We start from the raw sequence: 144179 nt of genomic DNA on the forward strand, positions 1-144179 counted from the left end.
TCATGGGACACGAATCTCTCGATGACAAGTAATTAAATAAGGCGCTACCATCAATGAGATAGTACTATATCTTTTACTCGATGATTGATGCTCTAATTTTGCAATTTATTTTATTTTCAAATATACTATAAATATTTCACGACGTCTTTTGAAAAGACATGACAACTATTGCTGTTAAATAATTATTTGAAAAGACGCCACTAGTACAGAAATTACCACCTCTTGCACGAAGATCAATTTTCCAATTCTTTAATGCATTTTGACCTAAAAATATTTCCTGACTAATATAAAGTATATATCGTGAATTGAAATATCAAATTTAACCCTCTCAATTCAATTCTTTCATCATTTCCAATTTTATTGGAATCCTCGATCAATTATAACATTTTATCTTGCTGTTCCTGTTTCACCCACTATGAAACTTGTTATCTCGGTGATTAAGATAGTCCTCAATCGCGTGATTAAACTTCAATCAGCCACGGAAAGCTCTTTTTTAACATCGAAGAATTTACTTTTTTTTTAATTCTCGGTTTATTGAAAGATCTGGTTCGTGGAAATATCAGACATCTGGTTTGGAGAAAGTGGCAGTTTGCGTTACTTTGAAGTGGAGGCGCGAGGAACGGAATGGCAAATAGCGGAAGATAAAAGAAACACTAGTGAGATAGGCTTATCGATATGGGTCTCGATAACGGATGTTCGATCGTTTTGCTGCAAATTTCTCGTCAATCGTGTTTATGAGCTCCTCGTGAGCTTTGCGTTTTTTTCGCCTTGCAAAAATGAAGTATCGTTAAATGGCAATCAAGCTTTTTCTCATAATTTATGAATTTGGATTATCATAAAGATGCTTAGTGCTCCACGTATAAAATTAAAACAATGAGAGAAAAGTAAAATTTTTCTACGTTGCTCGCTGAGTTTCCTGAGGCCAAAAACTGTGTTAAAATTGGGAAGCAGAGGGGACAATAATAATGAGTAGCTATACAGCAACGTTTATCTCATGGGTCTTACAAATGAATAGTCGTAGCTTTGTCAGAGGATATAAAATTTTACGATTGAGTGGAAAGTGATGAATTTACATGATTTGTTGGATTTCCTAAGGCCAAAAGCAGTGTTAAAAATGGAAGTGGGGGGAGAACTGTAAAAAGTAAGTAAAAAAGTGACAAAAATATATAATACGAATTTTATCTGGTGATTTTTAAAATTGGATCGCCGCAGTTGTTTCATGAGATATAACATTTTAAGAATGAGAAGAAAGTCGAGATTTTACCTGGCTCATTGGAAGACGTGGGGGTGGGGGAGGGAGAATATCAGTATGCGGTAGCTGAAAAGCGAGCATGGCTGGAGTGCAAAATTGGAGTTAACGAGAAGACTCGTGGAAAGGTGATAGTTTGAGGAATGAGGGGGGCGTTGGGAGGGTGGTAGGGAGCAAGGATAGAACTGAGGCAAGTAGGGGGAGGAGGAGAGGGAAAGGGAGGAAAAAAGAGTTATCTTACTTTACACCCACGTGCGTGGAATAGTAAACACTGAGATTCGGTGTATCTGCTGGAGAATTTTTACGCTTGTTTGTAGGAGTGAGGCTGTAGGGAGAGTTGGGTTGGAGGGGGGAGAGGTAAAGAAGAAGAAGAAGCAGAAGAAACATGGGAGGAGGAGTAGGAGAAAGAAGAAGTTGAAGACGCGGTGAGAGAGAGAGAGAGAGAGAGAGAGAGAGAGAGGAGAGGAGAAGGCAAAGCGCGAGCTAATGGTAATGGTAGCAAGCCAGCAGTGTCCCTCCAACCGCTGCTCAAGCCGGTACCATCCACCTCCTCCTCATCCACGTGTGTTCCTTTATCCACTATCTATCAACCCAATTATCTCAACAAGTCAATCACATCGATCGTGAAAAAAATCTTTCGAAATCACTGCTCCATATTTTGCAAAATTTAATCAATCATGTCTGCATAAGAATTACGTCCATTTAATTCACATCACGAGTTATTAAAAAAATATATATATTTTCTTATTTTTTAAGTATATAACATTTTTATTGCTTTTGATTTTTAACGATTAATCGAAGGAATCCGAGTTTGGCAATAAAGGATCAGTGATTGTTGCTAATAATACATATACATCAACTTGAGTTTTATTTCCGTATTTTTTAAATTGACAATCCTAAAAAAGACTTTTTCTGCTCGATTCATTTGATTCTTATGGATTAGTCGTAGAGTTTGTATTAGGTAAGATTTGATATGATGTAGAATCAGTGGTTAGTATCAGTGGAACGTACAAATCGATTTGGAATTTATTCGACTTTCAAGCTTCGTCAATCGTGCAAAAATTCTTGCAATGGTTTAGAGTGGATGATTTAGTGAGCAATGTGCGAAAAGCGGAGTGAAATTGGTGTGACTATGGGGTAAAATGTACCCCGGAAAATCATCGTGGGCCCGGGGCATATTGGCCCTCGGAGTGGGGACCCTATTCATACTGGAGATTCTTCTGGCGATGCTATGGGCTCCTTCTGTAGTCGGGGAATCACATGAAGAATCACCATACTCGTCGTTGAACCACCGGAATACCGACGATAAAAAACCTTTGCGGGAACCACAAAAATATTCAACTTTAACGAACTATGAGCAATTCCAAGACGAAACCGTTGAAGAAACCGCCAAATGGAACAAGTTTTTTTTTCAAAATAGTCCTGAAATTCCCAAGAGGTTTTTTCAAGATAACTATAATCCTATTAGAAATTTTGAGAGTGAATATGACAATTATGCAGCTAACAAGGAAAATTTGTCAAATGATAATGAAAATTTCGCGTTAAAGCAGCAAGGAAATATTATTGAAAAGGAAGATCTAGAAAGTTATGTAAATAAAAATTTGTCTAGTGATAAAAGTACTGAGACTTTAGCACTGAAAAAACAAAGAGGTATTGTTGAAAATAAAATTTTAGACAAATCTGAAAATTATGCAGAGAAAAATGAAAATTTGACAAACGTTAATGGTAATGAAACGTTGATACTAAAACAACAATGGGATCCTACGGAGAAGGGAAGTTCAGAAAATTCTGCAACAGCATCGAATAATGGCATGCAACGAGATTTAGAAGCTTCGAACGCTTCCAGCAAAGAGGAAATAAAGGTAGCTAGTAAACATTCAGGAATTGACAGAGATTCGTTTGTTAAATTATTGGAAAGAAATAAAAATTTGGCAAGTTCGCAAAGCCGCAAGATGCTTGAGATGAATAGCAAGGAGAAAAGTTTGTGGTTAAACAGTCGCTTGCTGGTGAAGGATAAACATCGTATGTACTGGGACATCGACCGCAGGGAAAAACGCAGATTGAAAAATTACAGTCAAAATTCTTCTAGGAATAGAAAGCGTCGTCTAGCTAAACTGAGTTATTTTCACAAGTACAACCTGTTCGAGAGAAAGAGGTCTGAATATTCCCAATCCAATTCCAAGAATTCAGCTCGAAAAAGTGTCGAGAATAAACACGTTAGCATCGGTGAGTCAAGCTCATTGAGTGCCGAGGATAGAAACGGTAATACAAATAGCAAACATGGTGCAACTGCTGAATACGATAAAAAGTACCGTAAAAAGCACACTAACATCGTGAAACATCTTAAAGGGAATCAAACAACTTTTAGTCATTTTCCTGAAAATAAAACTTTTTGGGGTGAAGGGTCGAAGGAAACTGTTTCCTCTCGTAATGATATTTTAAAAGAGTGGAATGAAAGTTCAGACAAGAAACTGACGAACGTAAAAATTCCGTTTTCTAGTTTCAGTGTTAACCTAAAAATTAAACCACAAGATGGATTTTCGTTGAAAGACAAAAAGTCAGAGAATGGTAAGGAAGTGGTTTTGGTGGACGACGATAGAGGGAAAAGATATACAAGTAACCAATATCAAACGAATTCCGGTTCACCGATGGCCTATGTCCACATACAATCTTCCCTTCCGGTGCAATCAGCTTCAAACCGGAAGTGTGTTAGGTGTATGGTGGTTTACAAACCGTGTACCTCGGGACCTATGTCCCCACCCAGAATCACCTTGCCTACCTATAAGTACCTGGAGCCCGCAGCCAGCTGGCAGGGCCTCAAGCATGGTAAGTCTGTGTCTAGAAACAAAAATTTGAATCTTTCCTAAAGTGAAAAATTAATAATTAATGCAAAAATTAAAACTGAGTCCAAATTTTACTTTTAAGGATAACAAAAAAAGGGATACCAAATCAGACGCTGTTTTTGGCAAAATTATAAATTAAAGCAATTTAATATTTAGAATTTTAAATATAAATAAGATCTTTAGTTCTCTCTCTCTCTCCCTCTCTTTCTCTCTCTCTTGTAATTTTCATAAAATATATAATAAAACTAGCTTTATTTTATATTGCAAAAACTGATGATTAGACTTTAATTTTTGTCCACTCGAGTTATTCTCATTAAACCAAATAAGCTCTATATTTAATTCGAATACCAGAAACATTTTTTAACCAAACAATGATTTGGAGTAGAAAAATTTAAATTCAATGAGTAATGACTTTTATCTATCGTTATCATAATATGGCATAATACTAAGAACGACTAAGATATCTACTTCCATCAATCACGTATTCCCGTTGTATTATAATGTAGATTGATTTGGATCCACCCAGGTCCTTCGTATCCCTTGCAGCTTCGTCGGTTTATCATGATTAAAATGTTAATAAAGCTTACTGAAATGTTAAGTGACGTATTTAATATCACTGTACAAAGCTTGATAATAAATCGCCAGGTATATTTCATCGAGTAATCTGTATACATGCACCTGTTATATTTTTTCCAAACGACTATAATACTAAAATGCACACACAATCATATTAAATAAATTATTTTTTATTTATATCCATACGTAAGTGAGGTAACGTACAAATATAATCGAATACAGTTACGCTGTGATCAGATATGATAAGTTAAAAGTGATATTTTTATAGGGGATAAGAATGTATTGAAACGATCTTATTTATAGTAATTGAGTCTCGACGAGGCAGAAGCTGACTAACTGAAATTGCGTATTGAACGATGCGTTAATCGATTGGGACCTAGTACTAGGAAACGGAAGTCAAAGATTTGACCTTCGATCTTAGCAAGTTGATCTTCGGGGATCGTGAGTGTTACTCATTAACCGAGCTTGATGCTCAAACTTTTCATTGCAGAAAATAATCAGCGTGCAATAAATTGCAATCAAGCCTATGCCTAAAGGAGCCTTTGCACTTGTAAACTTACATCAACCATCTCCTCTCCTAGCTTCTTCAAGTCGTTTCTTGCTTATGTCGCCTATGGAGTGCAACCCGCCCTCCTTCTTCTTCTTACTATTTCTCCTTCATTCTCATTATCCCACTACAACCTATTTTAATCTCGTTGGCCTTTTTATTATTCTTTCATACTTTTATTCATATATATACTTTTTATTTCTTCGGAATCCTCGCATGGGCTATCATTTTATTCCATACATGGTATCTTGTAAATTAAAAACGAAATCTTCAATGCATATGCGAACTATGTGTTATTACAAGTATGTGAGAATTTGTCGTTGTACATACACGCACACACACATATTTATACAGAGGCAGAGGGAGAGAGAAAAAGAAAGAGAAATAATCATCATCTTTAAGTTCAAACTTGATCATTTATTTTTTTAATTATTAATTTATATAATTAGTTCATAATATCATTCCTTCCCGCTTCAACTCTCTTTGGTTAATTATATTCGTGCAGTACATTACTATAAACATCATTCGTCAATTTATTATCTGTAAACTTTGATTAACATTTGCATGAATTAAAATTTTATCCTTCAGACAAGATTAATACTATTAGTAACCAGGCTCTGTTTCATTTTATTTCATGAATTAATTCCAAATGGAATTTAGAAGCGAGTACTCCAGTCCTGTTCTGCTTATTAATTGAGTTTAATCTGTGCGACGGATGGGATTACGACAAAAATATCTCTGAAGTGTCAGAATAAGCATTTTTTGTTTGCCTTACCTAATCACATTAATCTTTCATGAGCCAACCAATATTCCGTTATCAGTTTACTTTATTTCATTGTCGACATGCAAAAATAAATAATTTTTATAGATCATTTAAAAATCGGTTTCTTTTAACTTATGTCTATCTAATTATTGTATTTTTTCTGCCTCTATATTTGACTCTATGAATAAATTATAAAGGAAAATCTAACACGTATAAGGTATACATATATACCTTAGCAGCTTATTAGATTCCAACTAAAGTACGTTTCTCCTTTTTCGCAGGAGCAGCAAAGGCAAATACGCACCGTATAATTTTCGCACAATTGAATACATGCACGAACGCCTGTATAAATATGTTATATCCCTGTTCACTAAGTCCCACTGATACTACATTTACGCACGTGCTATTTAACATAACCTTGTGGTGCCTTACTATCATCTTGTTTTTCAAATCAGAAGCTCGAAAATTTTTGCAAATCGGATTTACTATCTCTAATCTCGATAACAATAATTAATTTAATAAAAAATTGATAAATTATCCCCATAAAAAGGAGTAAGAAACGTATCTTTAATAAAATACCCTTTAATTGTTTAAAAAAACAAAGTCTATTGTTTGGGAAGAGACCTTCGTGCTGAGAACCGAATGAAATTATTTTGGCGAAATTGGTAGGAGCGTTATTTTTAAAAACAAAAATAGTGTATAATTAGAGTAGTTCGTGTGTTTACCAAAGAATTTATCGGCTATAGATCGAAATGATCGATCACGAAGAAAAGTGAAAAAATGATAAAAAAAAAAAGAAAGAAGAAATATCTCAATCGTGTATTCTCATGGAGCGAAAAGCTGTCAGGGAGCGTCTAGTGCGTGAGACACGCAGGATAAAAGTAATTTGCCATACAAACATAACCCTCTAGCCTTTTATTTCTGCCCCGGTGGCTTTGCTGGGATTTACCTGACACATTTTAGCATTTCGTTTCTTCTTTCCTGAATCTCATCTCTTACCTTAGATTTCTCATGTATTTCCAACACTTTCATTTTCTTGCTTCTTTTTGCAATAATAAATCATCACTGAATTTTACTTGAACAAGCCTCATAGCTCAGGAATTTTGCATATTTCCCTCATCCCACCTTTTCATGCCCTTTACACCATCTTCCTACCCTCGGTCTTCGTCTATCTGCCCAAGGGTAATGTTTTCTCACTTTATCTTTTCATTTGCTCACCTAGCAATTAATTCCATGTACATTTCAACGTCTCTATTTTATTTTATTTAGAGATATATTTTTCTTTATTATAAAGTTTCTGTTCGACTGAGTCATTGTTAGGACGTTCAAATATCATATTATTACACTGTTCAAAATTGAATCATGTACAGGTATAGTTTCTGCTTCCCTATACTATCTTGTAGCAAAAATGCTTCTCGCAAAATTGATTCATGTCCATCTCAACTCCCCTATGCTATCTTATAGCAAAAATTTAAAGACAACAGCAGACGAAACGCGACATCGACACATATGAAGATGACGTTTTGGACGTAGTAAAAGTATTATCCAAAAAGCATATTATTTATATTGGAAACGTAGGGATGTTGAAAAATGGAATGGAAAATAATGCAAATATGGTGCATATATATAATATTATTTATCAAGTATAAAAAGGAAGAGATCGGATGTAATTTTCAGCCTATAAAGAGGAAAAAGCATCAGATAAGTATCGGGAATAGTAAATCAAAAGAAAGATTAAAGAATATTTTGCTTTGTTAAATTAGTCTTTCTTCTGACTTACTGCTCCCGATACTTATCTGATGCTTTTTCCTCTTTATAGGCTGAAAATTGCATCCGATCTCTTCCCTTTTATACTTGATAAATAATATTATATATATGCACCATATTTGCATTATTTTCCATTCCATTTTTCGACATCCCTACGTTTCCAATATAAATAATATGCTTTTTGGATAATACTTTTACTACGTCCAAAACGTCATCTTCATATTTGTCGATGTCGCGTTTCGTCTGCTGTTGTCTGTAAATTTTTGCTATAAGATAGTATAGAGGAGTTGAGATGGACATGAATCAATTTTGCGAGAAGCATTTTTGCTACAAGATAGTATAGGGAAGCAGAAACTATACCTGTACATGATTCAGTTTTGAACAGTGTACTTTTATAATACTAAGGAATTTAAAAAAAAAATCCCACTTTAATTCTTCGAATGAAGTGAATATCAAAACGAGGAACGTAAAATCAGCAAGCAATAAATTTGCAACTGCTTAACTTATAAAAATAACAAAGTAGCATTCGAATTTTGAAATGTCTTGGTTAAAAGAAGAATTGTATAGTTATATTAGAAATAAAGACAACTTTTTGAAGCAATGTTACCTTGATATTTTTTCTCTTAAACTTAACGATGCAATTTGTTCGATAATCCTTACCATGTATACTTATAAGTACCAACTGACCAAGTGATTTTTTACGATCGCCAGGTAGTCTGGACTATTATCGTTATAGGGATAAACAGGATAATTTAACACAGCCATTAACAATCGCTCGGTAAAATTGTTAAAGACCCCGTCGTTGGATAGAAACAAGTTGGAATGTGGCAAGTAAAAAAGGGATTAGATTTATTTACTAGCGAGTTGAGTTTTAAGAGAGCGGAAAGCGGCAGCTGGTACAGGGGTATCGTGCAATGATAATGAGAGTGAGAAAATCGAGCTAACAAGCGTATTCGAAGCCCGGCGCATCCAGGTAATAGCTGTTTAACCTGAGAAAGCTGCGATTTATCGCGCTCTTCCAAGACAACAAATAGGAATTACTTCGCCTCTTTACGATTCAATCGTACCACGATTTTAATCCATTCAACAATCTATATTCTTTGTTTTATATTACATTCCTTCGTTACAAATTACCCTACTGCATTCCAACGAATCAATTTCAGCATTGCACCTAAAACCGCACTTGCAATACCTTTTATCATTGAAAGAAATTTATTATACACCGCAATTAAAACATTACATTGAAAATTTAACCAGGATGCGTTTAATCGGTTCGTAATTAAAATGGAAGGTCTATCACACAATGTAATAGAAAAGAGATAAAATATTATATGGAATAAAAGATAGAAGCTGGTAACGAAATTGGTCCATTATATGATATTATAGAATGAAATTTTTTCCATTTTGCTCATTTTAATTTTTTTTTCTTAACGTGCAAAGCGTTAAAATGGTTAGAACTTGAGACTACAAGGACTTTTTTCACAATAAGTTGAAAACACAAAAATGTACTGATGTGATTACGTAGAAGATACAGAATATCTCCTTATACGTTTAACTCTCAGTTACATTACTTTATTACATTTATGATTTTACAGCACATAGATAAACCTATCTCAACATTTTTAATTGTATATATCTTTTATATAAGGAATCAATTTTTAAGTTCTTTCCTTAATTTTTACACCACGTTATAAGAAAAATAGGAAGGGATATGTAAAATCACCGTAATTATACGAATTCTTGTGGTATTTTCAAAAGTATTAAATCGAATAAATTCCAAACTGTAACTCTATATCAATATGCTTGATTACTCTAACCTTACCTGTAGCTAAGGGTTAAGTATTAAAGTAAATATATTATAACATATCTACAAATACGCATAAGCTGACATGCATTTGCGTTTTGTTTGTCCCGAGAGATACAAGATTAGATGCCTCGCCAGGTTCCTTCGCAATATTTCATTTGATTATTACACTCAATGCATACGGCATTAAAATTATCAGAGTTCAAATCAAATAGAACTTTTCTAAAAATTATAGTTGGTACAAAATAAAATAATTGTTTATGGTGTGTGGAAAATATAGTGTAAATTTTCTCGTTTGAGTGTTTTAAGATTATATATCTTTTTCCACTCAATATGCATGGTGTTAAAAATGTTAGAGTATGAGACAACATGGTCTTTTTCAAAACTAGTTAAATCACACAAAAAGTCATTCGTATTATTACGTGGTATATTCAGCATATACCGCCACGTTTAAGTATTGGAGTACGTAATAACGTATCTATGTACACATAAACATGTACGGAGCAAACACGCACTTGGGTTTTGTTTGTTCCGCAAGATGCAGGATTAGAGGGCTCGCCAGGTTTTCTTCGCGCTGCACCTGTTATTGAATAATCATAGGTAACGTGGTATACACACACAGTCAATACTCGAGGAACTCTTCGACTGTCTGCTCTATCTTAGCAGTTTCCTTGTAGTAGGTAGAAGCCATTATTACATCTCTCTTTCCCTATTTCTCTTTTGTAAATCTGTTCATTCATTTACTTTTACTGTAGATATTTGTACAAATTTTGTAACTCTAATGTAAGCATATAGTTTATTACTGCAATGTTACTTTTTTCAGCAAAGGGAACTGCAAATAATTGTACTCAGGGGATCTATTGTCTTACTTACCCCTTCCACAACTTCTCCAATCAACTTTTCCTTTTGTACATTTCTCATTCCACCCTTGCTAACCAATATTTCACCATAGATTATAATTCTAACATATAGTTGCAGCTAATAAATGTCAAACCAACGCATATCCAGAACTATCTCAATCGCAATCTTCATTGATGATTTAACTTTCAATAAATTGCTATATTTCTCTAAACCTTATTCCACCTATAGCTATTTTATTTCGTATTCGTAAGTGAGAGGAAGAGAGGTCGAAATAAATAAGAAAAAAGGTATGAAAGAGAAAAAAACAAGAAAACAAGAAGAGAAGGAAGAAGAAGACAAAGAAAAGTAGAAGAAGTTCAAAGCAACCGCTAAGCGATGCGGAGTCCCAACGCCGCTGGCGTTTGCGATGCATTGTTGAACACTTTCCTCCTCTTTCTCTTCGATCTCAAGGTCAACGATCTTTCGATCGTCCAACAACGATCACGATCTTCCACCAAATTTACTCTCAATCAAAGGATCCATACAATTTTCTTCCCTTTTTTCTTCATCAATTACAACTAGTTTTAGAAGTATATACCTACGTGTGTCAAACGATTTATCGATAGATTTCAGCAATAATTATTCATTCAATTCGGATATATGTATAAATCACACGAATAAATCGTTTGTATCTTATTGATTGACAAGATAAGTAAATAATGTTATCATTCCATATTTTGCAAGAAAAGACAGTTTAATAATCTATTTTTTAAATACATCATTTATAAATTTAATTCTCTGTTAAGAAGAACCTTCTGCCTCCATTGTCCCTTGTTAGCTTTCAGATGCTGTACATTTCATATCCAATTTCATGTTAATAATTTAATCAAACCGTTAGAAATTTTGCACGAATGTTTTGTGCATAATTATATCAGGAATTTGTTCAGATGATAAAACTATCTTCCTATACTAATTGAGGATTTATCTTTACTTTTTATATCTGATTTTAATCAATTGCCCCGTGGTTCCATACTTCTTCCCATGTCAGAACATATTGTCTATTAGAAGAGTACTGTATAACTGCAGACATTGTAACTTTCATTACTGAGGGGTGTCCACCTTTATTGACTCGTCTTTTTCTCTCTGATATCCCCACATAATACTACAAATTAATTTATGATTGATTGATATAAATATCACAATATATAATATGTATACAGCTTTATTACAGTATGAAATTCTTCAAAAGTATACATTTAAAATGATTTTCGTCACAATAATATATTTTAGCTTATTCAAGAACTGAGTTCAATGGAAACGGAATAAATTCAATCTGTCAAATACTTCTCATCGATTTATGAAATTCATCAAGCAGCTTTTAATTAATTAAGGAGGTGTGCGAGGTTTAAATAAATGGAAGGGGGTTATATTATTAAAGGGATGATTATAATAATGTTTCCCGCTGCGATCGAGAGAGTAGGATGGTCCGTCGAACATAATTAAGCGTGCGTAATTAAATACTACCGTGCAAGCTCTGCGTGATCATCCCAGGAGGCGGCAGATTCGAGTAATTTGAAGGCCACAGCTCAGGATAATCCGAGCTTCGCGATCGACGATTAATTATCTTATCAGCGATATCCCTGAATAAGGATCTCGATCACGAAAGATCTAGATGCAGGTGATCCAAGGTTTAATTACGGCAATCATGAGTACAGGATCTATTGATACAATATGGTTGATTGTTTATCCTTTATCTATTCTCTTAATTCATTAATTATTACTCAATTCCTGATTAATTATCGAAGTAAATAATATAAAATGACAGGACCATTTAATATCATTGTGTGCAGTTTGAGTAATTGAAAACTTCGTAATTTTAAAGCTTCACTGTGTGTTAGAAATATTTGTTAAATTACAGCCACAATCATAACTTTGTAATATACAAATGTCGTCCTAAGTTTTGGTTTTAATTTCACAATAATTACGGAGTAATGGCTATTAAGTTGATTGTTTGTAGTCCAGTTATAAATTTACTGCAATAACGTGAATTATACAAAACCATGACTATGTGTGCATGAATTCTAAGATAATTACCTTATCAACAACGTCCTGAAACAAAGATCTCTATCGCGATAGAGCTAGATAAAGAGTATTACAATTAATTGTTCATTATTTGTGTCCAGTCTCTAAATTTTGCTAATTATTATTCAGCCCTTGATACTTTTTACTAACATACAGAAAAAATACAAAATGAAATAAAAATCTCTGCTCAGCTTCGATAATAGAAGATTCTATATTATTTTTATAAAACTATGCACCCCTGTGTGATTTAAATATATCACGTACGATCTTTCTTTATTATAAATTTATTCTTCATGGTTTATAAAGTCTGTTTACTAGCTAATAATATATAATTCAATTCATTCGATTATTATCAATGCAAAAAAAGAAAAGTGACAAGATTCTCTATTCAGTCTTGGTAATCGGAGATTCCGACACTGGGCAATAAAAGCGGAAGTGAATTTTCAGAGGCATGGGTGCGGTTTGAGAACCAAGAATGGCTACCGACTGCAGTTGAACGCCTGGCGCACCTTGCGGTTTCTCCGGCAAATTCTTAACGAGTCTCCACCATACGTAACTTTATACATAGAAGCGATTTCACGTGTCGCATTACACGTTTACTCGACCGGCCAGGCAATTCTCCCCGGACTCAAGTCATTTTACTACTCTACAAATCATATTTTCCTACCCACCCACCTAAGTAACCTATACATACAACCTATATACCATATCGTATAACTAATGCCAACCTTGATATCATTTTTCTTGGAAACTTCACTTTACCCAACCAACACAATTCCTGCCAAAAGTCCTTATCATTGCAAATTATTAAAACTTTTGATTTTCTGTTTCTTTTTTGTTGCTCTTTGTGTATATTTTCTTAAATCTTTTCCATTCTCGATTTTAGTATTGTAAGTATAGAGAGTAAAATTTCTTTTTTTGCAAGTGTCACATTTTTCGCTGAACGATACTCGTAATTTCATACTTAGCATAATGAAGAAAAAGATTTTAGAAACACGATTTTAGACACGAGTAATTAAATATTTGGGTCGTTTCCGTTTGCCTACGCACCGTCTCGTTTTTTCCTAGCAAATACTCTTGTCGATTTTGCAATTTGTTAGGATACATTCGGTTTGGTTTTAAAACATCTACGAAAGTCTTGAAAAATTGTTAAAAGTGAGGACTATTGAAGTTGAATTGTTAGAGTTTTCGTTCAGAATTGGAACCAAGCGTGGAGGGGAAATTGAACGAAGGGACGTACGTTAAACGGCGATTTGCGCTCTCCCGCACTTTTATCCCTTTCTTAATCTTAATTAATTTCAGCCGTTTATTAACTACCAGCCATATGACCTCGAGCAGAAGACCGTGGAAGCTCGCCTTAGGTCAACTGTATTTTCGCCAAAGTAAAGCTGTATCGCTGTTCACTTAAAATCACTTAACCTAACAGCTTCTTGTTAAATAACCATAAAGACACTATGATTCTTAAATCAATACAGATTATCTCAATAAAGATTATGACCATGCAAATCTAAAAATTCTTACAGTTAAAGTTTTATGATGAAAATATAATGCCTACTGAATTTAAAATCATTAAAAAAAATTTTTTGTAACGGAGAAATATAGATATTAACAAATTATTTAATAAAGATCAGATGAGAAGAATAGTTTTGTTTTGGTGACAGTGTATATCCTGCGTAAAATCATATTTAGTTTTTCTTGAATTAAAACACCTTATTTTAATTTTAATACTTTTTAATTTAATTTATATCTTTTTTTACGTTAAATATTAGTAAGAGAAGAATAAAATACGCCATGTTGGAATAGTTCCTCTTATTTGGTAATATGTATAAGATCATTGAGATCTACTATTTTATATATTTTTGTTTATCTCACTGTAGATGTTCTAAGCACAACAATAATCAAACTGATTTTGTCAGGCTACTCAAAATTTTCATCAATTCAATTGAATATCTAAATTAATCTATGTTATTAACACAAGCGCGCGGCTTAATCATTTTATAGTATAGTTAAAATAGCATGCGATGAGTTTTAATTGCTGCTAGCATAAACTTTACATCTTCTACTTGGTGTGCTTGTAAACGGTCACGATTGTACTACTACTTTTTCAAAATATAACTTTATGTTCAAAGTGCAAGTTTCCGAACAAAGTAATATTTATCTTTGAACAATTTAATTATTCAGATCGAACTTTTTGACAGCTTCATTCAAATAATATTAAAGGAATGTTAATTTCTCTATATTTGTCATTTACCATTGATAACATTTTTAATACTTTTAATTTCATCCGAACGTCACGAAAAGTTGTTCATTAATTTATGAAGAATTTTGTTCTTCTTTATACATAATCGTGCAAGTTAATCATTGATTTACTGGTCGAAATTTATGCAGGTCGGCTTATAACTTTTTTTCTTTATCGCGATTGGTCAGCTTCGGTATCATGATGGCTCATGCCAGATCGGATAATCCAAAAAGTTATCGACAGCCATCGAGAAAGGAGAGTGCGCGTTTGGCATAACCTGCACCTGTTCCTGTTTTATTACACATTACAGATAGGGAGAAAAAGCTGAAGCACTAGGCGGGAATAATTAGAAACATTTTTTACTGTTCACTTTTATTATATACAGATGAAAATATTGCCTCATTAGGACTGGATGGTCGAATAGGCAAATCCTTCAGTCTGGCACTTTCACCGACAACTAAACTCGTACCAATGTCTGACGTTAAGTCGATGATCGTTATCGTTATAATCATGTGAGTGCATTGATAATTATTATGCATTAACGAGTTGACGATTTTCAAGTGCAGCTTGGTAAGGGACGGAAAAGAAATAGATACTGAAAAACTGGGAAAAAAGCGAATAAATAAAGATTGTCACGCATGATTTGTAGAGAAATAAGGGAAGCGGGTGAGGCAATTTGTTTGCGAAAGACAAATGAAAGGAAAGGTGAAATTAAAATTGAATAAGGCAATTCGGGAGGTAATAGTTAAAGGTATAATAATTGTAGGAATAAAGCGATTTAATGCAGAAAGAGGAAGTGGATAAAATGAAGAGTAGAAATGAACGAGAGATAAGCGAAAGAATGTGAGAGGAACGAGGAAGCGAAGAGAAATAGGAGGAGGATTAGTAGCAAGTCGAAGGATGAAGTAAGTGGAGGTAAAAATCGAAAATGTGATTTTAGAGAGGAAGAGTAAGTATAGGAGGGGAATGTGTGATTTGTTGGAAAGAGAGAGGGGAATAGCAGTAAAATTGAATGAGGCAGTTGAGAAAAAGGAAGAAGTAAACGTTTATAAATGTACATAAAAAAATAATGCAATGTAATGAAAAAAAAAAGTGATAAAGTGGAAAGAGAGGAAATAAATGGAGATAAGCGGAAGAATGCGAGGGGAACGAGGAAGTGGAGAAAAAGGAGAAGGATTTGTAGCGATTTTGAAGATGAAGGAAATGAAATTGAAAAATTGGAAAAGGAGAAAAGAGAAAACGATTGGTAAAAGGATTATGGGCAAAGTATGAACGGAGTGGAGGAAGAAAGTAGTTGATTGAAGAATGAAGAAAGCGCCAAATGGAAGACAGAAGGCGGAATTAAATTAGCTATTACTAAGCTCGTAATCTGGTCGTAGCCATCTCACTTAAGGGCGGTTATTACGCGAATCAGTTAAGCCAGTAAGTGAGGGAAGTAAGTCTGGAGGAGGAGGGGGACATTGGCATTTCTGAGCTATGGTCTCGAGCGCCGCTAAACCTTTGCAAAAATCTCAAATACCTGCGATAACGCTTTTTCCTCCAATGAACGTATCACTGGATGCTTCGAATAATTACGCAATCTCGCTCTGCCGACAGAAACGATTCATCATTAGCTATATTAAGTCATCTATTCCCTACTGCATTCCTCCCAATTTTTAACCTTATCTACAGCAGCAAAAAAGTTAATTGACTCGACGAAATTGAATGGTAATCTGATCATTTTTTAAGACAACGATAACTAATTTTTAATATCGATAACAGTTATGCTCACATATTCAGCTACGATAATAATTAAAAATTAATTGTCACAAGTGTATTAAAGTCATCTTACCTCTATAAATACATTTCTCCAAATTTCGAACGTTATTCATAGTAGTGCAAAAATTTATAAAATTAATGGAATTGAACAGTAGTCTGAAAAACTTATAAGCCACAAGATTCGTTTACGATATGTATAAATTATGTTCGTGAAGAAATGAACTACAATAATTAGTAAGAAATTAATCCTTTTCTTTATTTGTTCACCCACCTCTTCAAGTTGTTGGTCGAACCAATCTATCAACTGACGTCCCACAAATGCGGAAAAATATTTTCCATACTGTGGCAAGACGTACTAATTAAATGAAAAATGGACCAAAATTGGCTGAAATGTTAATGAATCAATTTCCCCAAATATTCTCAGCAACAGTCTCCCTTCTTAATTTCTAACGTTATCTAAACTATGAAAATATTTTAATATTTCATAAATATAATAGTTCTGTCCATAAACAAATAAATATAATAAAGAGGAAAGTTTTGTCTCACATAACTTTCTTCATCGGTCATTAAAATTCTGAATAGTATAGTAGGATTATTATTATCGCGCCCTTTTTCATGGCTTTAGAGTCTACTTAATCATTGGTTACTACCGTTTGTTCAAACTTTCAAAGCAACGGAGTGCAAAGTAAACTGATTGTTTTGCAAGAATTTTTTATGTACATTGCCCCCCAGTTAATTGTATATTGATAAAAGCTTTAGAGTTGAATTTATGGAAATTTGCCAAGTTCACCAAGTAGTCGAAATCATTTAAATTTTGGCATTTGGAAATTTTGTAATATAAGTACGAATATTTGCTACTCGTGCTTGACCCACGGGTTCACTGCATAATGATGATGAAGAGGGAATCACTTGAGAATACAGGGAAGTCGTATTATATTTATTGCAGATAGTATATGTATATATGTATAAAGGATACCAACCAAGCATCGAAGTAGATAATTTTACGTGGGACGCTCGAACTTGGTGATTTTATCGGTCGATTTACAAACGGGAGTGGCTCGTAGGTGGAAATCGCTTCAACCAAACCTATTTATGCTGACAAGCTTTAATAAACTAAATGCAGCTGGCACCAATCAAACATATAGCTACAAATATCTACTAAAAGTACTCCACGTTTTAAATTTATTTCACAAATCTCTTATTTGTCGATGCTCCATTATTTTGCCAATTTATGCAAATCATTATTTCAGCAACAATCAATTATACCTACTACCTAAAGTTTTTACCTCCACTTTACATATGTATATTAACAGTTGAAAAGTTAAGGTTGCTTTTTTAAAACTCTTTAAACTTAAGTTTATAGAAACATATGTACAATGAAAATATTGGAGCTATTTTCAATATTACTAAATTAAGTTTTATGTCAAAGATCTGCAGGTACAGTTACAAATTTAAAGCTATTGTTTACTACCGAAGTTACTTAAATTAAACAAAGGAGTTAATACTTACCACCCATTATAGAAAACTGTGTAAATAAATCTTAAATATTCACAATGAAAATATTGTATATTAAAAAGTTAAAAAACTTTTTAAACCTAAGAGTTTTTTGTCTTTCGAGCAGGAAACTAATTATGGTAAAATGAATATATTGTAAATATACTATATTTTTCATATATTAGACACGTTTCTTAATTTCCTTTCCTAAGAAACACATTTCTACACACCAACAACGACCAGTTCTACTTTCAATTACATTTTGTGCTAAGTTTAATTAATCTGAGTAAAAAAGATAATTAAGATTTTGTCGACACACTCAGGTTATACCGGAAATAATTAAACTTTGAATTATTTCGCAATACGAAATTAACATTACCGTCTGAGAATATACTGCAGATTTCAATCTCTCATTTAAATCGAAGTTCAATAATTATAGTCTGTAGATTGATTAACGACAAGAGAAATTATACATTATACAATTTTTTGCATTTACTCACTACTGTATCTATAGTATAATAATATAACGATATCAATTTGCTTTAGCTCTTCGAGCAATGAGCTTTGTTTTAGAAAGAAATCTGAAATTGTTACTACATTCTCCCAAACCATAAATGCTTTTATGATTCTGATTAACGATGAGGGAAATTATGCATTATGCAATTTTTATCACCTCTTTACTGTACGTAGTGTAGCGTAAGGAGATCATTTTGCTTTATTGCTTCCCGAGCTATTGTCTTTTGTTTTATATGTACGAGAATGCCATGTAACGTTTGCACGCAACATTTCCCCCAAACCCACACCAGCTTGTGAAATCTAAAAATCTTAGAAATGTCTGGAGTAAACGACACATTATTATGATACTTTGGAAAGTTCTCTAAAGTGCCTATATAAATATAACAATTAAAAGACATTTACACGACTTTTAAATCAACTTTTTAAGTTATATCAATAATAAAATTTTATGTTTTCTGTCAAACCATAAATTTTTTATTTGAAATTTTTTGTCATAGATGTTCTGTCCTAAAAAAAGGAATCAACTATACTATTTCAAATGGGACACCCTGTGTATATGTTTGTTTCCCTCCATTCTTTCCGAAGAAGATTCGATGAGTTCCCTATTGCATCGGGAAAAGCCAAGGTTCGTGACCCGTATCCACTGCAATAGATTCGAACGATTATAAGGATCGTAAGACAATCATGGTCACGTTTGCTTCAGCAAAGGCATAGGTTTAACTCACTTAAGTTTCGTCTAATACAACAATTGTTCGTGACATAAAAATCGGTAAATTAGAAGATTTAAAAACTCCTCTCTCTTAAAAATATTCTTTTCTAATCTACCTCCAGCCTCCCTCTCCCCAACTCTTTAAAAATTTTATAATAAAATTTGTTCAGCATAGGTAATATACTCAGACATTACTCTGGAACTCTTAGCTTCCCCTTTTCACTGTCTCGATAAAGGATTCAAAAGGAAATCAGTGTATATTTACGTGGCGTTGATTTGTCTGAAATTACTTTAATTTTTTTTCTCTTACGGTTTAAGTTTAATTTATTAATGCAAATATTATTTAAGACGTCGCACATCTATCGTCGAATAATACTGAATATAGCTTATAATTCTCTTACGCTTAAACTGTAATAGTCTTTCGGATCTCACACATTGGTTCGGTTGTACCATTTCATAAATATTATTCGTAAACCGTCCGAGTTTATAATTTTATTGGCTCGTATTCAGCCAGTCTGATTCATTGATTTGGTTTGGTAATTTTCACTCGCCAACTGAGCCAATTATGTCAGCAGATAATATTTCACGTGCAATTTTAATTTGACTTGAATCACAAATAAAAGTCTGTAGAGCCTTCGGGACCATTGGGAATGCACACAACGAATAACCATGCGAGATATTATCGTAGATTATACGGAAAACACAACACACGTTGGAGCTTTTTTAATTGGCAATTTAAAAAATAATTTGAGAAGATACATGACGGATAATCAAAAGAAAACGTGAAATAGTTTGGAGAAAATACCATCCTCGCGGGAGTTTTCGAAACAACTGAGAAGTTGAACAATAATTTAAGAATTCACAAAAATTTACAATCTCGAAAAAAATTGTTATAGCTAATACTGTAGAAATCACGAAGCTCGTTGGAATTTTCATAATTAGCAATTTATAAAATAATCATTTTTTTTTACCGATATTTCGACTTTTAATGATTATAATATTTCTCATGATTGCTAATTAATAAATTTAACTGGTTTGCTGGTATTAGTCTCGTTGTATAATTCTTAATACAATCTTGTCTATAAGATAATTTTCTCATAGAATGAATGAACTTGTGATAAATTAAAAAATGAAGATTCCATAAAGAATAATAGGTTAAGTTTCGAAAATAATTTGTGGAACTATTTCCTTATAAAACGTCATTTAGCCACGTAAATTTATCAAATCATTGTGATATATGATTTAAAATGCACAATGATAAAGAAGCGAAATAAAATTATGAAGCTAAAGAAATTCAAGTACTTTCCACGTAATCGACACAGAAAATATGTTCTTTGAAAAATTACGATTGTATCAATTTTACATGGTTATTTTCCACGATAGGAGTAAATGCAAAATTTAACTGAATATAAAATACGTATAAAAATTTATTTCCTATATCATTTATAGATCGTCATTCGAATAATATATATATCTAATTGAATCTCTGTAGTAAAAATCTCGTTGAAGCATTTCCAGCTTCCATCAATATTCATATAAAATTTATGAGCTTAATGGAAAACGATTTGTAAAAGTCGGCTAATAGATATTGGCCGAGGGTAATAGAATAAAACAGAATGTGGACTCGTTTAGAAATTGATAAATCCAACCAATCTAAACGTATATGCGCGGCTGGTGTGATCTAATTTGTGTAGAAATTAATAATTAATCTTGATTAGAAAATATTGATTATCTCGATAATAATAAAATGCCAGCAACAATTTCATTTTACTGTAAGCAATTAAATTATAGCAATAAATAATCGATGAATACTGATAAATCCATCAGAATATGGCTCGATTAACTAATGTAAGATCTGGAACCCATTATAAGCCCTATTATACTGATCTTTATCGATCAATAGACTGGCGTTGGAAATATTTTTCTCGTGTCACGATAATTAGCTTCGGTCATTTATTACGTCATAATATACAGATGTATCAATGAAAGGGTACAATATAGTTATAAAGCTAAAGGACTAGTATGTGAGTTTAAATTCGAACAAGAATCGAAGTCAAAAAGATAAAAAGAGAGAAATCTTAAAATAATTCTTTATTTTTTTTAAATGTTATCAACAATTAGACTGTGTAACTAATTATCGAAGTTGCTTCAGTAATTCTTGCGATATAACTTTTCAAAGTTTATATTTCCGCTTTATTACCCTCTGCTCTTTCAATTCTTATAATAATGCACGTATGTGTCAATTTTTACTGTTTACACAAATGTCTAGGTTTTTCATTTACCTATACTGTGTTGTGATTATAATGAATTAAAACAGCGTCATACAAGTTTTGGAGCTTTACAAGAGTTTATTGGTATAGTCATGACAGAGAGAGGTTCATAGTTTTAATCGAGATGATAAATTAATTGACTTTATTATCAATGTAGTTTGCTCGATTTATTTTCAAGGGATGTGCTTTATCACTCGCCCTTTCGATTTATAATAATATATGTCTCTTTTCTACTAATGCCTGATTGTTTTATAATACACTTTTCATTTAGAGAAGAAGCATGAAGATGTTTAAAGCTTTATGGGAACTTCAAACGAAGATTTTATCGTTTCAATTAAGACAACTAATCAATTAAATTTATTTACATTTATTAATTTCGAATTTTTCGTTTACCCCTTCTTAATCGAATGATGTTGGTCAGTCTATAAAAAAGAAGCTTCAACGCTTTATGAAAAGATAGTTTTATTTTTTTAATCAAAATAATAAATTAATTGATTTAATCATAATTTACTAATATCCAGATTTTTCATTTATTTATAACTTATTACATCGCATGACGTCACAATTTGAAAAAGAAGTTTCGAAAAAATACGGAGCTTTACGAGAGCTGTGTAATCACGAAGGTCTCATTGTTTCAATCGAAACGATAAATTAATTGGCTTGATTATCGACGTAGCTCGCTTGGTTTACAACACGGGGGGCCTCAGGGCTTCTCTCATTCATCTCTCATCGCGCGTAGCGCATAGCTATTATACACCGGGTGACGCAGAGATACGTGCTAAAATCGAAAACAAATTTAGCGTTCGCTCGATCGTTTTACGTGGCACGTGCATCTTTTTTATGACGAATACAAAACTTTACTCAGTACTCGAACGCTGACGCTCAGATCAAACGCGTACCGCCAAATTTTGCACACTTCATAAGCTTTTATGAATAAATCTTTCTACTCGCATATGTTAGCGAAATTCGCAAATACAATTAACTGATTAATGAAAATTGTAAATGTTCTAGGTGCCTTTTATTGCATTTTTAGAAAATCAAAGGAATTGTCTGAGTCCAATTGTGTAATTCAGAAACTTTAATAATTGCTTTTTAATTGGTATAGTATAGGGATATAATCTTTTATAATCTATGTAATTAAAAACTAAACACATATATTTACATGATATAAAAAAAATAGAATTGGCAAAAAGAGTCGCTGTTTTAAGGAAACTGGCAATTAGAAGGTATGAAATTTTTACTCTTCAATTAAGTTAATAAAATTATCTTTTTTCCAAAAGTCTTCTGCATCTCTTCGCTATTTCTTGCAGTTTAACACGAAATTTGTTCAAAATACATCAAAAATTATTTTTATAATTAAACTACTAAGTTACATCGCGACGTATTTATCAATTTCATGTAAAAAATTAATTATCTCAGTTAAGACAGCAAAATATGTAAATTTTAAGAACGTTAGTAAGAAAATAAAAATTTGTTAAAAATTATAGATAATATACTTACATTAGCTAAGTACTCTGTTCCAGTTGATAAAACACTTCTATTTATTTGTAAGTCTTCATAACTCCGTACATAAAAGAACCATGGATGAAATATAGTCTTCATTCATTCTCTTTAGGAGCCTATGTACCAATGTTAATTTTTATTCGTTCATAAAGAATGAACAGTGAAGACAAAAATTCATTAAAAACTTAGACAACTTTAGTTTTTTAAAAAACTTTTAATCATCTTTAACAATAATTAATTTTTCGTGACTAAAAATTTATTATTATTATTGAAAATTATTTGAACTGTTTTTATAAATAAGCAACACTAAAATTTTCAAAATTTTAAACTGCTCCATTAACGAAAAAATTAGTTTTAAAATGTTAATTTTTTGCTGAGTGTTCCGCGAGCGAATCAGTAATTCTTCGACATTATTTGGATGTTGATTTTCGCAGTAGCATATACAGGAGGAGGGTGTTCGTGCCAACGAGAGGAAACATTTATGTGTTACTTTAAAATCGACTAGAATTTTCGTGAGAAGTCTGGAGAATAGCGCGAAATGCACCTGACTCTTGCCTCGTTTCATATACGCAACAGCCGTATGAATGAAAAACGATGGTGAGCGCGAGCACACACGTTGTAGATTTTTTAGGGGATGGGTCGCCCGAGGGGAGAAGGGGAGAGAAGGTACTTGGGGAAGAGTACGTTTGGCACTTATACGTATGTACTGGGTGTTACGTGGGCAGCAGAAGAAGGATCAATAAAAAGGAAGTGCCGAGGGAGTTGTGGGGGCAACGCGAACCAGTCTTCAGAGTTTCTATACCCCCCCCCCTTCCCTGTTCTCTTCCGTCCATTCTCCTAGCCCACTAAACTCTTCTTCGACTTTCTTCGTTCACCTTCTGACCATTAGAGAACCACTGCAGGCCTATACTGATATCAATCGTACCCCTCACATGGACCTTTTCAACTAAAAATTGATAGATTTTTTTCAAAATATCTGTTTTAATTTTGTTTTCGTAAATATCATTAAAAATAATTGAAATTAATATTTTAAAATCAATTGAAAAAATTTGAATCCAATTGCTGGTCCCACTTTAGGTTTACTGAGAATCACTGCGTATACCTTTCACCGTACTGTCCGAAGTGCCCTTAGCGTGCCCCGTGCAAGACCGCGTGCCATGTTCATCCTATATACTATAGTATATTTATATGCCTTCCCTCCGCAAAGGTCCTTATTACCAAGTACGGAAAATTGCCGCGTGGAAAATCAAGAGATACATCCAGTAGTGTCTCAGCATTAAATCTTTTTGGCTTTTTATAATTATTGTTTCGTTATATAAAACGATTCTGAATAAAAAATTAATTCTATTATTTTACGATAATTGTTTATTTTAATGAAATTCTGTTAGAATTTATTAATTGCAAGATTGATTTGTTTGATAGATCCAGGAATGTGTAATAGCATGCATATACATAGTATCAAAAATGTTCCTAAAATGCTTCAACGTGTAGATTCAAGTTCTGGAACGTTTTAGGAGTAAAGATTCGAATGATCGTGTTGGTATAGTACTGATGCGAAATATGCTTGGGCAGAGCTACGTTGCTCGGGTATAAAGGACTATCAGAATTGGCATGGTTGGCATGAAAATATGAGCGGCGGTAAATTCTGGCCAGCGGCAGCTCGTTCTCTTCTCTCCTGCCTCACCCCCTCCACGTACCTTCTCACGCTCTCTCGCCATCCGCTGACTGATTCCTCGTCGACGGATCGCCTTAATTCATTGGCCTGCCTGCGTGTACCGCGATGTACGTTGTCCAGTCAAGTGTCAGTGTCAAGAAAACAGTTAAGTTCTCTAACAAATATCGCGTGATAAACACCCACCCACCCTTATATATACCTGCCACATTTCCTCGTCAACTCTGACCAAAACCTCTGTACCTTAAAAAACTGAATAATCAAAAAACCACAAGAAATTCTTTCTTTTCATTTTCTGAAAATATAATTATGGAAAATCAATCTTAACCCTCTCTAAGACATATTACTTTCTACAGTTTGAAGAGATCAAGGGTTTGTCTGTTGTGTAGCCAAAAGGCACTGCAAGTCGAAAAACTACAAATAAATACTAAAATAGAAATAATAATAGGATGCAGAAAGTGCTTGTCTGGCTGTTATCTTAATTTTCCTGAAAACGCAAATATTATTTTATGGAAAATTAGGCTGAATAAGCTAGGATAGACAACTTTTTTTTGTAACTTAATTTGAATAAAAATGTAAATAGCTATATGATACACATGTATAGTCTGGCAGATACGTTCCTGGAATCAGTTTAACACATTAGAAACATTTCTAACATTTTGTGCGTGCTTTGAGCGATTAGCGATAAATTGCAGCTAGACTTTGAAATCTCCTTTCATCTGGAGGTAGATCTGATAGGTTCGAATAATATTCCCTCCAGGTGGTTGAATTTTTTTATAATAAAAAACTGCAAAATTTCCTGCACGAAGGAAAAGATTACGTTTTACTCGTTATAGTGCAGATTAATCAACGAATGGAGACTGTGCGAGACTGTATCAATGCTATTAAACTGGATATAACGCATATAATTCTGAACTATGCATTACGAATAAAGCGATTCGTATACTTTCAATATCATTGAACAAGGAAGGAAGGGAAGTTTGAAAATGATAAACGTGACAAAGGAATATAGTGGCAGAAACGTTCCTGGAATCAGTTTAACACACGTTAAAACTATTTCTGACACTTTGTGCCTGCTTCACAGATATAATAATATAATGGTAAATTGCTTCTTGACTTTGAAATTTCTGTTCATCTCGAGGTAAGTCTGATCGATTCGAATGATTTTCCCTCCAGGTGAATGAAATTTGTCTAACAGAAATCTGCGCGGCATTTCCCGCATTAAACCAGATATAACACAATTCTGTACAATGCTTTACGAATAAAGCGACTCGTGTACTTTCAATATCATTAAATGATTTGATATCTATTAAAGCGTTGGAGGAAAGTTTGGAAATAATAAACGTAGCAAAGGAATATTGCTGCCGTCGCTCGTGGCTAATACGTTTTATTGCGCGTGCGCAAATTTGCATCTACCTACCTATATATATTAGTGATTAGCATATAAACATATACACAATCTATGTACGCGTTCAAACAGTAAATTACGCTGCCGAACTGTCCAGGAAAAAAGCTCCACTCTAAATTCTCAATTATCTCACGCTTGATTTCTTATGGTACCTCTATATATATATATACATACCTACTATGAATTACGATACTTATGGTCAAATCCCTTCAACAGTTTAAATGGAAAATGCGCTCTTTCCTTGGCCTTGCATTTCTATACCGTACGAATAAAGTAATAAATATGTTATTTTATACTAAGTTTAAACAAAATTATTTCCAAGTTATATCTATTAAAGAATATAAATTTCTGCTTATACTAAATCTGGATAATCCTGCAAATTATTATAAAAGTATGTAAAATATGGTTAGGCTCTATGAAAGAGAGAGAGAGAGAGGAGAGGTGAGGGGGAGGGGGTGGGGGATTTTCGTACAACAGAAAGGTAGGGGGTATTTTTGCAGCTTCTTTGAGCAAAACGAAGAAGTTATGAAAAATAAAATATGTTCCAGATCGGATTAAGAGAGAAGAAAGAAGCAACGGCGAATAATCTGGATTTCGTTCGTAAAGAACGAGTTCCATTGATTACACAATATACAACGTTCGTTTTGTCGTAGATCGCGATTCGCCAGTAATAAAGTGGTAACTAAAATAGTTGTTTCTCGACTCGTTTATCGCGTATAGGCGTAATGAGGAAGAAATCGCGCACTGATTGTTCGACCTAGCGATATTTCAAGCAAGTTTATCGGAACAGCTTTGAGTCACGTAGCGGCTTACGATATTTGTTTGAAAACCAATCTCCAAAGCTCTGGTATTTCCTGGAAACCAGTCTGAGACCATGAATATTTTCAAACCTTCGGCGAAACTGTAAACTTAGCTATATGATTTGTTTGTAGATGATTTTCTGGAAACAGGTACCTCCAGCTAAGAGACTAAACGCAAAATCAGATGCGATACATAAACTTAATATTTTATTGAAATCTAGTCCAAAAATTCATTTGCGCGTTGATATAATATTTATTATTATTGTTATTCTTACTGTTTTTATTATTATTATTATGTGGTTGTGTTTGGAGATCTGAAATTACACCGGAAGTCTTCTGTAAAAAGATCAATATTTACACGAGATGTTTTTTCTCGAATGTTCACGGTGTAAATCAAGAGGGTAAAATCGCATATTTCTGGATAAAATTGAAGGTTTCATACTACTTTAATGATGTGTTCGCGATATACTCTGTACGTGAATAGGTATAAATGCGTAGGAGTCTGACTCGTATGGGCGGCTCGCAGGAAGTCCTCCTCCGCAAAGAGTACTCATTCTCTTTCCTGCAATCTCGTAAAATTCAAGATGATTCTTTAATTATACAACTTCTTTTTCTTCGGGATAAACCACAATATTCAGTGTTTTCCGCATTTTCTACTGTTTATTTATTCCAATCTGAACATATGATATTGCTGCATTCATAATTTCTTGGCAAAAGTGTCATTAAATTACTAACCTTTTCTTCCGATATATAGATATGTGTAAAAAGTCAGGATCAGTGGGGTTAAATTCCCCCATTATCACCCATTTATTTATTTATTCAAAATTAAACGGAGTGTTTCGTTATTCACGCAATTTTTATCGAAAATAAGCGCAACAAATTAAAATTGAGTAACATTTTTCCATAGAGATAAACAATGAGGATTACGTTTCCTCATTAGCATCCATTTATTGATTGATAATTAAAACTATTTTTTCGACATTCGTGAAATAATAAATGCAACACGTGCGAGATATTTTTTTAATTCCATGTGGCTGATGTGGCTACGCTTCTGCGACAAAGCTCACACTTGATAAAAAACACATGCCTCCCGTACTGGTTGCATAATACACTATTTTGAAAAGCTATGCAAAAAAACCTAACTATTCAGACAGGGCTAGTCATACATAGAGCGGGGCTGTTTTAGGTACACTTTTCAAACAAGTGCGCGAGCAGTAATAACTTCTCGCACACGTTTAAAAAGAGTGCGTAAAGCGGCTGCTATACAGACTTTCCATTGCTTTGCATGAGAAGTCGAGTTTCACGCACAGCATGTCAATACCACCTTTTCTTTGTGACAATCGATAAAAATCAATAGGTTTTTCATTATACTCTATTTATTTATTTAAGTCTAATTGAAATTTGTTGAAATTTGTAGAAACTTTTGTATCCAAGTAAATGTGAAAGAGGAAGCTGAAAAAATTTTAGATGTAGAATTTTTCAAAATCAACGACGATGTGCAGCATACTCTTCGCTTTTACTATTATAATCTGTTCAAAATAGAAGGAACTATTTTAACATTCGTACAGGACTTTTTTCTTCAAACGAATAACCTGAAATTGCAAAAGTTTCAGAGGCAGCATGAAAGATTAATCGAAGGTTCGTGGTTTTGCGTTTGGCACAAATAAATAATCGACTGGCAATAGCAGGCACTATGCACTCTCGGTTGGTATACATACTGGATCGCGAAGATCCATAGATCACGCTAATGCTGTCGCTACGGTGGCTCGTAGATCATGCCGATCCTCCCACATGGTGATAGTCTCTCTCGATAAGAAATCATTGCGTAAGTGGCCTGCGATTCCCACTATAACGGATACACTCCTCTTCCGTGAAAAAACTATCGATGAATCGAATCCTTCCCCTTATCATCAAATATTTATTACTTGAAGAGCTTTGATGGAAAATCGAATAAATTTATTTTTATGAAAACTAGACATCACAATAACGAGATTTATAGTTAATTATTCAAAATAAATCACACAAGTCAAACAGTTTTTAATAAAACCGAATAAATTAAATTTATGTATTTGTGTGCTTTTCTATATAAATTTCACCATTTATAATAATGTATTCTAATAAATTAAACAATATAACCACTGTACTGACATACACTTTCATAAAATTGGATTTTTTCGGTTTTTCTCCAAAGATCCTCAATTATCAAATTTTCATAAAAAACCAAATATCACTACAGCCAGATTTTTTAATTATAACGAACCAACATTTTTATTTTCTATTTTTAGTTTAATATCGGAAGGAAACGGTGTAACGAGTTTCGGGCTTGTTAATTAATTTCAATTAAATTATAATTGGACCAAGTTATTGTGGGAACGGCGAATTTGAGAGAAGAAACGGGTAGCGATATTGGGAAGAATTTTTTGATGCTCTTTCTGGCGAATAAATGTACGTTTCTGCGTTGAAGAGAGGAAGAAGCGGCTCGTTTAGGTTGGGCCTGTCGAATCGATTGCATTATCGCTCGACTCGCCAGCTTTTTGCGTCCCGACTTGCGTCAGATACTCGAAAATGAAGTTTGTGCGTCGATATGGCCATCTGGCAAAATCTGCCTATACTCAAAATAGAAGAACTCACTGTCCCAGCATCCCCGAAATTCAAGCAGACAGACAAAATGCCTGTAAATATAAAAGAATTAGACCAACAAATATTTCACTGCAGATCGGATTTGAAAAACGACATTAAACATGCTGCACTTTTATGCTAAATTATAAGTACACACACACAAAATGGCTCTTAATACCAATCTATACTGTCAATGCATTAGAGAGGAGGTCCGTGAAAATGCTAAAATTAATATAAATTAATATTATACTTAAAAAAACATCAAAATTTGATTACAAAATTAATCATTCTAGACAGCCTATTATTATGACAGTGAGAGAAATCTAATGATGAATAAATTAATGCCTCGTATGCTTTCTTCAAAAATTCTTGCAAATCCTACAACTACTGTCGTATATATATAATAACAGTTATAAATCAAGGAATCTAACGTTAATTCATTTTCGTAACAACATGATTTTTTGATGATGGAACTCCTGGGTGCTTTAACGATCGTTTAATTGCCTTGGTAAATTCACAAGATGGCTGAAAAGACGGAGAAAAGAAACTTTTCCTTGACTTACAGGGCAGCTAATGATTGCTAACAAGCGATAATGATGATTGATGTACGAAAGTGATGCTGCTCAATTTGCCATTTTCTTCTTGATTAACAACAAGAAAAAAGTAATATAATGCAGTAGCAATAAAACTGATTGAAATAGACTAATATTGTTGTTATAACAAAGTTGACAAAGTATTGTGAAAAACTTTAATTGGTTGCTAAATAACACGATATTTAACAGAGAAGTTACAGTATAATAATAAAACTAATCAGGCTAGAGTGTAATATTGTTAATCACGTCATCGTCGAACGAATATTGCGTAAAATCAAATTAGGTACTGAATAATACGATATTCGACAAAAAAGTTAGAATAAAAAGTTGTTCAATCCACACTACAATACACTGTTATAGATTGTTTAAAATTACGACGACTATTGTTGACAATTCACTTATTGAGTCAATAAACTGTCGTATACATTTTATACATTGAACTATCAAAATATAATTTCATAGTTATACTGCTTTGAAAATATTTCTCCGCTTCGTCGAAATATAACTATATCTAGGATATTGATGAATGATCAAGAAACCCCGTTAAATAGTTATATTAGCGTGAAATTATCAGTAGGTATGATGATAGTCGTTGTAATATTGATGATATTTTCGTTGCACAGTTGCTGTGCCAAGGTTGATGGAAAATTGTGACAAGCGCAAAATTGGTTGCTATATAAAATTATACTCTCTCGTAATTAGAATTTCTTTAGATATTTTTTTATCTCTGAAAATGAGATTAATGGAGGCATTGCGGAATTTCACGCGTTTATCTGCGATTAAACGAGAGGATTCCACACGATACGATATTATGTCCCCTACGTATCTCCGAGTTGGACAAATTGTGCATCAACCTAATGCACTCGGCATTCAAGCGTAAATATAGCCGGTGGTTTTTGCGCTTATCGCCAGCCGTCATTTAATAACTCTGTTGATATAGCGAGCTGTTTAAAGGAGAATTTTTGCAAATTTGTCAAAGCTGTGGAATGCAATTGGAACAACTTGAAAAGAAATGTTTTTAGAAAATCAATTTGTAGGGGTAAACGTGCTCAAATATATATACAAATATTTCTGATCCGAGAGAGGTTTGAGAAATTAGAGGCAAAGCTGAAGTGGTCGCACATAAAAGGTTTTGCAATCGAAGGAAAGGATTCGAGTGGGCGTTCAGTCCAGGGGGCTCAATTGCGAGAAGCTCGATTCGATAATAAGTTTACAACTTCCGAGCTTATCGATGATAATTTCATGCCAATTTCTGTTTACTCCCTTTTTCAGCATCCACCCACCGATCCAACACTTTTTATACGGTTCAAACTTGATTCTTGCAGCTTTGCTTCGCTCGCTCGACTTCCAACGTAACACACTACTCACCTTTCTCCACTTAAAATAGACTCGCATTAACGTTCATTAGCAAATGTATAAATTCACACTCATTAGCTACGAAAAGCTTTTTTTTTACTTATTGAAGCACCTCGTTCCAATACCTTTTTCTAAAAATCAGTGGCGGACTGTGTAATTACTATTTTACCCCTTATTATTATAGACACAGTGTCAATAATGTTCCTAGCCTAATTTAATACGTTGGAACGTTATAAGAAAGTTTTAGACACCAGGTGTGCTAGATGGGTAAATATCATTGATAAATGTTATTATCAATAAGCCGGTGTAAGTAGCTCACATATTCTCTGAACGGATTTCCCGTCAAGCCATAACTGGTTCCTCGACACAATTTTCCATTCATGCCCCTACTAATTTTTCACGCCAAACGCAGTTTATATTCGTCGTAGCTAAATTGATAAAATCTATGCGATCGTTTATGTTTCTTGATTTAAATTCCGGTTTAGGCAAATAAAAAAATCGTAGAGCAAAATTTATATTGCGACTAACTACTTGTAATTGGTCACGCTATGTGTATACATAGGTCTAGACATAATAACGTTTTTATATCTCAACTACTTCTTTCTGTTTCTGTGTTTACCTTAAATCGAGCTTTACCAAATTTTAATAAACCACTGAATTCTATTCAAAATTTTTAATTTGCACATGCCATCGTTCACGTGTCTCGATTTAAATTTCAGAAAAATCATAGCCAAGTTTATTCACCATTAAATGACTAAAATTGAACACAAGCTGTCAAATGTATAGAGGCTTCAATTAGCATATACTGTTTTAATTCCTTATAATTTAAGTTTTTCCCAAAAAGGTTCCGTCATCAAATTTTACAAAATCACATAATTTTATTCAAAATTTCTATGGAAAGAGTATTTGTACAAACTATCAGATTTCGTTCTACCACGATCTCTATTAATTAATCATTTTAATTCCGAGCTTTATCTTCGAAGATAAAAAACTTATTGATTAACAATTAAAGGATATTATCTGTAACAGTAGAAGAATGCGTTATGTGGCAACAAATAGTTTATATTATTTATATTTTTACTTTTACAAAAACTGCATGTTTTATAACAAGCTAACAGTTGCTCAGAAATTATTTAGTATTTTTATTTCTTAAAACGAACTACAATTTAGCTTAATCCCCAGGGGTGCCTCTATATGATACGGCCCGTCCTGGTGAAACCACCTTAAATGGCTAGTACTCGTTTATCATGTCCTGATGTACATATATTATTTCTTTTGTCAGCATTCTCCGTTACATTCCAATTTAACAACAGTTCGTACAACAACTTCTTTCATAGGTCTGAGCATTCAAGAGATTTCGTTTCACGCAGTGTCAAGTCATTCATCTTCTTAGATGATCGATCTCCTTTTAACACACTTCAAACCTTGAATTCCATCCATCCTTAAATTTTCACTTACGCAACGCACACCTTTCCATCTATCACTTGTTAGTCTTCTCACGATCCAGTATAAAAATATGAACTCTCTTAAAAATGTTCACGAGTCGTTAGATGGTCATATTTTTGGCTGCCATGCGAAGAAAGATTATTTTTACACCGCCGTGTCTAATCTAAATGTGTAACTGGAATAATTACACGAAGAGAAACATAAGCTAAGATATTAATTTAAAAAATGTATAAATTTATCATTGTGTCACTAGATGAATATCTGATGCCAGATAGTAAATGTTGATTCAATTAATCATGATTTACCTAAATTAGAAACATTTATGATTAAACGAAAAAAGTAATTATCATTTCATGAACATAAAAATACTAAAGCCATACCCACACCATGCAGCAAAACACGGTTTTATAACAGACTGGTTTTATAGCTTTGTTCTATTATTTTTTACATAATTTGACAGAATTTAGTTGATGCAATAATCTGTTTGACAAAATAAACATAGATTTTCATTTTAATGAAAATGCCCAATGTATAAATGATGTAACATTTGTCAGAAGCAGCTAGCTTTCGTAATTTGATCTAAGCAGTGATCAAAGCCTAAACGGAAATTTAGTGTAGGAATGTTTTTTGTAATTCTACATTTGTTACTGTTTTAACAACATGTTTTTAAGTTTAGACAAATCAAGAGCTGTTTTCTAATAAAGTTTTAAAATATTACTTGGTCTTTATTAACACCTAATGAAAAATGTTGTATAACAATATATTAAAATATTTTTCATTCTATTTTATATAAACAAATTATATATCTTTGCTATGTTTTGTTATATAGTCTGGACATGGATTAAGAAAGTTATTTTCTAAATAATGAATCATTCTTTTCGTGTGATTGTTCATTTAAGCAAAATTCCAATTTAGTTATTTGACAACGTATTGGCAAACAAATTGGTTATTTCATGCAGTAGAACAGTAATTATATGTAAAGTAGAGCAACTTGTTACATTTCTACCATCCCTCAGACCCTTATAGAGTGTACACAGTGAGTAAAGCCCAAGGAAGCGTGTAATTTGGCTGCTTATAAATGAAAACTGGCTGCCTGCGATCAATTTCTCCCTCGATATCGGTTATAGTTGCGTTTTGAAGGTAGTATTACGCACTAAGTGATACCTGACCACTTGTCGATTTATCGCTCGATAAATTGCTCTCCATTACCCTCGATCTCCTCCATAAACCTTTCAGCCCCCACCATGCTTCGTCAAACTGAAATTCCTATTTAAATCAACTATAACATCACTCAAGCCTTTTCAACAATTTATACACATTTATTTCTAAAAATCTAGACTGGTCACTGGTCGCTTCGTTTTTTATATTAAACTTATTTATTCATTCAATCTTGTTTCTTTTGGAAAGAAATCTTCACTGTAATCGTGGAAGATAATAGAAATGTGATAATCCTTTATATATATATATATATATATATGTGTGTGTGTGTGTGTGTGAAAGGCTATAGTAATGGAATGTTTGTAAATTCTTCATTGGAACAGATCGGTATGTAAATGCTACATTATGTTCAATTCATAAATTTATTAGGTAGAGTATTGTTATAATAAGTAGAAATCCAAAGGTTTATTCGTATATAGTTGCAGTTGTCCTTTTACTTAAAAGCACATTATTTAGGGAATTATGGTTGAGTAAAAGCAAATAAATATCATGGAAGAGCACTATAGACGGTATCGATTAGAATACTATATCTGATTTTTCTGAAAGATTCTGCGTCAGCTCGCTTAATAAGTTAGCAGCACAATGAAGATAGAGGTAACTATATATGAATAGTTATAGGAGGTCTTAATCATTATGGAAGAAAAGCTTAGTTGCTTGTTGGGGGGAATATAGTGAGCAAGCGACACATGATAAATTTAGCCAACTGTTATGAACAGGCAAATATTATAGTCTTTTTGCAACGTCTATGTCCAAGTAAAACATAAATAATGATCTTACGCCTTTAATCCCTTAATACATTCATACCCCCCTTATAAACTACTCTTAAAAAAAGTTCTTTTATTTACATTTTCTAAAACTCCGCCAATTTTAAGAAATTTTATTTCAACTGAAATGGACAAATATGAAAAGCACAAGTACTATTGCAAATTTTTATACTTGACGTTTTTTTCATGGAATTATCCAATAAGGCGTTGGTCAGTCGTGATTGGGGAAAAGCTTTCATTTCGATTTGAAACGATTTCTTTTGCTACAGTGTATAGCACTCTGAGCGTGTCAAATCGCATTATCATTGATCGGAGCGAATCGATGAAGAAGAGTTTGAGAACCGGTCCTGCCTCACTTCATCCCCCGATCTCAATTCTTGTGCAACAAAAGGAAGAGTCATCGAGCCATCTGTCATACCGTTCTACACCTTGACAGCTATTGACACAATCGTTCAATTTAATCCGTATAATATTAGCCACTTTCCTAGCAACTATTCTCTCTATTTATTATTATAGCTATATGATAGCTCAACAAATCATATCAAAAATAATATATATTAAATTATAAACAATCACTGAAATCGAATTCTGATTTATACCGTGATCAATAAATTATAAGACAGGCAGAAATCTCTTGTGTGTCTGATTATATATATATTAAGCCTGTACTTATAAGAATATTAGTAAAATGTCATAAATGAAAGGATAATTCACAATTATTTGCCGCTGCAATAATTTAGCAACAATTAAATGAAAACGATAAACTAAATAAACCTTAATTAATTAATTTAAACTAAACGATTTTTATTAGTTTTGTATTATATTAAATAAATTACAAGTCATTTGTGTACATTCCGTAGTTAATGTTCAGTATGATAATTTGTTCATATAAATGTAATATCGCGATACCTGCAAGTTTTATCGTGTATATAAATCATATTCGACAAAAGCGATTAAATCGTCGATGAAGTTTAACGATTAATCATATATTTAAAGAAAAGTTGATTTAATCCAATAACTGATTGTTAAGAACGATAAATAAATTAGCAATTAGGAGTAAATAATGGTATTATGGCAATATTATGGCAAAATTGGAGTCTTGAGACGGCAGAGGCTGAAGAAGGAAATTGGAGGAGGTTTATACGCGCGCTTGTAATTATAATATTTGTGAGACTCGTCACTCGTTCAATTTATTAGTTTAACGAGCGACAGCAGCAAAGCTGCGTGATCATTTGCATAATTTAATACGGCAGGCTCGGTCAGGGAAACCTATTTATCGACAAGTCTCTTAACCAAATCCGATTAGGATTACCTTGCTTAGGATTATCTTTGGCTTTAATAAGCCAACCATGTTTGTTAAGTTGATACTTCAGTACTTTATTTGCATAACTGTAAGCTTATGATTTTTCTGCTTCGTCCCTGATGGACCAATTTAGAAAGTTCATAATTTTACATTTTTAGATTGCAAAATAACAATAATATTCTTATCTTTTATTATTGTTTCTTTTTCAGGCTGTAAATGCAACGTGGTTGGCTCCATTAACTCTGCATGTGAACATTGTAACTGGCCAGTGCCAATGTAAGCCACAGGTCATTGGCAGACAATGCAATCAGTGTGAGGTAATTATATCAATCTTGAATAATTCCTTCTCTTTTATCTTTTTTTTCTATATTTCATCTTCTTTAAAGTTACGATAAAAACAATTTTAAAATAATTCTTTGTTGTTTTTTTTTAATAATTTCCTTAAACTCTACTCCTATTTATTATTATTATTGAAATTATATTCTATTTTATTCTGATTTTAGGCTGGTTATTGGGGAGTTGAAAGTGGTGCAGGTTGTGCACCTTGTGGTTGTGATCCCATGGGTTCGGTTAATAACACGTGTGATAGCAATACAGGACAATGTTACTGCAAGTCTGGAATTGGTGGACCACATTGTGACACTTGCTTAACAGGATATTATGGATTTTCGCCAAATGGATGCCATCGTGAGACATTAATTTATTTTGTTTTTAATATAAGAAAACTTTCTCATTGCATTGTTATTATTTTTCATAAAAAATTGTCCAGTTTGCGAGCCATGCATTCGTCCAGGACACGTTTGTGATCCTGATACAGGAAGATGTATCTGTCGAGTTTGGCCTTCGGCGAGAACTGCGACAGGTGTAGACCAGGTTCCTGGAATTTAGTTCCTGGAGTTGGATGTAAACCATGTGGCTGCACGTTTGGATCAACCAAGTCTCAGTGTGATTTTGATGGTCAGTGTCCTTGTAGATTAGGCTATGCAGGACTCAGGTGTGAAAAATGTGCAAAAGGATATTACGGTTATCCAAAATGTCGACCTTGCAACTGCAATTTTAGTGGGACTCAACCATGCGTTGATGGAGCTTGCGACTGTGACGAAACTGGACAGTGTCCTTGCAAGGTTCACAGATTTATTTTGGAATCAATCAAAACTTACTTGTATTGATTCTAATTTTTTGTATGTATTTTTTTAAAGGAATACACGATTGGGAGACAGTGCAACAAATGTAAAGAGGGTACTTTTGGATTGTCTTACGATAATCCGAAAGGTTGCACCGAATGTTTCTGCTTTGGCAGGTCTACTTCCTGCCAGGAGTCAGGATTAAGTTGGGGGCCAAAGAAGACTAAGACGCCCTCGGGTTCTCTATCTCAATGATACAGTTGATGACGTCACAGTAAGGATTTAACCGATTCATCAAATTTATATTTCTTCAACTACCCCTTTCTGTTTTATAATATCGTTAATTTTTGACAGATTTCTTTACATGGCTCGGTTATCATTATGCCATCCCTAAATAAAGGATTAAACGTTTCGAATGGACTTTCGATCATTCCTGGTACGGATGGAGACGTTATTTTACCTTTGAATCTTTATTATAATTACCCATTATACTGGAGCTTGCCTGATTCATTTTTGGGAGACAAGGTACAAACGATTAATTTTCACTTTACAAGTAAAAATTATAATTGATTTCTTCATAAATTCGTTAATTAAACGGTTATAATGACATCGGCGGTTGAAGCGGTTGTTACAAAAACTATATTTTATAAAACGACTTTAAAGAATAAGTAACTTATTACTACAGGTGGTTTCTTATGGAGGATTTTTAAGATTTAAAACTTCAACTGAAGGTGGAATACCTATAATGTCAAACTTAATATATCCAGCTGTACAATTGCAAGGAAACAATAAAATAATTCTGGAGTACTACCCTCTTTTGCCAATTGTTGATAATTATTACGAAGTCAGGTATAATTTTGATTTAAGCTCGCTGATATTTTCTAATTCCATTTCAATTTGTTTAATTTACGATATAACACGTAATATATATTTTTTTCAGATTACATGAATCATTATGGCAATTGCATGGCAGGCCAGACTATAGAGTTAGTAGGGAAGTATTTATGGTTGCTTTACAAAACGTGCAGTATATACTTCTAAAAGCGTCTGATTCTGCTGAATTTGCCAGAACAAGGTAAGTTTCTTACACAATTAAAAAAATTGTTAACTTAAACATTTTAATGTTTACTTAAATAAAATGTTACTTATTTTTAATTTATAAAACATAAAACGAGTAAATATTTATCTATTCCAAGCTAAATTAATTAAAGAACCAAATGTATATGTAAGAAAATTAACTGGTTTATTTTAATTGTGACATTATTATACTGCTAATAGACTAACTATAGTAGCAAATTTTTATTGTTAATTTAATTAATTTATTTGGTCAAATTTCAGTTTAATCGAGGCATCCCTAGATGCTGCTGTCTTGACTCCTACTCATTCACCGCCATTTGGCGACTGGAGTCGAAATTTGTCAGTGTCCTGCCGAATACAACAGTACCCTCTTGCCAGGACCCAAGTATAGGGTTACTTCAGATGGTACAGCAATACAACTGCAACTTCTACAATCGTGATTGATCTTGTTGGCAAAGCTAAACGCTGTCAATGCAATGGAAGATCTGAAATTTGTGATAGAGAAACTGGATATTGTTTGGTAAATTGTCTATTTTCTTTTGCTGTCCATTTCTCTTTATACATAGCACTTGTTCCATAAACCTTTCTAAAACGTTACTGAACTCAATTTCAGACATTGGCATTTTTTTGAAGCGTTTTTCAAGCGTTTTTGACACTATGTGTACCATGTGTTGGTTTTGTCCATCTTTTTACCTCCTCCTTTGTATTAATCATATAATAAAATATTTGATATTTTTATTAAATGATTAGAACTGCAGAGACAATACAGCTGGAGCCAAATGTGACGTTTGCGCGGACAGCTTTTATGGTCATCCAGATTTTGGTGGTTGCAAATCTTGCCCATGTCCCCAGGCTGACAAAAGATTTTCCAACACTTGTATCGTACGCGAGGATAATGAAGCCATTTGTCATTGCAAACCTGGTTGGTTTTTAAATTCATGAATATATTTAAGTTTTTTTTTATAAAAAATACTAATTAGGGAAAATTGAACAATATTTATGCTAATGTCACTGTACACGATAGGATACAGTGGTAAAAGATGTGAAAGCTGTGCCTACGGATATTTTGGCAACCCTGGTATACCTGGAGGAAAATGTGTACCATGCAATTGCAATTTGGCAGGAAGTACGAATGATGAGTGCAATGCAGAAACTGGTCAATGTAATTGCAGATCAGACTCAACTGGCAGAGATTGCTCAGAATGCACGGCTTATCGTCATGTTTTTATTGACAACGTTTGTTCATGTAATTAATTTTTTTTACTACTGCAAATTAATCTTATTTTATGTTTGAATATAAATTTAAGAAGAAAAATTTAATTTCTGTGTTTTAGCATGTAATGATAATTGTACTGGATTGCTATTGAACGACATAAAGGAGCTTTCTGAAAAATTGGCACGAGAGACAACTCATATAGCAAGTGGATACATTCCACCTCCATGGGAGGATTTAGCAATCATAGAAGAAAACACCACAATATATTTCGAAGAACTAAAAATCCTGAAAAAAATAAAAGAAAGGTTATCACAGTTGCCTTGGGGACGATTATAAAAGATATGCGGAAACTGCCGAAAAATTATTAACAAATGTAATTAACTTACCTTTATTTTTAGTTGCTTAAATAACAAAACTTTGCTTTATTTTATATAAAATTTATGTTCACAGTTCAATCAAGTGTTTCATCGAGCGAATAGTCCTCAAATCTAAAAGTGGTGATTTAAAGAATAATATTATAAGTGTTAGTATAGAGCTGGAAAATAACAAGAATAGTATTAAAGGTATTGTATATACTAAATAATAAATTATACTCTGTAAAACTTACATTTGTTGTTGGTAATACAATTTCTTACTTTCAGAAATTATCTCTGCGTTGACGCATTATGCCAATGAAAATAAGAGGATTGAAGTTAAGAAAGCACTAAAAGAAGCTAGAACTATTTTAAATAATTTAAAATCCGTTCATTTATCAAAGAAAACACTTGAAATTGAAATGTTTCTAGAGTAAGTATATTGATTATTATTATCATTATTATTAATCTGTTTAGAAAGTTATTGCCAGAATAATTAAATGTGTACTAAAATAAAATTCTGATTTACTATTACAAAACAGAGACGTAGGCGAACACATGGACCGGTTGCAATCTCTGTTCCAAGCAATTGAGCCACTTACGAATGCACAGGAAGAAGCGGAAGATTACAATGTGAAAATAAACGATCTACGAACTCTCATTGAGGATACAATGGAAGATCTGTTCACCTACGACGGTTTTTACAATGAAATTAACAAAACCAACGCTGAGCTTCAACACAAACGTGGTGACATTAATATTTGCATTAATCAGATAAACGAATCTATAAACGATGGTAATACGAAGAACGAAGAAGCCAAGGGCTTCGTTATTGATATGGAAAATAATGTCCAGGTACGAAAATGAATATGAGGAGAAAGCATCCTTTAATTTAATAATTCTGGAAAAAAATTAATTGGTTTAACAATTGCAGGATTTTCCAGAATTGAAAAATCAATTGGAGTATTCAAGTCAAGAGTTAACTATGAAAGAGGAACTTTTGTATTGGCTGAATTTAAATTATAGTGAGCATTACGTGAAACCAGCAATCCTTCATGCAAAAAATTTGTCAGCATACGTGGACCAATATGTTGGGTAAGGAATCACTTAATTACATATTTGAAATTTATTGGAACAACGATGGTCCGATTTTTTATTTAGATACGGCAGTATATTTTGAACAAGTTAATTCTAAAATTTGCGTTCTTCTGTAAGAAACGTTTCAAAGTAATATCTACAATAGTTTAATATTTTAGCAAAGTCTAATGATTTTAGCGCATGTTTGTCACTGTTTTTATTGAAACATAAAATATCACATAGGTTTAGTTGTTCGTTAATTTAACCAAAGGATGGCGCAATCAGATTTGATTAGTCGAGGTAAAGTGGCATTCGACAGATGCAGTGTTTTTCTTATTAATTTCTTTACGTCAATTTTGATTTAAATAGAAGCGAGATAGTTTTATTGTCGTTGTTTTTTGTAATTGATGTTGAATGACCTGATAAAGTGCGACTTGGTGTTTCTGCCGAGCAGTCTATTTTCCAAGACGCGAGTTATAGCTGCAAACCCACTGAAGGCCAGCCAAGCTTACAAAAACATCGTTGATTCATTGGTATCTGCAAAAACCTCAGCTATTACTGCAAATCGAATTGCTGGTGAAGTTTATTTCAAGGTAAGATCGATTCGTAGTTAAATTGATTACACTCAATTTTAATAGTTTATTTCTCAAGTTAATACATTTTTAACAGTTCTATATTTGCATAAAGATCCACAGTCTAGTGATCAAGGTCATTATCATTTGCTCTCATAGGTTTTTCCTCATGGACCTTACGCAAAGTCTCTTCAAGACATCACAGAGGAAACAAGATCAAGGTCACGCAAGCAATGGGAAATGGCGGTAAAGCACGAAGAGCCAGTAAATCAAGCCAATGCAGAATTGGAGCTTCAAAAAAAGGCTATTGTCACCTTGAAGAATTCTTTGAACAGCACCGGTATCAAGGACAACGAAATAAACGTAAAATTACGCGAGCTTCAAAGTGGGACTAAAACATGTATTAAAATTAACTCAATGTTTCAAATTTAATCATGAAGTTTCCTTTTCTCTAAGTATCACTTTGTATATTTTTTCATAGTACACGAAGGCTTGCAAAGAGTTTCTATCGAAAATGACAAGATTTACGATTCAGTAGAAAATTCGAGAAAAATCATTCACTCCTACAAAGAAGGTATCGCTGGTCAATTGAAGCCACAACTCAACGAATTGAAGCGTGAAAGCGATTCAAAAATTAGTTTGGCAAGTGAGAAACGTAAGTATTCAAAGCAATAGTTTGCAGACTGATCAAATAACGATTAATTATTCGGTAATCATTTTTAGTTACCGAAGCACTGAGCAATATTAAAAGAGCCGATGCGAAACTTATCAGCTTATCAAATGCAGCTATAAAACGACAAGACGAATTTGATAAATGGAATAATACATTAGCAGCTAAATTACAGAATTTGAAGAATAAAATTGCTGAAGCTAGAAACTCTGCTGATGGGGTAAAATTTTTATATTATAAAATTCACGAATTACACACATATTCTAAAAAATATATTTAATGTATTTGTCGTTTATTGATTTAGGTAAGAATATCCTTAAAGTCTGATCAAGGAAAAAAATGCATCAGGTCCTACAGACCAGGGGGATTACAGCCAACGACGACCAATTCAATTATATTGACTTTTGCCATTCCCCACGAAAGAAGAGATGGTGTACTATTTTATTTACCCAGCAGCATTAACGTGAGCCTCGTAAAGTCAATAAATAACCCTCAGCTACAGTGCTGTATTTGAATTACAATTTTACAATATGTGGGTTGGACTAACCCAGTATTTTCAATAGTATATGTATTTTTACATAAGACATCAATTTTGAAATGAATTCTTTTTAATTTATTCACCTAATAGTAAGAAAAAAAATAAATGTGTGACAAAATTTTAATTACTCAAGTGCCTGAGGTATATATTTTAAAAATAATCAAATTAAATAATTCAAAAATTTATAAATGCTATATAATACATATTGGATCACTTTAATCGAGTGCTGTAGCTGAAACTTAACGATTATGACAACTGTAATAATTTTATGATGCAGAATATACATGAAAGTTAAACTGAATAAATTTCAGGATGATTTTCTCGCTTTGGAAATGATCGATAGGAAAATAAGATTCGTATGGAATATTGGTGGTGGAACAGGAGTTCTCACTCATCCAGAAATTATCGAGAGTGGGAGCTTCGATGAGGATAGTAGTTGGTACCGAGTTGAAGCTGAAAGGTAATTATTCTATTTAATTCTAGAAAGTTTTACCACAATGTTTTATTCACGAAAATATTACATTGCAGAATAAGACACGTAGGAAAACTGAACGTTCGAAAGCAAGCATCAAGATCTGGAAGATATCTTCCTGTGATGAATTCGACTAATTCCGAGTACAGTCGTTTTGATGTTGGAACTACCGATCGCATTTGGATTGGAGGGATTTTAGAGTCTCAGCGAAGACCGTCAGAACTTCTGGCTATGAATGGTTTACCTGGATGCGTTCACCAAGTTATACTGGATGGAAAACAAATTGGTCTGTGGAATTTTGTTTCTTCAGCACCGGATTCCGCTTGTATGGCTTGCACGGAAGGGTGAGATCTTTAAAAATAAAGTGCTCCTTTTCCTGTTCGATAATCTTAATAAAATATCACATAGCATTATTTCATTTTTATTTTAAAAGTAATGTTTGTTATTCGTAGGTTCGAGGATGCCAGAGGTGATATAGCTTACAGCTTCAATGGAGAAGGATACGCTATTAGAAATAGAGCATTCTCTGGTCCATACAACAAATATACATTCGGAGTATCAATCAGCTTTAGAACATTCGACGAAAATGCACTATTATTTTTGGCTATTAACCCTACAAACGTAAGACTTTATTTTTATTTGATTGGACTGTATAACTTTTCAATTTATTTCAAAGCTAAAATTAACATTATGTAATGAAATTTTTGTCAGGTTCCTAATTAAATGGACTGATCTCTATATATACCCATCAAAAATAAAAATAGGCATAATTCATTCAAATCAAGCGTAAAAATATCTTAGTAGTAATCTCTGGGACTTTTTTAAAATGACTCGCCATGTTTCTTGATTGCACATTTCTCATTAAGATCATTTAAGATTTTTATCCTAATTTTTGTTCATAACTCAAATTAAAAAATGCGCTTATAATTTATTTTGTTGATTAGTAATACAAAATTAAATCTCGAGTTTTAACTGAAATAGGTGTATAATGTGCATGTATTGGATTTTTATGCAGAATCAGCATGTAATTATTTCTCTTCGAGAAGGACGGATTGTTCTTTATATCAAGTATGGAGGAAACGTCAGTTTGGAAATGTGGTCTAATCAAAAGTATAATACTGGAAATTGGACTAGAGTCGACGCTTATAGGCAATATCAAACAAGGAAGAATATTGAAAAGTGTAGTCTCAGTATAGGAGGAAAGAATGATGAAAAGATGGGAGCTCCCACTCCACAACCAAGGAAAGAAGACATTCCCGATTTGTCTCAAGCTAAATATTATTTTGGAGGCGTTCCACCAAGTTTTCACGCTGAAAATGTTGTTTTGCCTCTTCAAACTTCGTTTCTTGGATGCATGTCTAATATTATAATTCAAGAAGGTTACGATCCGATGGCTGAACAATTTTATGGAGTTGAACCCAGCTGTGGCAATAAGGTAATATATATATATATATATATATATATAATTTACAAGATATAACAGTGATGTGCATTAAAGATTTAAAGGTGCATAAAGAACCTCACTGTGAATACATTTTATTAACAAATTTTTTCTCTGATGCCTAATCGCAGCTTCAAGGAAGCTAGGTTCGATCGGAAGATCAAACATTTATTAATAAAAAAATGTTTATTGTAATGTTTTGCATGCAGCTTTAAACTTTTTCTGTACCTTCACTGTAACACCCAGCATAATCCAAATAATTGGATGGGAGTAATGAAAAAAAAACTGATGATTTAAATTTGACACGATTGAGATGGAAATATAATATTTCTAAATTACAAAATTTGATCTTATTGAATCATTCTTATAAAATTGTAAACATGTTTTCGTTTTGCTTTGTCATGTTAAATTTATCTCATAATTTCATTTTATAATCAACTTTTACATTTACAGCCATTGAGGATTGTTGGATTCTTTGGAGAGGGATATTTAGAGCATTCCAGCTACACTTTACGAAAAATTAACTCCGCAATTAATTTTTCATTCAGAACTATGCAAAAGGATGCAATATTAATGCTTTCCACTTTCCAAGGTCAAGACGATAGGTTGAATAATTTTAAGAACGAAAATGAAGAACTTATTGTGAGTCAACTATTCCATTTAATTAGTCTATAAGTTTATTAATTACTAATGAGAAATCGTCGCTCTATTAAAATCTCGTTATAATTACAGAAGAATAGTTATTATTCAGTTTCCGTTGTAAACGGCCAAGTACAAATCAGATTAAATGCTGGTAAAGGTGAACTAATTTTACAAACGAATAACACTTACAATGATGGAAGGTATCATTCAGTGACGATTATTAAAAGAAGGAAGGAAATAGAGTTCAAGATTGACGATGCTTACCAGATTAGTGGAAGAATGCCTAGTAGCGCTGCTATAAAAGGTCCAGATTTTGGTGGCCTGTATTTTGGTGGATTACCAGCACTAATTAATAATACTAAAATGGTTGGCAGTAGTGTTCCATTGTATGGATCTATAAAAGACGTAATCTTTGATGATAGGTAAGCTCCTTTGAAAGTATATAAAATACAGGATTTTCTATTTAATCGCACATAGGGTAAACGGATTTATAAATAATTTATGTCCAAATCGTTTATTAAACCATTGAGTAAAAATTCACTGTAATAACAATCATATTATCTTAAACTCCAATTGAAAACTGTAATCAAAACCTGTACTTAAAGCTGGTTTAATCTTAGAATCATTCGTTCTTTCCATGGCTTTAAAGTTAATTTTTACTTAGACACTTAGTACACAAAGTTAATCGTATATTTACCTCATACATACCTTTAATGAAAATGGAAAACAATCTTTTAGAATTCTAAGATTCGACGAAGCAACCAGCTTCGATCACGCATTGATCGGTAGACAAGGACCAAGTATGGGAAAAGATCCTCCAATCTACGTACCTTCCTCCTCTTTATCAAGAGGAATGTCAACACAGCCGGAAGGATGCCAAAAAGTACCATATTATTCTTTAGAACCAGGAGCATTAAAATTCGGTGACAAACCTCACAGTCACACTCAGCTTTATTTGAATTTCAAGAAATTCTGGGAAAAAAAATACACCATAGAATTTGATTTCAGAACTTATTATCCAAATGGATTACTTTTCATTACACCGGTAAGTTTTATTTAAAGTTATGAGTCTTTCCAAAAGTTCATCAAAACCATCTTTTTAATCGTATGATAGTAAATTAACAAAAACATTTAAACAGGGGCTAAAATTGAAGCATTATCTATTGGTTACTATAAGAGACGGGCAACTTTTGCTACTAGTTAAGAGTAAACAAAAGAAGGAGATTCTATACAAGACTCCTTTCAATGATGGTAATTGGCATCACGTGGTCTTATCTCATGAAGAGAGAAAATTAACGCTGGTCGTGGATTCTCAAACGCCACGAACGATAAAAGTGCCAAGGAAAATTGGTTTAGCTACTATGATGTACATAGGAGGTCTTCCGGAAAGTGGTACACCGATACCAGAACAAGTTGTGGTCAAATTGGAAACTCTGAAAGGTTGCATAAGAGGCCTAAGAGTAAATGGTAACGTTTACGATATGGTAGGTTCCACCAGCAGAGCTTTCCATGTAGGCCAATGTTTCCCTAGTGTAGAAAGTGGAGCTTATTTCCAAGATGAAGCTTATGCTGTTTATAGTAAGAATTTCATACTACTAATTACACCATAATATCTTGTTGTTTAATGTATAAATTATTTGCTACTAATATGTTTAATCTTAGACAAAGATTTTGAACTGGGAGCAATATTGGAGCTGCAACTGGAATTCAGGACATCCGAGCTCTCAGGTGTGCTTTTGTCGATAACAGCACCAGGAGGTTCTCCATCCCTTTCACTTGAAATTAACAATGGGAAAATAATTATGTCCGGTGACCTGGGTGATAACAATCCATCGTACGTCGAACAATCGTTCGCCACTCCTTATGCCATTTGTGATAATCGATGGCACAGGATACAAGCTGTTTACAATGATGAAGAATTGGCTTTAAAAGTCGACGAGCTTGATCAGAAATATGGCTTACCTGCCAATGTCAATTACCATTTTATGGGATCTACTGCTTCTAGTCCTTTGTATATCGGTGGTTTGCCGGGTAAATCAATTATAGAAAATCTATATGAATTTAATTAGAAGGCGAAATTTCAAAATAGTATGATATCCTGCTTTATTATAATATTGAAATCGATTATTCCTTTTTTAGCAACTGCTCCAAAGGGAACATTAATGACACGAGATCATTTCAATGGATGCATAAGGAATGTTATGATCGGAGGAGAAAGAAGAGACTGGACAGATATGGCTGAGCTACACAACATTCATCTAAGCTCTTGTCCAATACAATGATAATTAAAAATATATAACATATCAGGCTTTTTCTGAGATGCCTATCAATTGTTTCCAAAGATGGATTACATTGGATTACTTGTGAATATCGGTTTCAGCCAGATATAAGATTCCGTTTAACTCATATCTATATGTAATGGAGTTTTCCTTGAAATCTTGCCTACCCGTACACAAATACCTTTCGGGTATTCTCTCGTATAAGCTCCAAAGACTATGTAGCCTCAATCTGAAGGAAGTGTTCAAGCTGCACCGAAAAGTGCCATATCCCAACGAAAAATATATAAAGATTAAGACTTAACAAAGCCAAAAGATGCTAAACCACTAAATTGTATTAGGGTAAAGCTGCAAAAAGCGGCTCATTGGTCACCAAATCATGGCACAAAATCAAGTTTTGACCTACATAACGATGTAATTAATATATATTGAAGCAGCAGTCACTGCCATATTATTTAATTAATTTTAATACATTTTAAGTCGACTTGTACATCAGTATTTAACACCGCTATTTATTATGATATAAAGAAACTGGACAAAACAAAGAATATGTTTTACACTTTTATGAGCAAATAACAAATTAAGTGTTGTAAAATTACAATCGTATAATATATTATTTCAATTTTCCGTAAAACATCAAAAAAATAATTCAGAAAACATTAATTTTGTAAAAAGTGTCCTTCCTAGTGAATTAGATTTAAGTAAAACCATATATATTATTCAAAGGATATTTTAATATTTATAATTATATATAATACTCTTTGTATTCATAGAATTGTAATATATGCCTGTGAAGAAAGTTAACAATGCCTTAGCAATTGTGTAAAAATAAAAGGAAAATTCTCTTAAAATAATCAATTTATTCTAATGTTGAGTTATTTGGACGTCTTATATTTGTTGTGTGTTTAAAAAAATTGGAACAAAAAATTTAAATATGTTATTGAATTTTATTCATGACATTCGCTAACAGTAAAATATGACCTAAAATTTTGTCTTCGTTTATTCAATAAATATATATATTAGAATTATAATTAAAAATCAATTTTCGACGGGGAAACCTATAAAATATTAATGTTTGATGAGAAACTAAATGAGTTTAAATTTTAAAACGTAAAAATCAAAAGAACAAGTGTCTCATTACAGTTAAATAGCGTTTTTTAAGAAATCTTGAAGTTTTCCGAACGCAGCTCACTTATTGAATTTTGTTAAAAGATATGTATATATATATATATATATATATATATATACATATATAACCTTTTCTCTGGTGAATTAAATTTTACATAAAAAAGGTATTATATATTCTCTTCAAAAATCTCATGTTTGTTCAAATAACCCTAACAAACCAAGTAAATTAAATTGAAACTAAAAGCGCCTTGTATAAAAATTAGAACCAATCATGTTTCTTCAGTTTTAGCCGATGGAATAACTCTTAAATATTCCTACATTATAGTAATACATTTACATTTTTATACAAAAAATGTCCAACATTTAGAAAAAGGAATTTACAACTAATTATTTCGCTTGAAATATATTTAAAAATATGCGCTTTATTAAAAAGTGTATAGAATCTTTTTATATAACATTTAAACCCAAAAATATTATATATATTTGGACTGTGTTATACAATAATGAGTCAAGTCACAATTGTGTACTGTTTTAAGATAAATAAACAAATAGTTGTGTGTGTGTGTGGTCAACATATACGTATTAACGTGATTGGCGAAAAACTAATTCGTTAGCAAGTGGCATTGTGACTCAAGTAAATTTTGAGACATTTTTGTTCCTTATAGGGTAATAATCTGTAAGCATATACAACGGCCAAAATTGTTATTTCTGAAAATATGAATTAACACACATTATTGCTTAACATCATCCATATGTTTCCAAAACCCGCTTATATTATGAACTAATTTCGAAAAACTTAAAAATTGATCGAAAAACGCAGTTTAATAGAAATAAGGTACGTGTTCTTTTGATTTTTTCGTCCCAACACTTTATCCCATCTAGTTTCTCTTGAAATACTAGCAATTTATCAGGTTCAGTCGAAAATTTATTTTTTAATGATCATCCTAATATATAATATATATATATATATATATATATATATATGGATTAGTAGTTTGTAGGTATATAAAAACATAATATTTACAGAGACATGGATAAATTGGAAAGTCATTACTTCACAGTTGTCTGATAATAATGATAATGGGCTATTACATAAAAGTAATCGTTTATTATTAGTAAGCGCGATTACAGCAGTGTGCAAGTTACACCGCCACCTCCTCCTTCTTTAATTAAAGATTTTCTTCCTTCGTATTATTTCAAATTACGCATTACACAGCTCACTAATAATGTATCTCCCTCAAAATATAAATATCAAGCACAAGCAATCACTTCCCTCGGCTAAATATATATACTTTCTTTACATAGCATCCGTGATTTTTTCGTGTAAACAATTCTCGTTGACTTAATATTAATGACTATAATATTAACATAATTTCTCTCTTTTGCTTATTCGGCTCATTACGACCTGTATCTCCATCACATTTTCACGTGACATCTCAATTATTTACTTGCCATTATATTCAATATTGTCGTATAAGTCAGATTGTGTACGTGTACTTAATGGAAAATCACGAGTCACATTCCTCATTTCCTTACGACACCGTACAATAGAGATTTACAGCGCGCGCACTGATGAGAATGAAATAAATTATTCTTTACTACTATCGAGGGATTGAAGTTTTTTGCTGAGCTCAAAAAGATCCAAATAAAATTTTACTTTAAAATGCAAAATCGATATTTTACAAGGTTTTTAATTAATTCTTTTCTTTTTATCGTTAAGGAATATAGTAGAAATTCAATAATTGGATTGATCAATAAACTTATTCAAGGAAATAATTTTAAACATATTTTTTTTAAGTGCATATATAATTAAGTTCAATGTATTAAATCAAAATTGTTGGGCTTTTATTTTTTCAAACTGATTAGTTTATTTCAAATAATTCATTGTGCCAAATTCAGAATTTACTGAAAAAAAAACAATTATATTCCTCCATATTCCTTTACATCTTTGAAACTGCACCTTGCTTAAATAAAAAAATAAACTTCAACCAACGTAAATAATCTTTTTTTACTTTCTGTGTGAAAGAAATCAAAACTGTCCCTTTACGAATAAGCTTAAATTTATGGCACAATAAATAGGTCTTTCTTCATGTTATAACGTTAATTATTCTTCATATACATACAAGCCACGCTGTTAAGTCGTAAGAAACAGCTTTGACTCAATTCACATTAAATTCCTGACTGTATAATTCTCCTCTGTTAAAAAATATATATTATAGAACACTACTAAGGAGTAAATCAGTAATTTAAAATAAATTAACTGTAGTTATTTTTAGTCAACTTCTCACGTATAAGCAGATTACTCCAATATTTCTATGTTAACAAAGTGATAAAAATAATGTTGAAGATATACTTTTGAAGACTGACTTTTCTCACATATTATTGAAATGATTATCAGGGTTTCGAAATACATTTTAAAACAGATTTTAAAGACAACATGCTGCTAAATAAATTTTAAAGAGATAACTATTAACAAAATATTCTGCTTGCATTTTAACGAATTAACAAATTTAGTATGATTATCCACAATTTGCAGAATTTCGAATTATAGTTATTAGTTAAATAGTGTTTAGCTTCAAATATTTAATTACACTCAAACTTACCATAAGGCTGTTTTGGTACTTTTTCCCCCTTTGTTAATCGCAATGAAACTATTTATTTACAAAGCTATCCGCAAGCCAACTCTAAAAGTTTTAGATGAATATTGTACAAAAGTGACAAAAGTCACGATATTACGAAGTAATGAATGAATTTCTCATATGGTTGATCAAATAACGGATAAAATACAATAAAACATTTGATGCTTGAAGAGCTCCTTAGCTTGTTAATTCAATAAAGTTAGTTTTAGCTAAACATTATTCAATTGGCTAAATATTTAGCTAAATAGGAGCGAATAGTCGAATTTTTCTCCTGCAAATGTCATAATCATGCTCTTGTATGCAAACAGGCAAAGAACTAGCAATTCAGATGAGAAAAATATTATTAAATCTTTACACATTCAATCAAAATTTTGCCTAACAAACATTCATACCAACATGAATATAAAAATAATAGAATAGACAAATAAAATACTTAAGTAAGATATGTTTAGTCATGTGCGGTGCCTTTTGGCTATTAATCTGATACAAGTATGACAGCTTGAATTAAGTAAAATTTTTGTTCTTTATCAGACTTAAAAGAATGTTCTACGCTTTATCGAATTAATTGAATAAATTGGACCCTTTAATTTAATCAATTAATTTAATGAATTACTAAAGTTAATTTAATAAACTAATACATCTAAAATACCAGTTCCTTGCGCTCCGCAATAGTAGATAAAATGCTTTAATCGAGATTCAGAGCTGCAATTCGTTAATTTTAACAATCTCTTGCTCGTTTAGCCGATAGAAGACGCTATTCTATAAACGTAATACTTTCACATAAAGAATTGTTAACAATTTTTCTGTACGGAAGATGGAAATAACTGTGCAAATTGTATTATTATAAATAGAAGTTTTTCAGTCAACATAATAAATCCTCATCGCCCTCTTTGAAGAAATATTTTAAAATCAATTGTTTTACATCAGTCATACGCATTTCACTTGCAACATAACAATACACACGATTACAAGGTGACACATGAAAGCTCATTCGCATGAGTTGTTTACCGAACAAACATGTCATACTGGTAATCGTATAGGCTGATTATCGACAAACCTATCATACTGGTAATTATACGTAGTCAATGCTAGAATAGTGAAAAGAAATGAAATTCTGAACATTTTTTAAATGCAATTGTCCCAGAATTGCATTTGTACAAGCCAGCACTGACCAGGGATGTCTTTATAAAATTGACTAAGAACGCAACATTCGCATTAATTCGATATAGACCTGTATTAAAATAGTAACTATGAACAACAGAGGGCGTATAGCATAATATTAAATGTGACACTTGTGTGTGTAAAACTATATGACGAGAGGTATGTCCTTCTTGTTTGGTAAGTTCACCTTTTTGCCTTGCCAGAGACTGTTGTGTATCGTGAAGGCATCTATGGTTACAGTCAGATGCTTTGTATGAACTTGAGAAAAGTATTTTCCTCCAGAATTATATCTACAATATAATTAGGTTACATATAGACATTGTATAAATCGCCTCTATTAAAAAATCGACTCGATATTATTATGCAGTGACTATTAAAATAATATTTGACTAAAAAAACTTACTTGAAAAATTTGTCGAACATTTCATCAATGACTTGCTTAGGTCCAATGCCGTAAAGTTTTGAAACTTCTTCTCTAACTGGACAATAAGAATAAAGAGCTCGAAATTGACAGCCGGCATCTCGGAATAATATGAGAAAATGTTTGCTTTCTGATCTTCCAATTTCGTCTAATACTCTTCTCTTAGCTTCTCTATTAACAGTTCCTGGGAAAACACAATATTCCACGGCATTCAACATAATTCCACGATTTGATTTCGTTGTTGGTTGTTTGTACAATCGTGGACCTAAAAATATTAATTGGATACATTACAATAATTAATTATACGTAAATCAATTGAATACAAATTTATTAATAAATTACCATTGTAATCCACCATAGAACTAGGCGTACTGCTAATGTCACTACTACCGTCGTCGAAAGCTCTTCTTTTTGTCATGAGACCAGGTGGAAGAGATCCTGGACCGGAAGGTGATGGAAGATGCTTCATACTGCCCATACCAGGACTAGGCGCCCTTCGTGGAGGTGTTGCTCTCCCCAATCCACTATCCGTATCTGTGCAATAAAGATAAATTATTATACAAACTAGTAGTATTAAATCAGACAGAAAAATTAAACTTGAAGAAAATGAGGATATGACAAAATTAAAGTCTGGATAATTAAATTATATAAAGAACCAAAACCTTATTATTCCTTTAACCCTACAAAATAGCCACCTTATTTATTTTAATTTTCGAGTTAGTTTAAGAAAGACTAGAAAAGTTAGCTGATTAAACATATAAATCTATTCACTTAATATAAACTTAACTCCACATTTTGCGTTCATTAATGGGTTATTCTCGCAAGAATATGTATATGAAATTGTATACTCCCAGACTATAAGCTTGTTATCGTTTATATTTAACTTGGATCTATAAAATAGTTCTCGAATGCAAACTATACTCATGTCTTATATATATTAGTCAAAATTAAATATAAATGAGAAGAGAATAATAAACACAATATATAATAGAAAGCTTATTGACAAGGAACTTACAATTTTAAATTTTTTATAAGACTCAGCCTAATGAGTTTAACAAAAACTTATATTAAATACTAAGAAAATTGATTTTCCTACAAATATTAAAGGTATATTTGTCTATTAATAATATAAGTAATTAAACTTGATTCTAAATTATTACGTGATTCTATTCTATTTTGTCGTTTAGAATTTATGTCACATTTGAAGCAAAAAATGGATGGCTTTATGAATAGCATGATACCATCTAATGATAGTTAACAAAACAACATTAAGTAGATTAAATTTGTATATCAAATTCAAATGTAGGTTAAATAGAACATAATTATCAATAAATTAAAAATATTAGGCTTGAATTTGTTATACTTTAATTTTAGAACCTGTAAACAGAAAGGAATACACAAACTAAAACAAAGAAATCATAAAAACGACATGAATTTTATATACAGGACTTAAATTTAAGTTAGAGTGAAAAATTATTAGACCTTGGATCCACCGAGGATAATCTGAAAATACTAAAAGTACCTGCTCCCGCAACCAAACGCCGACAACAATAATAAGCTGAATAAGCCTGAACTGAATCTTAATCTACAATGGCAAATGAATGTCCTGTGAAAAAAGTCAAAGTCTCACCTGAAGCCCAAATGAAAAAATATAGCATTGAAGAAAAGCTTTATGTATGGCTATCAAGAATCAATAGCTGTTTCCGAATCCCGATAACCAGTAAAAATGTAGTAATTATAGTTTTTATTGAAAAAATTAGTATTGTGAGAAAACTTTGACATGTACTAGTGATGTATGTGAATATGTGTCTATAATAGATGTCAACAATTCTTAGATCTGTCACCATGCTATTACTATGTGATAGCAAATACCTACATACAGTGCATGGTATACAGTAAGAAAATTGCGATATGAGTAAAAAGAGGGATAAATGTATTCCAAATCGCAGTGCTTCTTACCACACAAATTCATCAAGGAATTAGATTTTCTCCCTTTAAAGTTTTGGTAAGTCGGGTATTTAGGCCTGCCTCTAACCTGTTGCTGAGGCTCCTGCACATCTGGAATAATGCAACGTTTACCTTGTTACACTTAACGCCATGTACGATTGAAAGATGATAATTAGTAAGGAATGCGTCAATCGTTGCATCTCAGGGTTTAACTACGAGCCATGTCCACTGAGAATATAAAAAATTCAAGTAGCTGGTGCAGTATGGTGCAGAACAACTGTTGCGTTCCAACTGAAAGTTTTCTACAGAATACTACATAATGAAAAGAATTAACTTGTCAATCATTAAATAATAGATATTAACGAGTTAATTTGAATAATAATTCACAGACTAATAATATATATGTATATATATATATATATATATAAATTGTTTAAAAGGCTTATAACAGCTGCCGTGAGTGATATATCCTGCAAGAATTCTACTTCCATAGAAATAAAACGTTCTGAAGAACATTTAGTCATTCTTCGAAAAATTGACAGATATTATACCAACCTCTTGAGGTTTTGTAAGAGCCACGTCGACCCAATTGGTTTACACTTCGACACGGAGACGAACCTCTACCATCGTCTGGTGAATCTACGGAAGATACTAAAATAGGTTTTGTCTATTACAATCATTTAATTCACTCCGATTTATAACTATTAAAACTAAATCTAATAATTTTAACACAAATATACTACTGTGCTGATACAAAATTACTTTCTGGCATGCCTTATTAAAAAAATTATGCAAATTCTGAACATACATAAAGATCATTGTAATTAGGCAGTCTAACGTGTGTCTGTCTCATATCACTAAATAAATTAAACTAAAGATTTTGTTATCATGTTAAATAAGTTAAATTTTGAAAAAAAAAAACAAACAAACAAACAAAGTTAAAAATAAAATGTACAAAAATTTTGTGCGATTTGCCTGTCCGAACTAACATATTTAGTTTTAGTGTTAAATTTGGAGTGAGTATAATATGATTATATTTGTTGTGAAGTGTGAATACTGTGCATACCCCTGAGACTGCCGCCCCGATAAAGAGGGCCGGATCGCCGATCATCAATGTGAGCAGCTGTGAGACTATCCTGAGAACCACGGTAGTAATCCCGCTTCATCGTGGAAGAGGTCAGCGACGCTACAGTAAGTGTGTTAGTGCAACATACTCTGCTAGAAATCTCTGTTCTATTCTAGTTTATTTTTTTATTATTTTCCGTAATTAAATTATTTATATATAATTGAACCCGTTATGGGTAAACTAGCATAGACAAAGAAGTCTAAAGCCTGTGAATAAGTGACTGAGTGGAAAGAAAAATTTAAAAATTGAGCAAATAACAATACCGCAAATAAAAAATAGCTAATAATAATAGTCAACATGCAAATAATGCAATTAAGCAACAATTACAACACTCGAATGTTTATATTAAATATAAAAAAATATATACTATATGTAAAACTTATCGAGATTAGGTATACGTGATGAGATTAAACTTTCCTTTTTGTAATTTATCAATTTAATTTTGAGAAAAATATACCCATCACATAAATACATCCACCGAAACTTCAATAATTCAAGTATATATTAATTTATATCACAAAAAAAGTTTAAATAAAACCTAATATATATATACCTGTACTTAGATTCGAAGATGAACCTTTTTTCCCTCGACTAGGTGTAAGTGCTCCAGAATCCAGATCTGCACCAGCATCTACATGAATTGTTTTGGGCCTTTGTCGGGTTGCTGTAGTTTTATTTCTTAATTTAGTTGGTTTTATTGCATTGAGAAGTTCTTTATCAATAACTTTTCCCTAAAAACAATATATATTAATGAAGATATTGAATTGAGTGGTATTAATAGACCACGATAAAAGATAAAATCAAATATTATTTTTTGTTTTCTATTTACTTCTCTTTCTGCTTCTTCAATAGCTTTTTTCACTTTGTATTGTTCTAAAATTGCAGCTCTTCTTTGTCTATCCTCTTCTTTTTTTCGCTCTCTTTCCTCAATTTTTAATTTTTCTCGCTCTCTACGAGCTTGGGCCTCTGCCTCTTTCTTTTCTTTCAATTCTTCCTGCTGTTGTCTTCTCTGTAGAGATAACAACATAATTTTTTCTTTTTTACGCTCCATTTCATCTAAAGAATTCTGCATAAAAGTAAAAGAAATATTACTTTACACGTCATTGAATAGCATAATACATAAATTATATTTACTTTAAAAATATGTTACTTTTAAGTGTAATTACTTACAGGATCAGGGTTTGCTAGTTGATTTCCAATAACTAAACCTACTCCGATCGATTGTCTACCGTCGGCATTACTATCCCTTTGTTTTTCCCTTTGTTGACTTCTATCTATTTCTCTTTGCAGTTCCCTATTTCTCATTTCTTGTCTCTGAATTTCCCTTTCTTCCGTTTGTCTTTGTCTTTCTTTCTCTAAATCTCTTTGAGCTTCAATCTGTTTCTGTCTTTCTACTATACTGGATGATGGAGAATCTGGTCGAACACTAAAATCTTCTTGCTCAATGTATGAGGAAACACTTCTTTCCTATAAACGAAAAAAAGAAAAAATAAAGTCAGTTAAACTGAAAAGATTACGAAATTTAACAACAAGAAAATCAAACTTACTTTCTTGGGAGACATTCTTTTTATTCGAAGAGTTGGTTTTGGTTTTTTAGGTGCGTCGTTATCGAAGGAGATATAAAAGCCCTTTTCACCAGCCTCCGTAGAATCCAAAGGCGTAACTTCAGGTGTGCACGACGGTGATGGAGTTGTTTCTCTTAACGATTGATGAGGTTGGAAGGAGTTTCGTGATATCGATGGTCTTGTTGGGGAAGGAATTCGATACGTACGACTGCCTGACGTTATATTTAAGCCTTTTATACCTTGCGCAAGCTGTTCGTCGTCATTACCTTAAGAAGTTTATAAAATTTATTTACATAGTTACAATATTATAATAACATTTTAAAAGTTAATAAGAAGCAAAAAATGTAAAATCTACCAATAAATGAAATATTTTGTGGCTTCATATCATCAACAGGAGGTGCTGGAACAGGAGTGTGGAGAGCAACATTTTGCCTTTTTTCTGAAGGGCTTTCACAAGCGATTGAAGCGTGGTGTGCAACCGGTCTTTTTGGTTCTGGGCCTTCATTCATCAATTGACTTATTCGATGAACCTAAAATAAATGAAACAAACTTCCATCATCATTTGTGGTATATTTATACACTATTACTCTTCATTAAGTAACAAACTGATCTGAAATTTTGTTTGAAATTTTTCGGAATTAATGTTATATTACTTCGTAATTCCGATTACGTGGACACTCTTCATAAGTCACTTTCTACCAAACATGAGTACTTAGAGGTTCTGGTATTGAATAGTTAATTTGAAACAGATTTTATCTTAAATTTTCATACAATATATGAAACGAGTTTTCAAACAAACTAGGAAAATCACAATTAAAATTACCTTATCACTGTAAAATTTAGTTTTATTAAGAATAGATGAAGAAAAGTAATACATATTTCAAAATTAAATAGTTAACTAAAACTGCTTATACTAGATTTTAACCAGTCTGTGGATACTCGAATACTAAACATTAGTGTGGGCCGACCGCTTCTACCTTGTTGGGTATCAGCGACCGTCTATAAACGCGAATTACATCATCAACTGGTTTTTAACTGAACACACACATCTTTGAAACTATTCATTGAATTGTGATGTTTTAACCGTTCATATACATACAAGAATATAACAAGTTTTGTACACACAGAAAGAACTAATTATATCACCCTATTTTGAAAAAATAAAACTACATTATACTCTTAACTTTATAAAATTAAAATTTTTTAATTTTATATCACTGATTTCTATATTTATAATCTTTCTTACATTTAATAAGAAGAATGATTTTCCATTACAATTTATTTGAAAAATCTACTTACGGCATTACGATGTTGCGGACTAGCAGACGTTGGTGGAGTTTGGTTGAAGATTGTTGAAGATGATGGATATGTGGGCACAGGGTGATTCATTTGATTGTTACAAAGACTGTGATCACCACCATTGAGATATCTTGATTCCTGATGAGCGTTGTGTAAAACAAATCCTTTCGACTGAGGCTGATGTTGATTCCATGGCCTTGTATCTTGATATAAACGCATATCAGGTTGATAAGCTTAAAGGATAAAAATTGTTTCATTAACTTATTAATAATACTTATACATTATTAAGATTAAATTAAAGATAGAAGCATCTAAAAATACTTAATAATACAAAAATATTACCATTTGGCTGTGGACTGAAACGAGAATCTAAAGATTGTTGATATCCAACTGCTGCCATTTCATTTGCCAAATTTTGTGCTGATACTGGCTGGGCCCATGTTCTCCGTTGTACCTGAGGATGATCGTGTAAATAAAATTGTGATTGCTGTGTGTCTTGAATTCTAGGAGTCATTGGATTAATTGATGCCACTCCATAATTCTGAAAAAATTTGCTTTATTGATTAAAATATATTCTATTTATGCCTTACATTATTTTTTTATACCTGCATATGTTGTTGACTTAGACTTTGAAGTTGTTGCAGTTGTTGCTGCATTTGTTGTTGTTGCTGAGCCATTAAATGCTGTGTTTGGATTTGATTTTGCTGGGTGGCTAAACGTTGAATGTCAGCTTGTATTTCACTCAAGCTACTATTCATTCTATAAATTAAATTTAATATTTGATTTAAAAAGCTTCATACAAATTTACAAGATAATTAAACACTCACTGTGATATAGACTGCTGATATTGTTCCAGGTCCATGTTTTCAATATCTGGCGTCCTTCTGGTTTCAATGAAAGGCGTGCCATCCTCAAGCCACTTATGTTCAACATCTCTCACATCTTCACTTATCTCCTATAGAGATTAAAATGTAATTATAATGTAATAGTATACAAAGAGTATAATGTTATTTCAATAATGTTTACAAAGTAATTCAAATTTCAAATACTCCTTCAACATTATATATGAATGTTTCACTTCTTGATAACATTTAATTTGTAATTATTTACTTTATCTGCAATTTATTGCACAAAAAAATTAATTTTTATAAATTACAAATGTTACGTTAGAAAAATAAACCTACCTATTAAGTAACATTAATAACACAATTCCATACTTATGACAAAATGTTACAGTGCATAGAATAACAGTTCCATTTATCTATTTGTTTGATCAATATTTCTTATATAACCCTGAAGGTCACCAAGATTTGTATATTAAACTTATAATAATAATATAGACATCTTAAAAATTACATTTTAGTGTATTAGTCTTAAATTAAAATTCACTGTATAGTTAAAATAATAGTGCATTTATAAGCAAACATAACAATGAAGTATCACCAAATCCACCACCCACACTAAACACATTAAGCCTTCTTCACTAATTATAATAATATATAAATTATGAAGAAACAGTATCAAATCTTACTAGCATTAAAATGAATTAAATAAGTTTCATCAAAATAATTAACCTAAAACTTTGTCTGTTAAGATTGCAGTATACAACCTATGTAATAAAGTAATGTCTTGATATTTTTTTCCATACTTCATCTGAGTGTATTTGCTACTGTGACAACGGACTTGTTCGTTTTTTGCTGTACTTTCATCACTTTTGACATATTTATCTCAATTGTTTGTATAGATAGACATTGTAAAGTGAAGGAAATACAGCTGAAACAAAGAGGCCTAATATTGTGCTTCTCAATTAAATTCTCTATCGTATAAAATTGATATAACACATTGTATAGCAGTGATAGCAGTTGAAATCTGTTTTAACTGCTATCTTTCATACAAATGACTATCTACACTAGTAATTAAAAATCATTTATACTTATTTACTTGGCCAGTGTTATTGTTTTTATAATTTGTATAATCAAATGATTCAGCTTAAAAATAATCTGTAAATTCATTGATTTAAAGAGAAAATAAATCGTCTATCAAAGCATAGTTTCATTTTTAACTGGTAATTATTTCATTCTCAGTCATACCTTTAACGAAAAGGGTCTCTGTGGCTTTTCTTGGGGCTGTTGTGTTGCTGAGGACACCTCGGCAACACTAGTAGGGGTCTCCCCAGAAGATCCGGAAGTTACTGGGATAGGAGGAATATCTCCCGGACTCTCACCTCCGGATGTCGACGAAGAAGGAGACTTAACCTTACCCTGAAACCAGCCCAACCAGCGTGCCTTGTTAACTTTAAGACTTCACCACCCTATTACCAAGCAACCATCCAATTTTTCCTAAATGAACTTTGTACAACTATCAGCACAATCAAGTCATTTCAACAAATTTTGTGGTGATAAATTAACTTACTTAATGCTGTTCTCTATACATTTATCTGTTTGCTAAAGATTTGATCAAAATTAAATTTTCTGCAGTTTTTAACCTTTAACAAACAAATAAAGTCATCAAGAGATTTAGTACTATGTGATACAACCAAAATATAAATGTTAGAGTTCAAAAGAAATTTAAAGAATAAGTAAATTCTAATATATCCTTTACCACTATTCAATATCATGTCTACTTTTTGTTGCAGTACTATTAAACTGGTGTAATATGTTACATGATAAGTTCATGCTTATCTCGCACCTTCTTATTGCAGCAGTTTAACAGTATAACAGTGTAAAACAGATTTATAGTTATGACAACAAGGTAAGAAAATTAGTAAAGCATTAAATATGTGAAACATTAATGAACACAGCAACAAAGGAATAAACATGTGCAGAATAAATACAATAACAATTGTTTATAACACGAAGCTGTATAGGTTGTGTAAAGAATATATAAATAAACAAAATAATTATAATAGAAAAATTTTAGTTTGGTATTAGCATAGGTTTTATTAAGCTATATTAAAGTTTGTATGTTTTAGGACATTAAATTAGGGGATGACTTCTAACATCACAAATAATCCAATATATATTAGTCATTCAGGCTAGATTGAGTAAAACTGTTAAAATTAATAAATAACCATGTTCCCTTGTAGAAATAACCTTAATAAGTTATTATTATAATTAGTTCCAATGTTACCTTTGTAACTGCCTGCAAAAAAGCAGCTTTTCCAACTTTTTGTCTCTGTTTTGACATGACAACTTCCATTCTTCTCTTTTCATTTTCTATTTGGCGTCGTTTTTCTTCTAGTATCAATCGAATATTATACAGTTGTGAAGCCATTATCGTATTTCCTCCATTTTCATCTGGATGTATCAAATAATTTAACGATTATTAACATTATTAGTATAATACATCATATGGCTGGTTAGTTATTACAATTCAAAATATTATAGACACTTAAGGTAATTCTATTGAGGCGTTTTCATTTGCAACGTCCGATGGGGATAACACCGGCGCCAAACTTCCGTAGAAAGTGTAACATTGCACATTGAGACATATGGCGATTCGAACATTTTCGCGTGATATTTCTTTAATATATAAGAGGGCCGAAAAGGCAATAAAAGAGCGAACGCTACGCAACATACTATGAGCCAGGATTTGTACGGACAAATGTTGTAATTGGAAACGCGGCATAAGATAAAATTTCTATGCCATTTGTAAATCCACTCATATATCTGATTAAAGAAATAATTAAAGATTTTAATTCGAGGCCTTCTCTTGCCACTAGAATATTCCAGCGAATATTAGTGATATTTGATCAATAACCTCGACAGATTATTCTGTCTTGAACTAAGAAGCTTTTAATACTTAATATCTCTTTATTGGGACCTTGCAAACCTATACGTTGGCAGTCAGGTGAGAATGTGTAGTTGTACACATAAATAACAAAAGTCTGTCAAAAGTGGCAAAATTGACCGATAGTCAGCGTTGATGTATGCATATGCATTACTGCACATTCATAACTTAATGCTACAGTTTATGTGTGCAAATAGCGAATAATTAAGGATTAGATTTGAAAATGGTGCAGGAATTTTCCTCTTAGAATAATCTATATTATTATAAGCTTTCTGTCTGATAAAAACTAAACTGCCACAATGTATTTAATAAATAACTATATTTTAAGTCTACATGCATAATAAACTTTGTTTACCAGGTGCATGGTGTTCCATTTGCTGAGAATGTTGGTTACTCTGTTGTTGCCATGTCGTTGTATTGGGCAGTGTAGCAAAAGTGGTTTTCTTTTCTTGGATTCCATTACCGTTCGTTTGGCCATGTTTTTTATTCAAAAAGCTAGATTTCACGGACATATCATCTCTATCTTGCTCAGTGTAAGTGAAATTGATACCTTTTTCCGAGCTTTGTCTACTTAGGTTCGCAAAGCTTGCTAATTTTGTGGTATCACCATCAGCGTGATCACTTTCACTGGAATGTAAGATATTTTTCAAAGCAACATTATCCAAGCTAGAATTTGAAGTTTGTCTTCGTAGTCTTGGTGGTTCTTCGACGTTGTGTCCATTATCCGCTAAAATAAGCTGCACACCACTGCCATACACGTCTTGAACGCTGGAGCGCGCAGGTACGGCTGGTTCAGCTACAAGTCGCTTTCCTACGTGAGTTACAAGCTCTTTGTCAGGATTTCTACCAAAATTATGGAGGTTATCCTAAAACAATAATTGCATTTGTCAAGGGCCATATGATTCGAGGAAATAAAAAGAAGTCCTACCTGTGAGCCACCAAAATTTTCAATGGTTAACTGTGAATCGTCTGTAACGCTATTCCTTCTAGACCTTCGACCAGCATATGAGCTTCGTCTTTGGTCTTCCCAATTGCTTGGCCGACCAGCGGCTTCTGCCCTGTTTACAGATTTTTCATCAGCTACAGAACTTAAAGTTGGAACACCTTTTCCACGATGAACAACAAAACTTTCCTCACTGCCAGCACGTCTGTAAAACGTTCATTTATAAATGTAGATAATATATAAAAATAAGTGGAAACAATGAAATGCAAAATCACGTGTAAATGCAAACAATTTAAAAGTATTACTTTCTTCTCTGATTTGATTCTGTGTAAAGTCAATTCTCTAAACTGGGCGAAAGTACGTTCGCACCACTGAACGTAGTTCTTTTTGCAATCAGAAGATAACAACGACCGAACAAAGTAAGACAAATGTATAAAACTTTTATAGAGTATATTAAACATTTTTAAACTGGTGCTACTACCTTATTACATTATCATAGTTTAATTAACAGTGTCTCGTAATTCATGATTGAATTAGAAATCCTAGGCAGAAGAGTCAATTCTGAGAAGGAAGCCTTTATACAAATTTTTCTCGTTAGCTTTTAGGTAAAAAATTGTTGATCGTTGAAATGTTTCAAATCTTTGTTTTGTTACTGATCTGGTGCAGCAGTAAGAATTTTCAATTGGTTGGATCATCTTAGTAAATCAATACAGTTCAGGTTCAGCCATGACTTATGAAACACTGTATAGTTATTATTTATACGTATATGCACAATTAAAGAAAACATATTAATATATTAATATAAGTACCTATCGTCGTAAGAATAACTCTCAGCAGTTTGTTGCAAAGACTGAGATTTTTTTACCGAGCTAGACGGCGACGGTTTCGTAACTAGAACAGAAACGTATCGTCAATAAATTATTACAGAAATATCAATTCAGGTAACCCATAACATAGGATGATTTGAAACAATTTCTAATCTAATAGTAAACAAGATAAAAATTCTGGTATCTACATTTTTTGGATTTTTGAATAATCTATTCACATTAAAGATATTATAAGTTCTTTACTGTACATCATACACCTGTAAATAAAAATAGAATGACAAAATTAAAAAAATCTATGTAAAGTAATAAAAATCTGCAAAAATAATATACAAATCAAACAAAATTTCCATGGATGGCTGAAGCTGAATACCTACATTTCATGAATAATTATAATAGAAATGTAAATTAGAGAATAAAAGAAAAACGAAGATTATATGTAAGGACAGGCAACTACAAGACCATAAAAATGCAATACATGCGATTATTTTGAAAAGCGTGTGCTTCGGATAATGATAATGATCAGATGTTATGTACAGCTTACGATTAGTACAAAGTACGACTGCCAAAATGCATAAGATCCTTATTAAGTGTATTTTAATCTGATTTCTGTATTAAATAATTTAGAATATTGATAGCAGCTCAAATTTGGGCTTTACTTTATATCTTTTTGCTTCCTTCGATATTCCAAACGTGCGTAGGATGATATTCGTGTATGGCTTAGAAGATTTTCTAGTCACGTTAAACTAGATATTACATTAAAAAAAAACTAATGGTAAACACACGAGTAAATTGTTATAACAAGACGTAACTATCTAACACTATCAACAAAACATTACAGGGTTTTTGTAAAAGTAGCAATCGGGGATAATCGCGTTGGGATTTAATCTGCTACAATTTTTTGGTACTTCAAAAGCTTTGAACGATTCATTTTTGGATACCTGTGAAACCTGGCGCGGAAACGGAGAGGTTGCTTCTTAGATCAGGAATCGGAGCAATAGATTGTGGCAGACTTCTCTTATGAGCTACGCCGTGACTATTGCGCGGGCAAGCTGCACCCGCCATATTTTCATCGGCAAATCGGAAGTTGAAGAAAGAAGAAGGCGAGGATAGCGTTGTTGTCAAGCATCAAGAAGGTTACACCATAGAAATATATGCAAATAGTTCCTTATTTAGTAGAAATTCCCTTTCTCTCTCCCTCTCTTTTACTTTCTTTTATAACCTATTATGTTACACTAATTAATTACTAAAAATGAATTTTATTATTTTCGTTGATTAGCAACTGGAACTCGTGACTGCAGCGTATGTATATGTGTATCTTGACACCGATAAAAAGCGTGACTCCACTCCAATTATAGAGAAATATTTTTATCAAATCAGCTTGATTAAAAAACGCTATATGCTACTTGCCTTATAATCATGAACAATGAATGACAAATGGTCATTTATCGATAATTGAAGTAGAGTTTTAGGGGAAACAAAATTACAATAACTAAGATATGAAATGAAAATTGTAACAATATATGTTTAGCAGCCTTCACCAGTCGCAATATTCCGCCACCTTGCCTGGCCCTTACTTAAGATAGACTACGTGTCATATTCGATAAAGAAAACTTTTCAGGCTCTAACGTACCATCCAAGAATTGCATGGCTCTTTCTTCCCCAGGGTATCGCACGCATTTTGCTGGGTGAATTTCAAGAACGTTGTACATGTCTGCTAGAAAAACGACTAAATTTTGTTTCATGGACCTGTAAAAAACAAAATTTTGAAATATTGAAAGGTACCTCAAGAATGCACAAGCAAAAACTATCCTAATGTCACTTAAACTATACTAGTAAAACTCTAAATGTACAAACGAATCTACTGAATTTTCACCAAAGAAAGGTAGATCAAATATAGCAAATGATATTAACGTTACTTCTATTAAACTATAAAGGATAAAAACAAGTATTTCTGGTAAGTAATTGGAGTTTTTCTTGAATAAAACATTTGTAAAAAAAATAAAGATGGACTGTACCCTCTCATATAGGTAACATCTTCGGGTTGCATATGAAAGATTGAGTAGGGTAGGCATCGTAAGCAGAAAGAATGTACGAGGGAGAGATTGTGAAGCGCATCGGCAACGGAGGGTCTTTTGGAGACGCGAATGTCCATCCAATTGAGTTCGGCGGAGCAATAGAAGGCAACTACGGCGGCCAGCCCAACACCATCGCAGAGAGATTGGAAGTCCTTGGCAGCTGGTAATTCTGGCAGTCGCGATTTGTCCCCAGCACCCTCCTCCGTTTGGATTTTCGCGATCAGAGCTCGGGATGCATGGCTAATCCACAGGAGCAATCCTCCCTCGTGATCCATAGGAGTATCCACGCTGGCTTGTGGCTCGAATCTTCTAATTGCCGACACCACTCGGTCACCAGTCACAACTTCCTTAGCATACAAGACCATCAAGCCTTCTATCACAGCCATATGCGCGGACTAAAAATAGTAATTAATGAATTAGAGTTAATGATTTTTAAACTTGTTTATTTATTAATAAAATTAATTACCATCTTCAATGGAGAATTTTGAATAAGAATAGTTTCGGTAAGCTGAGTATTATTGAACTCTGCTACAAATACACCTTTTCTGGCAAGAGCTTGGAGAATGCCCCAATGATTCTGATTATGATAATTAGGATCCGAGTATATATTAGCCAACGCCAGGCAGTACAGCTCGGCACTTGAGAGTGCGTGGACAATCTGTGGCTTTAGATGTTCCTGGTCCTAAAAAGCACAAGTTAAAATTATTACAAATCTAGAGATAAATCAAGTTTACTTTTTTATGCCAAAGTTCGTAAAGAAAAAACGTTACATTATCGAATAAATTCCTTATGAAAAACTAATAGTACACAGTTTAGATAAAATTGAAACATTAAATTAATCAAATTCTTGCTTACATAAACCAAAAAAATATAAAAACAGTTAATAATCTCAGCTCCCCTTTTCTCAACTATCCTCTCATCACTGCCAGATCGTGACTTCGTTTACGAATAAACAATACTGGGAATCTACTAAATCGAGTTTATAAAGTGAGAAAGTCTAAATTATATACATTAGGTATACCAAATATTATTATCAACCTTTTATGGAGCAACTTTAATTGAATGTGAAAAGTAATTAAACTCGATGATTATAATTTGTTTACATAACAAACGTTCACTGTTTTGTCAGTCATTATTTGCTTATCAGTTCGTTCACACAGATGTTCCCCGAGAAGAAATGTTATAATAATAAATGCTAACTAGTCTAAAATCAATATTAAGTAACGATAAGAAGAATATTATAACACGAAATTAGCTTTTCAAAGTTGAAGAAATTATATTTTAAGGGTTCATTCGCATACTCTAAGTCTGCCCTAGATAGCTCTTGGCTCTCTCTCTCTCTCTCTCTCTCTCTCTCTCTCTCTCTCTCTGTTCTTTATTTGAATAACATAATAAACATAAGAAATGAATGTAAGCGCAATCTCAAACTATCGTTGTTATCGCTCAGATACTCATCTCATAAATTGTTTCTTATATGTAAAAATATCTTATGAGAGCAAGAACATATATATCGAGAGCGGCCTTATTATAGTTTGAATCAAGCTTAAGTCAGATTAAGCCACGAGGGCATAGAACTTTAGCACAACAGCTGAATAAATTCTCAGGCATTGGATTTGAGGAATGGCATTTTTAAAACGATAAAGCTGAAAGTGTGAAGAAACGAGAAAAAGTATACTCACCTCGTGATCACGATAATATGGCTCGCGAAGATTTTCTGGCACACGATTGTTGTATGCTTTTGACAATAGCCATTTTACGGAGGCACGTTGTTTGGCCTGCAACAATAGAAAAATAAAATTAATTTTTTATTTTACTTGAAAACTCATTAAGATCTGACGATGTGCCAAAACACTGCACTCGTTCCAGAAAAAATTATCGATTAACTCGTTTGATTAGTCGAGCTTCCAAAGCAATTCTTCCATATCTGAATAAGAAGTATTACAAAACCTTCGTCAGCTATTTCATTCAGAAATACGAGAGTGATGGAACATTTTTTTTAATAGACAATGATTTTAAATGTACTGCAATTAGAAGTCAACATTTTGAAAAGGGTAACAATGTATTTATTGTAGAATGAAAAAACACATATTAACCTTTAACTTAATTACTATCAATTGAAATGAATACTCAAGAAATAGCTATAATTGAATGTATAAAGTAAGAACAAAGGAATGCACAAGGTAGAAGTTGTACTATAATAATTGATTATTGGTTACACCGGTCAGCCAAGTATAATATTGCAGATTCACGCCTCACTCGAACTTATCGTTTTTAGATCAGATAGATTTTCCAAATGTCAATAAATAAACATCTTGGTGAAATGCAATTAAACTGCCTTTCTCACCTTAACTGAGAATCAATAAATATAAGAAATTTTTCATTAAATTAAACAAGGTATTATCATTTGTAATAAAATTAAGATTGAATCAATTTGAAAAGAAAGAAATAAGTTATGGAAATTATTTGGCCTTTAGTATACCGAGGCACAATTGTCTTGTTAACCTTATAGAATTATTACTAAATCAATTTAATTAATTATAATTATTATTTTTAAATTACTTACTGAAGTAATGATATTGTTGCAATAATGAATTAATTTTTGTTTGAAATTTATGCAAACTAAATGGATAACATACATATGTTTTTAAAGGGATTTTATTCCTTTAAAAGACACACAGATTTAGCTTACTTGTAATAATTTTAAACAACTCATTTTATTGGTGTCATCAATAATTGCACTCCGAATGATGATGCTTAAATGAAGTATTATTTTAGGATGAAAGGATTTGGTACTCGGTGTCCCGTGAATATGAGTAATTAAAACAATATGGTCAAGGCATTAGTATCCTATTTTATAAGAAAATCAAGCGCTCTAACCCAATTCTCAATTTCGGTGTATTTTATTTGAAAATTGCAATCTCGTTAAACCAGTTGAAGCAATAGAAAAATAAACAAAGTTCTTAGAGGAATACTAATAAAATTAGAATAAGCAAACATGCGTGAACATTGTAAAAGCGAAACTGGTTTGCATCAATGAGATACGTTGAATGATAAGCCGACAATAAATAACGCAGGAGAAATTGTGACCTCCGCTTTCACCAGATCGTCAATAGCCGAGAAAAATAAATAACAACGTGGCTCGAAGGAAGAATGGAGAGTGGTGCAGCTCGTGTGCTTTTCAGTATGTGCAACCGAAAATCTCTCTAATATCCTCGACATTCAGCATTTCTTTGTAATTTATCATGAAAATGTTCGTATCTCGGTATATGTAGAAGTAGTAAGAAAATAATCGTCAAATGATATCGTTTATTAGATAAAATGATAAATTTTATTATTAAGCTGGAATTTAACAAAAATATTCTTACTAAAATTAGGTTTATAGCAATCCGTAAAATCTCAACGTGGTGGAAACGGTAATCCAGCAAAGCAAATCGAGACAACGTGAAGCGAAGTGTGAAATGAGAAAGAAATTCTGTAAAGCTTCCTGATATTTCTCAAGGTCGATTCTGGCACACAATTCTTTTAACAAATCGACGAATTTTCTTTCTATCTTGTATTTTTCCTGTTTTAGATAAACGATAACTGATTAAAATTAAACATTGTAATAGGATGAATATTTTACGCATTTTTATTTCATAAAAATGTATTAAATATACGAGGATTGAATGAAGGAAAATAGGAGATTTTTGAACTTTTTCTAAACGAATTTTAGTGTTTCAATTTCCTCCTCGAGTGTGTCGCAGCGGAGAAACGCATAAGTAATGATTCACGAGGATTACGTAATGCTGAATGTCACATGTGTGCTTTGATTAGGGCTGCAATTAAGCACAGATAAACGTCATAAAATGAGATTACGAGGAGAGGAGAGGGGAGAAAGCGGTTAATTCTTTGAAGTAAGAAAAAAAGGTGACATTGATGTGCTTTAATTATATAATTGTATAGTTAACAAGGTAAATAATTAATTAATTATTTAATTGAAAAATAAATTATATCTTTGTGCAATTAGTGAAATAATAAAAATATTTTCAGAAACATTCGATTGATTTTTCTTCATTTTACTTTAAGTATGATTCCAATTGTTTATCAATTAAGCACAGATAAACCCTCGGATAAACCTTATATAATGTATAATTAGAAAGAAGGGGAGAAAGTGATTGATAATTTTTAAAGTAAACACTAATGACATTGATATTAGTTATATTTATACGCCTATGAAGGTGAATGCTCAATTAATCATTCAATGAACCAAGAGTAAATTAAAATTCTATACGAATCTGTATATCACGATTTATATTAATTAAATAATATTGAAATCGTGCAAATAATTTCATAAATAATCGTTTGAGTCTTCTTTATTTTATATTATTATTATCGCTAAGGTTTGAACACTGTTGAACTCAAGTGCTGTATGTCAAAACGTCGTACGAGCAATAGTAAATGAAATAAATGATCAAACTATGATCGAGAATCGAGATGACTGTAAAATGTCTCGGTTGGATGATTCTCATACCATCGCCATCCGCGTCATCCATCTTTATTAGATCGTGCCAAAACGGTGCTCTTACTACTCGAGTATCATCGTTTTATCGATTTCTGCCTCAGCATTCTTAATATCTGCTGCAGCAGTACGCAATATCAACAAAATTCACCATCAAAATAATTCTATACCAAACAATATTTTGCTACTCAATTCTTTGAACAATTTTACTATTTTTTTATCACTTCTAACAATTCGTTTTTTATTACATTGTATCTACTTTTTATTACTTATAGTAATTAAGTTTGCTATCATAATGTCAGATAAGGATGATAATATAATCCAAGTAATAATAAGAAGCGTATCCCACGATACGTGGCAGTCTCTAATATCCGTTAAAATTGATATATTATTCTATAAATAACATTTAATAAATCTGATTCATGCTTCTATTATTTAGTTAGATAATACTACTCCATGGATTGGCATATCAGAGTTATCGTTTTACTTTTGACTCAAACCGATGAAAATTTTAGTTACTTTTCCTAATTACTTGTGTAAATAAATACAAAAAAATAGCTAAAAATGTAAACAAATTGACAGTGTTCAATGACAATATACCCTTTTATTAACGATGCACTGTACAGTTTGCATACCCATTCTCTTCCTTGTTCAATGTTATAGTAAAATACTTTATAGAAATGCTTACTATTGTATCGTTTATACCTCCTGATTGGTGGTTACCGTTATTTGCGCAATTAGCGAGTGGTCTTCGTTATGTAGACAATGTAAAACTTCATAATAAGCTGCGGCAAGACTAGAACTCTTAGCATGTATTCCGGCCATGGACGCTACCCACATAAAAACCTTATGCGTACACGTCGCTTCTTGTACAGATTTTATTTTAGTATATAGGTATGTATTCGTGCGGATATCCTTTACAAAGGATTATACGAAAAAGATCAAACAAAAAATGTGCCAAGTTCCAGTCAGAAATTAATCGATAAATCAATTTTTTACAGTTTTTTTTTAACCATCAGTTACATCAATCCTATATATATATATATATATAAATGTGCCTCGGCAAACAAATGTAATATTTCGTAAAAGCTTTATGCACAAAGAAAGAGCCTTGGGAAATGGAATATAAAAATAATTAAAGGGTATTTGGTTTCCTAGAGAATTTATAGGATAAAATACTTAAAGCGAAGTATAAGGTAAGCTGTACTGTAATAGCTCCTTATCCAAGTGTTACTGCTCAGTTCAGTTGCGATAGCAATCTTGTGATTTATCATGTAGTCAAAACGATGCATTACAGAATGTAAGCCAGCAGGTCATTAAATTCCAGCGTTTACAATTCCATTCCCAGCGTAACGAGGCCACTGGTCCATCCGTATGACTTATCCACGCCCAATATTTTGCAACAAAAACAATGAATAACAACACCGGGAAGATTAAAACAACTTACAATCGGAATTATTTATCAAATTAATTATAATGAAAAATATTTTCTCCGTGTGCTATTCTAATTTTTAAATGCAGCTCTTAAGGAAGAAGTTATTAACGATTAAAAATTGCTTAATTGAACATTTTATTAGTAGAGCCATTAGCTGCTTTTGTTTTATAATCAGATTTCACTACAAAGTTCCTCGCACCAGTATGGTGCCTCGAAATAACCATCAATTCAATCTTTAATATCGTCTTCGACAATGACTAGATTAAAGAATGGTATAACAAAATTTGTTCTTTAATTATTCACATAGAACTGTAATTTACAAGCCTGACCACGTATAGTTAACCAGTCGCCCGGTATAACATAATACGACAAAAAATAGATAAAAGTAAAAAGAGAAATTCTATAGTGATTGAGAATATTACAAAATCAAAATAAAGATACTAGCGTTTATTTTGATTCATCTATATGATCTATCCTCCTCAAATATTTTGCAATAAAAGAAGAGACAAATATACAGAAATTGAATATAATAAAAAATAGACCTTGTCAGTTAAATAACGTAAATAAGGTAGGACAAATTGAGTATAAACAATAGCGGGAAGGAATTCTAGAATAAGGAATTGTATAACAAGTGAAAAAATAAAGATGAGTACGTTTCTCGTGAAAGGTTATCGTTTTGTTTAATGACTAAATTCGAGGAAAACGTGTGCCGTTTAAAGCACGGTCATTTTTCTTCGTTCGAGAAATTCTCGGGGAACGCAGGATGGGGAATTGTACCAAAAAAGGAAACGCGAGGCATCAGTTACTGGGTAATGTTTCTTGCAAGTGTGGCTAGCGATTTACTGGAGGCATCTTACAGACTAATGCAACCTACCAACCTACTCAAGAGGCTCGTGTCTTCTATCGTGTTTGAACTGAAAGCCACGTTCCTGTCGCTTCGCGTTTACCTAGAAAGCGCCACAGGCACGCCTCCCATTCCCATCACAAGTATATTCTTCCTTCGGAATGCCAATTCGTCAGTTCGCTTAAAGCTAACTCACCGATTTCCTCAAAACCTTAACAACCTAACACCTATTACACGCGACTATGAAGAATTATGCCAATAAATATTTCATTCAAATTAATTTAATTTCATTGTAATTGTATAGAAATATATTATCTTAATAATAGTCGAAGGATTGATAAGAAAAATTATGATAAAACAGATTAATAGAGAGGATTTTTATAGCTGCAGATTCTCATACCCTTCCATTTGTAACACTTGTATCCTCCGTAATGCTAATTCGTTAATTTACTAAAAGCTGTTTTTACCAATTTGCTCAAAACATTAATAACTTAAACTCGTAACACATGACTGGGGAACAATCAAAATGATTACTTCAATAATATTAATGTAATTAATTAATAATTGTACTAATTTAATTTTTCTAACAAGAATTCAATGTTTAATGAGAAAGATTATAACAGAACACACAATCTAAATTTAGAATAGGATTGATAAAGGTGATTTTTATTAATCTTTGTTTTTACTGGCTTTTCTTACTCATAGTGTTTCTGAGAACAACTCAAGAGCTTCCAAAGACAAAACATCCGTCTGACGGTTTAATAAACATACACGCACGTGCTTTGCTGAAACGAATACCGCATAGGGAGATCGAAGTTTTTGCGGGGCTTCTTTTAGTCTTTGACGTACAGTAAACTTCGGCTTCCTTTTTATCCGATAGTATACTGGAAGAACTCTATACGCGGATCTTTCGTAGAATTTCCAGGCTTAAATATTTTATTCGCTTTATTTATATCCCACTCGTTTCTTAAACACTACCATCCATATTTTTTTTTAAATTCCTACGTCGAAAAGCCAAACGTTACACTTATCTTTTAAAGCTTTCGTAGAAAAAGATGATAACTACAATTGATGATAAATCATTTAGTATGACAAGTGGATTTAAAAATTAGACAACACGGAATGGATTATGACGTTGGAATTTTAATGAACAATAAAATCGTTTAATTAAAATATTTGACATTCTTTTGTTTTACATAAAAATTCTTATAGACTTCCATAAAGCATTAACTGATTCATCGAACTAAATTCGAGGAATATATTCCTTAAAGGAAGCAATAAAATCTTATGTTTTCTTCTTCCATTGGAAGGTTGCAAGCAGCTAACGAGAGTAATTACGTCCCCTTGGTAGAAGTAAGAAAGTAAAAAAGCGAAAAATGGGGCCAAAGTTGTTAGAGGTTGAGCGTCGCTGATGTAACAGCTGCATTATTGTAGATATTGTCTTACATAGTGTAAACATTCCGAAACATTCCTTGTCCATAGATCAATTTTAATACGATCTATAAACTTTAGTCTGGTTATAAATATGATATTCGTATACTGACTTTAAGAAGCATTGCACGTTTCAAATTCAGTCTTATGTAGGACACATGATGTTTCACGGCTAAATCAATATTATAAATGGAACATAGGGGAGTGAGAAAAAAGAAACTAGGTTTGTTTGAAACAAACTGTCGATATAAGCCCAAGCTTTATAATTCATGATAAATTTAATTACTTTTTTTGTGTTTAATGTTAAAATTTTAAACGTAAAAACCTTAATAATGCATTAAATGTGTAGTGAAATCTTTCCTACGTTTATTGCTAATGATTGATAGGTCGATGTGTCATATACTGATACAAATAATACATAAAAAAGAATTGAGATAAAAAGAAATTATTGTAAGTAATAATCGGTTAATGTAAGAAAGGCAACAGTGCTATTAGCTATTGCATAACAAATAATATTATTGGTTTATTTATATTCTCAAGGTATTCGTGTCCACATATCACTCTCTTCGACAGAGCGTGGACTCGATAATTCAACTTCATTAACGTCATCAAAAATAGAAAAGCAGGAAGTATTTAAATCATCGCGTTTTATTTATTGTAACGTCATTATCATAACACAATATTTTCTAATTAGGAATCCCAGTTTTAAAGATTCGTGTTTGTAGTTAAAAGTATTTTCAAAAATGAATAGATGTTAACATTTTCTTGAACATTGTAATCAACCGGTAGAATTTTTTATGTCCTTTTGGTAGTTCACGTTTCGCCTCAATTACATTAAACAAATAAATGGATATTGATCAACTTTATTATTAAGAAAAAAAAATTAGGTAAAACATTGATACAAATCACGAAATACTTTTCATAACAATTAAAATATTCATAAAAGGTTGTAGGATAATCATTGTTAATTAGTATTGTTTAATAGTACAAAAAGTATCATCTGAGCCAATTATTTATTTATTATTCCTGTGGTTAATTTGAATAAACACTTAATAAGTCTAATTTGCATCGAATCAAGATAAAAATAGAAAGAAATTTTAGGTTGACCTTGAAAAACTTGAAAAATGGACCACAAAATAGAGATCGAATAGCTAGAGCTGCGAGTACGTTGACCGCTAACAGCTTTCATGGCTCGAGTTGCCGTAGGTCAGTTACCTGTTCGTTGCACGTTTATAGCTGACACACACCACGCGATAATTCAAAACTGACCAAAGAAGCATACTATACTTTATGACAGCATCCCCATCTTGACAGTTTTAGGAATTCCCTTCCCAGTTGAGAAATGTATTCTATGATTTATGTATATATTTATATACAATATAACGCGCGAAAACTTCCTTGTCGATATAATTATACTATATAATATATAAGATCCGCCACTTGAAACGTCCTACATCATTAATCCAACAAGACAGTATAATTATAAAAAATATGAAATCATTTAATTAGAAATTTTCAAAATCTTTTACTACTTTATTCACAGAAATCTGCTGCAACATTATGATACATTTAATAGTTAAGAAAATGAACAAACTTTTCCTTACGTGCATGATTTGTAGCGTTTTAAATGGCGGACTCTGTATGCGTTTATATATTATTTATTGTTTCCTTCTTCCTTTATTGCTTTAAACTTATAAAACAGGGTTGCTGTGTTTATAGATAGAACTCACCAAAATGGGCCGCAGTATATAAATCATTCCACTCAGAAGCTCCACCCAAACTTATCCAGTCATGAATAACCACGCGTTTTGCACCAATAATCTTTTGAACTCATTTCTATCACGAAATCTTTTTATCATTCACTAGCTGAAACCACATCCTTGAACATCACACCAAACATTTTTATCTCTGGTACATACATTTTCTTATTTTATGCAAAGTCATATATTGCCAAAAATTGTCGTAATCCGATCTAGTACAAAATATTAAGGCATAGAAAAAACATTTATCGCTAGAAGCAAACGATAAAGAAATATAGATCAAAGTAGATGCTGTAATAGGGAATTTTTATTTTAAATATATACTTAAGAAAAATATAATTTTTATTATTCGGAAAGAAAACGAACACTGGCAAGAGAATTGAACGGGGTTTGATTTAGTTAGGAATACGAACGCGAGTAAGATTCAGGAACGACTGGAATTGCACTAAGGAGGTAAGAACTTCGCACTGTTTCATATGTGGATCGTGATGTACGCATCGATGCCGACGATAACCGCTTAACGCCAACTCGTTAAGTCCATTACACAATGCAACGGAGGAAATTCCCTGCTTTAAAGAAAGTTCACCATTCATCATTAACTTATTTAACCTAAGAGATGAAGATTCACTATCAGCACTATAGTCATCAACTACTTTACTTCATACAACATGTATACTTTAATAATTCTACCCACAGACTGCAGATTTAAAAATTCACTTAACTCAATAATTATAAAACACATTAATTTTTTCTATGGTAGCTTTTGGAATTGAATATTTTATGCAGTGTCATTGTGAAGTACAGTATGGGGAAGTACACTTACTACATTCCAGCTTTCGGAATTTATCAACTTTTGCACACTCTGCTCTTTTGTTTTTAATTTGAAAAGCAGTTTCTCAAAAAGGTTCTGTGCTAAAAACTCATTTTTCTCTTAGTAATACAGATAAATGCCAGCGGATGAAGATATTAAATAACATTTTTAGAACTTTAAAGATATTTTAATCGTAGGTATAGAGCGTTTATTTTATCTAGTTTTTTTAGATATCGACGAATCCAATGCAGGTTTTGTTTATTTGGTCAATTTTGGGAAATACTATAGTTGAGGAAAGGATTAGGGTGATGGAAGACAAATCTATACAACGAATGTAAACGCGTTTGAGGTATCCAAATCTAGAGTGCAAAAAGCATACTGATTTCACACTGAGTTTTCGTGTGTTTTGAAGTGTTTACGATTTCATCCACTGAATCGTTTTATCTACCACCATCAAAAGGATTTATTTAGCTGTTTATATAATAATTTCTTAATTGATATTAGCTAATAGTTTTCTAATGTCAGGTAGTAATAGAGACTTCAATCAAATATTGCTCAATTTTAATCCAATGATATGTTATAGTTAGTTTTTAGTAAAATATTACATATCAACTATTATTGAAGCTAATAACTTAGAAATATATGCATTTTATTCGAATATATGAATATGTATTGGACGAAATATGCGATATTGAATAGTGACTTTTTAAAAAAATTATGTCCTTTTTTTATTCTTTTCCGGCATTGCAGATATCTCTCTCAAATTCTCTGGCCGTCCTAAGTGGCGAGTCGAGTGTTATATTGGCACTGAATTTAATATTTCAGCAACATATTCAAATCTATATATCAGCAAGCTTTATTTAAATAGTACCAATTGCCACCTAAGTAATTTGTTTCGCTTGTCCAATAATAAAGATTTCAAGCTAAAATGGAAGTTTTATCATTTCGTGACTAACCGTTAAAAATTATCCATTGATACATCGATCATTTCTTTGATAAGATTACAATAAAATAATAAACAAAAGCGATATCTTAGTTTAAATTTAGATAAATTATTGAAAAATTCTATTTATAATTTAGCCATATTTTAAATTTTTTCAATAAAATTGAACTCGAAAAATAAAACAAAGTATGAACTGCTTTCCGTAATGATAGTTTCTGCGAAACTAAGCGCCAGTTTTGCCCAGCCAGCTTATTGAGTCAATTGACATGTGTGTCCATGCGTTTCACGTTCAATTAAAGTGTAAAGCCTGCAAAATGGCATCTGGCCCGACGACTTTCTACTTTCCTCTCGCGTTGAATTACTGGAGTATCGCCAGTTCCAGGATCCCAATCCACTTGTGCCATTTTTCAGAAACACTAATGTATCGATGGCAATTGCAAATGAAAGGCGAACCCATCTCGTTAATATCAATGCTTCCATTTTTTACGAGGACAAAACCGAACACTCTTCTGACCACAGCTGTTTTATCACAAAATATAATTATAATGTAATTTAGGTGAATTTTAAATACAAAAATTTCTCCGGTTAGTCAATATTGCAACAGAGAGTGTTTTCGTTATTCGGTTTCAAGGTTTTCAATTTAATAAATCCCCTTCTCTGGAGAACTGAGACGGTTTAAATTGTTTAAAATTCACGTTTATGCTCATTCTTAACATTACAATACTAGTAATGAATATAATGTTCTTTTATAACTTATAGATTAATCTGAGTTTGTGAAAAAAATACACCAAGTGTCAGAGTCGAAACTGATTTTTTTTTTAATTTTCAGCAGATTGTAAATTATATTTATGATTTAAAAAATACATCTTTACGTAAAACTCCTTCTTTTTGTTTGGGCATTGCTACACTAAGCGATTGCCCACTAGATGCATGTGCGAAACTTAATTTATCGTTCAAAAATATTTAGTGGCTTTTTAAAAAATATCTGTTGGCCATATAGGCAGATTAGATTGTTTTCTCAAATTAGCCAAAAAAAGCTTTTATTTGTTCTGGAGTTACTATTTTTTCAGTTTAATACTTCAAATGCATTACGAAAATCAGTTTTACGCTTGACATGCATTTAGTTAATATAAGAATTGATAAATTATGTATTGTAACTGCACTTCTACCCTAGTCGATAATTCAAAAACGAAAGACCTAAAACTGTATATGAACCAATCAAATTGACTGATTTGGGTTTGGTAGCTCTAATGTTACAGCTGTGATTGTTCGACCATGTCGTCTACTTCTTCCTTAATTGACATGGGTTAATGACCGAACAGCGTATGTTTTCGCGGTAAAACTGTCAGGAATGAACTAATCGTTAAAATTTTATTAGATTTTCACGCTTTTCCATTTTGATTAACCTAATTCAAGAACCGGAACCATGAAATGTCAAACTTTGCGTCTCTTTTAAAAAACGCAAAATGACTTAAATTATATTCGATCTATGACTTCTTTGTCTTTAAATATTTTTGATGAAATTATAAAGACCTTCGAGGGATCAATTTTTATAATGGAAAGTAAAAATAAAAAAGATAGGGGAATCGTAAATAAATTATAGTGTTGTAAAAGCGAAGTAGAAGAATAGGAGTTTTGGTAAGTTTTATAAAGAATGAATGACTATAATTGAGAAGTACCACGTCAAAAGGATTTATCTCAATAAAAGTCTAACGGAGTATTAAACTCTATATAAATAATGAATACTTATCAATTTGTAATATTTGTGTAACACAATATTGCTTTTAACTAATCTGTTATCTGTAAACACCATATAAGATTACCAAACATTATCAATTCAAACTATTTCGATTTCACTTATATTGATATTGTAAACAAAATATCATATTCGAGATAAGTCACTTTGAAAAAAAACCTCCTCTAATAGTTGTTGATGAAATGAGTAAAGATTTGATAACGTTTGTATAATTTAACTATAAAGCGTAAGAAAAGACGTGCAAGGTCTTGTAAAGCGAATGAATTTTTTTCTTCCTGTATTATCGAATTCCCTCAACGTGCAGAAAATTCTACCACTGCTTTAAGCAACTCGCAACAATCTTCACGACAGATTCACCGTTTCGATCATCAATTGTCGTAGATGAAATATCAATTTGTTACTAGGATTTGAAATTCCGTATTGAAAAAAAAATAATTGTAATTAAAATTACAAAAGACACGTCTAATTACTATAATATAAAATTGAAAAATAAGAATTAAAATTGTACACTATCTTAATATAATTGTACATAATAAAAGTACGTGAAGTTTACGTGTAAAGTTATAATTTTCTTTTATTATCTTAAAATGACATAAATTGAAAATATCTAAAAATTAAAATTGCAATAGCATTTTGCCTAACGCTGGATTAAACGGATGATTGAACGAGTAAGTGGGAACCCATCAAAATATCTGTATAAATTTAAAACTGAAAATTTAGCGAGATCTTAGCACAAGCTGAATGAATTTCCTGTCTGTATTGGCTAGGTATTGGATTCCTCCAACACACACACGTGAAAGAATTCTCTCCCGCTACTTGAAGTATCTTGCAACAATCTTTACGGCAGATTCACCGTTTCCATCATCAATTATTGCACGTGTAACGCCAATTTGTTTCCTACTAATCATCAAGCCTCTTGGAACGCTCGCCCCAACCGCGACAGAAATAATGACCAGCTGAAAGAGGAAGTTTCTCCCAGCGTAAAATCAAAGCATTTCTTGTACCAATATGTTTCACCGGCATATACCAATATTCCAACAGTTTTTTTTAACATTAATCTCTTCCAACAATCTTACATTTATACCCAATGTGTGTCACCGAAATATTCTATTAAAAATATTAATAATTTATAAGCAGTAATACAGTCTGTTTACTTGAAAATTTTTATTATCGTTATCACATTTGGCCTTTTTTTCACTCGCTTACAGTTACATTTGAGGCCATTTTAGTGAAAAAACCAAATCTGCTTGTATATTTTTTTACGTATCCGGAAAAATCTTAATTTGATCAAAAATGTTAAAGCCAGAGAGATATAGCACGCATATGCATTTTTTTTTTATTAAAAATATCTGATTTTTGGTCAGATTTTGTGGAATAAGAACTAAACCAGATCTAAATTAAATTTTTTATTGCAGTTTTATACATAAACTGAAGTTATTTTTCGACTTGGGGAAAGAGACTATCTAGTTGTGCTGTCGAATCTTTTCTTATAAGAAAGACTTGTTTCTTAAAAAAAAAAAAATAATAGGAATATTTAGAAGCTTTTGATTTATAACCGCACCAAATCATTTCAAAAGATAACGTCACTTCGCTTATATTACGTGTATTCAGGTGCAACGATTGTCTCTCATACAAATACCACCTCCGATTTCCTAACCTTCCTTTTTGGTTTTAATCACCAGTGTGAAGTTAGCACCCCAAATTTTAAAATTGAAAAAACAACCAAATAGTTCTAATAGAGCCCGGACAAGTTCTACAGTTCCTTGCTATTTTTCAAAATAGTTTTGCAGATTGAACTCGAAAAACTATAAAAAGATGATTTGGGGTGCCATCAGAATTCTAGTTAATGCACCCTAAAGAGTTCTATAACTATGTCTAATAGTTTTTATCGATAGGACTTTTAGTTTAAAGGATACAAGCGTTTGAATATTAGAGAATGTGAAGTTGGCACCCCAAATCATCTTTTTATAGTTTTTCGAGTTCAATCTGCAGAACTTTTTTGAAAAATAGCAAGGTACTGTAGAACTTGTCCGGGTTCTACTAGAACCAAACTAGAACTGTTTGGTTTTTTCCCAGTTTTAAAATTTGGAGTGCCAACTTCACACTGGTGTTTTCATCTCCTTCGTTTCGCACACTTGTACATATATTTTGATTTAATAATGAATAAATAATTATATTTAAAAAAAATCAAACTATACACAAGTAGAATATATAAAGAAAACTTTAACAAAAATTGTACGAACAAGGGGGGAAATAATTTAATATTGCTGATTTGTCTTAGCTAGTGAATTGAAGGTCATGTGAAGAGATCAAATCATTTTTCTAAACGACAATCCCTATTTTTACTGTATATATTCGTAGCTTATTTCAAAAACTTTACAAAACACTTAAAAAATTTATCATATCATCCAGTCGTTCACAAGAAATATTTCGCTTTAAAATTACATATAGTTTTGGGTTTAGGTGAGATAGTGTGCGTGACCATTACGAATACAAACGCATAGTCGCTTACCTATTTATAAATTCAAATCAACGTAGGTTGAACGAAAAGTTTAATTATGTTGTTTGAATAAATATCACGAGAGTTAAAGTTTAATTAGGTTAGTGCTATTATAAAATAGGCTTTCATTGTTTCAAGTAAATCGAGTGTATTTAAAAATTTTCTAACTTATAACTGCATTGCACCACAAATCATATATATATATATATATATATATATATTTAAAAACATATAATGATACTTACTTGGTAAACGTGTAATTTAAGTGGATTTTGAACGAAAAGTTTTTTATGGCGTTTGGATAAATACCGCGCGAATTAAAAATTAATTAGGTGAATGTACGATTTTTGTAATTTACTCCTCACACCCCCGGAAAAAAGGCTTTAAAATCTTGCAAAATGTGGGACGTCCATTATGAGAAAACATAGGTGTGGTTGCTAATATCATCAATCATGCAAGCACAGTTTTACTACTATCTTACTCTCACGATTGGTTATCTATAAAACCCTTTACAAATACTGTGTCATGGATTGTTTAAAAACGATTTCATAAAGTCATTATTTGATATATACATAATAAGATACTAAAACATGATATCGACTTTTCTTACATCTTTCGATACTAACAATTTCAAGAAAAGACAAAAATTGTTTGATACTTGTGGAAAGACAACTGCAGTGATAATTTATGCAAACCTATACAGGTATATGGGTATAGATAAAAAAATCTTACCACGAGACAAACCGAAATATTTTTAGAATACTGCTACTGATACATTTATACACAATATAAACTACAAACTAAACATGTAATATGATAAATTTGTTTAAAATTGAAATATTAAAAGCGAAAATCAAATAACTGATTTTATGCTTTTACCAGATAAAAATTCACAACAGTATAATTTTGTCAATCTCATCGTTCGTCGTAATATTAGTGAGGTAATGTCAACAATAAGGTTCTTATAAAATCAAACATTTCCCAAGAGGCTGTTCAATTACCATTTTCCCCACTCCCCTTTGAAAGGAGTGGTCAGGAGTGGTCCTTGTTCATAGCAATGTTTTTACATGAGATTTTAAAAAACTGTTTTACATTTTTTTTTTATTTGAAAGAAAATTATTCCAGATGTAAATGTTAGTTTACTTTTGCTACAAAAACAAGGCAAATGAATATTTATATGCTTTTATTAAGTGACGTAGCACATAATCGATCAATGCGTGTGGTCAAGTTCACTTCCCTGATGTTTTTTAACATTTGTGTAATTAAAAGGAAGCAGGAAGGTTATTCTTGGTCGTTAATTAATTCCCTAGGTTTCCACTTGGTGTATGACCATGCCTTTAAGCTGATGAGTAAGCGCAGACTTTCGTGCTTGCTTTATGCCAGCTGACTTTTGGTTTGGTCTGAGCTCTGAGCATAGTCTATTCTGGAAGTTTGAAAAGCAAGTCCAAAGAGAGCATAATAGCTAGATGTTTACTATAGAAATACTCACGAAATACTCCCATAGGAAACTAATTCTAGTATCATCAAATTAATGATGAATGAATAGTCATGCAATTTAATGAGTGATAGAATTATCGTGAACTTTAAATGAAAAATTAATAGAGTGAAAAACTGAATAGTAGTGAGCAAAGATCAAAGTGATCACGATGGGTAAAGTGTAAAATTATGAAAACTTATTAAAATTTGAAATAATAAACGAGAGACTCGATACAATTATTATAGCTTATGTGAAAGATGAAAATCAAAGCAATAAATAATAACATGTAATTGCACCTACACACAACATTCCTTTAAATCGCATGCAGATTGCCAATCTAGAATCCGTTATACTTCCTGATTATGTGTTGCATAATATAGAATAAATTGATTTCCATGTTAGGCCAAACAAAATATATCAAAACTATTAACGATTAAAAGGAACTCCTTATTGAAAAAAGTCAAATTTGCATAGTGATTTTTTCACTGAATGCTAAAGAGACATAAACATTAGGTGCTTAGATATGAATTCACTGTACAACAATGGAAAATTGAATGGGTCACGTGGATTTAAATCAAAGCTGCCGACTGATGATAGCTTTTGGTAAAGGGTGGAGAGATTTGGAAAATTCTTGCGAAAGTCAGCAAAACAAGTGAAAATTAAATTTTCGATTACTTCTCGTTTTCGTACTATGGAAATAGAGTGGAAACAAATGGTGAGACGACTAAATTGAAGAATTCGAAAGTAGTGGTCTCCGAGACCGAATAAGGAAACGCACCGTTTTCATGCTTCGATCCGCCCACAAGCCTCTAAAGGTTTAACGGCGAGAGTGAATGTTTCATTTTACAAAATGAAAAATACAAAGAGAAAACCTGGCTTGTATGTTGCGGTTTGCTTATAGTTCCAATAAGATTTAAACATTTTTCACATTCATATAACTGTATTTTTGTTTATATTTCTTTAATAATCGAAAACAACAGCTGCAATCAATTTTAAAATTTGCTTTGACATTTTTTCGGTTAAAAATAATTCTATCAGCGTCTTGAAGACAGGCAATTTTTAGAGAAATTAATTGATATTGTTCGTGACAAATGAAAGCAACAGTTGAAACACGAGTGTTTGCAGTAAAAGAATTTTATAGATAACATAAAGCACCTGTTGACTGATTTGCAAGTACTTTAAACTTCTCTGTGAGTATTTGAGGTTGGACGACCCGACTGAATTTATTTTAAGCTTCTTCTTGGAAGTAGCTAAAGCTTACTTGTTAAGAAAGCTCCAGCCGGTTGGGTTTATTATACACTTTTGTCTGATAAATAAATTATATTTTGCAACAATGTAACAGTTAAAAATTGAATGTAATATGGAAAAGAGAAAGTAAAACTTTATTATTAAAAACTAATAATCTCCCATGAACCCCCCCCCCCTCCTCCCCCTCCACACAATCTATAATTACTATGAAAATTAGAATATCTGCAGGGTAGAAAAATATAAAATTCTAAGGAATGATTTTTTTTTTAAGTAGTAACAAATATAGTAATTCCAACGTTATGCTAGGTCACTGGTGTAGATACAACTTTTATATGAAACTCATATGAATGAAGTAAAAGTATTTGTAAGGTAAAAGAGAGTAAGAGTTACTATTAGTAATAAGATAATATTATTGATAGACTTTGATTTTTGTAGTATCCAACTGGTGGTTTGTTAGTGGGCAGTTAAACATCATTCCGAGCCTACGCGAAATCGACAATTCTAAACGAACAGAAACGAACGTAAAATCTGCGTACCAGTAACGCGCAAGTGCACACTGCCTATTTAGCATACGTGATTAACCTATTAATTTCTTCTGCGACCTGCCAGAGCATGCGAAAATTAATTAAAGCTCGTTCACTTTAAAAACATTGGAAAAAATCGTTGCTTCTTATACCCTACTCTTTTCTTAACTATTAATCGCTTTAATTGTGCATTCGAGGAACTCTGATCCCTCGGTAGCTTCTGAACCATGTACAACACCGCAGTAATACAATATAGTATAATCCGTTGAGAAAAGTGTCAGAAAATGAAAGACTTGGGTGAAAAACCTTTATACTCCATTCACCTCGAATAAAAAGAGATTGCATAAAAATTCTGACAAAACTATTTCATCCCCATTCGTTATGAATTTACTGGTTCTTTTTAAAGCTTATCAACATTAGAAATCAATGATATGGGGAATCCGCATAATTCACATAGGCACAGCCATTTTCCTATTGTTATCGTTGCTGTTTACGATCCGTGACTGTTGGATGGGTCGAGAGCGAAATCTTGTCCTTGACACTATTGTCCTTCACAATTGTATACATACGTCCAGTGATATTATACTAGTAGGGCCATTCGCCATTGTGGCCCATCCCTGTTTACGTCATTAGAATTTCTTGTATTTTAGTTGACGACGTAGCGTCGAGATATTAAAACAAAGCGATAAAATATTGCTCAATATTGGAGAGAATAGATATTTCATATACTCAATGGTAAGTACAAAGCTGTGGTTGGAACTGAGTTGGAATAGGGCATTCGTTAAGGAGCCATTAATTTTTTCGAAGGAGTTGCCGGACACTTACATAAATTGTAGTGACGTTTGCATTTCTAAGCATGTCCCTGACGTCCTCCAAGTCGCGTTTGGATGTTCCTGGCGCCGTGGTGGGCGCCAGCATCACTTCGCTTGCCATTGTGGTGGAGTCGGCCCTTAGGTCAAAGACTCGACCAAGCAAAATATCACCAAATAGCACCGTCATACACAAATCCACCCGACACCAAAATTTATATTCAACGAGTAATCTCCAAAATTTCACCTATAACCCACGATCATTTATTCCAGAAGCACCCACGTGCTCGATTTTGCATTATGCTGTAAACAGTTTCACTTTCTAAAAGACCTCTTCGATAACGAAATCAGTCGTTTCGCGCTTAAAACACTAAAATACACCTTCGATCACCACGTCCCACGTGAATTTTTGTAGCGCGCCATTAAAACAGTTTTACTTTCCGAAGACCTTGAAAATTAAATCACTCGCAGGAGAAACTCGAATCAACCTACGATCGACTCCTCATTCAACACTCGATTCTAGTTCACCAACACCCACACTTCATCTTTCATTGCGGAATAACAAGTTCCACTCATTTCTTGCCTTTTTCCTTATCTCGCTCGTCGCTTTTATGCAGTATAACAGAATTTTCTCCTTAAATCGACCTGCAACCACAGAATCGTCGATTATGACGACTATTGGATATCATTGCACTCACAAGGGATCATGGCACACAAGAACATTTTCAACTCCAGAATCAATTATAATCCAGTTTCAAAAAAACAAACCATTCGACTAGAATCTTTTCAAAACTACAGCAGCAATCGTCGTTACACGGACAATCGAATGTGAATTAATATTCTAAACTGCACATGTGTGTGTGTGTGTTTTATAAGAAAACAGCTTCAGTTGGAAAATCAATTGATAAATGAAATAAAAATTGGTATTTTCGGGGAGGAAAGATTTGATCAAATCGTAGAGCAGTGTTTAAAATAGGAAACATTTAATTAATCTACAACTAGTCGTGTCCTCGGTCAAACAGCTTTCATTACAGAAAAAACAAGAGTAAAATAAGGGTTTAAGCTGTACACATTTTATGGAAGAAGTTGAGTTGGAAAATAATCACACAAATGGAAAATCAACTGGTGTTTTGAGAAAGAAAAATTTGGTAAGATTTTGAAACTGTTGTGAAAATAGTAAAGTTAAACGTTGAGGTTTGTAGCGAAACACGACTTCATTCCGGGAGTAGAGACGGCAATCTGCGACCAGTTGTATTGTGAGTCAAGCAGCTTAGTCACAGTTAGTTCGCAGTCAGTCAGCTGGCTACTGTATTAACACAGCAACAAATTCAAACGTATCGGTTACATGTATAGAGCGAATAATCAAAACTGCCAGCGATTCTTTTTCTAGTGTTTTCAAAGTGACTTTACGAAAACGGGAATGTTGACAAAGTATATTTTTATTCCTTTCCCTTTATCAATCTACCTTTTAATAAAATCAAATATGCTATAATTTTAAAAAATAATTCCTTTTTACGTTTTTTTTTTAAATGTAATAATACTTTAACATCGAACTTCTTAAATCAGCGATAAAAATATGAAACTTTATGTTTCAGTAGTAAATTAAGGCTCTCTGACTTATTTTGAAATTTAAAAATTATAAAGATACTCTCACAATACACAATCGCAATTCGGGGAGATTGCTATTAGTCACAGTTTATCAGTCAGCTGCTGCAATAAAACAACAACAAATTGCAAAGAAGAGCGATACTAGTTTATTATTTCGTTTTGTGCTAGATATGGCTAAAGAAAAACGAGAATACCCATAAGAAATATTCATTCTAATATCACATTCTGCTCCGATTCTTCGTTCTAATACATTTTTTACGACTTTTTGTATGATATTGTAAGATTGAATGGAATTTTTGGTAAGCCGTGAAAATATGAAAGTTCGGAATTTGCAGCTATACATCTGCGATAACTCGTATCTTGAATGAAGTAGTTATTTACCTCGTTTTGAAAGATAAAGAATAAATATACACGCAGTGAACTACTGCAACTATACAATTTTGCTTTTAGTCACAGTTTACAACCAGTCAGCGGACTGCTGTATTAACATAGCAACAAGTTCAAACTTGTACAAAACAGCACAGTCACAAGCGCCACCAATCCTTTATTACACTCAATATGACTACACAAAAATAAGAATATCCATACGAGCCCTATCGTCATTCCTGTATCTCCACAACCTCTATAATCCCTATTCCCAACAAGATTACATATTCGAGTTTCCCATAAAAAAACCCTCTAAAATGCTCATATAATAACAATTTACACTCTAATTATTGCTTAACTTGGCATTGAAATTAAAAAATTCCATTCAAAACTTAATAAAACGAAACACCATTAAAATTTCTTGCAAACAATCTGCATGAGAAATGATTAAATTGGCCTGGATGATAATTATTTGAAAGGAGAAGACCAATGCTATGCGTGTAATTAATATTTTTATGCCTTTTGGCATTCCTGCTGGCACGCACATTTCTCACAGTTAACCAACTTTATTACGCGCAAGGTTGTGCGTGTGAGATGATGTCGCGTCGAAACTGTAAATGCAGCTGTCTTGCAAGGAAGAAGAAGGTGGGAGGGAGGGGACCTATCCCATGCCCCCAACTCAACGCCTCCACCTTTACCAGCCTGGGTCCTCGCTTTCGCCTTGCTACCCACGTTGATCCTCGCCTTTTTCGTCCATGTCTCTTTATATACCTCAAGAAAAAAATCATACAATCAGGTTGATTTCAAATTCTTCGTTTTGCATTTCCTCCACTGCATTTTTTCTCATATAATTTCAAATCTTTAACGAGTTGTCATTGACGATCTCCTTCATAATTGTTAACTTCCCTCGTCGAAAGCCCAGTTTTTCATAAATCGTAGTTCCATATGACCGGATTCAGCGCTGTTTCCTTGGATCTATCTACGTAATATTGCCTGCCTCGGGTTGTATTCGGTGTAACCGATAGCCTCTGTGCGAATATCAAATGTGCTCGTGGAATCTCGCCTTACTCCTGTACGAATAAAAAAATGAACTGCACAGGTGTCTGAGGAAAACATCGAATCGATACGACATAGGAAACTCGTCTTGACCAAATATGATTGAACTTTCAAGGTCAACGAAACAATCGAGTCGACCTCTAAAAATCTGCGTTCAATAAAACATCTGTGCCAGTCACGCGAAGCGTCTTTGGGTATGTTAATGACTCCTGCTTTTTTATCTTATTATTGAATGCAAATTATGTAGGTTTAAAAATAAAGCTGAAATAGCTTTTAATCGGAAATAATTGAAGAGATATTGAGTACAAACACACGTTAAAATCAATTCAATTGTATACTGATACAGTCATAATACTTGCAATCGGAAAAAAGATACATTGATTATGCAATGATCAATTTTGTGTAACCTTTGCAAGGAACAACAGTTAGGTCAATTTTCTTTAAGCATATATATGCCGAAAATGAAGGATAGGGCGGACGCTATTTATTATAAAAGCTGCCGCATCTCTTGTAGACTATTTTTGGATTTTGGATTCGGAATGTTGTGAAAAATAATTAAATAAGTAATTAATTGAAATTAAAACAAGGATGGGAATGATCCTACGTACACAACAATAAAATGCTATTCCCGGCCTGTGACGGTATGGACTAATATGGCGTTCGTTTCCTGTTCACAAGGTTATTTATCGCATGTGCAAAACTGATGCAAAAATACACCTTTTCAGCTTTGAATCCCTGAGGAAACTTTCCTCGCTTCGTTGCATATTACCAAGAATCGACTACACTTAATCGCTTAATTGGAACGCACCGTTAATTCGATAAAAAATGTTCCATCAGACTCAATTTCCATGAAATTCATCCTTGTTCAAATTCCGTGTTTAGTTATTAATCAATGCCCAAAGTTTTCAATCAATTAGGATAGTCTCTCGTACAATCCCGCTTCAAAACGCTCGACTATAGAATAAAATAATATAAATATAAACAATGTGCCGTATAAGAGAGATATTATCTCAACGTCGTTGTGGTTTGACGTTATCTTTTGTGTACTTGCCATCGGCGAGACTTTACCATGTCTCCAGAGCCATTTGATAAACATAAAAATATTTTCTTTTTTACCTGGCTGAGAAAAGCAACGATAATGATTAATTATGAATGATAAATAAAGAACTGTAAGATGAAAAACTGGAGAACACAGAGGGAACCCACCTACTTTTATTAAATACAAAAAGCCTTCTTCAAAATACAGACAAATAGTAAAAAATGAAAGAAAAAACCATAATTTATTACCTGGCGGGAATCATGGGTATCGGCGTGACGTTCCGAATCTCCAGCAGCAAGCTGCTCCCCGGCATAGGCATAGACCTTACGTCGATCGTCAGCCGCGTTACGATCCATTGCCTCGGAAACATGGACGACCGTGCTGGACACACCGTTGCAGGACCGATCCTCTGTCCTTGAAGCCGCTTCTTCTGGCTTACTGGGCTTGAAGAAACGGGAGATCGAACTCCACATTCAATAATCACAACGACAGCTGTTGCCAGAATTCAGGGGTCCTTGTACACCTCATAGTTACACGGCTCTCTCGCAAGTTCAGCTGCTTACCTCCAAATTTTCTCCAGCCACCAAACACACTTGAGAACTCTTTTTATAATTTGTGTCGCACTAGCAACGAGCTTTGGCGGAGAAACAGACTCACAATCCCTTCTTGTCCTCTCTTTTTATCTGGCACCAACGAAGACTACCTCTAATCACATTTCTTGCTAAACAATTTCATAATGTTCAACTTTAGTATTCCGTTTAAACCTAATATTAAATGAAGCACATCATTGAAAAATTAATTTGCGAGCCTTTGTGCACTGAAGCAAAAGTACAAGGCTCAGAAATTCACTTACTACATGCTGCTTTCAATTGCGATACGCCAAACGGGGAGTTTCTTACTTGAAAAATGTTTCGCGAGGAATGATGGGTTTGCTAAATATCATTCTAATATCGAGTGGATCATGCATTATATTATACTATGTTTCGCTGATTTTAATTCTGAAAAGCGCTCTTTCTTTTGAATTTTAAACTCGAGGAAACAGGGTGGACATAACCTTTGTTTACTTAATTCTACTTATGTAGGTGTTTACAACTAAAAGTGAGGTTAGTTTGACACTGTGAATCCCAGTTTCCCTGCATCGGATCTTGGCATCTTCGCTCGCAGCAAATGGCACTTTTTCACACGCAATATAATGGCACACGCGTCACATAAAAAATTAAGATCCAATTGAATTAAAATACTTTACTAACCAGAAAGCGATGAAAACTAATTTTCCCAATTAAACTTTCTTAGTGCTAAGTTAATGATGAGAATTGGTAAATTTGTAAAAATAAACCGGTTGAAAAAAAAGGAGCAAATAATCCTGCCAGAAATTAGCTATTTTTGGCGACTCTGACCTGATACTCTGTAGGTAACTGTTTATTGATTTTATAAGAAACTTCGAAAATGTGTGAGCCCATTTAGAAATTCAGTCAATTGTCATGGGCCAAATTGGAAAAATCGCAATTGAGAGGCTGCAGTATATAGTAAAGAATTTCGATGTTGTAGAAATGAAATTGGCAGCTGCAAAAGGGGCGTACCTACCGTCACATTAATTCTTGCGGTCCAAAGGGTTCCCTTTTCCCTACTAAACCTTCTTTAATCTCTTTTGAAGTTATTGTTAAAAAGATCCTTTCTCCGAGGAAGATAAGATTTCCGGTTAGTTGACAGTAAAATCACGGAAGGATATCACTACAGGCACGAACACACACACATACACAAAATTATTCTCAATGTAAGCACGTTTTATCAGTCAGTATAATCCAGTTTGGCAAACTTTTACGCTGTACAATTGGATGACGTGAAAGTTTAGTTTTTCAAGGGCAGTATCTGATACCGAGCCCGTGGTCAATGCGAAAAACTTTTTCTTAGAAACTACGAAACCACGGCACGTTCTTCGCCGTCCATGGTGAAAACGACCATCTTTTTCGATCATTTTCGAGATATCTCGAAACCGCAATATCTCGATTCGCCATTTTGAACTTCAGCTGTAAACCTCTTAACTCTAAACTATCTTCACGTTATTCTATACTTATGACCACGGTCGTGCTTATGACCTATTGCGGATGTATATGTAAACGTAAATGAATCTGTGTGTTAACATTATTTACACAAATGCATAGAGGTATGCGTAATCAAGAGATAATGTGGAAAAGTGTAGGTGATAGGGCTCTGGAGAGTTGGAGAGATATATGGTGCAAAGGAAGCGGTTATATATTTTTGTCTCTTTTGGCCTTTTCTTTTAATTAATTTCTACTGCCTTAGTCATATATCAATACTTGAGAATGTGTAATAAAAAAGGCACACTGAATAATGTTTCAACGGTTTTGAGGTTTGAGGACTTTGAGGCTACTTTACGCGCCATCTATTGCCGGTATGTCAAACTGTATAAAAGCGATTCCGTCGGTATTCGGGTTTCCTGTTTAAATATAGGAAATCAATTAAATTTAATATTTTATTGAAATTTCCGCTTGTATCAATTTTTATCACACGTTTACTTAATAAATTAAAGAATAAGAGATGACTCTTATACCCATTGTGTAGGCCCTATGTCGTTTGTTTATATCTAATACAAGTAATTTTTTTACTTAATCATTTTCGCTCGTACATTTTAATCAATATCAATCAAGATTGAACTAAAAGATCGATTTCAATTGGGTGTACAGACAAGCATTATTAAATGTAGTGATGCACTCATATATTATCGGTTTTTTTACATCGTTTATAATTATTAAACCGTTGCATATATTTTTAGATATAGTATATATACAACAAATGATTTATTTATGTACATGATATTAGAAAATTAATGTTAGCATTATTACCAGACGTGTGCATACGTACGTTATAAAAAATCCTATATAATAATCACGTATAAATTAATGCTGTAAATTTCTAATTTCTTTGAATAAGAGTATTATACAACTATTGAAATGTAAATGATTGCTTATCGCAAGCAAAAACAATATAATACGATTAATGATTAAGAAAGTCCTTATAGTATTATTATATATTACCGACAAAACTTTGCACAAAAACTTTTCTGGGTTATAAAAAGAAATAAACGTGCAAGAAAAAACTTACAAATATATAGTTTATACCTACTGTAATCATAAATATGACTGATTACATAAATTAATTGCATTGATAACAAATTTTCATATAAAAATTATATTCGTTAGTACGTAAAAAAAGTTTCCTACGTTTATTTAAATAGATGATGAAAACTAGAATAAAATCGTGGCTTCCATTATGTGATAACTAGCATTATTATTATAATTTGCATAAAGAATTAAAATATGCGAAATCTGGGATGAGACCGGTATGAATTGAAAAAAGGCGAACGATGAGGAAGGGGTGAGGAGAGAAAAATAAGAATATGGCACTTACAGCTCGTTGTCGGCCATCTTATACAAGTATAACGTATAGATTATAATTATTTCGTGGGAAGAGAAAAATCTGGACATTTCACCGTTGATTAACATTTCAATAATTGTTACAGTGTTGTCTTAAGAAATAGTAAGAGAAGGTGACGAGTCTTTTGGATGAGAAATATTTCTAGCTCAGGTTAATGACAACCACAGCTTTTGACAACCATATTCTTGTACTTTTTAAGTATGACGTTGCTCTCGTCAAGAAAGTACAGGACGGAGACGGGGGAAAGTTTGGTCGGTGCGCAACAGGGCTTCGGTACTTTTCCTGGATTAAGCAGGTGAACTAAAGTTTGCACTATTGCATGATTAGTGGCATTCATGTGTGCATTTAGTGGAAAATTGCACTCGCCACTACAATAATATGCGTCGTAGCCGTCCGGCGCAATAATCCAATCCTGCGGCAAATCAATATTCATTATTCGATAATAAAATTGAAGATAGAGATTTTTTACGATATAACATTTGCATATATCTAACAAATAGTATTTCTCATCACCTGCCATTGCAGATCCTTGAAGCTCACGTACAACGTTTGGATCTTGCACGTTCTGGAATTGTACTGGACTACCGGATCTGCAAAGGTTATTTTTCATTTAAATAACTCAAAGTTACCATTTAACGCCGGGTGAATATTGAAAAAAAAAAAAAAACAAGAGAAACATTAGTCTTTAATACCTGTATAAGGATTAGTTCTATAGTCCAAACTAGACGAATCGCTCTTCTTTTTCCTTCTGGCGTCTCGTTTTTGTCGAATCTTTCTTTCCCTAACTCCAGAGCTCTTAAAATATCCTACCATAAAGGGTTGTTTATCAGCATCACCTCTGAATCCAACAATCCCAACGTCCTCTGGCTTCATCTCGTGTACTGAAATCAATATCGAAATGATTTATTTTTAGGATCGAGCAACCTATGCAGTATGGAAAAATATATGCCATCAACGGATATATAATTTCCTCGCTTTGTTATGATGATATTTATAGAACGGACGCCAACTCATTGTACCGTAGGTAAAAAAGAAAGAGGTAAGCAGAAAAGAAACCATTTAGAAAGAGGAAGCGATGGATTTTTATAATATCTGAATATCACAATCACATTCGGTGAATTCTACAAACTCATTTGCCTTCGTAAGTAGAATGCAGGCAAGTATTACATTTGCGCGCATGTTTATTAGAATGCCTCGCTTCTTAGGATTATTAATAGTCAACCTTCATGAATATTAAATGTTTAAGAATCCCAACGCCCAAGTCAGCCAGCTTGGAACCCGTCAAGCCGTTCACTTCAGAAATAAATGCGATTATCCAGCAACGATTTTCCAATGCATTGGCCCCTTACACTTTACCTGCATAACTATATATATATATATATATACACTCGCACAAATGTTATAGAATAATGCTTTACAAATAACATTTCCTAGTGATGAAATTGTCCATCGCTAAATGTTACGCTAAGAGTTATAATATTAAATTAAAATTTTTAACACTATCAATGTTAAATCTTTCTTTTTTGTGTTTTAGTCGAGTAAAAAAGGTAAGTATTGGTAAACTAACTTATTTATCATTGACCACTATTAAATCAAAATACGATAAGAAAACTCAGCTAATAAATTATTAGAGGTGAAACGCTTGTGACATAGCTGGTGTAGTAAGATTAATTACAAATCGTTTCGAGGAAATACCATTGATAGCGCTGAATATTAATCTCGTATGGCGCTTTGCCTGTTGTTATTAATCAGCTAATCAATAGTATCATTGACGGTTCAAGAGAGTTCGCTTCGGCAACTTGTAGCACAAACTAGGCATAGTGAGAACCACATAAAAACAATCATTACAAAACTTATACGCGTCTAACCAAGTAATTATCAATCCCAGATTTACGTTAGCCATTATGTATATTCATAATCTCATACTAAGCTACAAAAATATTAACTAAATAAAGATTTGATTAAAGGATCACAATCGGTGCTTCTTGCAATAATTTAATTTAAACCTAAGTTTGAAGTTTTAACGTACGGACTTGCAGTATAGGAGAGAAGCATTTCTTGCTATTCACCAAGTCTATTATTCATTCCACTCCTTTCCATGTTATTCGTGTTTCGATTGTAATCGCTGTAAACTTAAAGAGTAGCGCGAAATCTTGATTTTTCCTCATTTATTTACTTGTTTCTACATTCTCTTTATGTCAAACTCATCGTCTTTTTGTAATGCAGCGTTAAAAATTTTTGAGGAACATGTTAGATAAATTGTAATATTTTTTTGGGTCAGAGATTGAGGCGTGGAAAGGAAGTAATGGAGGAATATAGGAGGATGTTGAATTGGGAAAAGTAGTCGGTGGCTTAAGCCGTGAGGGGGTTTTGTAAGGACGTGCAAAGTGCGCATTGCAGCGGCAGGTGTCCAGCGCAATCACAGTAAATGTGCATTCTTGCCGGCCAATTTACTAGCTTTCTCGAGAGCTCGACATAGCTTATGGCTCACGGCAAAAGCCGTAAGAATGAATATTTACATATGCAGTCGTGAGATGCTGTTGCAGCCTAAGGAGAATTTGCCGCAACGATCACGAACCAGCCATGCACATCGCAAAATCTCTTCCTCCTTATTCCTACTTTTTTCAATTTTCTCTTCATTTTCAAATATTCCTCTGAAGAACTAAGCTATCATCTTTTGTCCTTTTCACCAACGAAATAAAGACAGAGGATGAAAATTGCAGCTGAAATTAGCAGGTTCTCCGCGTGTTTGCTTCACGCATTGTACGAGACACGAATGAAAAACGAATTCAAATGAGAAAATCAGCTATCGGAACTGAAAAGATGCTCTTCTTGAAAGGTTGCAGAATCGACGATCATCGAGGCCATCCAATGTTTTATTAATTTCTTTCCTTCGCTCTTTAAGTTTTTTTGTTATGAAAACCATACTATCAACTTGCTTCTCTTTCCCATTTCATTTTGACTCGAGATTCAAGGACGAATCTCGCGGTTACTTCTCTGCTGAGTTTCGCAAGTCTCTGTGAGAGTCAAGGACGCGTCACTGACTGATTCTTTCGTTAAGACTGCCTACTGTCTAGAGCATTGCTTTAAGCACGATTCGTTCGATGTCGGTACATATAGTCAAAAGACTCGTGCAGCCTTTAAGTACGAACAACGTGCAGTCATACGCTTTGGTCGCGGATCGTCCAATGTCGACTCGTCAAACAACTGCACAGTTTCAAACACACACACACATATATATGAACTCGATTCGTCCAATATGTTGGCGTACTTTAAAACGATCCATGTGCAAATATTGTCAGTGTACGTAAAAATGCTCCAGTTCGAGTACAAACTTTGTGTATTGAGTACATCGAAGGTGCTGTACGGAAAACAGCTAGATTGAACTAGCTTTTCTATTTATTGAAAAATTTTATCTATTTGGTATAATTAAATGAAAAATTATAGTAAATTTTTTTGAATTTTTTGAAGCCTTCCAAAGTCGATAAATTCAGCAAGATGTTTACCAATAGGTGGAACAACCGGCCGTAAATGTCGCAAGTGAAGCAGGACGTCGTGTATAGCGTGGGCTTACGTTAGTCGGCTCGGCTGTTCGATGGAGCTGTGCGCAGTACACTCGACTGACGAGTCAACGCCAGGCCACTTTCGAAACAATCTGGTTTTCCGCACCCAACTTCCTCCCGTTAAACGACCGTCACAAAATTATTAAAATCGTGCAATTTACATTTAACAATCGAAAAACACCAATTGGAAGTATAAGTAAAATTTTCAAGAAAATACAATTTTCAGGCGACATTATCCTTGATTGATCCATCTATTGGTAAACTTATAAAATTTTGCTTGGTAAATATTGAATATATTTTATTGCATTCTTTCTAATTTGCATTAAGTGAATAAGTGTTATTCCTATTGGATATTTAAATAAATTAGTCTTAATTAAAATTGATCTTCACTATTGGAATTTGACATGAAAGAAGAGTGGAGGAGGGGGGGGGGGCAATATGGCGGGTGCAATTCACATACTATCGTAAATTGCATCGATAAAAAGTAAGATATGGTAATTCTAACTTTTTCAAGCCTCAACAAAAAAATTTAAAAATCCAATACAACTTTAATTACTCGTTGTCCTGATTTTCCAGAATTACATATTAATTTACTAAATAAATATTTTTATGTATATTTCAATATACTTTCACTCAAATCAATTTTCATACAAATTTCTCATTAAACTTGCATGTATTACTGCCATTATTTACGAAAGATGAATACACTCATTATTTCCCTTACGGAACTTTGCAAATTGTATCAGCTCTATATTGGTCTCTCCTCTCTATACCATTTCAGGTATATCCCAATACGTTTTGTCTATGTTTCATACCCATTCCCTTTATTGTTTTATCAGTTATTATTGGCTTTTACAAATTATGTAATTCTTTAAAGTTAATAAATAAATTGGCAAAGAATTAATTGGAACCGGTATTGAACAAAGGCGGTAGACACAGCAAGAATGAACTTTTATTAAGAAAATAAATTATAGTTGGAGGGAAACGAAGCCTATTTCTTGGCAAACAGCCACGGTCCTGTCATCCACTATATTCATAAGATACGTGGTCACGAATCATTTTCCTGAACTGTAATAGAGAAGAGAGAGGAAGGGGGGAGGCGTGTGCGCAAAGGTGTGCGGCTCCTTGATGTGTTTTATATTGAATGATCAAAGGTAAACCGGTTGTGCTGAGGCACGGAGAAGCATGGACTCCAACCGCAAGAGTAGGATTAAGAGAGAAATAGAGAAAGAGAGGGAGAGGGAGAGGGAGCACCAGGTGAGAGAGGCTAGCAACAAAATGATCTAGGCGCGGCAAACAACAAACTCTCTACACACTCCAATCTTAAAGGAGCTCCCCATGTTGGATTTTATGATCGAACCATGCATAGACCAATACTGACGGCTATTCAATCAAGATTGGCCCAGTGTTGCAGCATTACTTGAGACGATCTTGGAAAACGTTATGATAGTAACGTCGTCCCAGCATTCGACATAAATGCTGAGCCTATGCGTGACTGCTAATATTAAGTCATGCATGCGCATAGGAGGATGAAACAAATTATAATGTATATTACTTGTTGCTTTTTACAATTTTATAAACTTCTGTAACTTAAAAACATTTATTTTTGTTTTCTTCTAATTTGGAAGAGAATCCCTGTGATCATACGCTCAACACTTTAATCTCTTACTCACTCGGCTAACCTATAACTTATGTCATTTTGATTTTTAACTTCTTTTTTAAATTTAAGCTATACAAGTTGACATTCGATTAAAGTACTGCATCCTTATGAGATCACAAAGAACGTAGTTCATAATTTTTATCCTGGTGTTTTCTTACGCGTTCATACAGAATCAGCAGAGCAATCCATGTTGGAGCTACGATGTCAATTGATGGTCGAGTATTGGGCCAAGACAGGCAGATGATAGATAGACAGACAGTATTGGCGTGCATGGTTGTCAATTTCAGTAATTTCTACGTAGGCCCGTATTTCACTAGTACAAGCTTCATGAAAATATTCTAGGAACTTTCTGAATATATCTACATGTCCAAATGATGCACCGAGGATGTCCTATGGATATTTTGTGTTATTAGGATTAAAACTAAAGGTGAAAAAGTGAAATTTTCTTAAATCCAACCTTAATCATACTTTGTTTTTATTCGTACCATTTACGTAGTACCACGATAATTCATAATAATACTGGATTTTTAAATTATATTTATAGAAAAATTTCAAATTGAATTCTCAAAAATTCAAAAAGTGTTTTCTGAAATTCTATTTGATTCAATTCTTTCTGCACTTTCATAATTCTCTTTATTCTTCGTATACGATGGCACCGTAACAATGCAGAGGCAAAACGATAACAGACCTAACCATTTTACATTTGTGTAAAGGATAAGGGAGTAATATGGGTTTGGACGATGGGCAGTTGGATAATAACAAAGAAGTTATTCAAGGCAAAAGATTGAAAATCTGTTAGACGAGGAGCTGTAACAGGTGTAGTTGGACTATCAAGATCGGGTGGAGAAATCTTCCATCTCGTATTCGGTGGCAGAATTGAATCCAGGAGAGGCCTTATCGTACCATCTGACTTTATCCTCTCTTTTTGTCCTTCTCCTTCCTCACTGGAGAAACAGGCACCTTCATCTTTCGATGCCACCGCTGCTGCGGCAAGACAAAACGACGCCAACACATCTCATCCTCGTCTCTCCTTTCCTCTCCTCCTGTATCTCTCTCATTCATAATATATTCAAGAATCCTCCCATTCGTGTGACAAATGGATTCTCTATTCTAAAGATTATTTGCTTTTCCCATAATCTTTATTTAAAACTTTCCATGTAATGGCTTTGATTCTTATGAAATAATTATATCCTCAGTCAAATATTAAGTTCACATTACATAAACAACATCATTCAGCTATCGCGAAGAACAATTTTTTTAAAAAATTTTGAAATACAGAATTTATATTTTAAATCTTAATTATATTCTTAATTTAAATGAATTATGATTATTTTAATTAATATTTAGGTACAATTTGAAATTATTTGATTAATATAAACGTTTTTCTTATTAATATCAATTAATATTCCTCTCCGTTTAGGTACATGTTATTTTTGTTTACAAAGAAGTGTTGGGAATATGAATTTGATGAAACAAAAGTACTCACCAGAACGATCAGCAGGATGAACAGACAAATAGAGTCCTCGATTTCCTTCGGGATTGTTTACCCAATGTTGAAGGGCTTCGGTAGCATTTAACGTTAGCCAACCCTCTCGTCCTACAGTTGTATTTACTGCATCGACATACTGCAATTCTCGCGTCCTTAATAACACAAAACAAAGAGGTGAAAATAAAAAAGAAATTAATGCAGTATTCAAGATTAAATTCTTAAATAAAAAGATTACGTATAACATTTTTAGCAATTTATTTCTCAGCAGTATATTCCACCCCCTGCTTCCACTCCCTTTAAATATTACATTTATCAGGGGTATAATTTAATCTATCAGATTAATATTTAGTTTTATAAATAATATTATTTTAAAATAATCCTGTGCGTTAAAAAAGAAACGAATATTGTGTTTCTAAGAATTTTTAATACAATATCTTGATTTTTCTAATGGATTATACTTGTAATTTTTCAATTTATTTTACAAGAATAAATTCTATATTAAAGTTGAAAATAAAAAAAAAAGAAAATAAATAAGAATTAATATTCAGTATACTATAGAATGAAAATATCGTAGCACACAATGTAGTAAAAGTTAGATAAGTGCAAACAAACGTATATGTATTCAAGTCGCATAAAAATAGGAAGCACCGCAGCTAGCAAAACTTATTAAAATTATATACAAAGGTATAGTAATTCTCGGCTCGGTAAATGAGATATAGAAGAAAATTTGAAAAACCAACTCATTATACCCGGAAACGCGTTGACGCCATTTATCAAATAACAATTTGAATTTTAATCGTGTTGCCGCAAGGATACTGCTTAAACGTTGAACAAATTACTTTTTATCATTTGCGTGAAGGAAAAAAATGCATTAAATTGAACAATTTTCGCTTTTTGCTCAACAAATGACAGATTACTTAATTGCATGTGAAGTGAAAACTTCAGATCAGCGCGTAGATTATATAATTTAGTCAATCAAAAGAATAAAATGAAATCTTTCAGTCCACATTATTCAACAGTTGGATCATATCAGTCACGCGAAATTTGCTATATTAATTAGATTTGTGTTTGGTCAATGAATTTCATTTAAACGAGTGACTATCATAACGCAAAATTGCGTCTTAGGCTCTGCAATGAATCTTGTGCAAATATTTGCAGTGATTTTGTAGATTTTAAACCGAAGATTCGACTAGACACAATTTCAATAAAATGCATCGATCAATTTTCAACAATCTCTGTCGTAGCATTAATATATTATTATATAACAATTTTCTTAGGAAACATGAAAATTTAAGCCCGTGTTAAGATTCGATGTTTATAAACAATTTCTAACATAAGGTATTGATACAAGAGATATTTATGAAAATATTTGAGAGCTTAATGTATGAATATTTCTCGACGTGAGAATTTTACCGCAGGAAGAAGAAGAAGAAGAAGGCTTTGAAGGAGAATTCTTGGATAAAAGCTGCTGGGTACTGACGAATATGCTTAAATGGAAACCTGTATACACGCGTAAGAAATAAGAAGCAGAGTCGCCAGTTTGTCTCGGAACGAAGGTAAAAGGAGTGGAGAAGGAGGATGACGAGATGAGAGGCTGGTGAGTGGAAGGGAAGGGAGCAGGGGGTGGTAGATGCGTCAGGAGTTTGACGGAAGAAGCCAAAAGAAGATGCTGAGGGGACTGAAGGAGGTCGTAACTGCGTAGGCATGGAGTAACTCGCGTTAAACTCCTCGGACTCTCCGTCTAGATATTTAATTTACCTCAATTTGCGGAATAACGTTTCCTGCGCCGGGAATTTATATCGGTCAGCTCTCTAAAAAAACCGAAACTCAAAGGAACAGATTTAAAATTTGGCTCCACTTTTTTAAATTACCACATCTCTCATTCGATTTCTTCAATCTTTACGACCAAAATTTGTATCTTCGACTTATTCATTTATGAAACGAGACACGCGTAATTGCGGGTAAACTCGACAATCTCGATATCTTAGCGATTTAAATTCGAGATATGAGAGAGATGAAAATAATTCTTAATATCAATGTAATCCATTTGCAGATTTCAACAGTTTAATCATCAAGCGAAGAGTAAACATTAATGTTATTGTTATTGATTGAATTGTTCAGAAAATTTTATGTAAAATTATGAAAATTTCTGACATTGGAATATCACAATTTATATAAATCGATTTAACTTGTACGACGTTAATTCAATCGACGTCTTACTCTTTTTTATGGCAAAAAAAATAATTGTATGTGTGGATGAAGTCAATAATTTGAGATATCATGTAATTTGAGAGCGAGACTAGGGTTTTCTTTGTGTAACAATATTGGTTCGCCTGATATTTGACTACTTTTCTTATTACGTAATGAATAAGTTTAATTTTATTGAAAAGTGTATAATGTTCGGACGTAGGGACGAAAAAATACATGCAGAGTGGAAAAGTATTTTTTGCTTTTTTATTAGAGGTTTTCAATTAGGGGTATATCCGATTCCCGGAAAAATATTCAGGTATCTGTTCTACCTGACGAAGAGATGCTGGCTACCATTCGGGAGACGAGTCGAAATGACCTTTAACCGTTCCGAAGGAAGAAGGCTGCTGCTGGAAAAACGGTACTCCGAAAAAGGGGCCATCTCTTAAATGGGAGGGGGAAAAGGGGGTCTATCCTAGACCAATTACGTGTCCCTTCTGAGGAATCTCTCTATTTTTTGACATAGTCATCATGCTCCTAATTAGGAACCTCTCAAAGTTGCCGAAAAAAATCTCAGGTATTTGTTCTACCTGTATGGACCATCCTCTCTTACTCCTCATCTTTATATATTCTTCTTCTACTTTAATCGTCGTTTTTTCATTCATGAAACGCCTCCTTCAACAGGTACCAAAAACTATATGGAATACTTCTTTTCATGTTAATGTATATTATAAATAATTTATATTTGAAATTATTTTATTTTTCATCTACTTTAATTCTCCCTTTCTTATTCGTAGGAAACGTTTTCCTAAACTATCACCATAAGGATTATGTAGTATTTATGGCAATTTATTATGAATAAATTGCACAAAAAGTAATTTTATTATAAAGACTCACCCATCTTCGGTTCTGAGCACTCTGTAGGCCGTGACCATGTAAGATCCACGGTATCTTCTTTTAACTTCCATGTTACGATAAAGTCGAAGTTCAGCCGCAATTATATTCTCCCCTGCTGGCACCTCAGATACGTCAAACCAGAGTCGTTTACCACGTTCGTGCCGTACTCCAGGAACACGATGATCTGCAGAAAGGAAATGACAAATCTTGTACAATTTTTCATTTTACAATTTATGCGGTAAGGCACATTTTGCGTTGATGCCATATCCCAAAACATAAAATGCTTTATGGAAATAGGAGGAAGCCAATGAAAAATCATAGTCAAAAATTATGCTTTCACAATCAGGCATTATTATTGATTAACAAAATATATAAACCTAGCTTTTTATGTGTTTAATAAATTCAATTAAAAAATAGGCTTTTGGACCTATTTGTATTCTATATAATTACTAAAAAATTAACCCTAAACCAAAATCATATTTTGGTTAAAAATATTTCACATTATCCGGATTTTAAAATCATCGATAAAAATAAGCTCATTCATTTTGTTATGTATTTAAAATACAGTAGCAAGGTACGACCAGGGTTGTCTTGAATGCGTAAAAAAACTAATGCGCAATCAAATTGATAATTTTTTAACTCTAGCTTGTACGATTTTCAATTGAGCCTTTTGCCAAAATAAATTTAAGACTTTCTTTTATAAGCGAAATAACGGGTCGAGCTAAAACTCGCATATTTTTAATAGTCCCTTATAATTATATAAATATATATAGTATTTGCGGAGTAAAGATATAAGGCTTAGTTCGAAAGCTTCCCCCGTTAAGACATTCCTGAGGAAGAGGCGTGACGAAGCAAGGAAGAAAGTGCAAAGACAAGAAGAATTTACGATGGGCAATTAACCTTTTCAAATCCTCAATAAGCCGCTTGTTATCTTTGCTAGTAGATATAGATAAAACGAAAGTTTTCACAAATTTCGGACTATTTCCCGAAATTTTCAACGTGAAACTACTCGTAGCAGTGGGTCCTAAGGTCATCCATCACTGATAATCCTACCGGAAGTAGCTTCTGGTTGAATTGCACCCTGAAGAGTTAGGCAATAGGCAGGAGCAGAAAAATCCATTTGTGAAAGTATTTTTTGTTTAGTTTTTTGTTGGGTCGCGTTGTCTCGAGGGAAAATTAACGAAGGCTGATGAAATATCTTTAGCCTGGAGAGATATGATAAGGAAGAGCGTTAATTGGATTGATAAGTAGCGATTCTTGGATTTGCTGGTTCATGGATTTATACAGAAATCATTTTAACTGTGAGACGACAGTTTGTGGAGTGACCAGAAACGAGGCATGGCCAATTCGCAGCATGAAATCATCCTTTATCCAGCCTCATCAGCGTCAACCTTTCAGCCTAGAAAGGTAAACCGAAATAATCTGTTATCTAGCCAAATTTTTAGCATTTTTTAACCTGAGTTTAAAATAACTTTTATGTTTGAAGACTGTAGGAAAGAATCTTGATAGATATTTTCATTTTTTATAATAATTTGCCATTAAATTTGTATTTATTATGAGAAAACAGCGTAAGATTCGAAGCCCAATTAATAACGTTGAATCTTAAAATTAAGAAGAACGTAATGTATCATATAGAAAAAGTAAAAGAAAATGTAGATGCTAGAAAATTAATTTTCTTTATTTTCAGTTCTTTAAAGTGATTTTATGACAACTGAAGTCACCTAATCGTGCAAAGTAGAAATGGTTTTAAATCATAATGAAAAGATTTATAAGAATGTTTTAAATTAGAAATATGATTTTTAATAACAGTTCAAATGAAATTTTACTATATAACAATCACAGTATTTTAATTACTATATTATGCGAATTTTATGCAATTGACTTATGTAGTTTCCACAAAAATCTTAAATATATATGATAGCTATTTTACATTTTATGAAAGAAATATCTTTTAATTTAATTCAACTATGACAATACTTTCCAACAATTTCCGAAAAAACAAATTGATACTATCCAAATTTTGTTTTTTTTTATTTGATTTCAGTTTAGAAGAAAATTAGAGTATATATGAGTGGGTGGTGGAATAGTGAAGCATTGGTTGGAAGATAAAGAAGAGGAAGTAGCCGCAGTGGTGGATGATAGAAAGTAGAGAAGGAGGGAGGAGTGGAGGGGACGAGTGGATGAGGGCATAAAAATTAGTTTTGTTTCTCTCAGCCGGTCGCATTCCAGCGGCAACTGATTGCCGCGAGCACACACACACACACACACACACACAGTTCCCTTTCTTCCCTACCCTCTCTACCCGCTCACCCGACAGATCCTTGCTCTCGGGGTGGTCCCGAATAGCTTCGAACCATCCTGGGACCCGGTCGGCTCTCTGACTTTTGTTTTTTTACCCCCTCCCTTTCCTTCCTCCTCTCATCATCCCACGAAACCACCACAAAAATCCCAAACACTGCATGCTTCCTCTACTCGCGAAACCCATGCCAATTACTAAATCACCATAAAACTCCCTTAAAACGATATTAACTAACAAATTATTCTTTCAACCCCCCCCCCCTCAATCATACAATCAATATTTATAAATACTTACGCGAGACATGTTTGAAACTTTAGATGCACACTACTGGGGTACAATACCTATGTAAGCATCGGTAGTTGGTGAGCCCCATGCAAAAATAGCATAATCCATTCAATAACGGTGTAAAGAAAAAAATTATTCTTCCTTTGTCTTTCTCTTTGCATGGAACCAATAATTACAGATGTATACATATATACACGCTTACCATACATTCATTTTTTCAAGGAAACTGTCCTCTTTCATGTAAACTCTATATATAAACTTGATTTATGTGTTTGTAATATTAATATATACTATAAAAAATTAGACTTTTTTATTAAACACAGGTTTAAATAATATTAGCGTTTATTTCAATGTATCCAATATGTGCGAAGTAATGGGTGCAATCTTAGTTAGATATTTCAAGATTAAAAATTTTCTATGCAAACAAGTGTAAAACTACTGAACGAGCGTAAACATATTTTTTACGCTCCTTCGAGTAATATGACGGTTGGTATCCTATTTACAATATACAAAAAGCCAGGTAAAAATCGACCCTAATTCAAAAGCAAATTGCGATGTTCAATCTGGTTAAAAAATTGTGATACACCGACTACTAATTCACTAGAATAGTAAGAGGGGGAGAGGGGATTTTGTAGGACATTACGCAATAAAGATGCTGTTCACACGAGCCATCGCTGGAGAATGGATCCTATTAGCCGAGAAGTTTGCAAAACGATTTCTCATGCGAGTAATCGATGAGCCGCGATCGTGACCGCAGTCAGTGAATTTCGAAGCGCCGCACACGACGATACAAACACACACGCACATGTAAAAAAGAAAGAAAAACACAATTCCCTTTCTTCTTACAGTTCTGCTTTCAGCCCTTTTTGCTCGATTTTGCGAAACGCTGCCATTTCACCCATCTCGCCTTTGCATATTCAGACCCACCAGGTCTTTCTCCTCCCGTGTCAGCACCATTTGAAATCGACTAAAAGGCCCATCATGGGTAGCACGAAAAAAAAAACATTCGAAATAGACCCAGGTGGAATAGAATTCAATGGGTTCCAAGTTGAGACATTTTTACTCTTTACAAAACGCTGTCGCGTGGCTGGACAGAAACGTTGCCTCAGTTTATATTTCTCATTTATCACTTAATTTAGGATTTTTTAAACAGCTTAAATTATTATTATATCGAAAGACCAGCTTTCACTGTAAACTGGAAACTTTGACTCCATTTTTTGTGAAACGTTGGCAATTTCTTTCAACTTCTTTTTGCATTTTGCATATTCTGAAGCACTGAGGTTTTTTTCCTCCAATGTCAGCACACTTTGAAATCGAGTAAAAGTCCTATCATAGGTAACAGGGAAAAAAATTCAAAATAGACACGGTGGAATAGAGAATTCAAAGGGTCCCAGGTTGAGACATTTTTACCTTCCATAGAATGCTATCGGGTGGTCAAATAGAAATATTGCCCTTGCCTCTAGTTAATTTATCATTTCTTCATTGGTCTCGTGCATATCAATATAGTCACATTAAGGTGAGAATGTATAGTAGTGAATATATGCCATACATTTCGTTTACTTTAATTTGGCTTAGGTGGCGGAACACAAATTTATTTGGTCCACATAACTATAAGAGATTTAAATTTTTTGCATCTAATTGAAAAAGAGTTTTTAAAACTGTTCTATGGCAGAAAATTGATATCCCTTATTGCACGAGAGTGATAAATAAATTGTTATGCTCACACACTGGGGTGTATTAAATCATATATTTTGTATATATGACCTAGTACACGAAAAACCTGTTTCCAAAATGACAAAATTTAAAAATAGATAGTGCTAGTACTTCCACAATGTAAAAATAGTTTCAACAAAATTGCAATATATAAAAATTTTCTCGTAACTAAGTATTTTCGGAATATCTCCGGCACTATATATACGTCGATACAGTATAGTGTACATTATCATCTTAATATTATTATGTAAGTATGCACGCAGCAAATAGAAAATTTAACGAGATGAAATAAAATAAATTCATTTTTGCTAAATTAGAGAATTCTACCCGAAGAGCGTTTCTTGCAAAAGGTTGAGAAAAACGTCGAGGCTTACTTAACATTGGTAGATGTTGATAACTTTTTTGAGGAAGGATAGAGGCGTATAAATCGTTCAATTTGATCGATCAATCGAGAAACGCAATATATATAACAGAAACCATTTATTTTATCATGATCTTTTTATAAAATGCCTGTATACGAGGTGAGTATTTTTAATTTAGAAAGTTCAAATAACTTAAAAAGAGTAAATAGTTTGGAGCAAAACCTTTTAGATAAATGTTGTTTGATTCTACGGGAATCATAAAGTAATCTATGTTTCACCTTGAAGGTCAATTGAAGATTATCAGAAGGTCATCTTAAGTTTTTTAAATGGGACTCTCAAATTTTAGTTCTATTCTTGTAACTTATCTCAGCAGCTTTTTAGACCTGGTTTTTATTTTTTCATTTCACTCAGTCATTTACGAAATATTTCGACTTTAAATATATTACATACGGTTGTGGGCTTGGCTGAAATAGTGCGCGTGACCACTGACAGCTTTGTGTACACGCTGCACGTATAGTTGCTCACACGCGTATACTTTCAAATCGAAATATCTCGTAAACGATTGGATAAAATGAAAAATAAAAACAATATATAGGAAAGTTCTTGTGAATAGCTATAAGAATATGCAATACAGAATTAGTGATCTCTTCTTTGTAACACTGAAAACCACCTTTGTATGACCTTCAAATGTACCCCCAAAGTTAGATCAGTGGCATAACCTTCTTCACCCCTAAGAGTCAAATAACTCTTATCTGCCAAAGATGTTTTTGTATAGTATTTACTTTTCAAACTATATATTTTGATATTCCAAGTTAAATAACTCAACCTGTATATAGATCTTGGTACCAAGTTGGCTATACAACCAATGGTTATATATGGCTATCAATTTCTATGCATGACGCATATATATCGAAAAGTCTGAAACATTTTTCAAGTCCAAGAACCTTTTCCAAGAACCTTTTCCAAGAACCCACCGTAGTCCTACAAGGATAACGAGATTAACACGCAACACCTTTTCAACCTAATTCTTTACCTAGAAGGATCCTAACTATCCGTAGCCAATTTCCCATTCACCACTTATCAGTGCCTTCTTCCTACCTTTATCAAATGTCACGGATGTCTCTCCCGATTCTACTTTTTATTCGACGAAACAGGTTTCTGCAATTTAAAGTTTTAACTACGAGCTTTGACCTTTTGACTGCTTTTTTCATGTCTGTCGTATTATTTAGTTAGGCAGTACTTTTTGTTTTTGTCTAAATAAGATCATTCAGATTAATATTAAACACGATGCATTTGGAAGACAAATATTTGTTAATCGCAAAAAATTAAAGGAAAAATTTAGCTTTTCTAAAGTATAAATGAAGCGTTCATTTGCAAAACTTGTTCAACGTAGAAAACATTATTTTAAATTAAATGACAAGCGTATTTTAATTGTAGCAAATGGGTTTTTGAAATTTTTAAATGATAAATAGGAATTTTATATGATATATCTTGTTCATTTTTATACTGGTTTCATTAAATACAAGTAATATCCAATGGTTTGAGTATTTTTGAATTTAAAACTTTTTTTAAACCAATGTAACCAATTTTGCAACACGATGTCTCAAATATATTCACTCTCGATTAACTATATCGAAATTCGTATACCGATTTCGATGTTCATTTACGAGTCACACTCGTGTGAAATCTTTCAAAAATAACTTCTTTCCCTTTCGAGAGTTTCCAACCGAAAGTTCAATGAACTTGCCAGAAGATTGGCAATTTAGTAAATAAAAGTTTACAAAAATATCAAATCTTTGAAGATGTTGGTTACTACAAATATTAATCAACGAAGGACTTTCAGATAAGACAATTAATGAGTATGTCAATTAATTAATTAGAGCATTGTTAATGATTCACTTAATTAATTTCAAGGAGATTTTCATTAACAACATTTGAGAAAAAGCACGCATCGAATAGTGGAACGAAACAACGAGTTGTAGGGCCAAACCTCTCTTTGGAATTTAATTCTTGGGACTTGCGAAGTGTCCTTGTGAGATTTATTTTCCTGGAACTTTCTAGAAGAATTCACGTTACTTCGATAAGATCATTCACGAGTGGCATCCTAGCCAGTAGAAAGTGCGTTCACACATTTCCAAGTATTCAACGAGGAAGCTTCATTTAAATTATCTTTTAGAATCAATCAAAACATTGACTAGAAGCTACGTTTCTCCCCTCTTCTAACAATTAACGCGATTCACATTTCCTTTCGTTAAACAAATTCAATTGATCTCTTCTATCACTTGAAGATTCTACATTTAGCAATGGTAATTGGGATAAGAAAACGTGATTCTTCATGAGAATAGGCTTCTGGTATGGAAACGTATGTGGTGCATCGATGGATAATTGGTACGATCGCTTACTATGCGCTGCAAAGGTCATGATGACGTCACTCTGGTCGATGGCACGAAGATCCTGACCACTGAGGTCAAACTCGCTGATTTTGTGCTTCATAGGTTTATCATTTTCATCCTCTTCGAGGGCATTCTTGTAGATGTCCAGAAGGAACTTTGGAGCCGACCTCTTCACTTGCGGACGATCTCCGTTGACCCCATGACCTTTGTGGCTTGCGCCACGAGGTCTTTCGGGTAATCCCAGCAGGTTCAAAATCTCATGTTCGACTTCGCGTTTTTCACGTTGGCTAACCACCCTATGTACCACCGTCTGGTCCAATCCATTATCCACGTACAACCCACTGATCCTCTCAGCTCTCTGAAAAAAAGAAGAATTCGTCTTAGGAAAATTTGGTCGTCATTGGTGAACCAATTAATCGAAAATTAAGAACTTACGGTGATGGTTGGACCATAATGTGATATTAACATGTTGAAGAGGACTAGGGTGAGGAGTGAATGGTTCCATCCAGGCGACATGTCGCCGGCCTTGACGCCGTGGTGGAGGCCACCAAGGGCCACCACCAGCAGCCTCTACCTCGTCGCCACAGCTCGCTGCACTAACTCCTTATTCCTCCTCCTCTTCTTCTTCTTTTTCTTCTTCCTCCTTCACCTCCTCTTCACAATTTCTCAACTTCACACTTATCTCTAATAACAAACAAACTTCCGATACCAAACACTTCTTCAACTTTCAGCTTTCAACAAACACACTTTTCACACTGTCAAACAAAATTTTCCGAAAACTACTTCAGCAGTTGATAGTAGTATGATAGCATTCACTAAAACTGCACTTTAATAAAAATTTAGAATCTCATGAGTTTTATGTATTTATGAGGGGAGTAGAGATTTATTTTGATAGATTTTAGGGAAGTTGTGTTAAGGCGATCAAATTGTAACTGGATTGCCTTGTTAATGTTTGAAATGAAGTGGTAGCAGGAAGAACGGCCGAACTGGCGAGAGAATAGAATTTGACAAAGCACTGTTCATTCCGTATCTGTCCAGCACTGTTTCTCATCCGGCTGGACTCTCTGGTCTGGTCACTCTCGTTCAGGCAGCACTGTCTCGACTCGGCAATCTCGTCGACTCCCCCGTCGTTGACTCGGTCGATCGGTACTGGACCTTACAGCTCTCTGGCTTTCCTCTAGCGTCACTCTGATCACTCTGGTCCAAGCAGCACTGTGCTCTGCTCACTCGACTCTCCCGTCAGTCTGGTTTACTCCTTTGTCGCGCAGTCAGTCGATCGGTACTCGACTCGACTCCAGTACTTTGCTTCTCCTTTCTAACTCTATCTTCCTATTATAAATTTTTGGCTTTCGTTCTCTTCAACTTTCGAGTTCTTTCTATTTTTCCGCCTTTCCTGTCTAACCCTCTGGATCTCTTCTTTAACTCCCTAGCCAATGGTTCACCTTTCTAAAACTCTAGCTCTCCTCTCCACTCTCTATCTCTCATCTTCAACTCTCTGTATGTCCCTCCCCCCTCTCTTTCTCTCTTTCCTCTTTAACTTTCTAGCATTTGGCTCTTCTCGACTCTAAGTCTCTGATTCTTCTATCTAGATCTCTGCCTCTCCTATACGACTCGCTGTCCCTCCTCTCAAACGCCCTGGCTCTCCTCCAGCGTTACTCTGGTCCAGGCAGTACTACTGGTCCGACTCGACTCTATTCTCTATCGACAATCTTGTCGACTCCCCTGTCGTGCGTACGGCCAACCAGTGCTCGCCGCTCGGCTCTTCTCTCGCGTCACTCGAGTCCAGCCAGGCAGCACTGTCCCGACTCCCTCGTCGCGCACTCAGTCGATCGGTACTCACCTCTCCAACCCATGAGCTTTCCTCTTCGCGAACTCTCCCCATCCCGACCTCAGCCGTTCATCCGCCCGTCCATCTATCCTTGTTACCACCGCTGCTGCATCCAGGACTGTATCTTTTCAAACTCACAAATCTCATAGTTCCTCGTTAAAGTCTCCAACTACTCTCTCTCTCTCTCTCTTTCCCTTTCCCTTTCCCTTTTTGCGTAGAGAGAAATACTAGTTAATATTTCCACCAAAAGTTTATAAATTGATCAAACTAAAGAATTGATTGACATTAGGATACTAACTGATTGCAAATAGTAAATGTTATTTCATTGAATTATGATTTACTTAAATAAATAACATTTAAGATTAAACTACAATTTAATTATTGGTTTAGGAAGATCAAAAAAATAAATACTTTCAATACTGAAACAGTATTTTGTAATAATGAAAGTCTCTTTTTGGTTTCGCCGGCTCTCTCTCTCTCTCTCTCTCTCTCTCTCTTTCTCTCTATTATTTAATTTCTTAGGTGCTATTTACTTTTACTTTCATGGCTGCTATCATTATATTATCTATTTATATCTAAGTTTTCATCTTATTTTTCAAGAATTTTTAAAAGTTAATTCATTATAAATCCTCTTTGGGTAATTCTTTTTATACATACGACGCCTGACCTAAGGGTATATGAAACATCTGGAAACACCTGAATATCTCGAAACTTAAACATTTTAAAAAATAATCTACAGGGGACGGTGGCCCACATTACGAATTACTTAAAGTTTATAGATCAAGAAAACTGCAATGTGACTTTAACTATAGTAATGATAATATTTATTGTAAATACTTAAGGGAATTATCCAACTCTAAAGCATTAAAACATTCAACATTATTTAATATCATAAGTTTTTTTTATACGAAAAAAAGTGTCTTTGGCCCGTTTTTCCCCGTATATAGATAAGCCTAAAGTGGATCAGCCTTTTAGGCAAGGTAGATCAACGCTACAATATAAACCATAAAGTTCATTTTGACTATACAAATGTTATCAACCACAGAAGATGAAAAAGTATTAAGAAATTTGACAATTTTATCGTATATTAAAATTTTTGTATTACGGTTTAAATAAAGTGAAATAATACTAATTTTAAATGATACTAAAAATAGAGAGAAATTTTTGTAACAGAGTTTGAATTATAAGATTAACCTACCTTCTACATTTATATCGGCATTGGCAAACATAATTTGATTGTTGAAGCTTTTATGTATAATTCGTCTTTCACAAAGAAATGCACCTAATTTATATTCGTATATATACATTGAACTAATATGACTAAATGAAAATATTGTCACTAATTGTTTAAATAAGAGTGTAAACATAATGATCTTCTTTAGGCAGGGTACCTGGTTTATGTCATATATTCCCCTTATAGAATTTCTATAACAAATATTTTCAAAAATATATCAGATGGCTATATATTTGCTCCCTGCATCCACACACAATGGCAGATAAGCGAGAATATGTAACTGCGTGCACGTATACGAGAAACCTCCACCCTAAATAACTAAAAAGGAAGGATAGTACTATAGCAGTATGCATATGAAGTACTAACATCCTCACATGAATTTAACTGTGTTCAACTATACGGAATGAATACACTTTGTGAGAGAAATATCTATTGATGCAAATAAATATAATTACTTAATAAGTTTTAAAAAATGTTTGTTCTAAATAAATAGATATTATTTCAATCAAATCAATTTTAGTCCATTTAATTTTATTTCATCCAATCCTTTAAAAGCAATCTCGTTCTAAAAACATATATACGTAGAGGAGTAACTATGTATGTATGTGGACGTGTAGCGGCTATGCACATTGTTTCAGCTAAACTTACAATGATACACAATTTTCGATCTAAATATCTCATAAACAGTGAGTTGAAATAAAAACAATGAAAATATGGATTTGGAAAGCTCTTGAAATAGACTTCAATAACATGCAATAAAAATAGAAGATTCTGAATAAAAAAAAAATAAAGCTGACCGTTGCATGTGCTTCATTACACCTCCAAAGATCAAACTAGTATAATCATCAAACAGATTTTTGAAAAAACTTTTTAGAGGTTTTATGCAGATGTTTTTAAAATGCTTTACCTTTGAGATGACCAAACTTTTTAAACATCCTGTACAATAAAATAGCCAACGTTTCTATACATATATACCGCTCCATCGGTAACAATAAACTGCTACTAAAAAGGGCGACGATAATTTTTATTCAGGACAATTAAAATGTACATATGTATACTACTGTAATACAATGCTAATTTAACGATTACGCGCGCGCAATATCGCCGACCTAATAACATTGAATGAACGCCAATCACTATCGCCCAATACTCATTTTCGGAATTCTTGTAATTCTATTGCATTTTCACTTGTAGTAATTGCTGTAATTTCATTTCTAAAAATCCACAATGTCCAGTTTTACGGATCATAAGTCCACAATAGTCAAATACAGATCACAAATAGGTGCTGCTCAGTTCTATAGATAATATTATATATACATAATTTTAGCCCCACACACTGATCGCTTTTAACGCTAAATATATTTGTATTTATCTGTCGTTATTAAACTGATTAAAATTGACCCTCGTGAATTTAGACTGGCTAATCGTATATTTTATTAATAAGATAAACAGTTGCCAAAAAAGTGATAGGAATTTTATTAAGCTCTTAACCTGTAAAGGCCCGGAAAATCAATATATTTTTTCAACTTTTAATCGGCCTTTCTATGTAGGTAATGAATCCATGGTATTAAGTATTTTTTCAACCCATTTTCTAAGGGTCGTATGTCACCTCAAATCCTGGCCCTCTAAAGGTTAAGGAACAAAGTAGATACCAATATATATAACAGAGCAGATTTACTTGAAATCTTGATTTTCGAGAACAACTTTATTTGCAGACCGATTTTAATTTCAATATTGGTTTCTGATTCGCAAGAAAAAATATTTGTAGTATAAAATAACAAAATTTATTATAAAATGAAAAAAATAAAAATTATTCAAAATACTATTGCTATACTATAATAATAGAAACATGCAATTTGAATTTTTAAAATTAATATTATTAAATATGCGAAGATTTGTAAATAATATGTTGAAAACTGGATCAACTTAACGATTTTACCTACGATGTGGATATTACTGTAAAGCTGGAAGGGTGAATGTGAAACAAATAGGGTGATCAGAGGACCTGATGAAGTGAAAGCAAATCTAATTTTGCTCACTTTCAAATTAATCATATAGAATTCTTGTAATACTACCTAAATTTCTTTAATGGAAGAGCAGATATTTTACTATTCCAATGATTATTGTAATGCCAAATTAGTAATTTGAAGCTTAATGTAATTATATATCATTTTTAAAGCAGATAATATTATTATAAAATGTATGCTCAGTGTCAAGATTTTATGTAGAGAGGAAGAATAAAAATTACTTTTCTCTTTCTTTTCATGTTTCTTTTCCTTAAAGAGTAATACAGTTTGTGCCTTTCCTCCTTTAATTTTTAAACGGATTTAAAAATGAATAATTATGTTTCTAATTACATACTGTCCCATAGACAGTCGACATGTACGATTATACGTATTGAAATTGTCGAGATTCTTTTACATACAATTTTCCTATGAACATATTATTTCTTGATAAAATTTGGAAGAGGTACTACTTTAATAACGTTGTAAAATAAAGATAAAAGTTAATTTTTTACGGGGATTCGATAACGTATGGGCATCTTTTATAGTTTATAATTGTATGAGGAGAGGAATTTTTGTGGTAATGGTTTTGAGGAATGGTGTGAATCTCCTGGCAACAGGAAAATATAGATAATTAAATAGGAAGCCGATCTAAACCTATATACTAACGAAAACAAGCCATTTCAATTAATTTAACTAACATGACTTCACATCTTTCATCCGAGGAAACATGGAATGATTCAATGTTTTATAAACAGTAGATGTAACGTTTTCTTATTATACATCAATTGCCCAAAAATATTTTAAACATGAAAAAGTATATATATTTAACTAATCTTTATTTTAAATGATGTCGTGTCATTATTAAAAACAATTGAGAAATATTGTATTCTTTCTCCTATCCTTTTTAATTATTTAATTTCTAACAATTTCTACCATTGTTATAATATGCTTTATTTCTTTTACTTATACTATGTAAAAATTGATTTATGTGGTTCAGCTAGCATAACTCTGTACTTTTTCAACAAAATGTATACATATACATTACAGTCGAGCCACATACTAATCAATTTGCCATAGCATACTTAATGTTAATTATGATAATATCTAAATGTAAAGAATTTGTTCAATACAAACGTATGTAAGGTGTTTAAATAACTGCTGTTAAGATAAAAATATACATAGCAAATGAATCAAAGAATAAAATTCTTAAACAAATTATTTTGTCTATCCCTTAACTAGTAAATTATTATGGGATTAAAAATTCTTGGATTTAAAATATTCTATAGGTAGAACTATTAGATAACCTTTCTCCACAGGTCAAGCATCACTCGAGAACAGAGTGCGCTAATAAGCAGTTTTGAAATCAGGAATTTTTAATCCTATATAATTTCAAAATTAAAGGTTAGACACAGCAACTGTAAAAGAAATTTCACTTCAAATCATTCACTCTAGATGCATCTATGTTTTACAGAAATTAATCGAATACATTGTATGTTGTCTGCTAAAGTGAAGTATATAAATTTTCTAAAAAAAAATAGAGTAGAGCTAGCCAAACAATACAAATCAATTTCCTGCTATGTATATATTAACAAAATAGACTAAAGGAAAAGCTTTAACTTTCACATGGAAAGAATAACACTCATCTTAAATAATTTATGAAATTACTTAAATTATTTAAATATAATAGCTTATCATATAAAGAGTTATATGTATATTGAAGAAGTATTTCTATTAAATTACTTAACATATTTTTCCATAAATTTACGATGAAATTCACTTCTCAAAGAATCATTGATAAACAATTCAGTTTTCTTTTTTGGTTCTGATCTAGCACAATTTTTGAATACCACATCATCATCCCATCGTCTTCTAACTTTCATATCGGTTCTTCCACTCTGAGCAGCATAATTGAGGAGGGGATTTCCGGATAAAATATTTTCCATTCTTATTTTCTCCTCTTCTTGTTTTTTTTCCAATTCCTATTTAAATGAAAATTTGATTTAATTAAAGATATTCTTGATTATATTTGTATTAAATTAAGTCAAATTACTTTTTGAGCTTGCTCATCAGCTCTTTCTTTTCTTATTTTATTAAGTTCATGAAGAATTGCCGCAGCATTATCCTCTTCTGAATCTGAATCCGAATCATCCTCATCTAGTGGATCATCTGCATCCAAACTTGCTGCTGGTACTTGATCAAGCTTTAGCCTTTTTGCACCACTACTATTTCTAGTTACTGTTTCCTTCTCCCTTTCACGTTCTTCCAATTCTTTGCGAAAATCTCTGTTTCTGAGTTCTTCAACTGTCCCTTGTCCATGTTCCCTATGAAAACATAAAGGAGAAAGTTCCAAGAATTTTAATCTTTGAAAGGTTATTTTCGTTTCTATATTATAAAACTATTATTTTAAATGATTAATTTTTCAATTTCGAAATATAAGCTATGAAAAGTATACATCGACGGATAAATGAAACTTATGGTTATACCTGTATTTTAATTTTGTGTGGGAAGGTAAATCTCTGCTGCTGTATTGTTTGGAAATTGCACTCAAATCTTTTTCTCCCCGACCCTGACCACCTCTTGCAGGATCAAAAGTTGGTCGAGCTGCAGTTGTCATATTCTTGTTTGTTTCTGCCAAACGAGAATAATGGATCAAATCAAATTAATTGTCGTTTTTAATCAAAACCGTAAAAATTTAATAGTTTTGAGTTGTTAGTTGTTACCAGACTGTAGTCCACTGTAGTCGATTGTATGTACTGATTGGTTTGGTTGGGTTTGGTACTGATTGTAGCAGTAGCCGGCAGTAGCGCTAGTAGCGGCGGTACCCGCGGTGGCCGCGGTAGCGTTGGTCAGCGTTGGTTGGTGCCTGGGGAGTGGGGGAGGGGGTTGAGGTCTAAAGGGGGGAGATTCTTCACGGTTTGTTCCTCGGGGTTATTTTCATGACTCGTCTCATATGTTTGCCTCATTATAACATACACCTAACCGGAATTAAATGTGCTGGCGCCCTCTTCGGACCATACCATTAAACGGAACTTTACGGGAAGGCGTATATACCTACATTACAGAGCGCTTTACTCGGCTTTAGTTATCAAAAAACAAGATTATTTGTAGATCGATTTTTTACTTTTGGCATCAACAACTTTCTTATCCTTGAAGAAGTCACTTTCGGATAAATCGATGAAATTTGAAATAACGTTATCTATGACAATTTAAACATCAGGCAAAAATCATTCTGTAGTGTCGGTATACACGCGCGCGCGCATTTTTGTTAAGGGAGCGTTTTGATCAAACGCGCAAATAATTTAAATGTTCGCAACCTCAATAATTTTTTGATACTAACGTAAACTATATGCATTCGGTGGATAGTATTTGTAATGATACTAATAAATTAGTGAAATCAATAAAAACCTGTAATGAGAACACGATTACATGTGTTGACTTATACACATATGGTTTACGTCATTATTAAAAATGATTTAGTTTGCATAAGTTTAGACATTTGCACGCTTGACTGACACATACCCTAAATTACGATTTATTTGTAAGCTCTCGTGGCCTTCGTTTAAGTCCACTACGTCAAAATCTGTAGCGACTAACATTAAAATTAGGCATACACTTTTCAGTGTGAGCAGAAGAATCCCCAAAAATAGGAGAACCATAATAAAATGAATCTGAATTGTCATGTATTTTTTTTCATTATAAATAAGATAAAAAATAAGAAACTGTTCTTATAAATAACAATTTTTAGTTTCTGTAAGAACCATTGCGGATAAATAAACTGCAGTAAAAATTTTGGTCCAGTTAGTTTGACAGATTTTTGGATATCGAGATAACCATTTAAACAAATTTTGTTTGAAAATAAAGAAAAAACGATTGTAAATTTTAGGTAACAAATGTATTATGTAGAAAATTTATACTTCATTATTGAGTTGTGATTGGCGCACTAAAATAAATTGATGTAAAATTGCAACGATAGTCGTGGACAATTTTGTAAGTTACGTTTGTCGTTGTGAATCTATATAGCTCTCCAAAAGAATAATTTAATAGTTATTACTGCGAAATAATTGATAAAATAAAAATGTGCATTTGAAACGATAATCGTTATAGTTACAAAGTTGCCCGCGTCTGCGTTCTAATTTATTTACATAAAGTTTTTTACAATGCGTATATTTTAAATCTTCATCTTCGTAGACATCATTCTCAGTGGTTGTATCCATTCTGTGATTTTTTCCTGACATTTTTGAAGCATTAGGCATTGCTATCTCCGCTCTCGACTCTCGCTCGTGATCACGCAACTCAGCTTACGCAATAAAATGCGGGCCTCTTTTGACACTCGCTTTTATCTCCTTAATTTTTTAAATGGACATGAATCTCTCAGTACAGATATATGCATCTCCCTAAGTAGTTATTTGAATATTTTTTCTAATGAAAATTTACTTTGAAGCTCAATTTCATATGTAATGATTGAGACTCTCGTTACTATTCTGTGTAACAAATTATTTTTCTCTCTCATCCAATAACATGAAAATGAAGGATTATAGGTGACACAGTGCATCGGTCGAAGATTTATGTTGAGAGTAAAAGGGAGGCAAGAGAATAAAGAAACCGCCTATATAGACTAAAACTGCATCAGTATTTTGAATTTCATCTTAAACTTTTCACTGTGTACTGTCTTGTTCTTCTATATAGTGGTTTACAGTTGGAAAGGTCTTTCACGAAATTTTTAAACAATATTAAAAAAAAAGTTTTTTCGATTAATTATAATAAAATAAAACTGTGGAAGTACGTACAATCTCGATCATTAATATACATATTTTTCAAAAATGGTACCTTTCTAAACTAAAAGTCAAAAAGCCATGAAAAATTACCTGAAAATTATTCATTATATATAATGAACTATAGGACAAGATTCAACTCTTTAGCAAGTTTGCTCGTTTTGAACATATATTGCCATGTTAAAACATCTTTTACGAATAGACGATTTCTTCAAAATTTTGGACAGCCCTAATCGCTTACCTTTTCTAGAACCGGAGACTACTTTTCGATAATGGAGCAATCTAGCAGCAGGGCTACTCAGGAGAACTTGCTGAATTTGATAAATTATAACTCACTTTTAATTGATCGCTTACTAATAAGTGCTTAATTTCTTGAGTGCAACCAGGGTTCATTTTTTCATAATTAAACTTTATAGTAAATATATAAAAATATTCTAATAATAGACCGGTCAGCTGCAAGTTATATTTGTATAATGGATTTTTTCTAAAAGAACATAGGTAAATTGTTATGATGGACGTTTAATTTTGACGTCACTTTGAAACCAAAAATTAGTAGGAGGGATCATCTTTTTTGTGTTAAAGAAGCTATAGGAAAGACCTCTATTTAGAAGAAAGGAGGAAGAACGTCGGAGAGAGTGAGTGAGTGACGTCGAGAGCAAAGTGTGTCGAGGTCTTTTCGTGGGCAGTCATACTTAAGGCCTTCTACCGTAGAATATGTAAGAATTATTGTCAGCGTCTTCCTTTTATTGCATCAAAAAATTATATTTTCCAATAATCCAAATGTTTTTAATCAACTTGTTTTGTACACCTACAAGTTAATTTTATCTAGTGATTTATATGTCTTTCAAACTTTAAATGTTTATTTTCTTAAATGACAAGTGACTTATGCTGAGCCTACAGAGCTGGTGCTATTTACAAAATTGTACCTAAGGTGTTCCGTTACAGCCCTTACAGCGTTAATCCATTATTTTGACTAAGATGATGACACCAAAAATTTTAAGTAAGTTATTCAAGTTGATAATAAATAAAACCTGCTGTTTAGTTATTTTATAAACGATACTTTTATTATCTATATAATTTCTTTATGATTTAATGTAGGCGGGAAAAGGTTTCTAATTTCAAATAATATTCATGATATCTTTATTACGTTAAACTAACAATTTTTTTATACTTATACTGAATTACATGAATAAATTCATTCAAAAATATAGTTGTTAATACCACTGTAAATCTAGTGTAAATATCCAAATTTTGTGAAGCTAAAATTTTAAAACGTGTTTTGATTGCATCATTATGCTATTTATTGAATCAAGAGATACAGTACATTGAGAACAATTTTTCTTAAAATCAATTAAATATTTGTTTGCAACAACAAAAAGAAATATTTAATGGATTTAAAGAAAAAATCTCATTGTACCCGCGTCTTGACAACAATTAATTTTAAAAGCCATCGAAACACTATACCTTTCAGATGAAAATTGGCGCTCACCTTTTTTTTTATGCACTTATTTTGTTGAAAATCTAATGAACTTTTATTATATGATATTATTGAAACATTTCAAATGAGATCAAAACGTTCAAATCGGATCACGCAATGCTGCATGAGAACATGCGATCATATGGCTCGCCATTTCCATCGTGCTGAAACTCTCTGTAGCTATAAAGTTATTCAGTTTCAATACCTTCTCTCTCTCTCTCTCTCTCTCTAATGCATTAATGACGATACAGGAAAGCTCTATCTGCCTCTCTTTCTCCTTCCTTTTATAGGCGCTTATAGCGGCAGCTGGGAAAATTACGAGAATTTCCGATTTGGGTAATTAACGTTAGTTTTTTTCATGGTTTTAATAATTATTAATTGAATATAATAAGCGTAGCTTATCACGAGGAAAATGATAAATATTTGTTATTGATATGATGTAAAAATGAATCGAATTTTTGGTTGGGGCATGCATAATATCGTTAAAAGTTCCATTAAATAATTATGAATTACAATTGTCAGTTTTATTATCAGTAGTGTAACGTAGTGAATAGATAAATATTGTTTAATAAATATCTCTATATCACTTTAAATAAAACTAGATTAAACCAATTGAAATCTTCAATTATTTACTGAGAAAGCAAATTAAATAAATATATATGCAGATGAGTAATTTATAATTATTGCATAGATTTAAAATCCAATGAAGTTCGATTATTTCTCATTGTTTTTATTACAGGTACTTTTAATACTGGAGAACTTTAATAAAAGGTTAATTTACTCTGTGGATCTTTATATTAGAATTACAATGGTAAAAACAAAATATAAATTTCAGCATTTACATTAAAGGTGCAAAAAATACAAGAAGTCATTGTAAAGTTGTCTATTTTCCACATGTCGAAAAGACGCTGAAAAGATGACATTCTATCCCGAATTTAAAAAATTTCTTTTTCGAGTCATGTTTTCGACTTGACGAAAATGCCCGTCAGAGTTTTTATCGACGACAGGACTCTTTCTCACTAGGCTTAAACATAAAGCGCTTGTCAAAAATAGTACCATACTTTAATTCTATGCATACTTGAGTTTCTAAACAATATTTAATTTTTTCAGACTTGTATATAACATGGAATATTCTGGTTGGGTGCTTGGTATACACCGAAGAAATAGTGCCTCATTATTCGCAAAGTAAGTTTAATATTAAAAATAAGAAAAACAATAATAATTAAGTGCCCACTTTCTGCGAAGACAATAATGCGTTTACATTGAAATTTTAAACAGATTCCTACTTTTTTATACTCATTATTTCAGGTTTTTATGTTTTATTAAAGTTTCATTTTCGTTGTTTCTGCATATAGTGTTTGACAGTGTAGGGAGTTTTCTATTGGGATCTGACACGTGGGCGGAGTCAATATATATAGATATATAGAAAATTCAATATGGCGCAGAAGTGCCTAAGTGTCTAAATGTCTATTGAAATTACAGGAAGGTTATAATGATTTCGATGGAGAATATCTGTACAAACTTTTCTCCCAAATTCAAAAGTTTTAAGGTTTTCAATAATAAATTGCAATTTATTGAAAAATATCCATAAGAATCAATGTAAAACCCGGGCTTCCTCTGCTTTCATTTTTTACCGCTTGGAGCGCTTCAACTATGTCAGATCCCAATAGGATATCAATAATTGCTTTATAAAAACTTACCGGTAGATGTAAGTTTTCTGTGTGTTTCACCTCACATAAAATCCTAAAAGAAAATAAATTTATATGTAAGACACAATTAATCCAATTATTATTCAAATATATTAAAGACACTTTATTAACTACATTTAATAAAATATAATAATCAGACATCACTGAATCGTTTGCTCCCACACAAATACAATTTCTTACATACTCAGTTCCCGAAGGAAAGCATAATGCACATGCGAAAACGACGGACGCGAGACGGTATGTCCACTAATTTATTTTTAGTTTTTTACACTCTCGGCAGTTCTTGTTCTTTCTTATTACTTACCTCTTCAGTGATAGATGATTCCCATCTATAGCGGCGGACTGCTCAGATTTCACTAAAATGAAACTCTCCGCTGATGCGTCTCGCTTTAAAAATCTTATAGCGTAATAACGTTGCTTTTTAGAGGGCTGTCATTTCGGTATCACAGAGTCGATTATTTCTAAACTCGAGGGTTGTCATCGAGACAGCCATGTACACCCATCTTTAGGGAAATGCAATGATTTTATTACGCCTTGTATATCTTTAAAAGATGACGCTGATCTCTTATTCCTAATCAATGCTATGAATGGCTATATCTTTTCCCGCCCTCTTCTATTCCTATACTCATTCTATCAAAGGTTTATCACTTATTTTCTCTACGCACACAGTTTTACATGATTTAATTAAAACGTATTATATTTTTATATAGCAATACATTTTTTAACTCTCTGTTTCTGTTTATTTTAGGTCGTAACGTACTTGAAAATCTCTCACCAATAATAGAAGGTCTTGCTTCCCCTGTAAAACATGCACTATCAATTGTACCCGAAACAGTTAATTCAAAAGCAGTGAATGAAGGTCTTTCTAAAGACAATTCTATTTGCTTAACGGCGGAAGGTAAAAAAGGAAAATGTCAAGATCTCAGTAGCTGTCCACAATTACTGCTGGATTTAACAAAGTTAAGGCAATCCCTATGTTTTAAAAGTTTATTTGTACCAGGAGTTTGTTGTCCGATAAATAAAACTGAGCATGGATCTGACAGGTATAGTTATTAAAATTTATAAATAAGGTGAAAGCTACTGATACGATTATTTTACGGCTTTTGCAAACTGAATAAATTATTAAAAGAGATTCTTATATATATATATATATATATATATATACATTTTGCTTATATAAGTTTGTGTTCCACACACTAAAGGTTTAAAATCTGTAAAAATATACTTATCTTTCTGAAATACAAGTGACAGCTAAGTAACCTTGACGGTTTTCATGATTTTGGGTCATAACCTTTTGAATGACACCACAAAAACCTACCTATCATGTGGGGGCCCTTTTCAAGACATATACTGCACATAATATTTCGCGAGGATGCTTTTGCTGTTGGTATTTTTATGTACTTATCATTCTTTTTTTACAGTTATATCTTGAACAAAGCGAACTTAAGTTGAAACAAAAATCCAATTCAATCTTCTTCTAGTAAAGATAGTATTGTCGTTTTTTTGACTAAATTAAGTACCGCCGTAATACTATTGTGTCAGGTGTTTTTTAATTTATATGTATTAAAACAAATTTCTATAATTGAACATGTGTACATTTACACATGTATGTTTCTTACACAGATTCATAATCATAAAAAATTACATATTATACTAATTTAATAACTTAATACATAAGAAATTTTAATTTTTAGTGTTACAGGTGAAGCATCAATAACTGAAACTACCAATAGGCCTAATCTGGGACCAACAAGACCATTTATTTCTCAACCTATTAAATTACAGCATATTCAAACTACCTATCGTCCTAGTTTGGAGTCTGTGACTGGCTTAAATATAATTTCAAATAATTTTAGTAATTTCGGTTCATTTGATATATCTGACAATAACGATCTTCAAACAGACGATGGTATTTATAAATACAAAAATAAAGTCTTTATTTTATAAAGTTTCCTGCACATTATTGGTAAAATTAGAAGCGACCAAAACGTATAATTTTAAATAGCCTAAAGTTGACATTTATAAGGATATTTTTTGACTGTTAGCAATACCAAAACTCTTCTGTCTCGTGCTATTTTAATATATTCGATTTACAAAACAATCTCTGTTGTACTCCAAAATTCGTCTTTTTAAACATGGAATTACCTACAACAACCTTTTTTATCAGAATTATTGGTTTTGTTGGTAAAATAGATTGAGTATTCTCTTGTATAAGGAGTAGATAATTAATAACAAAAATATCTTTTGTCGAAGAATATTCTAAAAATTTGTCTTAAAACTTGTTCAATGATATCCTTGTCGAATATTCTATTCCGACTGTTTTTAATTGTACGTATTTCGTAATAAGAATATATTTTTCGAATACGCTGTTATATATAGCGATTATTATATATACTGCATATATTACTTATTTAAAATTGTGAAATAAATAAATAGAATTTAACATTTCATCTTGTTGTAGAATGTGGAGTAAGAAATTCTGGAAAATATCGTATTGTTGGTGGTGAGGAAGCTTTACCAGGAAGATGGCCATGGATGGCTGCGATCTTTTTACATGGTTCCAAGCGTACGGAATTTTGGTGTGGTGGATCACTAATTGGTTCTAAATATGTACTCACAGCAGCTCACTGTACTATGGATCAACGTCAACGACCGTAAGTAAATATTTGATTTTTTATTTATACTCTTCGAGGAAAATTCAGTTAAAATCCTTTGTATATGCCATTAGATTATATATACCAATTAATAATAAATAGAAAATATACGCTTATTTTTTTATTAAAAACAGTGTCCCCTACCTTGAAATTAACTGTAAACAATTTTCCTAACATTCAGAAATCTCTCTCAAATACATCCTACAATAAAATACCCTCTTGACGTTTTTCTGTGTAACATAAATCGATTAGTTTAAGTGTGTACTATACTGACAGCCCACCAAAGCATATGCATAGGACTTCACTTTATGTCCACAAAATTATATAACATAAAGTCTCGTTCCCTATTTTGCTTTTCGGGACTTTCTCTATACGTAAAACTAGAAATCTATTTTGTCTTGGGAAATCTATATTTGCCCATTCCAGCCATCACTGACGAAACGCGATACTGAAAGAATAAATTGTAAGTTTATTCTTTGAGAACTGTTCGTTTATTAGTTTTATTAAACTAACTGAAATGTCAAAGAATGTTTTCCAATTTGATTCCGTTTATTGTAGTCCGATGTCAACGAGTCTTACACAAGATTGACATCCTAACTGTTCAGAGTGTAAATAATTGAATGTCGATCCGTAACAATTGGCAGTCTCACACAAGGTGGTTAGCTCTCTTTCAATAACTCTACGTACCCAATATAGCATTCGTGTTAGTCATTACATTAGAAGATCGTACTAAATAAGTTTTAATTCATTGAAAATTTTCCCTCACAGAAATTATATAGTATTGTAAGAAATAAATTTGACAATTTCTTTGCAGGTTTCTAGCACACCAGTTTACTGTGCGTTTAGGCGACGTCGATCTTCAAAAGAATGATGAGCCTTCATCACCAGAAACTTATGTAGTCAAAAAAATCCATGTGCACCCGAAATTTTCTAGACTTGGGTTTTATAATGACATTGCAATTCTCGAGCTAAATAAACAAATAAAAAGGACGCCATATATAACACCAATTTGTTTACCTTCGGCTCGATATGAAAATGAACTATTTATTGGATCAAGACCAACTGTTGTTGGTTGGGGAACAACTTTTTACGGTAAATATTGTAAACTATACACCTAATGTTAGGATCTAAAGTTAAAATTTAAACTCTTAAGTTCAGGCATTGCGTTGGTTGAAATATTTGAAGCATATCACGTAAGTTATAAATTTTATCCGCTTCTAGCAGCTGAAGTTTGAGTTCAAATTCCACGATTAACCCTGGCATAAATCATTTTGTCGATGTCCCGTTAATGGATTTTTTACGGTGGGATAATTTTTACGATTAGCACAAAAGCGAGAAAGAATCGGTTGGCTGTATTAAAGCCTCTCTTAATTTTTTAGTTATAAGGATAAAGATGTTAGGCCATTATGAAAGAAGAAAAAGAGGAATATTTTAACGTTTTCTTGTCGAGAAAGTGGGAACAGTAGAAATTCTCTGTACATACAATTTGTTAAAACTCATCCCACTTACTCAATAGAACTGCTATAAAAGCCAGATCTCATATTAGAATTATACAAGTCAGCGTAAAGGTTCATTATGATTATTTTACAGGAGGAAAAGAAAGCACGGTACAACGGCAAGCAATTTTACCAGTGTGGAGAAATGAAGAATGCAATGCAGCATATTTTCAACCTATTACTAGTCATTTTCTTTGTGCTGGATACAATCAAGGCGGAAAAGATGCTTGTCAAGGTGATTCTGGAGGACCTCTTATGCTCAGGGCAGATGGACATTGGATGCAGATTGGTATAGTTTCCTTTGGAAATAAATGCGGAGAGCCTGGCTATCCTGGTGTATATACTCGTATAACAGAATATGTAGACTGGATTAAAACTGTATTTACATAATAGTTGGGACCTTCGTTATTAATTAGGTTCTATTTTTTGTATAAATAATAAACATGTAAAGCAATAGCGTCTTTCTTATTATTTCATAAGTCGAAACAAATTCCTTTTATTAACTTAATAATCTCATTGTTCTTATTTGCAACATTTTCTTATTTACTCTGTTGTTATAGGTGTTTGATTTTGATAGTTATCGATTCACAAATATTCATGTTGTTTTTGAAATTGGAATGAGGTTGGGGTATGAATGTATGTGTTAGCTTAAGTATGTGGTTATATTTAATTTTACGAGCTTCAGGCCGATTAGTTTTCGAAGCCAATAGGTTTGGCAGAGATGTGTGATCTGATTGGTCGAGAATGGTCTTAAAGACCTGCATTGTTTGTATAATTGCAGGAATATAAATGCTTTAAGAACTTGGATATTTCACAGAAATTAAGTATTTGCCGACTAATTTTGTTTATAAGAAAGGACAAGGGTCAATAAGAGACTTTTTTCCCTAAAAAGGAAGAAAATATCAGATTGATGGCGCGTATGAAAGTGTTGCATTTAATTCTTTTAGATTGTTTTATATTTTTGTATGATTTGTATCACAATATATTTTGCAGTATATTTCTACTATGGTTCTATTCGTCAATAAACTAGTAGACTTTTCAAAATACTGATTTCATTTATTGTAGTTGACAATGAAGATTTACAATAGATAGATGAAATACAATAATTAAGATATTTTGAGCTTTGTGAGAGAATCGATAATGTGAATTGTCCGATTATAAGTCTGTTATTAATTTTGAATTAGAGGTTCTAAGAAAAAGATGTTCATCTTTTCCTTTGCAACTATTGACTCAAACTAACTGTTAGGGCTGAACGCTTGTGTCTTCCACCCAAAAGTGCATCATTAAACGTTATTATCTTATATGGTAAGATTTTTGGGCAAGCATGGTCAATATATGCATCCATTATTTTCTAACGTTCGATTGCTATCGATGCTCATTGGCCACTTGCTATTTTTAAGGCCTTAGTAACAAGGCGAATAATCTGGCGTCAAATTGGTTCGGGTTACACCTACACTTAGGAGTTTTATCTAGTGGTGTTTTATTTTGGTGTAACCGAAGCCTTTTATGGAAATGCCATTTTAACAGTTTTTTATAATTAAGCCAGGGATTAGACATTTTTGCACTTATCGACTTCTCGCTATAGTCATCAGTAAGAATGAGTTTTTATTAGTGACTGTAGTAAGCAGTTTAAATGTGAGTAAAAATATCCAAGCCCTGAATTAAACTGTTGAGTTTAATTATAAATGGTAATAATGCTAATGATAGTAAGAGTGATGGTATCAGCTATGTATCACCCTGATGGGGAAAGGGGGTCGATTAACGTTACTCGTTGTATGTGTTACTATATAAGCCACTAAGCCTGCTATCAGAACTATCTGACCTGAATGTGCAATGCATATAAGTATTTCTAAGCGTTTGTGCACTCTAAATCATTTTTTTTATTTTTCTTAATTTTAAAGTTGTATATATTCTTACCAACTATAGAAAATGAAATTTGTATGATCATAATTTATTATTGCTGGTATTTGCACGTATCAGACATACCTACACTCTACAGTATTGTTGTATATATTTAATGCATATTACTATATCACTTAGCAGGCACCAAAAGTATCTCAGCACATACTTTTATTATTATACTACCAAATTACATGTACATATATATGTATATATAAAGTAAGCTACATACACATACAAATATATAGCGACCAGACTGCGCATCTATAGGACTATATATAGGCAGTCTAGTGGTCCAGTGTTCAGGCGAACTAAAAGAACGAGGGTACAAAAGTGGGCACTATTAAAGGATACAAGGTAAGTTTTTCACGTGTGAAACAGTAGGAGGTCCGATGAAGACACCAAACTGTCGGTCGAAAGAATTTTTGATCGGAAAAAATTCTGAAAGATGACTGTTTGAAAATACAAACGCTAATATCTCAAGATTGCGTAAATCGATTCGGTCATTTTTAATCTTATTTAAAAACTTAATGCAAATCATAATATGATGATAAACCAAACTCTATTTTAATAAATTATTCGAAAAAAAGTGAAATCAGAAAAAAATTGTACCTAAGGGCGGTACTAATTGGTATAAAAGTATAAGAGCTTGAGTTCGCGCGCGCGGCTTTCTTATTTTAATTATTTGCCGTCGTCGCACTACCATGTTACTGATTCTAAAAAAATCGATTCCATTGATTCCGAGATTGTTTCTCTTTTCTTCATGTTACATTGACAGTTGGAAGGAACTGATATTTTTTCGTATCATCGGGTCTTATTCTAATCAAACGATATTTACTCTGATAATGAGTAATTAATTCTAGTATCCAACCAACTGCATTCCAATATGCAATAACTTATGTACTATATCTAATCTATTTTCACTTTATAGCCTCAGCACCATGGTATACATACTTTGGAATTAGTTAATTTGGCTATAAAAATTAGAGCTATTTTTCAGAGTGATGAAACAAATGTTGGAGAGTAGTATAAACAAAATTATACTTATTGCCGATTATTGCTCAACATATTGTCCGACATATTGCAGATGATGTTTTCAACTTTAATAATGTGGTATTCGATTCGTATATAACTAGCGATCCGTATACCCGCTCCTTAACAAATTTGAAGTGATTATCTCAAATAACATCGTTAGCAGTAAATGTTTTAAGAAATAATCTCATTTTTTCATGTTTATTTATTTATAACATGTGTACAATAAGTATTAACGTCTACTCAACAGTTTTTCTATGATCTGTTATCATTAAAGTAATAAAATATTGCAGAACACCCGACCAGAATGCGTCAACTAGAAGTTAAAATACCAAAATACGAAGAAATCGAGGTGATAACTTGAGTTATCACCATATTTCAAAGGCTTCATTAAAATAATAACTAAAAAAGTTTCTCTATTGTTACATTAAGTACTACTGGATCTTAAAATTTGAACATATTTTAAACTGCAAATACATAAATGTTGAAGTTTGTAGGTTATTGAAGAAGGTCAATGTTTACAGTCTTCATTACTATTGTGAAATCCAACTGTCAATTAAAAATGTATCGCTTCATTGAAAATGATTTTGCTTATACTTTTGAACATTGTTAAATATTCTTTTATATAGCTGTTGGCATCTACATATCGCCAAATATACCAGCAAAAGTTTTTCTTAAATTTTTCATGGTGTCTTCGGTATCTTCTCCTTGAGTTTGAGATTGACTACCTTGTCTATAAAATGGAGCTCTAGAAGGCGCAGGATCTTCTGGCCGGCGACCAACTGGTGCAGTACTTGTCGTTGTACTCGATTGAGAAGCTAAAAAAAAGTTTAGTCTTTTAGTTACTTTACATATTTTTGTTGCAATTTATTTAACCGTAAATTTTATTCTCAACATTTATCGATATGATATAGGGTGACACAGGTAACTCTTAACACACACACACACAAATGTTCGAAACTTTTAAATTTAGAAGAAATTATCGTGTAAGATTAATGGCAGTCTTCATAGTCAATAACCATAAGAAAAGTCCATATTAGCGATATTACAGATTAATATATCTAAACTGTAATGATATTATTTCTTGAATGACTTTCATATTTTTTCAAGATCTTTGGAAAAACTAGAAGCTTATCTATAGCGAAGTATTGAAAAATAAAATAATTGAAATACATTGATATAAAAAAACTACAATAAAATTAAAACATTTTCCAAGTTTAGTAAATAATTTCCTCAGGATTCTAAAGAGCCCTATCATATTAAAATCCATCAAAAGATAACATCGTTAAATTGGAAATAATAATTTGAAGAACGGGCTTCTAAAAAAAACGTGTCAAATCAGCATACAAGAGCAGTTGATCCGAAGTTTCGTCTAAGAGTCGATTGCACTAATCCGAGTTAGTCTTTGGTAACAGCAACGTACTTCATATGTACAACAGGAACTACTGTTTAATCTGAATTTAACGAGCTAAACCTTGATTAAAGAGATAATACACCGTCCCTAACTGTTCCAATCCCTGAAACAGCTTATCGCATAAAATTTCAATTCCCTAATTAACATCGTTTAAGAATGGACGAGGGTTGGGAGTGAAAATTTAAAAAGTTATATCTCGAAAACTCTTTATCGTACAACGTGGGGCAAATTAGTGTGTAACACATCAGGGTATCTATATGTTTTACTGTTACTTATCGAATGTTTAGTTTCTCCTCTCTATTTATAAATCTCATTAAGTATATATACCAATATAAACAAAGCTACATTATTTTTTGAAGGAGTGATAAAATTTAATACGCAACTGTATACGCCCAATTTTTATCATAATTAAATACTGGAAACTATAGAAAAACTTTAATAGAGCAGATCATGGCCCTATTATGTTACATAAACGTTAAATAAAATTAATTTATAAATGTTAAAATATAAAGGGAACAACCTTTCGAATCACGGCGTTGCAATTGATGATAACTGTCCGAAGCTGTAATTCCATCTGTCGCTGGACCAGTGGATCCAATGCTACTTATCGTTGATATCGAACCCAAACTATTATGCGACTCTAAATGAGCTGCAGCTTGGTCTTCTGCGGGGCTTGTTACTTGACTCGAGCTCGACAGAGACCCTCTTGGAGCTGTCTTCGTTGAAGTAGTATGTCGACAATAGACCTGTGAAAAAAAGATAAATATCTTCTCTTTTAAAACCTTTATATTCCAAGGAAAATTAATTTACAGGAGAAAGAAAATTTCTATATTCGAGCACCGTGATAAAGAGCTTCGACGAATTAATTATTAATGACACTGTATATATAGCATCATGTAAAACGTGACCGCAAATAACTAACTACGTGGTATCATGAAATGAAATATTTATACTTCTTTCGAGAAGGAATTGTGACAAAATCGATATTTTCCTCCTATTTTGGGAAGTCTTATTTATTATGAAAAAATTGATAGTATTTGCAAATGTTTTCATTCGTTATGATTTTAATTATATATAGACTTAAATTGTTAATTTCTATCTAATAAATAATTGACAAAAATAAAAGACCTAGCATAAAACCTTGTGTAAAAAAACTTCCTTTAAACTTTTGTAATTTTTAGATATGTTTTAATTTTTGTGATTCTGAATAAATGTCTCAATGAGAGTGTAGTCAGATGGTAGAATTATGGTTTCTACGTTAGGAGCTAAAAATATGGAAAATCCCAGTTCTTAAGATAATTAGAATGCATTCAAATATTTGGGAAACAGTATGCTTTAGTGGAAAATTCTTAAGAACGATATTGTAAGGATATGAATGCTTCGTCACATCTTCAGTAAGTAATGTAGAAAATTATTTGGATTTTTATTCGTAAAGGCAAGAGCAATTTCGCAAGCTCCAAACAAAGAAAACCTTGAGAGATCTGTAAACTGCACCAAGTAGTATCTTCTTTTTGCTCATGAGAGAGATGGATAGCAGTAGAAGTTCCACTTATATGGAACATAGAATTTAATTCGGGGTGCAGGGGAAGAAAACAAACACAAGGATGCTAAAAACTAATTTTAATAAAGTTCATTGCACAATTTTTATTTCCACGTCCGGGACTACAACCAAGCGATTTTTAAGCTAAATTGTCTAGGTGCAATGTTAGAGTAAACTTTGTTAAACGTACCTGCATTTTAGCTGCTACAAGATCCGCTATATGACGTCGATCCTCTTCTTGAGAGTCCCCTATTAAAGACAGAGCGCTATCGTTGACTTCGATGATATGTTCTTTACCATCCTTTCCTACCAAAAGCTCTATTGCACATATGTCTAACCCCCCAAATAATTGCGCAATGTGATCAAGCCATGTACGATGTCTTTCGCTTACTGCAAGCTGTTCTAACATAGCTGATCCTGTATTAGACTTCCAATTACCACTAATACTCTTCCGCCTGAAATATGTATAAATGTTATTATTTATAATTTAATAAACATTGAGAAGTTGCGATATAAATTTTATAAATAATACACCAATCACCACTCTTCGAGCTATCATATAGGCTTTTCCACGCAAAAAAGAACGTATTTTAGATTATTCATGCAGTTTTCTTTAGATTTCTAAGCGAAATTGAAGAATTTTTAATGTATTACCTATATAGTTTTTGAGATGCATCAAGTTAGAAAATATTTTTAAATTAAAAGATTAAAATTATCGATACATTTTTACGTGGAATGGCTGCCTACGTATACTTTATTATCTTTTTATTTAAGCAATAGCAGATTATACGTTACTGTTAGTTCATTCTTTACTTACATGAAAGCTTTGTAATTATTTCCAATTTTTTGAACGTGAACATCGTACTTAGTATCTATATATGGCTCTGCCGTACAGTATGCATTCGTCAAAGCAGCAAGCGAGGCTAAGTCCAAAAATTCTTGGTTTGTTTCTGCTCTCGCCTTACCAACCCCCCGATGAGCATGGCCTAGTTTAATCACTACAGGATATCGCGAAGCAGTTACCTATGATCCCATAAGGTATGTAAGTAATTGCTTTATAACAATATCATATAAATTATTACAAAATATTAATAAGCAAAAAATTTTAAATCTGGTTTATTTATTATACATGGAACTTTAATGATTCAACCACCGTGTTCGCCTGAAATATTTTTTGCTAGTGAATGAAAATGAAGAATTTTTCTTTTTGTGGTATTTATAAATTTCAGGAGGATATTTTATAATGATGTTGGATTTAGTTGAAATGAAAATATGAAACAATAATTGGAGATCGAATTAATTTTTTTAAGTAAAAACCTATAATTTTTTGTTATAGAAGAAAAAAATACAGCCGAAAATAGGATAATTATGATGAAAAACTTTTTAAATTTAGAACGAATTTCTGTATCATTCGAAAGATATGCAACAAAGACTGCAGAACTGTTAAGGTCACTTGATGAATGTGTGTTGCTCAGAAATTATATATACAACTCAAAAAATTGTTAAAAATAAAGGTTAATAATTAAAGCAATGCCGCCCCTCCCCCACTTTTACCTCGCGAACTGCTTATCCACCTGTCTGTATGTTAACGCGTCAATTAAACTCAAAAGTCCAAAAAATCAAGTTATTAAGCGCGAAATATTTTACCCTTGCAACTTTGCAAGGGTGCGTGTGATCGCCTAGTGACCTCAAAGATTGCGTAGTTCTTGTTATATGAGCTTTCGACTGGCACAAAATACGTTCCGAATTTGATAATTTATTTTTAAACTATTAACGGAAGTACTTAAATACTTACCATTTCACGATAGTCAGGATAATAGGTTTGTTGAATTAATGGGAAATTTTCTTTTCCTAAACGTCGTTGTAGGCCCAATAAATGTCCAAACACCCAAGGCTTATCCTGTTAACAAAGATATAATCTATGTTATAAAGAGCACAACAATAATCATATTTTGGCTTCATGGATAACATTTCTGAGGCTAATGTTGATATTTTTAAACTTTAATCTATATATATATGTATATAAGCTAATTATTCAATGTCAAAGCCAAGAGCAAAAATATCACTTCTTTAGAATTTAAACAATTTTTTATTCTCATTCTGCTACCCGAAATATAGGATGATTTTGTTTATTTTGTAATATAAAGAGTAGCCACCTGTACATAAGAATTTATAGTTAGTGCATTTCTGGAGCAATTCTCAAACAGAGTGCTCATTGCTGGCAAATGAAAAATAAAATTTTTTAAGAACAAAACCAAGTTAAACAAATCATTAAAAAACAAGAATTAATAAAATGACATTCGACGTAAATATGAAAGTGAAATATTGTGTTCTATATTGCAATCAAACTATTACTTGATATTTCAGCACTATTTATTCAATTCTAAAGCAGAATTTTGTTTATTTCAAATTTAAAACATATCTGACTAGTATAGTCTGAATCTCTCCTACGAAACACCTTAGAATTCAAAGGTCCAGAAACTATTCTTCGCTTAAAAAAAAAGTGCACGACAAGCACTCGAGCGCAGCGAAAGCTAAGCAATCGAGTACTCTCATCACTTTCTCAACCGACTCTTTCTACTTGCGCTTAGTCTAGATTTTCCTGCTTTGCTATACTGGATGGATCTTATCGATGCGCGTGTAACGATAGAAAAGATACCAGATGAAGCATAAGTGAAAGTGGACGATGTAAGAAAGTGTGATGAGTGCTCGACTGCATAGCTTTCGCTGCACTCCACTGTACATTCCATCTAAAAATAACACTGAATCCTAACAATCAATAACTGAAATTAATTCTCTCAGATATTTTGTAGAAAGTTTCTGCTATAATTCAAACTATTAACTGTTTGAAATCTTTGAAAATGATTCCAGAGCTCCCGATGATTATTCATAACGAATATTAACGAATGGTGTTTTAAATAGTAAATATAATTTTTACGAATTCGGAATTTTACCACTTCTGCAACAAACATATAAAAAAATTAGAAACCTTCTAAAAAAAAATTTCAGTATTTAAATATGTAACTGTATACTATACGAAGTGTTCTGGTATGGAAACAGGAAAAACCAATAGTATTTTATATCCTAAGCAGAGTTCCTTAGAGTTTCAAATTTTATACCACCCTTACAAACAACTAAAAAAATTAGAAAATCCCTTAAACCCTTGACAGTCGAGTACACTGTACCGAATTGATTCGTTGGCCTTTCAGATAACTTCATTCCGTACTTTCTTTGTCGATCTTTTATATATCACTATATTGCTGAAAGATGGACACTTCAGTACGATACATGGGCTTGTGCGTAGATGCATCATGAGAGTCGCCTCTCTCTTTTATGATCGTATTCTTACACATGCCTCCATGTCGATTCAGCTTTAAGTACTACAGTATATGTTACGAGAACTGTGGTATCGGACCGTCGAGCCATGTGAAGAAATGTCTAAGGGTACGTTCGGGTAGCCCACTCTTTTCACTACCAACACTAACGTTATCATTATTGTTCGTGAAACAAAGTAACTCTATATAGGTACTGCTACGCTACCCGAACGATATGGTTGTGGTAATTTGGTAAACAACGTTAGTTGCATTTGGAAAAGATGCTATTTTCATTATGAACAATGCTGCGCGTAGAAAATTGCTTGAAATGTGTGCGCAGTAGCGTTGATAAGCTAATAGCACGCTCCTTGAACTTGCCCGAAACAAGGTCAGCAGGGAGAAAGATTTTCATTTATTTATATCCAATGAAAGTTGGTTGATATCATTAAATAAACGCTTACGTCACAGCACTGTTCATTCGTGCTACAGCGTAGTTTCGCAAACGGTTGTAGTGCAAAATAGCGTCATCCCGAAAGTACCCTAAGGCCCGGTCTCACAAGCCTTGATTAAGCTGGATTAAATTAAGTATGCTATATTATATGTTACACTAAATATAGCATACTTAACGCAATCCAGCTTAATCAAGGCTTGTGAGACCGGGCCTAAAAATTAGATTATTAGCGTCGTCGAAAGTGGATAGCGCTACAGTAGAAATGTCAGTTAAGTAGAGTAATTGGATAACCCAACGTGGAGCGTCGAGTACGCGCGCGCGTTCACAGATTTTCATCAAATCCTTGTATAATTAAAGTTGGAAAATTGAGTTTTAAATTTGAAACAATCCATGAAAATTTATTCCGCTAATATTATCCACGAAATAAATGCGCAAGTATAGCATTGAGAACACATCGTAAATAAAAATAAAATATTTCTCACCTGAAAATTGTAAACAGCAGTAAGATTGTTAATGCTTGGAATTCCTCCATACATGAATCCCAGAAGCAAGTTCTTATAATCTTCGCCAGCATCTCGTAAATTTTGACGGATTAGCAAAAAATCCGGTTTGAAGGATCTATAACCGTAAATTTATAACATTGGAAAATAGATTATTTATAGGAGATAAAAAATCTTACCGAATCACTTTGGTTCCATTGCGATATGCAGCCATTGAAACTATAGTTCCGGCTTCACTTCCAGTTAACGAAATTTCACGGAATTCTGTCTGTTCTACACGTATCTCATAGTCACCGTGCAATCTGCGTCCTCGAAAATATTTACTCCAATCGGTATTCTGATCATCGATCACCAGTAATATATAGTGCTTGTCTTTGCTATATGATTGACTGCGCGTAGCTCCTGATACAGCTGCGCCTAAAATAGAAGCTCCCTGAAAGAAAAATATCCTTTGATTTTATTTAAGCGTATACAAATATTAGAGGATTTCATATGTGAATCGTTTCTAATAAACTTTATTTGATTAAACAAAGAAAGACTTAATTTAAGTTTATTCGTCTAGACAAAAAGTTGAATTTGTGTTTACCTGATCTCGTGCAGCTCCTGTAAGACTGTGAACTCTCTGAAGTAAACTTTCTCGTGTCTTCGCAGGGGATGAAGGAGCACTAGTGGTTTTTGATCCAGATTTTAAGTTAAGACTGAGATCAACGTTGACTGTTTGCGAAGATCCACTTGGTAGTGCACCAGATACCGAAGATGGATTTAACGGTTGTATTGGCCCGGATTGGGACTTAAGAGTCCGACCTGAAACCTCTTGATATGGCTTCGATGAATCCTCATGGGCCATAGAGGCCAGCCCGGATTCTGAGTGTGGTTCATCGTCAAGCTCCGAACTTAAGTCTCCTGACGAGAATCTATAAAGAATACAGGACAGTTCTCACTTTCGTAAAATTTTGATTCACGGTCTAATTAAAATTAACATTAGATGAAAAATCGAAAAGGCTTCGCTAACAACTAGCTCGAGAAGTTAATTGGATAATTTTTTCTATTATTTTTTTAATCGAATAGAATTATTAAAATTAGTACTAGAGTACTCCAGAAGTATCCTTAACCAAGTCATAATTGCATTGAAAAATTAATTTCAAGCCAAATATTTGTCAGCTTCGCAAGTCCCTTTTCAAGGACATGTTGGGGACTTGTATTTTGTAATAAATTACAAATAGAATCCGTGAGGGTTAACTTTTCACGTTCTTACTTTGCTATATACTTATAATAAATATTGATTAATGGCCAAATATTATTTATATTGGTAAAATAAGATTTACCGTCGCTTCAGGTAATTAACATTTGAAGTGAAAGATTGGCGAAAGCTGGAGAAGGAAATGTTGCTGGTTTTTGATGCAGTTCCACAATTTACCGCAACTGCTTCTGACGTTAATTTTAAGATAGTCCTTTGAAACTGATAATGTTTAAATTAAATGACAGCTTTTCCTCCGCTTCAAAACAGTTTTGAAGAATAGTAATTCGTTGCGATCGTCGATTACTGTAATTTATATTGTAATATAGCTTTTCATATTTATTAATCGATAAAGAAATAACGAAGAAAAATTAAACATTTCCATAAATTTTACATACTTAACGTTTGAAGGTTTCTTATTTTCTGGATTTTCTTAAGCCAAGTAAAAATCTGAAAAGGACAATATAATTATGGCAATGCTGCAAAATTTATGGACTCGCGTTTACGTACCCTATTCCCTTTTTATTGCAGATAAAAAAGTAAAAATAAAACTATTTAGCCAATTTTCTACACATTATACGAGCTAGTCATGCAGAATCATATAAATGCAATTTGTTTCACTGAGTCATGTCGGAACTTTAAGGGGTTGTAAGGCTAATATAGGGGAGTTTGCTCCCAGCAAACTCTTTATAAATCATATAGGTTCTTGAGTTACTTAAAAATATCATATATTCGGTATGGTGTAAATTTAAATGGCGTTAGAATATATAAAATCATGACTATAATATTAAATCTAAGGAATAAACAAAAGCTTGATTATTTTATAACGTGAACAATATTTTTTCTTAATTTCCGAAAAAGTGTAATCCTTTTCGTCCTTTCGTGTGCGACAAATGCTTCATTAATATTATTATTTCTCAAGTTTCCAAACATTCATGATAAATTTTACTCAAATTTTAATGAAATTAAGAAACATTCTGTATGCAACTCGTACGTAATTATATATATGTATATATTTAGCATTACTAGGATTTCATTTTTTATTTAAATTCGGAAATTATAAATATCCGATCACAAATTGGATAATATACATTAATGAGGACATTCATCTTATGTCATAAAGTTCTTTATTTTAATATCCATGCTTTAAAACAATGATAAATCTCAAATGTAGTAGTATATATGTATTAATAGACTTGCATCGTCTATATTCAAATATTTTGCACTATTTTTTAATATTGTAATTGTTCTTTGCTTGATATTCCATATGTTAAATAAAACTATATTTTTAATTTCTAATAAAACTAAAAATAATCTGCCGAATAAAATGCTCCGACTTGTACAAATTTAGTCAACGGCCTACCTATTGGACAGATAATTCTATGCTTCAATTTTCTGGATAAAATCTAAAAGTGATATTTATAGATTTTACATTCATTAAAAGAATATGTTATAAGCTTTCAAAATTTGTTTCGATCGGGTAATAGAAGTTTGACGTACCTGTACACAGTGTCTGTCCTATGCACTAAAATACTTGTGAATTAGAGTGAGGTTCTATGAGAAAGGGTGTCGACCGACGGGTGGGTGGTTAAGGATCGATAAATTTGTCAACTGCGCGCGCTTGCGCTCTTAAACCACCATCTTTAATATTTTCACTTTCTATTTCCTTATGCTTTCTTTCTTCAGATAGAAACTTGAAAAACCAACTTTCACGTGACAAGGAAAATTATGTTTTTTCTGAATTGTCGCGCATATGACATCATTCGTTTACTCTTTCATAATAATTATAGTAAAGAGCTAACACAGCTCTTTATAAAAAATTTTGTGTGTGTTGCTATAATTTTTATTAATAAATTAATGTTAACTGTAGTAAGCTGGGACAGAAAACCAACCTTTTTGTATTTGAAATTTTGAAGTATATATATTAGTGCAGAAAAGTTGTCTCTGGAAAGAAAATATTGGACAAAACATATATATATATATATATATATATATATTAAAAAGTTATTAATATTTGACCCTAAGAAATAAAAATTAAAGTTTTTCATTTTTTAAAAACTCTCCTGATTTTAATTACCAAGTTGAATTATAGTGCGCGTTCATGAAACACGTTTTTAGCACCGTTAACGTTACTGCGCATAGAAGAAGCAGTTGAAATTGTAAATATATAGGGATGGGCAAGATGGGCTTCTCGATATCTATACTTAGAGATATCGATACTTTTCCTTAAACTATCGAGTATCTGGGAATCGATACCAAACGGAACAATTTTCAAGTATCGATAGTTACAGCTCGATCCAGAATCGGCTATCGATACTTTTCCGGCAAAATTTGTTTATGCAAATAATATGGATTGACATTAAAGACATTCAAGACTCAAGTTAGTTGTTGAATTTAATGAATTTACAGAGCCGCTAAGCCCCCAGGATGCTCCGGTACACCCATACTTACTAATTCCCAAAAAGTATAAAAAAATGCCATTACTTAGATTTTATAAAAATATATTACTTTATAAAATTACACACATAGAATTTCAAATAATTCTGTAACAATTCATTTGTAAAACCTATCTGCAGTTTTAAATTTATTTGTTTAATGTTTTATTCATTATTTTGTGGTAAATAACTAGGAATTAAAAAGTCTTTTATTAACCGGTTATAACATACTTCAGGCAACTGAGCTACTGGATTTCCTTCGTGGATTCCTCTTTTCTCTTCTACTGATTTTATTACTTCTGATGTAAATGCGTGAAAGTTGATTGGGTGGCCTTTTTGCAAAACACGGCATATCTCTTGAATAAACCAAGTTCCTGTATGATCAGAGTAAATAATATAATAGTTTTCAATCAAATCAGCTTACAAATTACCTTCTACTTCATTTCGCATTGCTTTGTAGCCTCCCAGAGTTGCTTTAAACATACAAAAATTTTTAAAGCGTGTAACATCTGAACAAATTGTTTCATTTATCTCATCTGTTGTTAAAAAAGAGTCTGGTGGTATTCCTGTTATAATAAATGTATAAAATCATCATTATGAAAGACACATTTTTAAATTTATAAGTCATAAGCAGGGTTCTTTTCTACTAATGGAACATAGTATTGAGTTATTTGACTACAGCACTTTCTAGCATGACATTTAATAATATCTTTCAAACCACTAATTTCATGTCATATTAGTTCAATAATTATCAATGATCATTGCATAGATATCACTTTTACTTAACTGTTCACAATTGTATTATTTAATATTACATTAAAGGAGGATATAAAATATTGAAGTACTATAGTTATATAACATAAACTCATCTACTATTCTACACTTTAGAAAAATAAAGTATACTATTACCTGCAACTGTCCCTTGGCAAGCTTGGATAATTACAATTTTAATAACATTTTTTAATATAGATGAACAAATCTTATCATTCATAGTGTCAAAAGAAATTTTTCCCTTGTCTGAAGCTACAACTCCTCCTGTTTAAAGATATGAAATAATTAATTAAAAACAGCTTTTTATTCAGAAAGTCAACTTCATTAGTTATTTTTAATAAATTTACCATTATATCCATGGGTTAATATGCAAAAAAATAAACAATCATATGGGTCTTTTGGATTTTCATAGATTTTATCTTGAAGATTTTCCATTATATTTATTAATTTTTCTCTCTTTATATCATTATATATACATACTTCAAAACCAAGACCCTTAAATGTTTTTTTTAGATTTTCACAATCAAAATTTGTGCCATATCGATCTTTATACTGCAAAACAAAACATATTTTATATTTGAATCATAACAAACTTATCAAGTTATAAGTATTTAAATACCTGGGGTCCTAAAAATAATTTTTCATTGATGATGATGCAAAGTCCTTTTTTAATATTGTATAGATTTTTAAAATGAGTAGGTACCATTCTTATATTATTTAGCACAGATTCTTGTTGTTTAAGATCTTCACAGATAATATTTGCTAAATTTAATTTCTTTAGATTTTCATATAAATTTTTAATATTTACATCATTGAAACCTAAAGATGGATAAGATAAATATGATCATAGTGAATAATACAAAGAGAACAAAATAATAATATGTGTATACCTGGTAAAATATTGATATATTTTATATCATGCCAAAATAAAATATGTAATTCTAAAGATGAAATATTTTTTAAACCAGAGTGATATTCAGTTTGTATATCTTTCTTGATAGCTGCAATTAAGACATTTGTTTCATTCTCATTTAATTGTTCACATAGATTATACAAACATTTCTTTAGGGTTGAAATGTGCTTGGAATATGATAGTATATTTGGAGCATATAATAAGTGTAACGGCCTTAAAGGTATGCCTAATTTTTTTATTATTTTTTTATTGTTAATCAAAACAATTGCTTCTAAAAGCTTATGTTTCCAATTTTCAAAAAAACAATGATTTAATACAAACTGAGTCAAAATATTATTGAAGTCACTGGTATTATTAATACAATGAATAATATCTTCCACACTTTGGTGATTACACATTAAAAACAAAATAGATATTTTTTCATCTATATCAAGATCTTCTTCTATGTTTTTCAAAGAAATAATATTCAGTCTTTCTTCTATTGTTTCAAACATATTTAAATTGTTATGATGGATAGTTTTAGCATCTATTTCTAAAGCCATAATTCTCAATTGCTCAAGAAGTACTGTAT

At 32.6% G+C, this 144179-nt stretch overlaps 7 protein-coding genes and 1 long non-coding RNA gene across 19 annotated transcripts in view; 3 read left to right on the forward strand and 5 right to left on the reverse strand.

The window, feature by feature from the left end:
* Positions 1 to 2391: 2391 nt before the first annotated feature.
* On the forward strand, positions 2392 to 47626 carry LOC136784915 (laminin subunit alpha-1-like). The gene is given in 38 exon segments (XM_066745869.1): positions 2392 to 4075; positions 36349 to 36392; positions 36394 to 36456; positions 36643 to 36826; positions 36909 to 36968; positions 36971 to 37263; positions 37339 to 37473; positions 37475 to 37537; positions 37618 to 37788; positions 37949 to 38112; positions 38204 to 38338; positions 38602 to 38650; positions 38652 to 38708; positions 38710 to 38730; positions 38732 to 38860; positions 39091 to 39262; positions 39365 to 39586; positions 39675 to 39880; positions 39882 to 39953; positions 40029 to 40119; positions 40198 to 40342; positions 40452 to 40764; positions 40844 to 41004; positions 41441 to 41579; positions 41718 to 41958; positions 42040 to 42213; positions 42282 to 42448; positions 42533 to 42691; positions 43078 to 43226; positions 43295 to 43582; positions 43691 to 43859; positions 44254 to 44673; positions 45133 to 45321; positions 45412 to 45743; positions 46060 to 46366; positions 46461 to 46899; positions 46984 to 47352; positions 47461 to 47626. Coding segments are annotated over 38 exon segments (8319 nt in total). The 3' UTR covers positions 47604 to 47626.
* A 1027-nt stretch (positions 47627 to 48653) lies between these two features.
* On the reverse strand, positions 48654 to 92572 carry LOC136784908 (patronin-like). 10 transcript variants are annotated; one of them, XM_066745851.1, is made up of 27 exons: positions 92207 to 92572; positions 90871 to 91343; positions 68197 to 68292; positions 66984 to 67199; positions 66458 to 66912; positions 66073 to 66188; positions 65381 to 65491; positions 64425 to 64506; positions 63601 to 63820; positions 63028 to 63538; positions 62013 to 62179; positions 60974 to 61144; positions 59711 to 59838; positions 59489 to 59642; positions 59226 to 59424; positions 58884 to 59116; positions 57940 to 58114; positions 57567 to 57850; positions 57190 to 57486; positions 56849 to 57085; positions 56573 to 56750; positions 55960 to 56079; positions 55449 to 55544; positions 54906 to 55004; positions 53289 to 53480; positions 52929 to 53211; positions 48656 to 52815 (listed from the first exon to the last, which is right to left on the reverse strand). In XM_066745851.1, the coding sequence occupies exons 2-27, from the start codon at positions 91093 to 91095 to the stop codon at positions 52671 to 52673; spliced, it is 5190 nt and encodes a 1729-aa protein (XP_066601948.1). In that variant the 5' UTR covers positions 91096 to 91343; positions 92207 to 92572; the 3' UTR covers positions 48656 to 52670. The 10 variants fall into 10 exon arrangements, with proteins under 10 accessions (XP_066601957.1, XP_066601955.1, XP_066601954.1 ...); XM_066745852.1 differs by having other exon boundaries at positions 48657 to 52815; positions 55449 to 55532; XM_066745858.1 differs by lacking the exon at positions 60974 to 61144 and having other exon boundaries at positions 48655 to 52815.
* Positions 92573 to 92723: 151 nt separating this feature from the next.
* On the forward strand, positions 92724 to 95432 carry LOC136784912 (uncharacterized). The gene is made up of 3 exons (XR_010824511.1): positions 92724 to 92786; positions 94992 to 95219; positions 95325 to 95432. It is a non-coding gene; the product is annotated as an uncharacterized lncRNA (long non-coding RNA).
* Positions 93738 to 111801, reverse strand: LOC136784911 (protein 60A-like). Its single transcript, XM_066745863.1, has 7 exons — positions 111362 to 111801; positions 110936 to 111284; positions 103875 to 104058; positions 100788 to 100942; positions 94771 to 94959; positions 94592 to 94668; positions 93738 to 94490 (listed from the first exon to the last, which is right to left on the reverse strand). The coding sequence occupies exons 1-7, from the start codon at positions 111440 to 111442 to the stop codon at positions 94230 to 94232; spliced, it is 1296 nt and encodes a 431-aa protein (XP_066601960.1). The 5' UTR covers positions 111443 to 111801; the 3' UTR covers positions 93738 to 94229.
* A 4356-nt stretch (positions 111802 to 116157) lies between these two features.
* LOC136784913 (protein CWC15 homolog B-like) lies at positions 116158 to 118846 on the reverse strand. The gene is made up of 4 exons (XM_066745865.1): positions 118715 to 118846; positions 118478 to 118622; positions 118045 to 118315; positions 116158 to 117973 (listed from the first exon to the last, which is right to left on the reverse strand). Exons 2-4 carry the CDS (start codon positions 118606 to 118608, stop codon positions 117731 to 117733), a joined length of 645 nt encoding a protein of 214 aa, XP_066601962.1. The 5' UTR covers positions 118609 to 118622; positions 118715 to 118846; the 3' UTR covers positions 116158 to 117730.
* A 4520-nt stretch (positions 118847 to 123366) lies between these two features.
* LOC136784916 (venom protease-like) lies at positions 123367 to 128546 on the forward strand. The gene is made up of 6 exons (XM_066745870.1): positions 123367 to 123428; positions 124663 to 124995; positions 125647 to 125861; positions 126414 to 126606; positions 127421 to 127698; positions 128197 to 128546. Exons 1-6 carry the CDS (start codon positions 123367 to 123369, stop codon positions 128490 to 128492), a joined length of 1377 nt encoding a protein of 458 aa, XP_066601967.1. The 3' UTR covers positions 128493 to 128546.
* A 588-nt stretch (positions 128547 to 129134) lies between these two features.
* On the reverse strand, positions 129135 to 141416 carry LOC136784910 (synapsin-like). Of its 2 annotated transcripts, none has more exons than XM_066745862.1 (11): positions 141382 to 141416; positions 139888 to 139939; positions 139578 to 139795; positions 138839 to 139166; positions 138432 to 138685; positions 138235 to 138370; positions 135783 to 135887; positions 134805 to 135010; positions 134178 to 134442; positions 132968 to 133193; positions 129135 to 131851 (listed from the first exon to the last, which is right to left on the reverse strand). In XM_066745862.1, the coding sequence occupies exons 4-11, from the start codon at positions 139097 to 139099 to the stop codon at positions 131673 to 131675; spliced, it is 1632 nt and encodes a 543-aa protein (XP_066601959.1). In that variant the 5' UTR covers positions 139100 to 139166; positions 139578 to 139795; positions 139888 to 139939; positions 141382 to 141416; the 3' UTR covers positions 129135 to 131672. The 2 variants fall into 2 exon arrangements, with proteins under 2 accessions (XP_066601959.1, XP_066601958.1); XM_066745861.1 differs by lacking the exon at positions 141382 to 141416 and adding an exon at positions 140990 to 141366.
* Positions 141417 to 141991: 575 nt separating this feature from the next.
* The window catches only part of LOC136784914 (caspase-8-like), a 2317-nt gene continuing 129 nt past the window's right edge, over positions 141992 to 144179 (reverse strand). The window contains exons 1-6 of one of the 2 annotated variants that reach the window (XM_066745867.1): positions 143586 to 144179; positions 143315 to 143514; positions 143043 to 143247; positions 142834 to 142959; positions 142356 to 142490; positions 141992 to 142298 (exon numbers count right to left, since the gene is read on the reverse strand). The exon at positions 143586 to 144179 is cut by the window's right edge and continues 129 nt beyond it. In XM_066745867.1, the coding sequence (XP_066601964.1) occupies positions 142090 to 142298; positions 142356 to 142490; positions 142834 to 142959; positions 143043 to 143247; positions 143315 to 143514; positions 143586 to 144150 (1440 nt within the window). In that variant the 5' untranslated portion in view covers positions 144151 to 144179 and the 3' untranslated portion in view covers positions 141992 to 142089. Of the gene's footprint in view, positions 142299 to 142355; positions 142491 to 142833; positions 142960 to 143042; positions 143248 to 143314; positions 143515 to 143564 lie in introns of both variants that reach the window. The other variant, XM_066745866.1, reaches the window with a different exon arrangement.

This window comes from Prorops nasuta, unplaced genomic scaffold (assembly GCF_024137725.1).
Source record: "Prorops nasuta isolate Cenicafe-Biocafe unplaced genomic scaffold, Cenicafe_Pnas_1.2 PNAS00097, whole genome shotgun sequence".
NCBI classification, from domain to species: domain Eukaryota; kingdom Metazoa; phylum Arthropoda; class Insecta; order Hymenoptera; family Bethylidae; genus Prorops; species Prorops nasuta.

Coding starts and splice junctions, on each gene's coding strand:
- LOC136784908 (XM_066745851.1), bottom strand. CDS start 91,095: ATGTGGAGTTCGATCTCCCGTTTCTTCAAGCCCAGTAAGCCAGAAGAA. Junction 65,492..66,072: donor AGCCATGCAATTCTTGGATG/GTACGTTAGAGC, acceptor TGGCGGGTGCAG/CTTGCCCGCGCAATAGTCAC. Junction 64,507..65,380: donor TTCCGCGCCAGGTTTCACAG/GTATCCAAAAAT, acceptor TTTCTGTTCTAG/TTACGAAACCGTCGCCGTCT.
- LOC136784911 (XM_066745863.1), bottom strand. CDS start 111,442: ATGTCGCCTGGATGGAACCATTCACTCCTCACCCTAGTCCTCTTCAAC. Junction 100,943..103,874: donor GTGCTCAGAACCGAAGATGG/GTGAGTCTTTAT, acceptor TGTGTTATTAAG/GACGCGAGAATTGCAGTATG. Junction 94,669..94,770: donor TAGAACTAATCCTTATACAG/GTATTAAAGACT, acceptor TAACCTTTGCAG/ATCCGGTAGTCCAGTACAAT.
- LOC136784913 (XM_066745865.1), bottom strand. CDS start 118,608: ATGACAACTGCAGCTCGACCAACTTTTGATCCTGCAAGAGGTGGTCAG. Junction 118,316..118,477: donor CACACAAAATTAAAATACAG/GTATAACCATAA, acceptor ATGTTTTCATAG/GGAACATGGACAAGGGACAG. Junction 117,974..118,044: donor CTGATGAGCAAGCTCAAAAA/GTAATTTGACTT, acceptor TCATTTAAATAG/GAATTGGAAAAAAAACAAGA.
- LOC136784916 (XM_066745870.1), top strand. CDS start 123,367: ATGGAATATTCTGGTTGGGTGCTTGGTATACACCGAAGAAATAGTGCC. Junction 123,429..124,662: donor AGTGCCTCATTATTCGCAAA/GTAAGTTTAATA, acceptor ATTTTTATATAG/CAATACATTTTTTAACTCTC. Junction 125,862..126,413: donor CGATCTTCAAACAGACGATG/GTATTTATAAAT, acceptor ATCTTGTTGTAG/AATGTGGAGTAAGAAATTCT.
- LOC136784910 (XM_066745862.1), bottom strand. CDS start 139,099: ATGGCCCATGAGGATTCATCGAAGCCATATCAAGAGGTTTCAGGTCGG. Junction 135,011..135,782: donor ATCCTGACTATCGTGAAATG/GTAAGTATTTAA, acceptor ATGGGATCATAG/GTAACTGCTTCGCGATATCC. Junction 131,852..132,967: donor GCAACGCCGTGATTCGAAAG/GTTGTTCCCTTT, acceptor ACTTTTTTTTAG/CTTCTCAATCGAGTACAACG.